The sequence below is a fragment of the Argopecten irradians genome, chromosome 5 (assembly GCF_041381155.1).
Source record: "Argopecten irradians isolate NY chromosome 5, Ai_NY, whole genome shotgun sequence".
NCBI lineage: Eukaryota > Metazoa > Mollusca > Bivalvia > Pectinida > Pectinidae > Argopecten > Argopecten irradians.
Genome location: NC_091138.1, coordinates 47,994,348 through 48,112,064, shown reverse-complemented (window position 1 = coordinate 48,112,064; position 117,717 = coordinate 47,994,348). Strand labels below are relative to the sequence as shown.

Here is a 117,717-nt window from a genome sequence, read left to right as displayed (position 1 = left end):
AGTATGGTATTGAAGTTAATACAAGTATTCGACAAAAACTTGTATCATCTTACTAAGGCCAAAAAATATGTCTGTTTAGGGTTACCCGACGGACCCTATTTTTTTCTACTTTTCTACGAGAAAAAAATAAATAAAAGTCGGGATATCGATCTCAGACTCCGGTTCCGGCCATTACTTTAAAGTGAAAGACACTAATAAAAAAAATCGCGACCAACTGACCATATTTTTTGTTGCCAATGTCACCCTAAACAGACATTTTTTGCCGAATAATATAATTGTGATAATGTTAAGTAAAATGGCTGCCCTTACCCATTTTGGTTGAAATAAAATTTATAGATATTCGGAGCTGTATTAATACCGTTGGGTGTTTAACTTTGTACAATGTCCTGTTGATAAAAAAGACATTTAAGGACAACCTCTCCATCACACCAATGTTGCTTGTGTGAGAAGCGTGTGTTTTGGGAGGCTGTGGTACGACAATGTAGTGACTCTTACTTGCCGAGGAAATTCTATTGTTATCCCACTGGAGTATGCTGCTAAAGAATCTAAATCTGGGATAGAAACTACCATTTTAAAGACTTTGGTGTGTCTCAATCAGGGGACAGAACCCAGAGATTATCTCACACTGGAGAACGGTCAACGTAAGGCCAATAATTAAAGAGTGTCAAGGAAGACGTTACTTGTAGGAAGAAAAAAGAGAAAAGGTAAGTCGACTTTCATGATAGTCTATATTGAACGCATGCATTCGATGACGACATTTGTTTTGGCGTAGCCTGGGTTTAAATAATGTGGATGCAAATCGTATTTCCCCGATGTGCATCAGGTACATTGAGGTACATGTACCTAGTCTCCCCAGCAAACAGTGACATATATATCCTCTCTCTAGCGATTACCAGATATTCTGGGAGCGAATTGACGTGCTGTTGTATTGAAAGTTTCATCTGTATAAAGCTCAATTATTGCAAGTGAGGAAAAAATCCATTTCTTGACAATTTCAATTTACACTCTAGATACTTGTACAATAGTTATCATACATTGGGCACATTTAGCAATATGTACAAACTCCATGATTTTCCCATGTTGCATTACCAAATGTTGTAAAACAGTTGCAATACATAGAGATGATTATTACATGTAGCTATTTCAATACAGTTTGACTGACACTAGGAGAATGTCATAAAAAATATCTTATACTATGCATCTTGACATATCTACAATGAAGTAAGAATGAATCCACCATTGGAGACATTGAGGTGATTTGCATACAAATTTTATCGGGTACATTAAATTTGTTCTTCACTACTGCCTTTGATTTAACAACTTATAACGAATGTGCGATTCATGTAAAATATGAGTTCTCTCAGTCTAGTTCTCATAGATTTTGTGTAAATGATGTGGATGCACGGGAGTCTAGGAGTCTATTACATTGTTCTAAAGAACACAAATCGGAAAAGCTCTTCAGAATTAAATGAAAATTGTGGAAACTGAAAATTCGAAGATTTACATCATATAAGTCAATTTTTACATCATTAGTAGTCTCAGACTCATGCTATTACGTCAACAAATGTTAGTTAAATATCTATTCGTTTTCATAATGAACTATGTTTAGGCGCAATCAGAACGAATGGCTAAATGCATATTCTAACAAAAGAAACATCTACATACTAATAGAATAAAGCATTTTTGTCACTCAATTACTGATTTGAAAATGCAATTTAAGTGAGAAGATGGTTTGAAGAATATGTACACAAATTTTCATGGCAACATATGGTGAATTGATTATTTTATAGCAAGTACACCACTTTCGGATGGAAATAAAACATTACTTGTCAGCTATTTTGAATGTTTCAAGTTACAATTTTTGAAATTGGATATGTTAAAGAACATTTTTCTATATGACAATTTGTGCGAATTATTTTTTATGGTTAGGTGAAAATTTGCCATACTGTATAAGATTTTTCAGATTGCCAACACTTAGGGAGCAGAGAGCATTGTTTTATATAAAATACAGCTACCAGCTGGTAAAACAACTATTTTTACTGCAGACTGATCATATATGCAATGATATCATATATATCATTTTCACACGAAAAGGATACTAATCTATTGAATATATCTTTTTATGTTTTGAGAGCCGCCGGTATTTATTTCAATAAGTTTAGGATTAATGGATGTACTGTTTGAAACTAGAGTATGATGTCTATCTATAAATCAGTAAACAAACAGTTCTTGTTGTTAAAAGCTCAAATACAGACAGCATATGTATTCTGCATTGTTTACTAATATATATGTTACTACTAAATATAATATATATCTTTGTAATTGTTTTAACTTTTCTAATAGCAGCAATGTAAATAAATATATACATGTAAGGACAAAACATTTTAATGTTCATTCTGAATAACAATCATGGTGATGATGATGATGATGATGATGATGATGATGATGATGATGATGATGATGATGATGATGATGATGATGATGATGGTGATGATGATATGATGATGATGATGAAAAAGGGATTTGAAGGATAAGATGTGCGAGGGTAACCAATAAAAAATATCATGTCTTTATATATTGAATTGCTGTTATTGGAAAAAATAAAACAATTGAAAAATAAACAAATTACTAAACAATGCAGGGTATAACTACACGACACATGTGAACATTTGATAAATAGCTTCAGGGAACAGTTACAGATAATTTTAATTTTGGAGACAATTGGAACGGTGATCCTATTGTATTTACATAGCGAATAACCAGTAATCCATTGTTTTGACGACATTTAAATTAGGTAAATATGGCTTTAAAATGATATTACATGTACATTTTAAAAAACCAAAATATCATTTATCTGAATATCAAAAAAGCATGTTTGTGGACCTAACAATTTGACATCCCGAATCATGTTACAGAAACATCAGTCAAATTATGGTGACGCTTTGTCAATTACTTCACACTTTTGAAAACCAAAAATGCTGCATAAAAAATTATCTGAATATTGAAAAGCATGTTTGTGCCCCATGATTCGACGACACATAAACATCAGTCAAATTATGTTGAATCTTTGTTAATTATTATACACTGTTGAAAACCAAAATATAATTATCTGAATACAAAAAGCATGTATATCTATGTGACCTAATAATTTGACGTCCCCAATCATGACACAGAAACGTCATTAAAACTGTATTGACGTTTTGTTTACTTTCTAAATCTATGTCTTCATTAATTTCTACAAGTAAAACGAAACACCTGGGCGTGCCCTCACGAGACCAATATTAAACGATAATGGATAGGACTGAACTACATTCAGTAGACCTTTAAAAAAACCTCCTTCAACGAAAATGTTCAGTCTGTACACGGACCTCAACGAGTCCAGTCCCAACATTGCTAATGGATGTGTATTGGATTTGAACATCGTTATTGAAGTTCGAACTCGAGATGCTATTGAATGCGTTATAATGGCCATGACTTCATAGTGAAACATTTCCTGTGGTTGTTTATTGAATCTGTCGTCCTAATAGTGTGTATCTACACTAAGGGATTTGATTTACAGACACGTGATAGTGCATGTGACAGTCTCCTCTGGTTTCGTCAGCAGGTAAATTTTCAACATCAAGGTGTGCTAATGTTGTACAATATTGTGCCAATATAAAAACTTAACTAATTCAAATATGATAAAATGTCCACAATATTTGTAAACTATGAACTGTAAACCAACCAATTTTCGAGGGCACTTAATTATAACTACGCGTTTTTACGCATAACGACTATTTTACGGGGCGACTTATTTTCGCGATCTGGACTCATACGTATAGGCTTGAAACACTTAAAGGGCATTAAGTGTTATTTGGTTCTACTTTGCCTGTCAGAACATTTTCGCAGTAATAAATTTTCGCGATGTTTTTTTCAGTCGTAAAATTCGCGAAATTTTATCGCGCGCGAAAAATAAGTTGGTTTAGAGTAAATATAATATTCATTAACACATTTTGATGTATAGATATTCATCACAAATGGGAAAAATGATGTTCTCTTGATTTCTAACAGGCTACTGACAAGTATATTGTAGGTCAAAATTCACATTCTACTGTGATGACCTGATTTCATCTTAGTACATATACTAACATATACCATACATATACTTCTATAATCTGGTTGACATGATTTGTTATTACATAGCTGTTTGTTTGCGATTGGGAAATACTTGTTTGCTATTGTGTCGTTGTCAACAAAGCATTTAAGTTAGAACATATTGAACCGTTTACCGTCAATATCCAGAGATCCCGCTTATATTTCATTTTGTCTGTGTCAGTGCAATTCCCCGTAATTAAAGGCACACTACCTTTCCAAAACGGCATTTAAATTTTTTTCTAATGGGAATGTAAAACGAAATAATTAAATGATTTTTCTAGAGTCGCAAAAGTTATTAACTCTCCGGTTATACCACACATATCATCACCTTTTGAACAATTTAATCAAAATAATTTAAATGTTAATTTTCATAACGCGGGTCGCCTTATAAAACTGTATTTCCCGCCTAATTACTGCGTGTTAGTCACTGCGTCAGAAGGCAAAACAGCGAAATTAATCTTCACTGTTATAGATCACGCAGGAAATCTAGTATTTGTGCTGTAACATCATCTCAGGCCAACGATGTCAGTTTTCTTATGACATCATTGTTTAAAAAACAAACTATTCATAAAAAGGTAGTGGGCCTTTAAAAATAACGTATTGATGTCTGCTTATATTCCAATGACATTCAGGGTTTTAGTGTTTTAGAATAATTGATATTTGTTTTTAAAATTATTTGATTCCGTCATTTACATTACCTAATGGTTGATGAGGTGCAATTCTTGGATGTTTTCATGATTCTGAGAGTAATAGGTTTAATAGATTCCATGTATTGAGTCAATATTTACATTTGACCGTTCGATTTTGTGTGTCTGTGAATACAGATTATTTATAAAACACTTGAACGTGAGACAGTTCTGTTCTGTACACAACTGCACTAAAGTAGGCCAATCTGTCTTAATTACTAAATTATATAAGATGTGACTATGTCCTGTACGCCTGCCACGGATTTCAATTAGAGTTTGGAGTAACATTTTTATCCTACCGAATATCTGAGATATTCTGGAAGTTTCTGTTAAAATTTCGTACAAATTCATAGATATATTTTTCATTAAGCGCATTTTAAAACACCACTTTTTGTTTGACAGATGACATTCAATATAGATGACGTTTAATATTACAAATTGAATGCAAGACAGAGCTTTGTTTTATATTGTAGTAGAAATAGAATTAGCGCGTTCAGATGCTTCAAGCAGTGATGGTTTTCAACGTATTTGCATTATATATACAATGTATTATTACATCAAAATATGTGTAAACATATTGAAATCATAATAACATACGAAAAAAAATTACCTTAATTTTGCCTGTCATTTAATTAAAACTTAGCTTGTTATTCAAGTTAAACACTAAAATTTTGTCAATAAAAGATGAAAAATTTCCATCGACATGTCTTTAAAGTTAATTGAAACTTCAATAGAAACACACCTGGTTTCGTTTTGAGATCGGTTTTGGAGATTATAAGATAATATTAAATCTTAATATTAAATGAGAATTCTTACTAAAAGGTTCCATATGATGAAAGGCACCTACAGGAGATGTGTTTATTTAACTTAAAGTTCAAGCAAAATATTTATTGAAAAAAATTCTCATTTGTGAATTAGTGAAATACTTTTGTTCAATCTAATTAAAATGCTGTTACAAACATAAACGAAAATTGAGCTTGCCATAATGAACCGTCTATATAGGTATACACGTACTTGCTTTGGTAATAGTTAACTGATTGTGTAATTCAACCATTTTCGTAACTTCATCCACGTGACCAAACTTTAACTATGACCAAATGAAATCAACGTTGTTATGATACTACAAAAATAACTCTCCATAACAGAGTTTTGTCACACATTTTGTGGTACAACAAGGATTTTAGAATTGCAATCAGACCAGAGATTTCTTGTGGTACTTGGTGGTCAGATAGACCATTGTAGGGACACAATATGGCTCCTTGAATGCTATTTAGGTGTCAATTAACAACCATTAAGCCCTAAATAAACAGCAATCATTTATGTTTATCTACACTTACGATGACGTCTCGGGTGGATTGGCTTTCTATACACGTAGTTGACAGTCGTCTCGGTACCACAACTTCCACACATTTATTGGCTTTATTGATTACATTATAGCTTATAAATATATTATAGTTTAAATTCTTGTCATTATCGCTGAAACGCTATATATCCTGTGTGTTGTTGATTCAAATGTTAAGACTTCCTTTCGAAGTCGTACTCTGTTGATTGCTATATATTAAAGTTTTATAGATTTTCTAAAGTTTAAATGTTAAGATACATCAAACTACGTGTTTTATTTAAGGATTTAGACCCTGTTTAAACTAGTAATGGTTTGTATGCCTATACATGTATATCGCTTTTTAGGTATACATGTACTTGAACAAAATTATTTATTAAGTTGATAAAAAGTGTGCATGCATCAGTTCTAACATTAGGTATTTCTGTTGAGTCGTAAATTGTTGTGTTGTTTGCAATTTTGGGAAAATACACAATAAATGTACATTTCAATATAGCAAGCCCACAGGGTTCGGTACACATTTAATTATGTGACCAAATAACCAACACTATCATGTTTACTAGTATCTATGGCATGTACAAGGAGCGCCTGTTTGACCGGATTCGACTTTACAAAGGTATACACATCGAGTCCTTGTTGAAACTGTTGTTGAAGTATTTTTTAATCACTAGATATGTTTTGTGTTCTTTCAACAAATTGATTCCTGCCCCTTTTGCTGATGACTGTTAATAAATGTGAAAAAAATAATGGATTAAAAGTATATCTATTTAAGACATTATTTCAGATATCGCTAATATAAAAGTGAAATAATTCATTCTTATTTCTTTATAAAGGTCACTATTGAAATTAAACGTGTCAAATATATCAGTCGGAATTGTTATGTAATTGGTAATGACATAGATTTGATAATGAGTGACACTTTTTTACAGTATGCTCAAAAAATGACGCCCACTGCATGTGTGCATTGCTTTGCTAAAGCATTTTATTATCCATTTGGTTTAAAGCTATATTCTTTTCATGAGCATCATCACCATCATCATAATAATCATCATCATCATTATCATCATCACATCATCATCACCATCATCATCATCATCATCATCATCATATCATCATCATCACATCATCATCATCATCATCATCATCATCATCATCATCTCATCATTATCATATCATCATCATCATCATCATATCATCATCATCATCATCATCATCCATCATCATCATCATCATCATCATATCATCATCATCATATCATCATCATCATCATCATATCATCATCATCATCATCATCATCATCATCATCATCTAAGATTTATCATCCAAACTTAATTGAAGCCATAAATCCATAAAATCATAATAACTATGTATGATGATGAGGATTATGAAAACGATATCTATGACATCTTCTACCTAAAATGAAGTGAATCATACTTGTGTAATTGTTGACACGCTAAATTTATCACCTGACAATGACACCAGAAGGATGTTGAACTGACTTGGACAAAAGGACGCTTATTCTGCCGCTGAACCTGGTCTTAATGCCCTTATGCAGTATCAGATGTCGCTGTTTAAATTGTCTTAAAAATATGTTTGCCTTCATTTAATTACTTTCGATTTAGTTTTTTCCATGTTCGAGTTACCAAGTCGGTATTCATTTAAATGATTACATTGCTCCGAGATATTGTCACGGTTCATAATACAATGAGAGTGATTAAATTATTTACAAATGATTAATATCTGTTCAAATACAACAAGTGATTTAATGAATTATTTTGTAAAGATTTTATTGTTTAAACAAAATGCTCGCATAAAATGTTATGAGTAGAGAGACGAGAGAGAGAGAGTAGGAGATTGTAGGACTCTAGGACGACTTAGATGTAGGCCTCTAGTACGAATTGATCTAGGACGAAGTACGAATTGTAGGACTCTGATGTAGGACTCTAGGACTAGGACGAATTGATGTAGGGCTCTAGGACGAATTGGTGTAGGCCTCTAGTACGAATTGATTGAAGGACTCTAGACGAATTAATGTAGGACTCTAGACGAATTGATGTAGGACTCTAGGAACGAATTTGGTGTAGGCCTAGTACAACTTACGAATTGATGTAGGCCTCAAGGCTCTAGGACGACTACATCAATGTAGGCCTCTAGTACGAAACTGATGTATCGTCGAATTCGTCCTCATATATGTAATTAGGAGGCCTCTAGGACGACGATTGATGTAGGGCATCTAGGAACGAATTGGTGTAGGCACTAGGACGAACAACTGATGTAGGGCCTCGAATCATGTAGACGATTGGTGTACCTCTTCATCAATTAGGCCTCTAGTATGTAAGGGCTCTCTAGGACGATTGGTGTAGGCCCTCTATAGTACGAAACTGAATGTAGGGCTCTAATAGGCCTCTCTAGTCATCACGGTATCATCATCTCATCATGATCTATAGTACGAATATGTAGGGGCTCTAGGAACCATGTAGGCCTCTATACGAATTGATCAAGATCATTGATGTAGGCCTCATAGTATCGATGAAGGACTCATCATTGTAGGCCTCTAGTACGAACATGTAGGGCTCTAGGACGAATTGGTCATCATCTATCATCATCATGGGCTCTAGACGAATCAGGCCTCTATCATCAATTGATGAAGGATCTCTAGACATTTGATGTAGGCCTCTAGTACAATCATGAAATACATCATTGATCATAACATCAACTTATGTAGGGCTCTAGGATCGAATTCATGTATCTAGTACGAATTGATGACCATCTAGGACGAATGATGTAGGCCTCTAGTACGAATTGGAAGGACTCTAGGACTTGATGTAGGATCACGAATGATGTAGGGCTCTAGGACGAATTGACATAGTTCTAGGAACTGATCTATACTAGTACGAAATTGATCAGGACTCTCAATTGATGTAGGCCTCTAGTACGAATCATGAAGGATCATTCATAGTACGAACTGATGTAGGGCTCTATCATTGGTCTAGACGAATTGATTAGGCCTCTAGTACATGATGAAGGACTCATCGAATTGATGTAGGCCATCGTCTATCATTGATGAAGACTCATAGGATTGGGGCTCTATCGAATTGATGTAGGCCTCTAGTACGAATTGATCATCGGACTCTAGGACGAATTCATGTCAGGCCTCTAAGTACGATTAGGACGAATTGATGTGTAGGGCTCTAGGACGAATTGATTAAGGCCTCTATACGAACTACTGTAGGACATAGGACGATGGTAGGCTCGTTGAGAAGGACTCGAATTGATTGACTCTAGGACAATGTGTAGGCCTGTAGTAAGGACGAATGTAGGACTCATCATCGATTGATGTAGGCCTCTAGTACAAACTGATGTAGGGACTCTAGGATTGTAGGCCTCTATACGAATTGATGTAGGGGCTCTAGGACGAATTGATGTATCAATTGAAGGACTCATCATCTATATCATCATCTCAGTCGAATTGATGTAGGCCTCTATACGAATTGATGTAGGGGCTCATAGGACATCGAATTGTAATGTGTATCCTCTAGTTACATGATGTAGGGCTCTAGGACGAATTGGTTAGTAACGAATCAGGGCTCTAGACGAATCCTCTAGATACTGATCACACGAATTGTCAGGCCATCAGTACGAAAATGTAGGGCCACGAATTGATTGATACGAATCATCAAGGATTCATAAATTGATGTAGGCCATCTAGTACAATTGATCAGGAATCTGATCGTTCATCAGGCCTCTATCGATGATCATCAATTGGTGTAGGCCTCTATCATCATCTAGGATTGTGTAGGCCTCTAGTACGAATTGATCTAGGACGATTGTAGGCCTCTAGTACGAATTGATCAATATCAATAGGACAATTTGTAGGCCATCGATATCGATGTAGGGCATCATGTGTAGGCCTCAGTACGAATTGATCATCTAGGACGAATTGATGTAGGCCTCTAGTACGATTGATGAAGGACTCTAACGAATTAAGTACATGTAGGGCTATAGGACGAATTGGTGTTATCTAGTAGAAAATTGGTGTAGGCCTCTAGTACGAATTGATGGGACTCTAGGACGAATTGATGTATCTAGTACGAATTGATGAAGGACTCTAGGACGAATTGATGTCTTAGTACTAATCATGTAGGGCAATTGAAATAGTATGTACGAATGATGAATCTAGGACGAATTGATGTAGGCCTCTAGTACGAATTGAAGGACTCTTAGGACGAAATTGATGTAGGCCTCTAGTACAATTGATGTAGGGACTCTAGGACGAATTGATGTAGGCCTCTAGTACGAACTGATTGTAGGGCTCTAGGACGAATCAATAGTACGAACTGATGTAGGGTCTCTAGGACGAATTGTAGGCCTCTAGTACGAATTGACAAATAGTACGAATTGATGATAGGTCCTCTAGGATTGATTAGAATCTAGTACGAAACTGATGTAGGACTCTAGGACGAATTGGTGTTCTAGTCGACTTTATGTAATTACTCTAGGACGAATTGATTAGGCCTCTAGTACGAATTGATGAAGGACATTTTGTAGGCCTTCCAGATGAATTGATGTAGGCAGTACGAACAATGTAGGGATCTCAGACGAATTGATTAGGCCTCTAGTACGAACTGATGTAGGGCACTAGATTATTTGGTGTAGCCCTCTAACGAATTGATGTAGGCCTCTATACAATTGATTGAAGGGACTCTAACGAATTGATGTAGGCCTCTAATGATTAGTCTAGGACGAATTGTTCCTAGTACGAATTCATGTAGTGGCTTAAATTGATGTAGGCTCTAGTACAATTGATGAAGGACTCTAACGAATTGATGTAGGCCTCTAGTACGAATTGATGAAGGACTCTAGGACGAATTGATGTAGGCCTCTAGTACACGATCTGTTGTAGGGCCTCTAGGAGAATTGGTTGTAGCCTATAGTACGAACTGTAGTAGGGCTAACTAGGACGAAATTGGTGTAGGACTCTAGTACGAATTGATGAAGGACTCTAGGCCACGAATTAATTGTAAGGCATCTAGTACGATATTGATGTACGGACTCTAGGGAGAATGGTGTAGGCCTCTAGTACGATGATGTAGGGCTCTTGGACGATTTTGGTGTAGGCCTCTAGTACGAATTGATGAAGACTCTTAGGACGGGAATTGATGTAGGCTTTCTAGTACGAATTGATGAAGGATCTAGGAACGAATTTGATGTGGACTCATAGTACGAACTGATGTAAGTAGTGCACTCTAGGACGAATTGATTGTAGGCCTATATTACACTCGGACATTGATGTTAGGGCCTTAGGACGGAATCTGGTTGTAGGCCTGTCTAGTACGAAATTGGATGATGGACCTTAGGACGATTACTTGAATGTAGGCCTCTAGTACGTGAATTGTTTGAAGGGTCTCTAGGACGAATTGATGTAGGCCTCTATCAGTACGAACGAAATTGATGTAGGGGCTCTAGGACGAATTGGGTGTAGGACCTCTAGTCACGAATTGATTGTTAGGGGCATTATGGAACGAATTGATTGTAATGTAGGCTCCTTAGTACGAACTTGGCATTGAAGGACTCTTAGGGACGATTGGTTAGTAGGCCTCTAGTAACGAACTGTGTAGGGGGCTCTATAGGACGAATTGGTTGTAGGCCTCTAGTTCGAACTGATGTAGGGCTCTAGGGGGACGGAATTGGTGTTGGCCTCTTAGTAACGTATGAAGTAGGGCTCTCTTTGGACGAATTGATGTCGGCCCTCTCAGTTCAGAATGTGATGAAGGAAATCTAGGAAGAATTTTAATGTAGGCCTCTAGTACGGAATTGTTGTAGGACTCCTAGGGACGAATTGGTGTAGGCTATTAGTTACGAATTGATGTTAGTGCGCTCTAGGACGAAATGATGTAGGCGTTAGTACGAATTGTTGAAGGACTATAGGACGATCGTGAAGGAGGCATTTTAGTACGGAATTGCTGAAGGACTCTAGGACGGAATTGATGTAGGGCCTCTTGTAACGAACTGTTGAAGGGACTATAGGACGATTTGGATCTGTAGTCTCTAGTACGGAAATTGATTGAAGGGACTCTAGGACTCGAATTGATGTTGGACTCATAGTACGAATGGATGTAAGGGAACTCTAGGACGAATTAATGTAGGGGCTCTAGTTACGAACTGCTGTAGGACTACGGCCCGAAAATATGGTGAAGGCCTCTAGTACGAAACTGAGATGTAGGGCTTAGGACTTCGGAATTGTGAAGGCCTCTTAGTTACGAATTGACTGAAGCGCATCTAGGTACGAATGACTGTAGCGCGCTCTAGCTACGAATTGAGGATAGGGACTTCTACGGGCGAACTGATGTAGGCCTCTAGTCCTGTAAACTGATGTAGGGCTCAAGCGAAGAATGAGCCTGTAGGGCATCTTAGTACGAAAAATGATGAAGGAATCTAGGACGAAATTGGTGTTAGGACTCTAAAGTACGATTGATGAAGGATCTAGGACGATTGATGTAGGCCTCTAGGACGAATTGGATGTAGCTCTAGTACAGATGTATGTAGGGCTTAGCGGACGAATTGGTTGTTGGCCTTCTAGTACGGAACTGATGTAGGGATCTAGGCGACATTTTGGTGTAGGCCTCTAGTACGATTTGGATGAAGTAGGTGCTCTAGGACGACTTGATGTAGCGCCTCTTGTACGAACTATGATAGAAGGGACACTTAGGACGAATTGATGTAGGCCTTTAGATAACAGAACTGATGTTGGGCTCTAGCGGGAATTGGTGTTGGCACTTCTAGTAACGTAACTGCATGTAGGGCTCTAGGACGAATTGTGTAGGCCCTCTCTAGTACGAATAGATTTGAAGGACTCTAAGGACGAATTGATGTACGGCCTCTAGTACGAATTGTTGACAGGAACTCTAGGACGAATTTGACTGTAGGCCCTCTAAGTACGAAAATGATGTAGGGCTCTAGGACGAATTGATGTAGGCCTATAGTACCGAACTGTTGTAGGGGACCTCTAGGACGAGTTGGTGTAGCTATAGTACGAATTGATGAGGGCTCCTAGGGACCGAATTAACGTGGCCCTCTAGTTACGATACTGATGTAGGGCTCTATAGGGAGAATTGGTGAAGCACTCTAGTTACGAAATTGATGTAGGAGACTCTGAGGACGACTTGGATGTAGGCCTCTAGTAACGAATTGTAAGGGACTCCTAGGATCGAATTGATGTCGGCCTCTTGTCACGAATCTGATCGAAGGACCTCTTGGGACGAATAGATGTTAGGGCATCTATGTACGAATTGATGAAGGGCTCTACGGACGGAATTGATGTTAGGCCTCTAGTACGAACTTGATGTACGGGCATCTAGATCGAATTGGTGTAGGCACTTAGTAACGAACTGAATGTAGGGCTCTAGGAAGAATTGATGTAGGCCTCTAGTACGATTTTGTTCGTAAGGACTCTAGGACGAATTGATGTAGGCATCTACGTACGCAACTGATGAAGGACTCTGAGGGAAAGATCTTGGTGTAGGGTCTTAGTACAGCTAAAATCGATGTAGGGACTTCTAGGGACGAATTGGTGATAGGCCTATATGTTCGAACTGATGATCGGATCTTAGGACGAAAAAATGTTAACTATTTGGCGGGGAATGTAGGACCTCTAGTAGACTGATGTATGGGCTTCTGACGTAGATGTAGGCCTCTAGTGAAGAACTGATTGTAGACTCCTAGGACGAATTAGGTGTAGGACCTCTACGTTCTGAATTGATGAAGGGACTTAGGACGATTTGTTGTAGGCCTTCTAGTACGAATTGAATTAGGGTACTCTAGGACGATTTGATGTAGGGCCTCTAGTACGAACTGATGTAGTGCTCTAGGAGAATTGGTGTAGGGCCTCTAGTACGAACTGGATGTAGGGCTCTCCTATGAATTGGTTGTATTGGAGTAGGCCTCTAGTACGTAATACTGGTGTAGGGGCTCTAGGACGAACTGATGTAGGGTTGGGACGAATTGCATGTCAGGCCTTTAGTACGAACTGATGAGGGACTCTAGGCGAGTAAGGAGATTGTAAGGTGTCTAGGACGCATTCTGTAGTACTCTAGTAACGTGATTGTGAGGGCCTCTAGGACGAATTGTTGTAGGCCTCTAGTACGATTTTGATGAAGGACTCTAGGGACGACATTGATGTAGGCCTCTTGGTACGAAATGATGCTAGGACTCTAGGTCGAGATTGTGTTAGGCCTCTTATTACGATACTGATGTAGGGCTTAGGATCGAATTGCGTGCTGGGCTCTAGTTACGAATTGCATGATGGGCCATTAGATACGCAACTGATGTAGGGACTTCGGAAGAATTGATGTAAGGACTCTAGGACGAATTGATGTAGGACCTAGAGGACGAATTAATGTAGGACTTCTAGTACGAATTGACTGTAGGACTCTTGGACGAATTGGTGAGTTAGGCTCTAGTACGAACTGATGTACGGGCATTAGGACGAAATTGGTTGTAGGCCTTTCTAGTACGAATTGATGAAAGGACTCTATGGTCGAATAGGATGATTGGCATCTAGTACGAATTGGATGTAGGGCTCTTGGACGATATTGGTGTAGGCCTCTCTAGTACGAACTGATGTAGGTGCTCTAGGACGAATTGGTGTAGGCCTATAGTAAGAAGTTTGCTGTATGGCACTCTAGGACGAATGGATGTAGGCATCTAGTACGAATTGATGAAGGGACTCTTAGGACGAAATTGATGTAGGCCTCTAGTACGAATTGATGAAGGGACTCTAGGACGACTTGATGTAGTGCCTCTTGTTACGAACTGAAGTAGGGATCTAGGGACGGAATTGTGTGTTAGGCCTCTAGTATAGAATTGATGAAGGAATCTAGGACGAAGTTAATGTAGGGCGTTGGGGGATGTTTGGTGGGTTTTTGGGTTTCTCATAGTTAGATTGATGTAGGCTCTAGGACTGCGAATTGATGTAGCTCTTCAGGTACGAACTGACTGTAGGGCTATATGACGGAAATGGTTTGTAGGTCCTCTAGTACGAACTGATGTACGGGCTCTAGGACGGAATTGATGTACGGCCTCTAGTACGGAATTGAGGACGGACTCTAGGGACGAATTGATGTAGGCCTCTAGTAACGAATTGATGAAGGACTCTAGGGACGAATTGATGTAGGCCTCTATACGAAACTGATGTAGGGCTCTAGGACGAAATTGATGTAGGCCTCTAGTACGGAATTGATGAAGGACCCTCTAGGACGATGTAAGGAGGATGTAGGGTCTAGGACGAATTGAGTTGTAGGCCTCTAGTACGAAACGATGTAGGGCTCTAGGACGAATTGATGTAGGCCTCTAGTACGAATTGATGAAGGACTCTAGGACGAGTAAGGAGACTTGTAGGGCTCTAGGACGAATTGATGTAGGACTCTAGTACGAATTGATTGAAAGGACTCTAGGACGAATTGATGTAGGCCTCTAGTACGAATTGATTGAAGGACTCTAGGGACGAATTGATGTAGGCCTTAGTACGAAACTGATGTGGGCTCTAGGACGTATTGTGTATGCTCTAGTACGAACTGGATGTAGGGCTCTCTAGGACGAATTGGTGTAGGACTCTAGTACGAATTGATGAAGGACTCTAGGACGAATTGATGTAGGACCCTCTAGCGAAGAATTGATGTAGGACTCTAGGGACGAATTGATGTAGGACTCTAGGGACGAAATTATGGTAGGCCTCTTGTACGAATTGAATGTAGGGCTATAGGGGGACGAATTAGTGTAGGCCTCTAGTACGAAATGATGTAGGGTAGGGGCTCTAGGACGAATTGGTGTAGGCCTCTAGTACGAATTGATGTAGGGCTCTAGGACGAATTGACGTCAGGCCTTAGTCTGAACTGATGTAGGGCTCTAGGACGAATTGAGATGTAGGCCTCTAGTTCGAATTGATGAAGGACTCTAGGACGAATTGGTGTAGGCCTCTAGTACGAAATTGATGAAGGACTTGATGTGTAGGCTCTAGATACGAATTGATGAAGGACTCTAGGACGAATTGATGTAGGCCTCTAGTACGAATTAGGACTGTAGGCCTCTAGTACGAATTGATGTAGGCTCTCGGAATTAGATGTAGGCCTCTAGTACGAATTGATGTAGGACTCTAGGACAGATTGATGTAGGCCTCTAGATGTAGGACTCTAGGACGAAATTGATGATGTAGGCCTCTAGTACGAATTGATGTAGGACTCTAGGACGAATTGATGTAGGCTCTAGTACGAACTGATGTAGGACTCTAGGACAAGTAAGGGGATGTAGGACTCTAGGACGAGTAAGGGGATGTAGGAATCTAGGACGACTTCGATGTAGATATCTAGGAAGCGTAGGGAGATGTAGACCACTAGGACGAAGCAGGAGATGTAGCCTTTAGGATAAGTTAGGACATAAAGGCTTCTAGGACGAGTAAGGCGATTTAGGCTTCTGGGATGAGGCAGAAGATATGTGCCTCTAGCACGAGGCCTTAGGAAATCGTGATTGGATGTGATGTAGCGCGTGGTCACGTAAGGACACCTGATGTTTGTCGTTCTATTGGCGCAGTTTACACTTGACAGAGACAAAGATATGTACAAAGCACATTGTCCCATCCCGTTATCGCAGATTCATCAAACAAATAATCATTCCAGTAAAAACGTGTTCTGTGATGAGTGGAGATTCAATACCGGCGACTGTGTCAGGTATCATTACCCAAGGGTTCACTACTCTGTTCTATCTGTAATTGACATTAATGGAATCAGATGGGAAACGGAATGTTTGTACAGGTTCCAAACATGATGATGAGCGAAAATTAATAACTTATAATAATTATTGGACACAAGGGATCCAACTACACTCGGACCACCAGGTATTTAATCAACTAAGAGAAGAATGAAAGAGATGTCCCGGAAGGTATCTACCATTTAGGCTATCATTAGCAGACACGACTGTCGTCAACCCGAGAGAAACATTATGACTGAGTTTAATAATTAAAATGTGTATTTGGAACTCTTTGAAGCTTCAGATTCCATCGGCAGATGTAATGTCACAATTTAAAGGTGTTCGAGAAGTATAAACCAGGTAGATCAAGGAAATCACAGGTGTGGAAATTGATATTCCGTGAAATTATTTGAGTTTAACTTACAGTGTAGGATGTATCAAAACAGTAGAAGAACTACACGACCGCCACAACAAGAGGTAAGATATAGCTTAGTTAGTGTAAGGTTATGGCAATTTAATCAGAGTAATTTAATGTCCAGTTATGGTCATTTTACCATTTGTAATTTCATCAACATCATCAATATCATCACCATCATTATCATCACCACTACCACCACCATCACTACCATCACCATCATCATCATCATCATTATCTTCATCATCATTATCTTCATCATCATCACCACTACCATCACCATCACTACCATCATCATCATCATCATCATCATCATCATCATCATCATCATCATAATCACTACCACCACCACCACCACCATCACCACCATCACCATCACCATTACCATCATCATCATCATCATCATCACCACTACCACCACCACCACCACCATCACCACCATCACCACCATTACCATCATCATCATCATCATCATCACCACTACCACCACCATCACTACCATCACTATCACCATCATCGTCATCATCACAACCATCACCTTACCACCACCACCACCTCATGCACATACATTAAATGTTAGTCTAATGCCTACATTCATTAATTTTATCACTTCGTTATTAAATCAATGAAATCAGCGTACACAATATAGCCTTAGGTTGAACCTTAAAGTGAATAGTCGGGCAAAGAAAACCAGTCTAAATGCGTTCATTGGCCTTCCAAAAGTTCTCACATATTAATACGACGGCCAAGTTCTGCTTACGTTTCCCAGTTCTGACCATAAAAGTAAAGGAAAGTTGAAAGCATTGAAAGCGAGGCTGCGTGTAAATGTAACCACGGACATAGTCAGCCGGGAGGACGTTTTAGGATTCCTATACTTTAAATTAATTTCTTCGTACGCAGACAGATTTTGGCGAGAGATTTTATTTTTCCATTTCATAGGAAATTATGCTGGATACATTCACACCATTTTTACCGACTTTAGCCATCCTTGCCCGACTGTTCACTTTAACGGCAGAATCATAATCATATACCAGAATGTGATATTTGGCGTACAAAACGACACTCTTTCATTGTCAGGCGTTATGCATTACTCATTGTCGGTAACCACACTTGTCATTCTTAGGCCTTTTATGATAGAGTCGAACTGACACTCTTCAAAAAGTGAATTAATGAATCTGGCTCGTACCATTTAAACCTATTGACCATCAATAAGTAATACTAAATAATAGAAACACCCCTGGTGTATTTTATTCTCCGTGGGATATTTGCTTGTGATTGTTTAGGAATTTTCAATAACTTCTTGTTGGTATATTTAACCAACACAAATCCAATATGTAACACTTAATCATATGTGTGAATGCTTTAAATGGTGATATGTGCACAGTCACTTATCAGAGCATTCACATGTATGTAGATATATTTGCTATTATCCGCCGTTCAATGTCTTTAAATAGTACATGTAATATTTGTTTGATTTCAACTTGTTTCATGAACCAAGTCAACAGTTAGGATTGCCATTGATGAGATTCAGATACTGGTTAAGTAAGTACAGTACCGGGAAAGAAATTTATATAAACTTCAAGGTTTGTTTTCCAATTTCCAAATAGTCTTTATTTTGTATTATACATATATCGATATATGTTTCAGCTAAATATAGTCTGTTTTAGCTTACTCTATCATTGATTATAGATATAAGTAATACAATATAAATAAGCTCTTGTCTGACTACTGTGTGAAATGGAACAAATTCATGTACCAAGATGAGTATCTCCAGTGATGACAGAACATAACTCTTTGTAATATCCCCACAAAATGATGTTTCCTTAGTATATCTTCTTTTAGTGTCCTTCCATCACTATTAGAAACAATAGCATATAACAAACGGTATCACATAATACATGGAATAGTCTCATTGTCAGAACGTAAGGCGCTAGGCAGAATTTTAGGAAATGACATTGGACTGAAATATTCCAGCGCGGGATTTCATCTTTTATTGTCATTCCGTCACCAATAGAAACAATCGTCCTGCACAAACGTTATCGGGTATCACGAGGTACGTAAATTAGTCCCATTGTCAGAACATCTTTGTTAGGTGCTAATCAGTATTTAAGAAAATGACATTTAACTAAAATATTACACAATAGTTATGATTGATTTTATCCACTTCTGTATCGGAAGTTTCCTAAAAAATATGGTATTTAATTGATTATGTTGGTTTTGTAATGTAAGAAGATGACAATTTCATCCATTACATTTTCAACAACGAAATCGCATTACGGAGTAATACAAACAGTTTATATTTCGTTCTTTGTGATTGACATTAGACATATTCAAAATTTTGTGATAGTAATTTAACAACCGCAAAATGCAATCTTTATTCTTCTTCTACCAATTGAATCAACATTCTCAATGGATTGAACGCGTTTGTCCCTGGGAGGTGACATCAATTAGGGGATGATTTAACCATTTTACGTGAAAGTCAATACGTTTATGGTAATTTGTAACGCTTAACACCCGTAAACATATGAATCTTATCAATATCATTATTTACTCATAGCATGTCTGTCAGAAAATGTCATTTATTAACATTCAATCTAAGAGAGATCCATCATGCAATCCTGTAGATACCTAGTTTTTTTATATCAACTCATGTTAATGATTCCAATGTTAACCGACTAATTACTCGCCAAGTTACTAGTAGTCAACACACATTCCCTTATGTTTGAAATAGTCTGTATACTTAGCTGAAAACACATGCAAAGTATATAACTTCAACTACCCATATTTGGTTTTTATTCGGTTTTATCAAAGAAGAGGCCACACAATTTAACTGTAGTTAAGATATAACAACTGGTGTAGACATGTTTTCGATATTTGATAATTGACAAAAAAATACTCTTCCGGTTAAGATTTTATAACTTAAAAGAGAGAAGAAAAAAGCTTGCGTAAACTTTTAAGTTATTTTCATAATGACAATACCTCAATCGAAAAAAAACCAGGTAATATAAAACCAAAATATAATGTTTAAACGTAATATCTTTGCAAAATATATTGTGATTAAATAATATTCGTAAACATAGTTGGACAATGAAAATGCCTATAAAGTGAAAGTCACTTTCCTGTCAGCAGAGGTAATGAAGGAATTTCCAATATCTCTTATACTAGTACGTGTTATATTTTGACTTTTTATGCTGTGGTATGATTCGTAGTCAAGTGGTAGTTGAAAGCATTAGGTTCATATAAGAAGGTGGTGCTGGCTAATGCCCCAATTTGGTTTCGAACTCGTGACCAAAAGATTGAGAGTTTGTGGTGATTTATCGGGAAATGTTAAGCATGCGGCCAACGCGGCCATGAAATATTTGAACAGCTTCGTAAACATTGAAATAATACTGCATTTAGCAAGGTGGTACCTCAAATCTTGTGGATATCTCGAATCATAAGCCAGTAAAATTTTCGAGATCAACAATGAAATATATTGTGGACATAAACATCCCAAACCTTGTACGAAATGCGATTATGAAGTTAGCATATCAATATGTCAATTACCACGCCTTAATAATGAAATTAAGATGTTTGATACTATTAGGCTTAGGGCTACATTCACACTTCATTGATTAGGGACGTCCAACACTATCGATCTGTGTTTTAAGGTAGAAATTAATTTTACACTTGGCTTCACTTATATACCGACATGGGTGGCCTGACACTGATTGGTTTATTTCCGAGATTCTTTGTTTTAAGATAAAGATTTTACGCTTCACTTCATACACCGATATGGCTGACCTGACATCGACAGGTTTATATCCGGAAAGATTCTATCACATTAATTTTTGCAGTTAACATTCTGAAATATTGATGCTTTTACTTTGATTCTGTTTAAAGTATTATTCTCTGTCGAATTATCAATATTCGATGTAAACATAGATATATGATAATCATTCAATCTTGTCTGTAACAAGCACTTTCATTGGTAAAAAACAATGTTATCAGCTCATAACGTAAAAAATGACATAGCAGTTTATAACGTCGCATTTGATTGGTTGATACGACAGCGTCTTATTGAAAAGAGTGGAACTACATGTACTAAAAAGAATAAATTACAAGAATTAACTTGAATACATTTTTATGTTCTTTTGGATGTAACATACAAATCTGAGTTTACTCTCATCATAATTGCTTCGCTTTTTGTTAAATTTATATATATAAAAAATAGATATATAAATTAATTCGAGTGAAATAAAGGTGAAATTCGAAATTGGTGATTTTAGAGCGATATTGAAACTTAGATACCTCGATTAGTGAACATTAAGACATATTTTCCGTCCTACGGAAACTGAAGTCCAAAGTTGCTGATGTCGATTTTAGAGGGATATTGAATCCTAGATAGTCGATACACCGATTAATGAACATTTGGAAAACAAAATCTGTTCTTGCCAGCTGTTATACACTACATGGGTAGTAAGTGTTAAAGGGTCTTATTAGACAGTTAATCGTGTATGCAAAACAAAACAAAATGAGCAAATTATTTACATGATTTATAAATGTATTTAAATTTTAAACATTTTCCTGATAGCAAAATTTTGAAAGTAAGATAAAAACTTAATTAATATGTACACAATCTTCACAATACACATATGAATCCAACATTTTCGTCACCATAATTTATCGAACTACATTATAGGGTTTCCGCAGTACTGGTCTTATATTATACTGTGTGGAGATTGAGGATTTCGTAGTGTCTCTCCATTTATAATATATTGAAGATCGTTTGCGAATATGACATTATATTAACTGACTGGCATGAACTGCAACCATACGTTTCAAGAGTACTGCCTCTAACTCACATGGCCAAATTTGTCGACCTGCCGTTTTCCTGGGGACTTCTCCGGGATCCCCTACTAGGCGGCCGGTTTTCCACAGCAGAAGTAATATCGTAAATAGATTATCACTGAAATAGCTGGACTATTATATTTAATCTATCTCTCTGCCCACAACGCTTATCTAGTAGGTCCTATATCTAGAACAAACCGAAATATCATTGTTTTATAAGAGGATTAAAAGTTAACCTTAAGGTGACTTCTTGATCAGGTTACACCAAATATGGCAATTTAAGTCGTATTCAGTCAACTATGACGGTCACGATTGTACATTGTATTGTCTACATTTGTCGAATTGTTTGCCAGCGTATTAAACAGAGACTAGACAGTATGCTATATTTTACATTAATAGACATATTAATGTAATGCTGTGTTGTTTTTGGGGACAAGCAATGATTGGAAAATCTTGATTTTTCAAAACCGTTGATGGACCGATGTCAGGTAAGGCTTTCAATCGTTAATTATAAATTGATAATGGAATTATGTCAACAAAGAGTCATACAGATGGAAAATGTCAAAGATTTTCACGCAATACGATACATGTCAAGCTACCAAATCAATGGTTTAGGCCGTCTTATTATGGAATCTGTTGTTCACTGAATTGGAGTTACATGATAAATAGCCATTAAGGCTAAGTCAATAAAAGTGATTAGATTCACCATTAGTATTTAAGAGTTTTTTTTTTTTTTTTTGCTTTTTGCATTTTTCATTTCCTAATGGGTACAAGTTGGGCATTAAATTAAAGCATCATACATTTGAACACATTTACAATATAGCTCACTGTGTCACTAATCAGAGGAATGAAACGAAGGGATTATGCAATCTTAATTTTCTGTCGTTTTTTTCTATCCAGCGGCCATGAGGTAAATAACGACATCTTATTATTAACGAAATTTATTTTATCAGTAGTTATTTATCTGTAATAAATAGGTCATTTTTGCCTTATATTTGCTTTTTCATAACGATGTCTCATGCATTAAAAATAAAACAAAACGAAGGAAATAATTAAGCTTATCTATGAAGGCATATAATAGCAACATCGTTATCATGAAATATGATATTTGGCCTTTGAACAGTGAAGTGTTTAGAAAATTATTAATTAATTATTATTTGATGACAATTTTAGGAGGTCAAAAGTAATAAGGTGTACAAGGTTTAAAATTCTGCAACAAACTAACATGAATTACTGATAAAACACTTTTAGGATTTAACATGTATGCCAAAATTGGCTATTTACATGGTACGTTGCTTAGAGGCCCATTACCATTACGAAATGAGTTTCAATTTTTCAAATGAAAAAAAATGAGATAATTTTGTAGTGTTACAAAAATTTGGCAGAACAGTAATACTACACTTATTATCTTCTGAACAATTTAATTTAAATAAATTATATGTTAATTTTCAAAGTGCAGGTCGTATTATGTTTCCGCCGTCGTCCCATTTACCGCACATTAGTTGACTTTCACTGCGCCTGACGGCAAAACAGCGAAATGAATATTCAATGTTCACATATATTACGCAGGAACTCTTGCATTTGTTTAGTGTCGTAACTACAATTCCTGAAAAATAGCGATTTCTTATCAAACAATATCATCACAAGAAAAGTTATTTAATAGATGTTAAATAACTTTTCTTGTGATGATATTGTTTGATAAGAAATCGCTATTTTTCAGGAATTGTAGTAAGGTCTTTACAGATTTTTTTCATTTCTTGTAAGTTCATTCAGTGCGGTGACTTGTGTAATTAATGCCAGTTGGGTAGCGAAAATCCCGTCGGTTTTTCCGTGCTATAGTTATTGTTATTTTTGATTCGCCAATATTGACAGGATAGGCGCTTACCTGTCCGTGATATTGATAAAAACTCATCAATGTCCATCAGGGAGTGGGATTGGGATTGATCTGTTAATTATGTTAATAGCATTGGTAATGTTGGCGGTATACCACAGAACGGAATAATTGATCTTTGTCATTAAATGTGGGTTTGTTGGGGTCAGTATATAGGACGGTTCTAATTGACCAATGATGAACAATATAATATTACAGCAATATCAAAGTATATAAAATATAAAAAACATGGTTGTAAGGTGTTAATTAAATGATTGTCAGGTAATCAAGACTATTACTGTGTGTCAGGAGAGGAGTGGTCATAAAACTTTCCATACAGTAATTGTAGGATCATTTTAGAATATCCAGGGGTTACAATCACTGACGTTATATCCACCCCTTGACCATTTCATAGTAAACTTGAAGACAACATAAGACACTGATCTTTTAATGTAGATCAAATGAATTGTATAACGGTACACTGTGGCTGACTGTATTGCTTTGAAGTTGTTCGTCACTCTCTCTGTAATCTTCAAATGAAGTCTCTGCAGGACTGTAATTGGTAAGTGTTTTCTCATTAGGTGTTTTAGTCTTACTATGAGTTAGTCCAGTGGTGGACATAACGTCAGTGGTAGAACCCCCTGGAGAATCGAAGTTGGTGAAGGATGGAACAGTCATTCAAGATTGATACTAGGGTCAACACCATTTTCAATCATAGCACAAAAGTTTCTTTTCGTGACTATATAGAAATAAATTGTATAAAAAATCCTTCTTGCAAAAAAATTTTTTTTTTAGAAAAAAAAACACCAATGTAATGTTGTAAGACTTAATGTATCAAAAATTTAAAATTATGATATTGAGATGTCTTGTCTTTAACAGGCTGGTAAAGGTAGACCTCGTCAAACCGAATCCTCTGGCTCCCTCACGAGCCTGGAGGAATCCATCATGACCAATTACAAACAGAATGACGACCCATCCCCTCAGATTGTCGTAGAGTCCGCAGAGGGGGACAAATATTCAATGCAACAAGAGGTTTTTACCGTGGAAGAAAACGAAACAGAAAAGAAGAAAGGCTTCAGTGCTTTGGTTCGAAAAGTTAAGAATGTCGAATCTCCTGGATTGCTCACAGTTCCAAAGGCTCAGCTGCCAACTGCTAAGAGATCTAAGAAGAACAATGGTAGAGGACTGGCTAGTCTTTTGTTCGGGATTAAGGATACCCCGAAAGTGCATTCTTTGATACCGGAGGATGAAGATGAGTTGGAGGACAAGAACATTCCCACATCATTCTCTTTCTGGCACGTAAGTAATGACTGATATATCCATCTTATTGAACCGACATCAGCAGATCGTTTTTGTTTGAGCTAAATGCACTTACTGCAAACCAATTTATTTACGAGCGCGATTAAATTGAGTGTATTTCGAAAATGATCAGAAACAACCGAAAATGCTTTTGGGAAATAAAAAAAATTATATAATGCGAAATTAAATCGCCATAAAACGATCGATAAATATGAAAATTAAGTCCCACGAAAAAAAGTTTGTTCACAGTATATACTTTTAGCCTTACATTTTCTAATTCCTTTTATACATTTCAGCTGTGGGCTCGCTCTATGAATTTAAATTAACAATTTATAGAAATAAACAAAAATATAATATACGCATTAACCGATACAAATACATATGGAGTTTTTTCGATGGTATTTAGAATTGACTAATTTCAGTGATAACCCGAAGATAGTGAAAATGAACCAACCGCGAAATTTAAGCGCGATACAGTAGTAATTATATCATATATATATCTACAAACACGCATAAAAAGAAGAAAAAAACAGCAAAATAAAAAAATAATAATAAAAAAACCTCCGCTAATGACAATCTACCCTTGATATCCTAGGCTGTGAGAGAGAACAATGGACGAGTTGTGACGGACCTCTTGACCACTAACCCTGACCTCGTCAACGAAGTGGACAATCTGGGCAACTCACCCCTACACCTGGCCGCCAAATATAACGCTGTGGCTGTAATGTCCGTTCTCATCCGACATAGTGCAGGTAAAACAATGTCTAAGGTCCTTCCTCGTCTTAAATGTCAACTTGAGATTTAAATTTCATATAATTGTATTGAACAAATGTCAGAGGGATTAGACAGCAGGCATTGCCTATATAAGTGTCCTGCCAACTTGAGATATATAAAAGGTCAAATATTTTGTCTGAAAATCAAATCTACAGCTTTATTTAAACGTTCTGTAGACTGAATTTCTTTTGGAATAATTATATATTTTAATTTTCTATACTTCTTATAACGTGGTAAATATTGTATTTGTATATCTGGGTCTAATTCAAGTAGATAAAACGTCAAAGAAGGCGAAAATAAATCATATCAAATATTTAAATATTTAAGTCCTAATATCCTTATTATTTTTTTTTCTAAAAAAACGTTTCTTATTATTGTTTTAAATGAATATTCATGAATTCCTTCACTCACACGAAGATTGCTCTTTGAAAAAAAATTGCTGCAATGTCAATGTTTACAAATGTGTTGTATATTTACTGAGTGAAGGTATCGGCACGCATGGCATTCATTTCTATGTAAATCTCGCCGCCGTGTCTAATGTTAAAAGCTCTTAAAACTTTGATGGATCTTAACTGTTACAGGATACGAGGATTAAATATGTGCACAACTTATTTCAATTAGTGACAGTCATGTCTATACATAACTATACATAACAGCAAATCTTAAAATATATTCAATGGCGTTATCAAAAATGATGTGTCAACTTTTTTTATGTTTGAATATTAAACTCCTCTTTTCTTCGGTTGTGTAAATCAAATATCCATATCGAATATTTGATTATCGCGATTTTATCAAAAGGCATGTAAAAATTATATAAAAATCATGTAAACATCATATAAAAATGATGTAAAAATCATGTACAAATCATGTAAAAATCATGTACAAATCATGAAGAATTCATCTGAGATTTGTTAAACTAAATTTTTCATAATCATCTTGTAATATCGGTGTTGTTGGTCTGTCTTTTACCAATACTTAATCGCTTACATTATGAACGTGTCATGTAAAGAAAAAACCTGAGTTTTCAAAGAAAATATATGGTATGAAACCCATATTTAGGTGAATAGTGCTTGAATGTCGGACAACCTAACTACTAGACTACTGTGTGTTGTAGTAAAGAAATTGTACATAAAATTATTACCAATATTTTGCCTACCCTCAGGTAAATGTGACCTTGTGGGATGTACTTGTTCGGTGTCTTAAGTAGTAATGCTTCAGTGAGATAGCACTATAAAAGGGCAAGAGTTCCACTATCACAAGGAGATAAAACTCTAACATACCACAGCCTTCCAAAACACACTATTACAAGGAGATAAAACTCTAACATACCACAGCCTCCCAAAACATACTATCACGAGGAGATATAACACGAATATACCACAGTCTCCCAAAGAACACTATCACGAGGAGATATAACACGAATATACCACAGTCTCCCAAAGAACACTATCACAAGGAGATATAACACGAATATACCACAGTCTCCCAAAGAACACTATCACGAGGAGATATAACACGAATATACCACAGTCTCCCAAAGAACACTATCACGAGGAGATATAACACGAATATACCACAGTCTCCCAAAGAACACTATCACGAGGAGATATAACACGAATATACCACAGTCTCCCAAAGAACACTATCACGAGGAGATATAACACGAATATACCACAGTCTCCCAAAGAACACTATCACGAGGAGATATAACACGAATATACCACAGTCTCCCAAAGAACACTATCACGAGGAGATATAACACGAATATACCACAGTCTCCCAAAGAACACTATCACAAGGAGATATAACACGAATATACCACAGTCTCCCAAAGAACACTATCACAAGGAGATATAACACGAATATACCACAGCCTCCCAAAGAACACTATCCCAAGGAGATATAACACGAATATACCACAGTCTCCCAAAGCACACTATTACAAGGAGAAATAACACGAATATACCGCAGCCTCCTAAAAACACTATCACAAGGAGACACAAAACTAACAAACTAACACAGCCTCCTAAAAACACTATCACAAGGAGACACAAAACTAACATACCGCAGCCTCCCAAAACACACTATCACAAGAAGACACAACATTAACATGCCACGTCCAACCAAAACACACTAGCACAAAGAGACATAACATGAATATAGCCTCCTTATCACCACAATACGCTCCACACATGAGAGGACGTCCATCAATTAATTGTCAATTAATTGTCAAGACCAATATTTTGTTTCCAGATATCAACAAGGAAGGGCCATACCGGTACCGTCCTTTACATACCGCAGCCAGGTGTAACAACTGCGAGGCAGCGCAGGTCCTACTACAGTCACGTGCCAGTCTGATGTGTCAAGACGCTAAGATGAAGACACCTCTTCACCTAGCGGCAAGACACGGTCACCTACAGATGGCTCGGGTAAGAATTGCAACCTTCATGTATATCGTCATAGCTAATCAAATTAATCCTACAAAGATGATACCATGATATCTAAAAGCAGGCCAAAGATTGGTCAGTTTTTCCCTTGAACTGCCTTCAGATTTATTTCCCCTGACCTGCCTTCAGATTTGCTATGATATAATCCATGAGTGGATATAATGACAATGATAGTAACCCCTGGAATACTGAGGGATGAAAATAGAAAGTACATTTTGTAACAATAATTTCGCTATTGGGGTATAGTGGACAAATGCCAAACAGTAACTGATGCTTTCTTAAAACGTTTGCATTTGGAATTGAACCTAACTTGTAAAATTAATGAATAGCAATTGACATATAAAGTAATGTGTAAAACAATATAGGTAATTCTTAATTGCGTCGTTCAACATTTTACACTGTAAAATTTGTTGTTTTTATTAACTACCAAAATAAAAAATTTACATCCAGGAAAATCCGCAAAAAATGTCGATTGGACTTCATTGTGTCTAATTTTGACATAAAAAGTCATTGATCGGAACAAATGCTTGATACCAGTATGATCGTTTGTTAACAGATGTTGCTAACGGCAGACGGGGCTCAAGTGGCGGTCAATGCAGTGGATGAGGATGAATTGACTCCTCTTTTTGATGCCGTGATGCATCGGCAGATCAAAATGGCCGTTCTTCTGGTGAGTATCCATAGATAACATAGCGAGACAATTGTGTCACGTCGTCAAACGACATACTCAATAAACTTTCATCACACAAATTCTCCTGATTTCACCAGTATGATATTTTTACATGTCTCACTTATGTGACCCAGAGTAATTTGTCCCAATGTTGCAAACTAAAACTTCTTATACTTAGTTTTATTTAAGGGAGAAACCTTATGACTCTACATGTTGTTCAGTCATTTGCCAGATACTTTTTCGAGATAAAATTTGGTGAAATTGAAATTGCAAAATTGGTTTTATTAAATATCATATGAAATGAACACCTGTTTACGATTCTCTATGCAAGCATACAAACAATAACGGCATTTCATCATAAACCGTAATCATAATTATTTCGTTTTAAACATTTTTATGTTTAACGGTAAAAATATTTTCCACGCCGTGAGTTTTTACGGTATGTTCCAATAACAACTGCACTGTCATCTATTTTGAGTACAGGTAGAAAGAGGAGCGAATATCTACGCTGAAGACATCAACGAAACACTTGTATATCATTTTGCTTCCGCTGAAGAACTCATTGAGTTATTAGAATTATTTTTGTCAACCGGTAAGAGGATTCATTCCACAGAGAAATTTGTATGGCATTACAAAAAGAGGAGAATTTACATAGATTTTTTTTCCAAGGATCATCTTTCAAATCTTAATTATAAACATGCACAGTCAGTTACTGGATTTTAAATTTTTGAAAATTGAAGTTGTTTTTCAGTTGATATCATAATAGTTTTTTTTTAAGGAAACAATGCAAACTTTTATGCAAAACTGCTTGAATTTGTATAGAACGTATTATGATATTAGTGATAAATGTGTTATGGTCAGTCATATTGTAATTTTACAGTATATAGTTCTTCTTTCGGTGTAAAATTCCGAGATGTACTTTTTGGAACATATTCGCAGAAGTTATTATCATCTTTGTAGCCTTTACAAGCGTCATTCCTACGCTTTTGATAAATGCAAGATATTCAACTTCGCGAAGTTTGATAAATTCGTGAATTAAGTGAATTAAAACCTACGAATATTACCAATTATATGATATTCCAAACATTCGCTACTTTATACAGGTGAGAATCTGTATGGGATGGCCGGAAAAGATAGACTTCTAACTCACAGAGACAATGAGGGCAATACCGCGCTTCATATGGCTATCCTCAACAACAAACTAAAGGTACAGATTGTAGCAGGTTTTAGTGATAAATAATGCTTCGCACTTAGGGAATTGTCCTTCAGAGCAGCGAACCAGTAAATCGGGGTTTGCGGGTTCGAGCCCGGATGGCGGCACACTACCCAAGCCCTGTTACAAGATTCCACATAATGGCGTTACATAGTGTTACTATCTACCAATTTGTGGTCGAATATAGAATTCTAGATTATTATTATACAAACACTTTATCAATTTAATGTGGGGGTTTTCTGAGTATTTCCGCATTATTAAGAATTTGATCTCTTTGTTATATCCATATCCGTTTTAAGTGGGTAATTACTTAAACATACAATTTGTTTCCATTATTTCGAATATGAAAACTTAATGATAACTGCATTTTGTGTTCTTTGAATAATAGTTATCGTTTTGAATCACAGGCGGCCGAGTATTTACTAAGGAAAGGGGCGAATGTAAACTTGAGAAACGTGAGTACATTGATTCACTTTGTGATTGACAGGATATAACATTAAATAATTAATGGTCTACATTGAGATAACAATCAATAATGATTCCCTTTGTTATAATAAAACCTTTATGATAATCATATCTTTGGACAAAAATAGCAATACAGCAACAATTAATCAACAACGCCTTTGTTTTAACTCGTTAGTGCTATTATTTTCGTATTGTTGGAAATTATTATTTAATGAAAAGTTTTTTTCCCATTAGCGAATTGAGGGTTAGGAACTAATGTAAAGTTATTTTGTTTATAATGTTACTACACTCACCTCCAACACCAGCATGAGGTAAGCTTGGGGCATGTCTTTTTATGTAACACTTATTGTGATGAAATTTACACCGTTATGTTTTGTATGTGTTTTTATGCTTCAGAGCTCAATGTACAATATTATAATTCTATATGCCTTCTGGGGGTTTTCCTTGCTTGTTGATTTTATTTGCTCTGGATATTATTCATACATTTTTTTTTTCATTTGTAGCCAGAAATATTAGTATGTCATTAATAGTGTGTTTAGAATGTGTATGCATCGGTAACATATATTTAAAGTAAACTAAATTGACAAACAATCGAATTGCTCAGATTTTATTGCTTTTGCTGTTTTTATTATCTATGATTCATGGCGAATGTAGAAGACACATACCCTTGCCGAACACTCGGCTTTCTGTCATCGTATTTTGTGATTGGAATATTTTGCCTTTTATTTACCATTCAGTTTATTTCTAGTGAATTTAATGCTATACTTAATATTTTACACATTGGCCGATTTATTTTATACCAAAACTGTTTCGTGTACAATTTAAAAAAAATTAAAACGCAAAAATAAGTTATAATTATTTATGCGAAAAATAAATTTTATAAACATTTTCAATAATGTAATAATCGATATATATGACATCTAATATGCAATACCTGAGAAATAAGCAATATGATTCGTAAATAAGTTAGGACTTTTAGTTGTTGTATGTCATCTCGTTTTTTCTTATTATGTTTTTATGTAGGGTTCCTACTCGGCCCCTTTACATATGGCGGCTGTGAACGGACACGTACCCATCACAGAGTTACTTTTGTCGCATGATGCTATCATAGAAAGGCGAGATAAAGAACATATGACGGCTATGCACAGGTGAGTATTGGCTACAGTAATTATTATCTTTAAAACTAGTTATAATCCATAACAAGTGACGTTAGTGTTGAAATGATGGACAAGACCTCAACATAGTGCAGATGATTGCAGATCTCGGGTTGACCAGCCAAAATAGTTCACTCTGTTGAGATATCAATGTCCATTTGACAGATCCATGTAAGATACTATTAATCATATACATGTTGTTAACTTAGATTAGCCGTTTGAAAATAGTTAATTATTAACACGTGAAAATTCAATTACTTATATACATGTCTTTGTATATCTAGTACACAAACACTTTAATTTACACACAACGCGCATTGTTCAATACACACGTAATTGGTTTGTAAGTATTTGATTTCAGTACTTTGAACCACATCAAACTTGAAATGTGACTTCTTTTTCCGAAAATAAGAAATATTATCTCCTTAAGATGAAATGCCATTTATAATAAATGCGAATTACGTTAATTCCTTTTGTTTTAACTTTAGTATACTATTTATTTTGTTGTTTAATATTGTTGTATTCTGTTTTTGGATACTGCAGAGTTACCCACTGTTGCCTTTAGGTATTGATTGTGACGTCATGGATTTGTGTGCGTAACGTCATACAACGTGAGTTTCGCTCACAAAATAATGACTTCACAATGTATGCCTAACCGCAAGGGAGGTAACTCTGCAATATGCGAAGACGGGATACTCAGTCATACTTTAAAAATACTCCCAAACATTAAAAATGAATTTGTTACAGAGCAGCGATGTACAACAGGTACCAGATCGTGGAACTGCTCATGAACAGGGTAAGACACAATCATAAAATAATGAACGTGTGTATTGATGGTACAAACGCTAGTTTTGTTCCACACAAGATCCAAGATCTGTAGCTGTAATGCCTGGGTGTAGTATATAGGAATTATGCTCGGACATGTATTCGTCATAATTATATCATGCGTGAATATATCAATGGAATGTTATCAAAATCGATAAAACATCATGATGAGTCTCTGAGTAAATTCTTACATGTATATAAGATTAGAGGAATTGTTTTACCAATTTTTAAAACTACGCCCCAGAAATATAGAAAAATATTAAGTATTCTTTTATTAATTATAATTTCAATCTTCAAGTCTTGTTTTAATCTGCACAAACAATGGAGATAATTAGGTTGACGAGACACATTGTTGAGGCGTTTGGTACTAAACATCCCCATTTTGTGAGATAGCGCGTAGTTCCCATAGTTCGCATTCTGGTTTGTGGCAATTGACTTTTCTACGTAAACTACGGCTTTGAAAACCCTGTGAATAGAATAAAACACTAATAATCTAATCTATCAAACAGTCACAGTTACTGAAAATTGAGGCCACAATCATGACAGCTGTCGGTTTCTCTGAGCAGGAAATCACTGTATTGCGTATCTAAAACGTAATCCATATGATGTGTTTACATTGAAGATAAGAGTAATTTTGAACACAGCATGCTATAAATACTCTTGAAAGCCGACATACAGAAAACGACAATATATTGGATATTGATGTCGGTACTTGATACTTCCCGCTGGACATCATTGTTTCACATGTTGCTATGGTGACTGACGAGAGACCTTTGCCTTGTGGAGACCTTGATAACCCATCTTATCATCAATAAATTAAACTCTTCTGTATTGGTTTCATGATACTGTATATCGTTTTAAATTCGCGGGTCAATATTTCGCGGTTTACCATAAAGAATATATTTGCGGAGTTTAAATTTTGTGGTTCATCCATTCCTAGAATTTTTTAAACAAGTATTTCACATGTGTGTAGAATTTTTTAAACAAGTATTTCACATGTGTGTAGAATTCGTGGATTTAAGTGAAAACGGGAATATAGCGAAAATAAATCACCTGCGATATTTACCCTCTATACAGTATCCCTTTTTCAGAAAAAAATGTGTACCTTGTACCATAAACTAATGTTTCCTAGCCTAGCCAATTTTAAACTTGTCGGGATTGACTGTCCAAATGAATGCAATTTTTTGTTTGGGGGAATGTTGATTTGTCATAGAAATGCGGTATGTACAATCAGCGTTTATACTCGATGCTTAGGGTGGGAATGTGAATGTTAAGAGCGAGGACCAGATGTCACCATTGATGATGGCATGCTGGAAAGGCCACGTACAAACTACAAACTTCTTGCTTAAACACGGTGCCAAGATAGATGATGTGGACCAGACCTGTAGAACAGCCCTACATATAGCAGTCCAGAATGGTCATCCGGAGGTCATCTCCCAACTACTAGAGGTCAGGATGTTTCCAACTCTGTTCTCTGAAAATAAGCGCAATATATAAACAATGACAAGTGGTACTCTTCTACATATGTACAAAAGGACCATAGGGCCTGTATCGTTACCTAGTTTTATTTTCTTAAGGATTTTTGAAATTTACGCACTTCAACAATTACATTGTTCCTCTTCTATAATATGAAAAAGAGGTACATAGGACCTATATCGCTCACCTGGTTTCATTTCAAAAAGGATTTTAAAATAAACCGTACTTCAACAATAACGTGTAATTCTCTTTTGAAAACCAAATCGTTTGCTTGAAATTTAGTTCAAATCGTTTGATATTTGGAGTTTTTGTTTTATAGAAATATACATATCCTTCGATAAAATAGATTCTGTTTAAGTTACAAGACCGAAAGGAATATGGTATCTTTCTTTTCAGCATCCGTTTGTAATAATAAATATAATATATAAAAAATAAATTGTCGATGTTAATAATTTCTCTTAACAGAATGGCTGCTCAAAGATTATGGAATGTTTGGATCAGACCGACCAAACAGCGCTTCACTATGCTGCAAAAAAGGGAGACATGCCGGTAAGTAAAGTAGTGAACGAAATGAGATTCTGTGCATACATAATAATTAGAAGCAACCGAAGTTTATATACAATGGTAGGGTATCTCATAATTTGGAAGTTTAAATGGATGGCAATATTATACAATAAAATGATATGGTTGTTTTGATAGATTCTCTGTGCACTTTTGAAGTACAAATGTAGAATGGATGCAAGAGACCAGGATGGGAAGACTCCGCTCCATATTGCTGCAGAGTAAGTTACCAATGTAATATAAGTACCATGTCCACCTCTCATTTGCATTTGAAACCAGGAAAAAGAACATTACAATAATTAATTATTCAATTATCCAGACTGGTCAATGTTTATGGATTAGATACATCACTGGAAAGGTCACCGATGGTAGCTTAAAAAATTAATAGTACACATTAAAATGGAATTGAATAATGTACCAAAATTTCATATTTATAAGCATCATAAATAACCATGGTAAATTCAACACTAAAATGCTCTCTTTTTGTTTTGTTTTGAATGTCAACCATGGTGCTGCAAATTACTAATTCTCCTATGAACTATTTCAGGTTCAGTAACTCTAAGGTCATTGATAAACTTGTACAAGCCAGCCAAGCGGAACTCAACGACACAGACAGTGATGGGAAGACCCCCATCATGGTGGCAGCGGAGACCGGGAATTACAACACAGCTCAGGCCCTCCTGTACCACGGAGCGGACTTAACTATGAAGTGAGTGTACTATGTAATCCTCTGTTCCTGTATAGCAGGACCCAAAAACTAGAAATTTAAAAACTTTAGCGGTTGAATGAATATTTCGCAATTTGGCTTGAAGTGTATATGCAATTTAGTCAATTTTTAATATTCGATGGATCAAAAGTATTTGGCGATAGCGGCGAAATCGCTAAAATATAAACTCCGCGAAAAGAACCCGTCTATACAGGATATGGACAAAGATTGAATGTATGATAACTTTGTCACGAATGAATCTTGATTAAATATGCATTTAAATAGATTGGTACTTAGCCAAATAATTAAATTGTCTGTTAGTTTTACATTAATTTCCTTCGAAGGTTATGTTGCTTTAACGAAAGTAAAATACTGATAATGCTGATACTGATGCAAATACATATTGTGTTTAAAATATATTAGGTCTGAAGTTGAATCAGGGTAAAATGTAGAGTTATTGCCCCTTACAGAGATGAAGAGTGCCGAACCGCTACAATGCTGGCTACTGCTGCTGGACACACAAAACTGGTTAAACTCCTTCTGGATAACTATGCAGAGATTAATATGAGTGACAAAGTCAAGGTAAATGGTGCAAAGGTCAAAGTAAACAAAGACACAAAAATGAATGAGACAAAAATAAAAAAAAAGTTGTAAGTTCATGGTGTTAGTTGTGCAAAAACAAAACTAAACAACAGCAAAGCAATCACGGCAAGATATATATATTTTTCATCAAGAAAAAACCTGCATGACAAAGGCATTTCGTATATTCATTTTATATAAATACGAAAGAATCAATACAGAACCGGACACAAAACTGAAATTAATGTACCCTTTGACAAGGATCATTGGTTGTACGTGCAAAGCAACACGATGTATTTCACCAGTCTATGATAAATAGGCTCAATATTAGTGTTCAGTAAAAAAATGAATTCTTTAAGAGCACTGGTCTTGTATTAAGTTGTGTAGTATCTATGAATGACGGTTGGGTGAGTTACACCAATAATACATGTATGTTTTGTTTTCTATTGATATGTATTGTTGAACTCTGAATTGATGGTGGCTAAAATAGGCTTTGCTGATGCCAAAAGCATGTGCCTTTTGCAAATAAATATGGTTGAGATTGAAATATTAGATGTGTGATGTTTGTTATAACAACAATATTCCAACAACTTTACCCCCACAGAATACACCTCTACACATAGCGGCCTACCACGGACATGCCGATACTACCAAGTTGTTGTTGTGCCGTAACGCCAAGGTGACGTGTCGAAACAGCTATGGAAAGACCCCACTTGATGCTGCAATAGAAAACAAATACACAGACGTCGTCATAGAGATGCTGAAACATTCCAGGTTAGGCCTAACGATATATGGTTTAGGGGTTAATATGTGAGATAAGATCGAGGAAAACATGATTGCCAAGGCCTTGTTTACATTTTGTAATTTGAAAAGTGCTGTTTTATCACTGTTTTATGATTTAATCCACATTAACCTAGATACATATTGTCATATTATTTACTCAGGCTACACTTTACCTTAAATTTTACCTTAGTTAGATTTTCAATCTTAAATTATATCAAAGATCAAATATAAAAGATAAAAACATTAAAGCTATCAATAGCAATGTTTGTTGTATAATCACAGTATTGTGATATAACTGTTTCTATCCTGGTAACAGTTGGAGGGAGTGTATGGAGATGAGAGACGAGGATGGTTTTTCTCCCATGAAGAGACTTATAGAGAAAGTGCCGGAAGCTGCCACGGTACTGTTATATATTATTTCGGCCACGTCCAATATAACATTTGTTGATTACCACCACCTCGGGTTAAATATTATGAACTAGAACCCATGAAATATTTGTTTTATTACATAATCACCAATTTTTTAGTTGAATATTTTTATAAAACGGATACGACAATCACTTAACAAAATCATCAGCACCGAGAAGCTTAGATTGACGTATTGCCCACGTACGTCACGTTGTAATTCCGGTTTGGATGTCTTATTGTCTTCTTTAACAATATTAGACCTGCATGCAGCCTTTTAATCTAATACATTCGCCGTGTCCGTCCTCTACTCGATAAACGTTTACATGGCGAGCCTGATTCGAGATCTATAAAGCTAGCGCGAAATTAAGCGTGAGCCTTTGTGACTTCATAATAACGTAACTCACTGTTACGCGCGATTCCTCGGAAGTTTTCTACAAAACTAAACAACAACAGCGAGGTGTTCCTAAAGCCGTGCAATATAACATCTCGAACCGTGCAATATAACGTTTCCGTTGAAGCGTGCAATATAACTAAGAACTGTGCAATATAACAAGATTTTATTAAACAGTCGGGATAATAGTTGAAAATATTGTATTTCCTCATATATAGATTGGTGTAAACAAATTATGTAATAAAATCTGATATACAAAATGTACTTGTGGTTTAAATAATAGATGCAGTAGAAAATCTTTTACTATTGAAGTTACATGTGCGGTTATTGTCATATCCTTGAATCAAGAAGTACCTTTCATATATTTTCATGATATTCACCACCAAAGGTTTCCACCGTTTTGCGAATTGCAGTACTTAAAACACATAAGATTTGATTTTACATGGATTTGTTTTATTCATATTTACGTCTAATGTGCAGTTAGATGAGTACATACACTCACATCATAAAACAAAGCTGTAGTCTACAATTTCACATTTTCAGAAGTGACTTCTGTTAATATATTTCCATCATAACATGCATCAAGCATAAAAAGTTCACATTGAAAAATGTGTGTAATTAATATTGATAAGGCATCACACATTTTTGTTGAGACCATTAATATTTTGAATATTATAGATTAACTTCCCTTTGGGTCACTTATGAGAAGTTATTCACTTATGTTTTCAATATATAAGTAAAGAAAACAATAAAATATCAAATTCCCTACCCGTTTTGGCACATATAGCTTTAATTGCATATTAAATCTGATCATAAATTAGTTAGGCATGAGACGTGGAATTAAGTTACCGCAAGAAGCCGTTGATGCACAGTGTATTGTACGGATGTCTTACAGTAATAAACAACCCTTTATACTGACCAGGTGGTGATGGACAATTGTTTAGCATACTCTGACCACAGGAAGGATGACCTACAATATACTGTAAGTATATAACGCCATTCTTTTATTCCGAACATATTTTATTCATTAATGTATCAATTTCATTTACATTTTTTTTAGGAGAGCTCTCATTCATCATTCGTTCTTACATTTGTTTTTATTTTTTCTCTATCATTCATTTGTGCTCGCGTACATTGCTTTATTGTCTCTTAACTGGATTCTAGAATACTTCGTCAACATGTAATTCGGGTATTTTCAAAATTATGTTTAAGGATCGATAAACAATTTCAATCAAATTTCAATTAATGAAGTCGGATGAACACAGTTCGAGTTAAAGATAGAGGTTCGACAATAGGATATACAATTATGTAATAATGTTGTTGTAATTTCATATCAGATGCCAGAAGAAGTAAGTAGAGAAATGCAGAAAGGGAAGTTTTAGACTGTTTTTGAGTTATCATTTGAGAAGCAGGCGACAAATTCTTTGCAAATAAGTTCATTTTTAAACACACAACCAATTAACATGGCAAGACCACTTTTTATGTGTACGAGTGCATATGCATGGTTCCGTTGGCAATATAGTTATAATGTAATAGTAATTTCAACCATATACCAAAGCAATTTTTATCCAATAGGTGAGCCATGATTTCAAGATCCTTGACCCTGGTCCCGACGATCGTTGCTGTAAACAGATTAGGTATTTTGCCGTCAATGTGAGTATATGAGTATTTTGAGTACTGTATATGATTTGTAATTTATCTAAGGAGAGATGTACTGCAAATGTAATAATTTCAGCGGTAGTTTATTTTAGCGCTTTTTGCGCTGTCGCTGTCTTTGTCATATACAGCACTGCATTTTGTAAAAAAGGTATTTCCGGCATTACACCACCGAATTTATTTAACTGCCTTCTTTAATCATAATTTACATTTTGTCGCATTTGCGCTAAATTTTGATTGCGCTAAAAGTTTGTACTTTTATAGTAAGCATGAAATATAATTGAATCTGGAAATCATTACAATCGATTACAATAATTCAAGACTCAATCATGTGTTTAATTTGCAGACAATGGTGGAGAAAAAGCGAGAGGAACTTCTTTGTCACCCTCTTGTACAAAGTCTTCTTCTCATGAAGTGGTGAGTGGTTCCTGATTTGACTGTTTCAATGTCTTTTGCATATATCAGGGCAGTAGTCATTTTACCAATGAATTTCTACGCATGGCAATACTGTTGGAATGATAATCTTATGTGGTATTGATCGCGGTGACCGAGTGGTTAAAATGTCCCGACATATCACCACAAGCCTTCCACCTCTGGGTTGCGAGTTTGAATCCCATGTGGAACAGTTGACAGGAACTGATCGCTGGTCTGTGATTTTTCTCCTAGTACTCCGGCTTTTGTTGTCCATCAGCAAACCTGGCACGTCCCTTTATGTCCCTGGCTGTTGATAGGACGTTAAACTAATACATCCAAGACCGTGTTATGCATTGATTATTTGCAGGAGGAACTTTGGCCGCATCCTCTTCTACCTAAACCTAGCCAGCTACCTAATCTATCTGGTCATCCTGCTTACCTATATGGGCCTGGTACCAAAAATTACGACCAATATAATGGACGATGTCCGGTCGTGTCCAGTGATAGTCAACGACACTACAGCGACGGACCCAGTGTTGTTAGCAAGTCTGAAGGCGGTAATAAAAATCTGCTTACTCACGATTATTCAAACTATTATCCTAGTCCATCCTCGATATTCCAGAGGTTACTATTACTGTCGTAATTAATCCACTTGACTGTCGCATATCAAAACTGAAGGTTCCGTCTACGACATTGGATGAAGAGATAATTTGGTCCTTTGATGTACATAAAAAGAAATGAATAACGGTACATTATGGTTGACTTTCTAGCTTTGAGGTTAACTCTCTGAAATCTTTTACTGACCTGTGATTGGTCAGTTTTTTTTTCTTATGAAATGCCTTCAGTTTTGCGTTAGTCCAGGGGTGAATTTAACGACAGCGAAAGTAACCCCTGGAGTATCGAAGATGAATTTTTATTAAAAGGCGCCATTTACCATTTGAAACTTTAAATTTATAGAATTCTTACATTTTGGATCGTCTGATTATAGTTCCTTTGTTCTTTTTCGTGAGTCTCGGCCAACATGTTACTTTTTCTAGCCATTTGTAAATCAGTTTTAATATTTGTTTACGTACATACAGTAGACATAGCGCAATAAAGTTTTTAGCACAAAATCATTTAGCGTAATTCGATAGTTGAATACTGGAATTACCTTTTTTTACAAAATTTAGCCGCCCTGTACTTGAATTAGCGCTTCAAAAATACTCAAATGAAATTACCGCTAAAATAAGTAGTTGACAGTATATAAATCGCAGAAATATGATTACAACGTATTATAATGTATTTGTTTCAGGAGGGCAGTTATTCCTACAAAACAGTGACTGAGCCTACGGCACTGGTGTTCAATAATATCCTCATTGGTATTGTTAGTTTGTACGAATTACGGGAAATCATTAGTATACTGGTGATGGTAAGTTATATTAATTCACTGTTTTTGTTGGGCCTAATTTTCGTGGATTATAAGATTTTATAACTTTGTTGGCACTTCGTGGAGAAGACCTTACACATTAGAAAAGAATATGCAGTCGACCTGTACTTTGTGATCACAATAAACGTACACGTGTATACATCAATAAAAAAGATCATTTTCGTGGGGACGTGAATTCATTGATTTTGGTCAAAAACGAAATGCACGAAAATTAGATCTCACAAAAATTAATGATTTCATTACACATACGTATTTATAGATAAACATACCAATTACAATGTACATAGTTCTTACTTTGAAAGGTCTTGGCCAAGTTGGTCAAAAGGTCAAATCACTTGAGTTAAGGAAAGTCTTACCGTTCGATAATAAAATCATCGAATTTCCGCCCTCGGGGAAAAAATTCATCGGGTTGGTCACAAAACCTCGGGGAAAATAGTTTTGACTGTTGACTGATAAGGCATGAAACAACTATGTACTATTGCCATTGCCACCACAGGGGACCAAACATGGGAACTTATCTAATGCTCAATAAATTTTACTAAAGAATAAACTTCATATAAATAATACAAGCTTTAGAAATTTTGGAACAAATGAAGTATAAGTTTTATATCCCTCAAACGGCCTGTTAAGATAGAGGAATTTCTCTGCCCGAATCGTTTTTAGGTTAGCTAAAACACTATCCTAATCTGTGAATACGCTATTTATTCAATTTTGCTAATGCCGAACGATTTTATTGGCTTAAAATTTAAGTTATCGTCCCACAATATAAAACATGATGTCGCCGGTTGTTACATCGCCTTTGATTGGTTGATACAATGGCATTTCGTTATAATTTAGAGTAGACTATGATATAAAATGTGTTATACATTTATTATGTATCGATCGATCTCCATTCTGCAAAATGTTAGTCATTGCAATTCAATATAATAAGCTATGAAAGAGATAATTTAATATACAATTTTGATTGACAGAGGCTGCACTACTTTAAGAATGTAAACAACTACTTGATAATCCTGATGTTGATATCCACCAATTTCTTCCTCACACCGAGCGGTTACCTCCCTTGTGAGACTGAATGGCGAGCGGGGTGGATAGCGGCGCTCTCATCGTGTATTCTGTTCATGCATAATCTCTCAGGGTAATTATTTAATATGTTGAGTTTTTGGAATGGAACTGAATGATGACTGTGATGAATAAAATAATCTGTAATGCATCGCGTCACCTACGTTTGCAATGCTTACAGCCCTTTTACGTTATGAACATGCTCATTTTTACAGTATTATATTTTATACATTGTTCGGATTATCGAAATGGCCCTTTACGATATATGCATGTTCATTTTTACAGTATATATTTTATACATTGTTCGGATTATCGAAATGACCCTTTTACGATATATGCATGTTCATTGTTACATTATTATATCTTAAACATTTTTTCGGATTATCGAAATGGCCCTTTAACGTTACATACATGTTCATTGTAACAGTATTACATTTTATACATTGTTCGGATTATCGAAATGGCCCTTTACGATTACATGTATACATGTTCATTGTTACAGTATTATATCTTAAAATTTTTTTTTTACGTTCGGATTATCGAAATGGCCCTTTACGATATACATGTATACATGTTCATTGTTACATTATTATATCTTAAAATTTTTTTTTCGGATTATCGAAATGGCCCTTTTACGTTATATACATGTTCCTTGTTATAGCATTACATTTTATTATCGGATTATCGAGTGTCGTGACAACTACGCTAATGCATTACGATCCTGTACATCATTATTAATTTGACGTTATTGGTGACCCTTTGCTTTTTCAGACTTGACTCCATAGGATTATATTTTGTGATGTTTTCTGAGGTTATACAGTCACTGATGAAGGTAATAACATTGATTTGAGGGTTCATATATGTGTACAAACCAAAAACAAAATCTTACTTTTCGTCAATATTTGTAAACATTATGTACGGTAGACTGTATAAGTGGAAATGTTAGTCTTTAGAATAGAACAGAATTGACGTAATGCTCATCACATGTGTGATATCTAGTACAATTGTCATTTCCAGAAACGAGTGAAGACGGAAATTCCAGAGAGGTGCTTTTAATATATTCCAACTCATAGTTGGAAGAGCTTCCAGAAGCAGATATATCTATAAATCGAGTGATTTGAAGTTATGTTCTAGAAGATAGAAAAGTGCAAATCAAGTTAGGCTAAAATTGACAGAGTGAAACTAATTAAGGGGAATAACTCATAACCTGTTATCCTGTTGCTAGGTAATGACAGTCCTGGTGTTATTTCTGATGTCCTTTGCCAGTGCCTTCGCAATCACCATGGCTCAAACGGTTAGTATATCTGTTTTTATAATGTATTCATTTGTAATTTGTACCTCAGATCTGTGGCATAGTGCTTTCAAAATTGAAACACTATATTCACCTCCTTTTCATGCAGCTTAGTATTAATTTTCTATATATTTCCGTAAATTTCTTGAAAATGAAAAAAGTACTGTACAAATCAAGACTCTTTTAACTTAAAATGTAGCTGATTGCATTTCAATCATTATCCCGCCTCAGACAAGAATCTTGTATTCCTATTGATTAAAGTGACGTCACGTGATATCCAAGATATAGTCGTATCAGGTTAGTAGAAATTGTATCAGGTTTGATCGTACTGTGTAACCAATAATATTCTGAAAGGGTTGGATTTCATTCTTTTTGATTTCGCATAATAGATGCCGTGATTAACATACGAAAACGTTCATGTATCAAGTAACATGATAAGCGATAATATATATTTGTTTTTCGGAATTTCGGAATAATTCTGAAATAACTATCAAAAATCAAATTAAACATTGATATCACATTTATTGTTATTTCAAGGCGGTATGAAAAACATTTGTTTGCAAATGTGGATTCTCACAGAAGTTTGAAAAGAAATTGTTTTCACAACCCGAAGGAGTTTAAAATGCTTATAATTAATCTTTAATGTACGATTCATTTTCTTTGAATGGATATTTTTTTTCAAATTAATACGCAACGTCAATGTTTCTATTGTGACGTCACGATAACGTTGGGTTTCTTTTTTCATAGCGGTAGGAAAACAAATCGACCAATCAGAAAGTCAGATTTAGCATAAAAACAAAGCTTTTTTAATCAAATAATGAGAGGAAAATCATAATAGTCTATGAAATAAAGAATCAAAATAAAATGGAAGCAATTTTCTCTTTTTATTGCACGTTCGTGTAATGATGTGGCAATGTATTTAATTTGGATACTGATTATGACGTTTACATGATAGCCTGGCCTCACACCGGACAGTTGGTACCCTATGACTGTCCTGTCCATGACTCTAGGAGAACTGAACTTCGTTAGTAACTACGCCAGTTCCCTTAACGAACCGTTCGTCGTGGACAACATGTTCCTAATGACCATGTTCATGGTAATAATGCCGATCGCCTTGATGAATCTGCTGGTAAGTCGAATTTCAGTCGATCGGAGTTACTTCCCTTGTTTATTTCTGTCATTATGATTGAGCGATAAATTACCAGAAGACGTAAGAAATACCCAACGGATTTGTGACTTAAAAATATATTTTATGTGATTGTTGTTTAAGGTGAGTTACTGATTTTTGTTCTGATTTTCTGATTTCAGGTTGGTATCGCTGTTGGCGATATCGATAAGATTCAGAAAGAGGCTTATTTAACACGTCTTTCACTACAAGTATGTACTAAATATATAACTAGTGACAATAAATTCTTTACACAAAGAAAAGCCTAACATTTTAAAGAGAATCATGATTATTACACTTTTTATTTTAGTAATATGTAATGTAATGTTCTATATATAATGAGATTGGACCTGTTATAAAAAATGACAGGTAATTACTGCTAGGCAATGCTTTGTCCCGGGTACTGCGGCTTTCCTCCACCAAAACTGGCACGTCCTTAAATGAGCCTGACTGCTAAAAGGACAACTTATAAATACAAAGCCAAAAAACGATTTCATAAAAAAGATGATTAGTATATTTTATGTGTCTTAATATACTTCGTCATAATATGAATTATATTTCTTTTTGTGTCTCCAATAAGCCTATAGTTGGACCTGACGTTCTGTCAGTAATACAAAATATGTCCTTTTGTTATTGATAGATCCAAATGCTGTGTTCGTATGAAGCCACCTTCCCAAGAATTGTCCAAAGAAAATTATACAAAAGAAGGTTTGAGCTGAAACCAAACCTGGAGAGCTTAACCTGTTTGAATCAGGTAAGAGTATAACTTTTAAGGCATAGCTTATGGTACAGTATGCTACATGAAAATAAAAAATACAGAAACCGAAGGCTTAGCGTATAATTCAATGATTTACCTAATTTTCGGTATATAGATAACTTAAAGATGCTCCACCACCGACAGAGTATAAATGATATTCATCATTTTACTTTATTCAATTTAGGATATAGTCCCACTGATTTTTTCGGGATGCAATTAATTATTTTTAACTTTATGTAAAATTAGGAGCTCAAACTTTTCAATGGTGGCAGTGGTGTAAAATAAGTAACTTTTGTATCTGAAGAAAAATACTAAATCTTCTGCTCCTGTTTTTGATAGTGAAAAAATACCATTTGTCAGCGGTGGAGCATCTTTAACACTTATGTCACAAATATATGTCATCGGGTTGCAGTTTGCAATATGACCAAATAGACCCCTCTTGAGCCCGCCCATAACGCTTTCGTTGGGTCAGCTCAAACATTTGTGCAATTTTGAATACCCATCATATAAGAATGTAACCAGCCGTATTTGGTTATATTCAAGAAATGGTTTATAAGAAGACATCAACTTTGTGAATAAATGACGGAAAGACGCCACGGAGACTTGCTGTACAATTTAGCTGATTGCCTGTGCTTCTACCCAAATAAGACTATTTTCTAGCTAATGACAGTCTGTCATTTAGTACAGATCCCCTTAACATTTAAGTCAATAAGTAAAGCGACGAAGTAAATATGAACTTAATGGAGTGCTGCGAAATGTTTAATAGCAATAATTGGACTGTTTCTATCTTTTCAGCTCAAGAAGAAACTTTTTAACGTAGAAAGCAATAAAAGCTATTTAGACGAGGACAACAGTGATCCCGTGTCAGAATCATTGAACCAACTCAAACACGACATGAGAAAACAGAAAGCAATGTAAGTATTACAGAAGTTCTCTCAGCAGACAAATATCATACATTTTATTTTAACCACAAACCTTCCCGCAATAGCATATATCTACTACCCCATTGCGACTTGGGGACTTCCATTTTATCTTTTTTCTTCTTTTTCCTTCCTAACTTTCTTTTCCTAATGTCTCCTTTGACACCGCCTCGCCTTTGAACTAGAGTTGAATGCTCACTCATGTGAGGAAGGATTTGGCCAGCAAAACGTGTAAGATTGTGGCCGTATTTCGAAAGTTTTCCTGCAGTTTTAAAATATTACAATGCAGCATATATGAAACCACAGAAATACACACATATATATATCACATTGTGGTAACATCTTATTCACCCATGAAGCACATTTGAACTATTCGGATTCAAAGGCTGGAGCAGTTCATTATAAGAAACAGGGGTGAATGAGTTCAGCTATGTAATAGTTATTTCTATTTTTCAGGCTATTAAATATGCAGGCAGCCCAGAAACAACAACAGGAGATGATGACACAGATTTGCAGACACCTTGATGTGAATGTATCACTGAGTCGTCTGTCTCCCGTCGATTCGGTCCGATCAGATATGCTCAGTAGAATGGACATCTAGTGAGGCATGCTGGGAAATGTTTCGCATGCTCATTAGGATGGATATCTTGTAAGGGATTCTGGGAAATGTTTGTTATGCTCAGTAGGATGGACATCTTGTGAGGCATGCTTGGAAATGTTACGTATGCTCAGTCGAATGGACATCTCACGAGGCATTTACGGAAGTCTTACGCATGTCCAGTATGAGAAATATCGCGTAAGAAGCCGTTCCATTTTTGGTACTAGCTTTATCCGTAGTCGAAGATAAATAGGATTTCACTTCTGAAACAAAGGTCGAAATAATAATCGTTTACGAGAAATATTGTAACATTTTTTCTAGTCAAGTTAAATGTTTCATAATATTTTGTAGTTCTACAAAATTCATGTAAAAGGTTGTGCATGATGAAATGAATCTCAGATAACCTCCAATTCATGGATGATATTTTAGTTCAACAGATAAAGTAAAAGAAATCTCATTAAGATTATACAAGCATACATGTACATTTACCTGATTTGTCCCCATGCGATATTAATGTATAGTCATATTGTGTCCTATCTCTCAGTTATGTGTGGATTAATTAGCTAATTCTGATATTCAATATTCTATTAAACCATGTAACAACTGAATGTTTCTTTTAATTTATTTTCATTATATCATCCAAAAGTTGTGCATTCTTTATTGAGAGATTCAACAAATTAACATAGCAAAACAACATGTATCCATTCTTTTTTTCAAAATGAAGAAAATCTATTGATTTTCAGAAAGTTTGTAAGTATATTAAAGGAATACCCAAACAACAATTAACAAAACATACTGTTTATTGATAACTATTTTGTGTACAAGACGACTCACTCTCAGATCACTACCATACAGGTTTTGGTCTCCTTTGTAATTGGTCCATACAAGTTGACGGCAAGGTGGGATATAGTTACAAATAACTTTATTATGTACATTTAAGCATTGAACGTCTTTCAGTTGGCATTCACAACCAATATGAACGCAAACTGGACAGAGGCAAATTCCATGAAGCGCGCTAGTGCTTCATGTTGAATTTGCATCTGTTCAGTGGGACTGCAGTGAAAATGTAAATATATATTGATGTTGTCAGTTGGTTTCATCCAGTGACTTAACTTGGATTTCATTTCTCTTGTTGGTATTTACCCATTTCTAGGTAGTAATATCACTATCACGCCTAAATGTTTTATTTCCCACTTCAATGTTATAAACAAATTCTATTACTGACTAAACAATAAGGCAGTTTACTGAATACTTTTTCCAGACAGTTAAATGTCTAATACATCTTTGAATTCTAGATTCTATGACATTAAGGGTCATCTTGTATAGTCAACTTTTAGCTCAGAATAACCAAATTTACACTTTTCCCCCTACTTTTACCATGAATACAAAACATACAAGGAGACTTAATTGCCTCGGGAAACACATTCAACCACGATGGATATGGAAAACAGGACCTGGGACTGTTTTATACGCGACAAGAGTCACTTGATAAAACAACTTCATATATTTACATCGGTACAGATCTGTGTCGAAAGAAGATTTCAGAAAAGATGTCGATGACATAACACTTTCAATGACGTCATGCCATCTTTTTTGTAATCTCGTATGTAAGACTTGCAATATCAATAACAAAAAAACACATTCATAACATGTTGATGCACAAATTGATACTAAACATCGTAAATAAATAGGGTTGATGCATTCATGGAATGACAATAATTTGTATATGTATAAAATGTACAAGTAAAGCTAACGAAATAAGATGCCATAGAATTGTCTGTTTGAAAATCCTTACAATTGGTATTTACGTTGAAGTTCAAGATTATTTTTTGGCAAGAGATAAGAAACAAAATTTTGTCAGGTTTAAAGAAAAGGGAGCTCTTTGTAAAAAACTAAATACGTTTTAATAGCTTCAATAATGTAAATAAAGACATTAAAAATGCTAATAAAATGCCATCCTAAGACGGGAAAACTGATTATGATAACATGTTTATATTTTCAAGTACTATTTATCTTCAATTTGAACCTATCTGATCTATTGTTAAGTATACGATCATTTTGAATTTTTTTCTTTCTGAAAATAGTATACTATACACTTTAAAGGTCCTCTAAACCCTAGCTTATACTGTTTGATATACACTAAAGAAAGAATCGAATACCCTGAAGCCAAATGATATGTGATGTTGTATCACTATGAAGATGCTCCACCACTGACAAATGACATTTTTTTCGCTAACTAAAACAGGAGCATTTTGTATTTTTCTACAGTTACAAAAGTTATTTAATTTACACCATTACCATTATTGAAAAGTTTGGGCTTCTAATTTTACTTCAAGACATTAATTTTAAAAATAATTAATTGCATCCCGAAAAAAAGCAGTGGCATTATGTCCTATATGGAATGAATTATTGATTGCGCATGCACCGAAAGCAAAATAAATTATTTCATATTATTTTATTGTGTTAATTAGAGATATTTATACACAATTAAAAAAATAATTATTGTTCAATTAATGAGTATCGTTTATGCTATATCGGTGGTGGAGCATCTTTAAATTAAGAGATGTGTTAGACCAAATGATAAAAATCTTCAGATATTTTTTCTCGATCATTTAAACCAACTTTTTAATAAATAAATTGAAATGCATGACCACATCAAGTAGAAACAATTTTACTTAGTTCAATGTGAAATCACAAGGGTAAAAGAGACAAATATACCCAAGACAAAATTGGAAATGAAGCGTCCGGAATCCCATGTAATTAATGGGTATAACACTGACATCCATACCTAAATGCGTGTCATACAACACTTACGTCTTAAATACTGAAAACCAGTCTTATATTTTAATATAACGTTTCATTGCTACTGAGAGTATCGCAGAAATTATTTTAAACGAGTTTGTGAATCTTCAGTTCACACGCCAGATTAATTTGGTGAAGATAATACCGATGGCAAAAGTGCGTGAAACAAATAACAATTTGTTTTTTATAGAAATACATAATAATGTAACTCTGCATAAATGACATCAATACCAACAGATACAATAATTTATGTTTGGTATATAGACAAATTCTTTGACGTAATATGAGATAAATGCATATAAATTGTTTACTAAGTACACAAAGATATATAATTAATATCACAACAACAACAAAAAGACATAAATGGCACGTTTAAATAGGTAGGAGATACAGGGAGATTATCACATTGCTTGTAGAGGATATCGACATTTAACGTACATTCCATAATATAACAGCTTCTCAATATAATATGACAACATCATCCTGTCACACCCCATATCATGATATTTTTACATTCCATATCATGATAGTTTCACACCCCATATCATGATACTTTTACATTCCATATCATGATAGTTTTACATTCCATATCATGATAGTTTTACATTCCATATCATGATAGTTTTACATTCCATATCATGATAGTTTTACATCCCATATCATGATAGTTTTACACCTATCATATCATGATAGTTTTACATTCCATATCATGACACTTTTACATTCCATATCATGATATTTTTACATCCCATATCATGATATTTTTACATTCCATATCATGATAGTTTTACACCTCATATCATGATAGTTTTACATTCCATATCATGTCATGATAGTTTTACACCTCATATCATGACACTTTTACAACCCATATCATGATATTTTAACACCTCATATCATGACATCTTTTCACTTTATATCATGGCAATGGGGTATACCTTAACAAAACAAAATATCATTACACTCCATGACTTCACAACTCTTTTACACAGGCTTTATCATGTCCTCATTTCATCGGAGAATTTATGAAGCTTATCTCGAAGATTTAAGTTTTACTCACCAGGGCTCGCAAAAATAAACAACTTTGGAGACCCATTACTCGTGATTTCGATGATTACACAATATCATGACACTTTAACATTCATATCATACTCATATATAAATACCCACAATCATTTGCATATTCACCACACATCCAACGTCTGCCACTACATACATAGTGATCCACACTTACTTAAAATGTATGTGTTTGCGTCATGACAATAATCAATAATGACAAGACAATTAAATGATCTCATTTTTTACATTTAAACTCTTAAATGTATATGAAATATTTGGTCTGATCTCATTTCACATTCAAACCTTAAAATGTGTAAGAAATATTTGGTCTGATCTCTTTTTTTAACATTCAAACTTTAAAATGTATGAAATATTTGGTCTGATCTCTTTTTTTAACATTCAAACTTTAAAATGTATGAAATATTTGGTCTGTTCTCTTTTTCACATTCAAACTTTAAAATGTATAAGAAATATTTGGTCTGAACCCCTTTTTTACATTCAAATCTTAAAATGTATTTGAAATATCTTGTCTGATCTCTTTTTCACATTCGAACTTTTAAATGTATATGGAATAATAAGTCTGATATTTTTTTTGCATTCAAACTTTTAAATATGTATGAAATATTAGGTCTGATTTCAAATGATATTATATCAAGCGTAAATATTTCCAAAAAATCCTTAACCATGTTTTCTATATATACCAATTAATACATATTAAAACCTAGTCATATAAGCATGAAATATAAATTCTGATACGAATACCAGTTATTCAAAACCAATTGGATTTCATATGAACAGAGCAAAATTTAGCACAACTTTAAAATTTCTTGATTAATTAAAACTTCGAGTTATATATTTGTATATATATATATAGTCCAGTTAAATTAGATTAAAATTGTTGACAAATAATATTCTTAAAAATGTGTGATGTTTCTTCTGTACTAAAAGCACATTAACTGATACATTTAGGGATTACCTCCCCTATATTCTGATAAGTTTCAATGCACACAATAAACAAGGAGCATTTCGGTTTAATAGATGAAAAAAACTTGCATTTGTAAAAATAATGGTGGGTTTAAAAGACATGCAATACTCTTCAAATTTTAAAATACATTTTTTGCACAGCTTTATTTTGCACATTCCTTATTTTCAATCTCGCAATATTCGCTCTCGCTTATTCTTCAGAATTAACGAACACGGACTTCAAAGCACACAAATCACAGACCTAGTATTCCTTAGATATGCGGAGAGAAGCTGGACCTAATCATGACATCAAAACACGGTCTAATGATCTAATAGAATTACATTATACATATATGTAGGGCGCACTACATAAAGTTTACATACTTCGATCACATACTTAGGATCTATCAGCGATTTTATGTTGATTCTGAAAATACATATTAAATTAATGTATTACTTTTACAATATTCCTTATAATAACATTTCTTTATATGTTACATAGTTATCTTCTCTTGGGGTATGTCCTGATTGTTATGCATGTGTGATAATTACGTAGTAATCACTAACAAATGACGTCACAATTAATACCTGATCAAGGAGGAGATAACGTTGTAATATACAAGTACAGGATATTACATAATCATGATCTATGAATGTTTCTAATGATTCTATTGATACATTTTGTAATTTCAGGATTTGATTAACATGATAGTCTCCCTAATTAATCGCCTACAAACGCCCAATGAAGTCACTGTCACACACGTGTACTAAAGCTGCCACTGAAGAGAGCCTAATGCTTGGTATGTTCTCTATGGAGCCTGGATTATAGTTGTCTTCCATTTGGTTTTCTGTTTGTTGATGATAAATATGGTAGCACCACATTGTATTCCAGGTTAATCAATATTTGTTGATATCTTAATATGTTTGAAACAAATTATTAATATCTTATGAGGTCATAAAGTCCAAATGACCTTTCACCATGATCAAATCCAAGCGGCCGTCATACATTACGCATTTATGTAGGCAATGTTTAAATGCACGACCATTGTCAACCTAATTTCATAGGAAATTTTGATTCAGGAACATAAATCTATGACGTTTTGCGGTCCAGTCCTGACCAGGTAAGGTCATTTTATTCCAAAGCTCGGACCACTCTAGACCAGTTCAGTCTAGTTCTGCCAAGCGCCAGTATGTACTGGTACGAAGCCAGTACCTAGATACTGTTTTTTTCAGATTAAGGTCATGCAGTGACCTTGACCTTTGCCCTATACAAAAACACCCTTCTTTTTCCCGATTGTGTCCTGTAGTGGTTCTATTTGCTCGTTACAAAGGGAACCGTTTTTTCTAGGGGATGAAGACATGCTGTCAGATTCCTGAGAAAATAAAAGTACGAAAATCTATTATCTATATGTCGTAATTTACTCAAATCTTTACTGCAAGGTTTTTGTTTTGGACAAATATTCACTAATTTATCAACCCACTTACATTATTACAGTAAAGTTGATATTCTTTCTTTTTATAAAATTTACATATTTCTAGTAATACATTGGAAGAGAAAAAATTCAATAAAATATACAATATAAAAATTACCTTGATATAAACTTGTAATTTATATCGAATGAAATAATTCAATGAATTAAATTTTCAAAAGGTAATCCAAATTACATTGTGATGATAATTAACTTTTTGATAAATTTTTAGGATTATTTTATTCATTTGTTATTGATGTCAGAAAGATGGGGTCACGAGGCTGACAGAAAATGACAAATGAATTCATCATGTGATTTCATAGCTTTCAAGTAGGCTCTTAAGCATGTCCTTAGATTAATGTGATTATAAGGTTAATTGCAACTTACTACAAATATACATTACAAAGGCTCTATTCTAAAAGGGAGACAAAATAAAATTCAATATTGCAATAAAACTGCAATTTTGGAATTACGGCTTTTTGTGGTTGTAAAGCAGAGGAGGGTAAGTAAATAATTAAACTAAAGGCAAAATGGTACAAACATTACCAACACCAAGCATGCAGGATAGACAAGAAACAAAGAACTTATAAACACGTGAGCACATGGGCCTAACTTCTAGGTGCGACTTATTTACCAGTGCGACTTATACGTGTACGAAAACTGAAAAAATCCCAAAACGGCCTTTGTGACTTATTATCACGAAAATGCGGTAATTTATCTTACATGTGATTTTATCATGAAATTAATTTCTATCCTATCACATTTTGCTAGATATGTCACTTTTAAAGAAATAATTTTCTTGCTAATTCCGACAGTCTATGATAAATGTCATCACATGACTAGTGGTCCACAGGACAATACAAATACAAGGGTCTATGAAAAAGAAGATCTTTCTGTTTTGTCTGTAACTTCATAAACCTAAAAGATATTGAGAATAATGATGTCATAATACTCGGTGTACAATTCATTCAGACTACAAGTATGTAAAAATAGCCACAAATTCTAACCAATAGAAATTTAGCTTTAATTTCAAAAATTGCTGCTAGTGAACTTTAGAATGTATATTATTACATATATTCATTTGAAGAACATGATGAAAGGGCTAATGCTAAACAAACAACGTGTTGCTACCTTTTTTATTTCTATATGTTTACCAGACTCTGAGAATCTAATGTTATTCAATATTACATATACTATACTTATATAAATTATTTATTATCTCTACCTCAGCCTTTAAGAATTTGAAACCAGTTTTAGTATTAGTGAGGGTAAGATACCTGTACATGTAACATCAATTAGAGAGTGTTGGACTAGCTTTAGGATAAGTGAACTTTAGTATAGCTTTAGGATTAGTGAGCTTTGCACTACCTCTACTTAGTAAGGTCTAGACTAGCTCTAAAGTTAGTGAGGTTGTGATAACCTCCAGTGTTAGTGAGCTTTAGACCAGCTCTAGTGATAGTGAGCTTGGATTGATAACCAGGTTAGCTTGGATAAGTGTTAGTGAGCTCCACTCCAAACTATATACACTACATTAGTGAACTTTAGATTAGTTCCAGCATTAGTGAACTTAGGACTAGTTACAGCAAATGTGAGCTTTGAACTATCTATAGCATATCTTAGTGAGGTCTAGACTAGCTCTGAAGTTAGTGAGGTTATGATAGCAATAGCGAGCTTGGATCAATACCCTGGTTAGTGAGCTCACACCAAAATATGTGAAAGGGACTGACCATTACAACCGGTCATAGGTCAGCTGGAGTTGTTTTCATTCACTATAGTTGTCAATGGAATAGCTTCTGCTGGTATGTGACTATGACGGGTTGGCCAGCCTTCGCCGCGTACCTGGGGAAAATACTAATAGTTTTGGACAGTACTGTAATAACTGTATGATGGATGTACATGTATATTTCCTTCTGATGGAAATGGTGTAAATATTTCTACAGCAATCACTTTATATCCTAGTTGTTTATTTCTCTTTGACTCATTCACCCCTTGAAATTTCACAATGGACTGGTCTAGTCTTCAATTTAGAACAGTCTATATGTGTCTTATATCTATATGTGTCTTCAGGGGGGAATGAGTTAAACAGTTAGAGAAGAACTTTTAACTATCAGTTTAACGGCCATGTCATTTTAGTTTTATTATTTCTTATCATAGAATGTTCTATACCTATGATATATCTATCTATTTTGTGACCAATTTCACAACATTAAAAACACAAAAAAGCATGCATATAACCAAAATAAACTCTTCATCAAAGGAAAACAAACATAAAAACAAACATAAAAATAAATCATAAAGATTATTAGATGTACATACTGCTCTTGGCCTTCTGTTCAAATTAGCTTGTCTAATACTCAAACAAAAGTCATGTGGAGTAAAGACAATTTTTGATATATTATGGTACACTTTTTCAGAATATTTTGTACATGAATTATCTAAAAGGAAATATTTCTAGACTGTAATAAGAAATGTTTTTGAGGAGCTGCAGTATTTGAACTGTTGGGATAAGTCTAGCCTACTTACCGATTGTGATCCATTGGAATTCATTGGTCCCTTCAGTTTTTCTCTGTCTTTGTCGTTTTCTGTTCTTTTCTTCTTTAAGTATCTGTTTACATGATAAGTAAAATGTTTTGTATTTAATCACTTAGAAACACAACCATGGTAAATGATAAGCTGTTTCTTCTGAACTCAATAAGTTAAGATCTAAGTGACTGAGTGGTTTAGGTGTCTGATATTTTATAGATTACCCTCATAAGAGGAGAGGAAAAATGCACAGCCAGGGTCACAGAGGAAAGTCAGAGTACCCGGAGAAAAAACACCGACCAGTAACTGGCAACAGCCCCACATGGAATTAGAACTTGCGACCCATAGGTGGAGGTGCTTATGTGGTGATATGTGTGGACATTTTAATTACTCGGCCACTGCAGCCTCATCCAGAACAGTTCCAATTCTACAGGAACATATAAGATTTATATCTGTAAAGTCATATCTAGTTAGTTGTTCCCATATCTTACCTTTTTCTCCATATCACTATGAGGATAATAATAGTTGCGAACAACACACCAGCTACGGTCAGAGCGGCTACTCCAGCTGTGGCGATGGATCGGTCTTTGCCTTCCTCTGAAACATTACAAGTATTTACATTAAGATTACAGTTCAAAACGTACATTTTTTGTTAAGTCTGTTGTTAAATACTGTAAAAATCCTTATTTTAGTGGAGTTAAATTTTAGCACAAATGCAAAAAATCTTTAATTATGATTTTTTTAGTGCGAATAAATATAAATTAACACCATTTAATGGTTCACTACCACTAGATATCCTTTTACAAAATTAGGTGTTTTACATGAATTCCAGCTTCAAAGATAGTGTAAAAACCGCTAAAATAAAAATACCACTAAAATAAGTACTTTTATAGTATATAGTGTGAATGTATTAAGAATCTTTTACCAATAGGAAAAAGTTCCAAAGTCTTGGTCTTCAGAAAGGGATCAAATGAGATAACTCATTCAGCGCTAAATAATGGACTGGTCTAGTCTTTGATTTAGAAGTGCCGAAATGGTTTTTTCAGGGGTGAATTAGTGATAATTTAAATAATGATGATATCAGCATATTTAGAAATGAATTAATATTTCTTCTTTATTTTTTATCTATGAATCCTGAACATTCCATTATGAAAATCCAGGGTTGAATGGGTTTAATCATTCAATTATCATGCAGGTTACCTTGACCACCAGGGTTGAAATCAAATAATTCACATCTTTTCCCAATATGTGTCGATGGACATCTACAAAAGAGAAATTTTTAAAATTACATTTAACTTGAGTTTTCTCCCTTTGCATGGAAATTTTTTCTTTTTTCATATATAGTCTTACTCTGTTTCAAAGAAAATCTGATATTACATTCCATTAGGGGTCATGATCTGCTGCTATGATCAAAAAAATTTATCCATGAAATATTGGGAAATGTATCACATATACATACCCTTATAGCCAGAAATTTTAAAATCACAGAATTTTTTTTTCTTTAATCAAAGTCATGTAAATTTTTATGCATGATTAATGGGTTAGTTTATCTAGAATATGGAATTTGACTTACTGGCAGTTAGTTTCTCTGTTTTGTTCGATGATCACCACGAAACATGTGCCTCCTTGAAGACATCCTTGTTGGATGACTTCGTCACTTGTACAGTTCTGTCGATGATGTTCTGTATCCTCAGGTGGGACTTCTGTCGTGACCACATCTATGACTTCCTCACCCTGGGGCTTTGTCACCGGAGTTCTGCCACACCCCTCTACAACAATCATGAGTTTGGTTTATCAAATAAACATCCTTTTAACAGTCAGGGTGGTTTAGGGACAGCCTTCTGTGGATATGGTGTTCCGGTATGTGGATGTCTATTTTTGGGAGGCTGCAGTATATTTGTGTTGTGCCTCCATGTAATAGTATAACTCTTGCCCTTTTTATAGTGCGGTCTATATGTCTCAAATTCAGGGGATGGGCTTGTGGAAAAGGCCCAGTCTTTCTATACAAAATTGCCTTCAAAGCAGTTTGGATATCTGTCTCTACAAACATTTGCCTTGTCATTCTTTTTAAAGAGTTAGGAGTTTTATCTCAAAAAATATTTGCTCTATTCATCAGAAGAAAAAAGAAGAGATTTATAACCACTGTGTCGTCAGAAACAATCTTCCTATATTCGTCAGTAACTTATAATTTTCTCAGTGAAAGCCAATATGGATCTTTACCACAAAACAAACAACCCTTCTAATAAAAATACACCAAAGCAAACCTTTCTAGATCACTATGTACAAGGTTAATAAGTATTCTTTTTTTTAATACTTGTAAATTAGATATCTTTGCCTGAATCTTTCCTCCTTTAGCATAGCTTATACATGAATACCTCTTTTCTACCTCACCCTTTTACATGAAAAGGTCAATCAATCTGACCTACCAATTAATCATTCATCAGCCGATACTTGTACTTTTTATTAGCCTCCCCACCCCTATGTATCTGTTCTGTGACCCCTAATACACTACAATGTGTAGTCATCTAGTTAGTGTCCATCACCGATTCATTTATTCCAGTGACAGGAAAAGGTCTTCTTGACCGGCGACCTATTGGTAGGACCACAATGGTCACTCAGTGAATCTGAGAGTGACCATTCTGAATTGATGGCCGGAAGAGATGGAATTGATATTGGTGTCCAGTTGACCATTGGAAACTGGACAATGAGTTAGGGTTATAGCATGATCAACTGTGGAGCTTGTGTGATCTAACAAAGCCATTTATGAACTCATTCACCCCTGAAGACATATTTAGACTCTTCTTAATCAAAGATTGGATAAGTCCATTATGAAACTTCAGGGGTGAATGAGTCAATCCCATCTAGGCTGTACGCAATGTCTATTTTACTAGTGATGTGAAGTGTTAAATGGATAGAGACATGAAAAGGGTTACATGTAACATGGAGACAAGGGAGCATGGAGGTGAATAAGTCATCAACAACTACACAGACACCCTTCACAATAGCAATTCAGCAAATAGAGGTCCAGACTGGCCACAAGACCAAGTTATTAATAAGATTTTCTCAGCAGAGTTCTAATACTAGATTATCTCCCCCTTGATTGAAACTCAAATCAGACAGAATGTTGTAGAGACAAAAATAATCAAGCCAAATTTTAGTGATGTTATTTATATTCTAGAGATTATGGTCAGTCAAAAAGAGGGCCTGAAAATAGCTTGGAGATACCAACATTGTCTATTAGGCTAATTTTATACTGTACAGTGAGAAAAAGCATGCATTCACAAACACAGCACCAAACACAACATCCAGAAACCTTAAAGTAAATAATGAATTTCAGGTATATTCAAATACGTTAAAGATTGCAGGTATAAATTACACTTTTCTTCAAAACAAAATTTCACACTCACTGTTGAATGAAAAAATATCCTAAAAATTGGTGCATTTAGTGGCATGTATTCAACTAGAATTCACATTGAATACTGTAAACTAAAGATTTAGCTTCAGGGGTGGTGATGAGTGTGTATACACTTGAGATATATTCATTCTGTTTAGATAATATTTGGCTTTTGGAGTCAAGAACATTTAAAGGCAGTAAACACTCAAGTGTAGGAAGTTTTAGAAAGTTTTCCCCTCGTATCAAAGCCCTAATGCCGATGTTTTGGTTTGTAATTACAGCTAGACAACAACTGCATGAGGAAGTCAATTAAAAACTTTAGGCTTAGTGTATTTTGTCCGGGTTTAAAGGTTCAATCATTAATTTAAGAGGAAAATCTTGCACTCAACACCAAATTAAAGTACAATGATATAAATAATGTCACTGCAAGAGCTTTGTCTGAACGGGAGACATAAGTAAAATATATTTATTTGACCAGCTTGCACAAAAAGGCAAAAAGAAACCATATTCAAGATGAAAATCACTTAATGCATGAGCTAAAATTACTTCAATGATGTAATTATAGATTTCAAAATCATATAGTGTTCATTGAGCAGAACTGGGTTTGGGTGACAAAGTAGTTTATAAAGATGTTACAACATGGTACCGCAAGCCTTCTACTTCTGGTTAATAACTATGAAACCTATTAGGGGCTGTAATGCCATGTATTGACAAAATTTAAAAGTTGGTGCTTTTTTCTCTACATACTCTGGATTTCCTCCAACATTTAGACCTGTCATGTCCTTAAATGACCCTGGTTGTTAATAAGATGTAAAACAAATCAACAAACTGAGGGTATCAAAATATTGTGTTATTTTAAGCACTTGTCATAGCTAATGTATACCTACTTCCTTTGCCGAGTACACAGTCCACCGATACACTAGTGGATGTACAATCCAGAACCAAGCCCGCTAACACAACAAACACCAGAATCACAATGTAATTGTACATCATCCACAATTTTGGTCAACAATTTGATATGGATTTGATTTAGATGATTTTTTCCCCAAAAAGGTCAGTTGGGAAATAATCTCCAAAAGTTTTCAATCACAATAAAAAAATTCAGCACAGTAGCTCACAGCAAATTCAGCACAGTTTTAGCAAATTCAGGACAGTAAGCACACACCAATTCAGCACAACTTCAGCAGGTCCAAATCTGACAATATTAGTTACCAGGTAATGATTGTCATCTGCAATTATCTCTCCTAATTGTCGTCAGGTATGCACTTTGATATAACTTAATAATTTTTCAGGTACTATGGCACATAATCATCGACACAGGTAAAAATTCACTCTTAAAAGTGATGAATGTCAAACCAGCTACCTGTGTTTATGTCTCATATATCACATCTAAGCTATAAATAGACCTATTAATTGACTTTAAAATTTGTCAAAAATGTGAAAAATTTTACGAGCTATTGAAATTTGGTAGCTTACGGCAAAAACTATATATCCTAATATATGTTAATCATGTACATCAACAATAAAGCGTACAGCTGAATAACTCGTTAACATCGTAGGCCGATCATGATACATATCCAATAAAGTCAATATAGAACATCCTGTACTATTAACGGGACTATCCTCAACTGTCGTGGGACGAAAATGACGTGGGACGATATTATCAATGTCTTAAGTGACGTATATACATATGACTTGTCCTGAATTCCAGCATCTGAGGAAGTCAATTGAAACTGTACAGGAGAAATTCTTAGTATCATGTGTTTAGTATATATTACAGAAGTACATAGCTCCCTATCAGTAGATAATACTTACAATGTAAGCTAATAGGTATCTGTTGTGTCATTTTGTTTGTCTCTGCTACTTATTTGTATACCTAACAATAAGCGATTTTACAAAGAAACTGTTGACTTAGCGACTCAAGACAGGAAGATGGGCCACAAGTATTTTCGGTATGCAGGATGTCGTTCACACAAACTTAAGACTACCATTGTTTTCCCTAATTAATGAGTATCTGTGAGATGTGAAAGTTGTCAAGTGTTTGTCCTTCTCCAAGGACAAGTCAACACAGACCTCTAACTGTTTACCTAGTTACATAAAACATACATGTATACTGGTGATGTTTTTCTACAGGGAATTCTGATGCGGTAACTTGCTGTTAAAGTGATGGAATATGAAGATTTACCCTTGACCCCTAAAAAATCATAATGAACTCTTCTAGCCTTAAAATTGGAAGACTTTAAATGTGTCTACAGGGGTCAATAGGTTAATGGGATTTTTTCCAAAACTGAGCAAAGCTAGGACATAGAAATCTGTTAAAGGGGTGAAATATAACTGTATAGTTGTTGAATTTCGCGGGTATACAATTTACTGTTTGGAACTTTTTGCAGGAGTTTATTTTCGCGAATCCCCTTTGTAGCGCTTGAAAGCATCATTCACACAACAGACTACAATATGTAAAACCACGGTTTTGATGAATTTCAATCACTGAATCTGCAAAATTTAGCGAACTTTTGAAACCCCCTTTGGTTGAAGGGGGTGGGGGGTTGTCTTCCAGTACGTTTCACAGATAATAAATACTGTAACTGGTTATATTTTCAATGAAGGATACAGCAGATCCAAAATGAACCAAAAATCTTTCATTATATAGAATCTCGATGCATAAGCTCAAATAAACAATGACGATAAGAATCTGTCAAGATAATCTCTATCAATAGCTGATTATTTTTGAGCAGTGATATTTTCGGAATTTCGTTTTGACACGGTCACAAAAATAAGATTAGTGTATTCTCTTGAAGCCAAATAGCAAAATCTGTTACATTTTTTTTTTTTTTTTTCAAATTTTAAGTAAAAATTCCAGATTGTTTGTACCATAGCTAACTAGACCTGTAGCTAAAGTGGTGTCTGTGTAGAGTGAATACTCCCCCTGCACAAATTTATTAATAACTCCTTTAATAAGGGACCTTGCAAATTTTATCAAAATCTGTCAAGTTACAGTTCGTAGGATAGGTTTGCTGGACAAAGTTGTGTCTACAGATAGACAGATGGATAGATGGACAACCCGATTCCCTCCCCACTAAACTTTCTTGCTGGGGTATAAAAAGTACAGCTATACCGTATGCAAGCAATTAGTTTATCAGTTTCATTCTAGTTCAGTTAAATATGCATTATCTCCCCCTAGTGTAAAGTTCATCTTTTATCAATTAAAAAGAAAACGGATATTTTTAATGCTTGTAATTAAAAAGTTTCAGGTTTTAGATATTTTAGATGTCCTTCACAGCGTGCAGAAGTGTAATTATCGTTTCTATCCCACTGTGTATCATTGTGTATTAAACAATGCCTAGTCACTCAGATGTGGTCTAATAAACATCGCATGTTCCATACCCATAATTTAATCATTACAGTTATCTCGCAATTATTATTGCATATGAAAGCATTATCGATAACAATTATTCCCAATAGAGCATGTGAACCGACCTTTTCAATTGTCGTTAACCTACCCAACTATCACGACAGGTCGCGGTTCCCGTGTGGGCACTTGAAAACAAAAATGTCCGACTCACCTGCGCGCTGTAGTAGAAGGGGAGACAGCAGCAGCAGTACCAGGCCAGAAGTCCTTAGCATTCTTCGTGCCTCGATCACTTTGATGACATCCAGTCAGGCTACCTGGGGTAGAAAAAAACCCATTCATTAATCATTGAACATCATTCTGTCTTACGCCCACAACTCCCATGATGCTTCGCTGCACCTCCCCGGTAACTAGTTATACTTATCGCACACGCGATATGTACAGGAAATTGCTTCAACGAAGCACATGTAGATTTAGAATCTTTAAAACCAATAATTGTCTGATGAGCGTATTGGATGCATGATCTAGGAAAGACCACTAACTAATTTAGAGAACGCATTTGTGGTTTATTTAATGTAGGACATTGGGAGGCACATTAAGAACTTAGATAATCATCGGTGGACACAATCATAATTTATACCCGGAACTATTCATACAGTTACCGGGGTATTAATTCAGCTACAGCCATTGTAAATTCACATTTAGTTTAAAATTATACAATAGTGTAAGCATTCAAGCAGAATACTGGTAATAAGTACTGGTCAATCAGGTCATGCTGGATGATGGAGTTCTAGGAAGTCATCAATAATGTCCATATTAACCTATGCTTCTCTTAATCAAATTGACAGTTTTGTATTCGGGGATCCCGTATGCATCCTCCCACCCTCCATCTTCAAGACTGTTCAGAAAAGGTGTGAAATAATATTAAATCCACATTCTCTGTCCATCACCTTTCTCTCTAACTTAATGATGCATCAGGGTGACCCTTGATGCATCTTGATCCCCAGATTATCTCCCCCTAGATTGACCCCTAGACCCAGTTGTTGATAAGACTTTCTCAGCAGACTTCTAATACTAGATTATCTCCCCCTAGACTGACCCCCAGACCCAGTTGTTGATAGGACTTTCTCAGCAGACTTCTAATACTAGGTTATCTCCCCCTAGACTAGCTCCTAGACCCAAGTTGTTGATAAGACTTTCTCAGCAGAGTTCCAATAAATTCTAGATTATCTCCCCCTAGACTGACCCCCAGACCCAGTTGTTGATAAGACTTTCTCAGCAGACTTCTAATACTAGATTATCTCCCCCTAGACTGACCCCCAGACCCAGTTGTTGATAGGACTTTCTCAGCAGACTTCTAATACTAGGTTATCTCCCCCTAGACTAGCTCCTAGACCCAAGTTGTTGATAAGACTTTCTCAGAAGATTTCCTCTCAGCTCCTAGACCCAAGTTGTTGATAAGACTTTCTCAGCAGAGTTCCATTAAATTCTAGATTATCTCCCCTAGACTGGCCCCCAGACCTAGTTGTTGATAAGACTTTCTCAGCAGAGTTTTATATAATACTAGATTATCTCCCCGTAGACTGGCCACCAGACCTAGTTGTTGATAAGACTTTCTCAGCAGAGTTTTATATAATACTAGATTATCTCCCCCCTAGTTTGAAGCTAGAATCAGATATAAAGGAAAGACAAAAATAATGAAGCCAATTATTAGTGAGTTTTTTTTTTATTTTCAAATTCTATATTAACTCATACATCCCTGTAATTATATAACGAACTGTTCCACCCATAGAATTAGAATAGTCCAAATATGTGTTTAGGGGTATTATGTACAGAACCTCATTGTCTCCTGCATGGTCTCTGGCAGGACAATTTTACATTTCATTGTCAGACTAACTTGACATGTAGTATTTACAGGCCAGTGTTAGACTAAAACAATTTTTTTTTATTTTGTTGAAAAGGTGAGTTTAAGGCCTGTATTTTGTGACTTTCCTATTTCAGCTTAATTATATAGCCTTTGTCTTGCTCTTATGCTAAGGGCATACTCATGTGACATTACCAGGACTAGCTAAAATAATGATAAAAAAAAACCAAGAACAGATCTAAATGAACATGCTATCTATAAAATCATACACCTTGATGACCCATTATGATTTCTTGAATATGTTTATATGGTCTTTCCAATACTAATTGATATGCTAAAAGTGCTTCAATGTAGAAGCTCTTATGACTAAAGGAAAAAACAAGAATTCATGGTAAATATTTTGAATTGTTTATAATGTCTGTATATTTTACAAAACAAAATTGCAATATTCTGGAATCGAGAAAAGATAAGATTTTTATAATGAGACAAATCCTTGCACTACATGATACCTGATATACCTGTGTAGGGATTCTATCAGTGATAGAATATACCTAAAAGATGATAGATCAAGCTAACATCATTTCAGCAGGAAGATTACTATTAAAGAGTTCTCAGTTCCATCACCACTGGAGATACTTTAAGTACAAACAAAAGTTATGAGGTATCATGTGGCACATGAGTTAGTCCATTTGTCAGACATCAATTTTCAGAGATTTTCTAGATATCAGAATACATAAAGCAGATGTAGCGGTAAGTATAATTTAATATCATGATATATTTTGGTTATGTCAATTCTCTTGTAAATCAAATGCTTCTGCCCAAGGGAGATAACCAATGCAGCTTTGAATTATGATATTTACAGACAACCATGGGGGCTAGTGATAAGGGAATGTTCTCTTTTGTTCAATTATGTAGCTTCACAGCATGGTGACAACGCTTGTAAGTCAATTTGTCTCTCAGAGCTGAAAGCATTCATAAAGATATGAGATATATCACTTGATGACATTGTTGAAAAATTGGTTACCGCTGAAGAAACCTGTCATCATCAATTAAATCATGGTGCAGAAAAAAACCCCACAGACCACAAACTCTGACCACAAAATCCACAAAATCCACACCACAAACCATGGCTGAGAGTTATATGTTAACAATTCACCCCTTGAGACACATTTTGATTCTTCCAGTTCAAAGATGGGAATAGTCCATTTTAGATTTTCAGGGATGAATGAGTTAATGATTACGGAATTCAGTTAGGTATCAGACTTTTTATTTGTCATGAAAGACAGACCTATAGCCAATAAACTAGTGATAGAACTTGACAAGCAGACATAATTATAGGTATTGTAAATCTGGTAGGCATTATATATATACTGTATTCCACCCTATAAGTGTCCCTCCCCTATATGAGGCCTCATTTCAATTATACCCAAGCATAAGACCAAAACTATCAAAATGCAATAGGTTTACAATAATTTCGTCTTACTAATCACTTTTTTCTTTTTTTTTTTTAATTTCTTTAAATGTCCTGGGTGCTTATTGGGTTGAGAATACTGAGTTACAAGAAATCAAACTGAGATTAAAAATATTTTTTATATTTTTATTACTCCTTTAAGTTTCAACATATATGAAGAGACAATCAGGGTTCTTTTGTTTACAGGCAAGACTGAAACATTGGTCAGTAAAATTCTCTCTGTTTGAAATTAGAAAATTATATATATATTAGCATTACAATCCGTCTCTATGTAATACAATAAAACTAACTGTCTAAACTGTCTGATGGAGGGACCTCAGGTTTCTCCTGGATTCAAATACAAGATTGTCTCCCCTGAAATTCATAATTTCACACAGGCAAAAATTCAAGAAGTCAAATTAGACTGGCAACAAGTATACAATATGAGATAACAAAGATATTGAAATTATTCATTAAATCCCATGAATTCTATAAGAATTTTATCATTCATTTTTTTGGTAAATAACTAAGGGGAGATAATTTAACTATTCTACTGATTATTAAACTGCATAAAATATTTAAGGGGAGTTAATTCAGCAAAGATTTTTTTCTGTGATGTGGTGGCTATAAGTCTACACAGTGAATAGTAAAAGTCCTATACTGCTATGATTTACAAGTTTTACTCTATGTGGAGGTCACGTAAATGACCCCCAAATGTCTATCTGAGGTATTTCTAGTCGACTATATCTAACTCTACAGTCAGTGTCTGTACAGCCACAGAGAGATAGAGGGGTCAGTTCTATCACCCTGTATCATCCCCCGAATGAAATATATATCTTCTGAGGAACACCAGCAGATCACACAGTATATCATTCATCTGTACTGGTGTATCTGCCAATGCTAGACTTAAGATATATAAGCCGGTGAAAGATTCAGCGAGACAAGCATGAGGTGATGGACCAACACCCTTGTGTAGCCCCCACAACACACGGACACCTGTCAGTAGTGTGAAATAATCATTCAGACCATTGTTGTCTATAGACTAGGCTATAAACTCCACATCTTCATCTATAATGTCAGAGTACATCATGCAAGCTCTACATCCATGGATAAATATTTAATTTTGTTGAAAGGTATAAATATACTTTAGGTACAATCGTGCTTCACTGAATTCACTATCACATGAACAGCTATCGTAATAAGTCATTCATTTCTATATAAACACACCCACACTCGAACCACACCTACAAACTACAGTCAAGGTTATTGTAAAATGAGGAAGAACAAGCCACTGTTTCATTTAACCTCAGTTGTTTTAAACTAACTCATTTTCGAGGCAACTAAATTAGGTATTTTCTTGTATAACACCCTTTTCACGATGATTCAATTTCACAGATAAAAGTCACATAGCTCTTACTTTACCTGTGCTATGAGCATTTTTGCTGGCGTTTGATTTTCTCAATTTATTATCAAAATACGCGAAATTTAATGGTTTACAACATCACATCATTTATAATGAAACCATCTTTCAACTTCTTCAACTTTGAGTCTATGTTACTGATTCAAGGGAAATAATTCACACCTTCTCTGCACTCTTAATATTCATGATTCAGGGGAGATAATTCACTTAGTGACACCCTCCCTGAACTCGAGCTCTGTACTGTCTTCATTAAGGTGAGAAAATTCATACCATTAGGGGAGATAATTTACACCATTAGGGGAGAGAATTCATACCTTTGTACTCTGTATACCCATGATTAAGGGGAGACAAGTCAAGACTTTTAAATAGATAATCCACGTGCTCTCTAAATGGAGTACATGATTGATATTACTGTAACTCATTCATCCCTGGAGACGCATATGAACACTTCTATTTCAAAGACTGGAGCAGTTCATGATGGATGTTCAGGGGTAAAATGCTTTAAAGGGACATAACTCATGTCTTGTCTGAATTAATATGTGTATATTACTGTATTGTTAAGGGACAATTATTCACTTCCTTTAATTTAATTTTTAAGCAAGTAATTAAGGTTTAAAAATCTTCTATAATAACCACTCTGTATACAAATAATATAAAACAAACCCTGAAGTAACAACCATTTTAGAGGAACATTAAATCATTTTAAATATTGATGCTTGTATCCAATGACTAAAAGCATTCATCCAAAAACCTTCAAAAAATATATGGGAATGTCCATAAACGTTAAATAATGTTAAATATAAATCTAAATCTCATATAGCATCGAGTTAAGGAAACAATTAACGCTTATCTGACTACAGTAAGTGATATTCATCATTAATGCTTTATTTTTTTTAGAGAAGTAGTGATTCCAATATCAAGTTGTTCCTTGTACCATATTGATCGAGAAACAATTAAGTCAGAGTTTTTAAACTGATTCAGCTATCAAGGTTGTTTTAATATGCACATATTTATATCCCTACTAACAGGGTGAGAATTACAATCTATCAATACTTCATACATATCAAGCTTCGCACTAATGCGAAAAAGAAAATAAACATTCATCAAGAATTTACAGAAGGCAAAACAATGCGTACAAATCGTAAGTGATTACATGCTACCAGAGATTGAGTATAACTGTAAAATGTGAGATGTAATTTGATTTGCGTTTTGAATTGACAGGTACAAAATTAAGTTTACCCACTCTGTAAAAGTAGCTCTAGCTGTATCCCCTCTGTCAAGTGAAACGCTCCACGCTAATTCACTCATGTAACTGAAGATTCTGACATAATGCTCTACAATCAATTTACAATCCATTTTCTGAGTTTTACTAATAAATCATGTGTTTTTGTCTTGTCTCTGTGAAACTCTCATTAGGCATATCCAGATTTGTATGTGCTAATTTCTTGAACTAATAAATACTTTTAATCTCATTCCTTTAATTAAAAAATCCTTGACATCCTGAAATACTGTTTCAATTAAAACTTGTGCAATATAATTACCATATTATTTATAATCAATGATAATCAACATGAGACATGTACAACGTAATCTTGGGTGAAGGTTATAATCGATAGTTACAAAATTATTTGACATGATGCAAATGTTTCATAATTTTCACATAGAAATAAAAATGTGGAGGTATCAAGGACAAATGATTGTCGTAGGCCAAGGGGTCAAGGTCATCATATGATAGTGTTATAGGGTCATCACAGGAGATTGACAGTTTTTACAAGATCTGGTTATTATAGGACAAGGGGTCAAGGTCATATGGTTACATCGTATAAAATTATGAGGAGTTCAAGGTCGAATGTTTTCACAGTGCAAGTGTTCAAGGTCATATGGTTATAATAATGATAATGATATAATGTAATATTGAAAATGGTGAATAACTCATGTTCAATATTGGTAGATATAAATGATGTAGGCTACTGTCATGTAAGTCTGGGATAGGGCAGGATTTAACACAGATCAAGGTCAAGGCCAAGGTTAAAAGGTCACTAGGTTATTATAAGTAATTATGGTCTATGGAAGGAGTGTAACAATGTCAAGGCGAGACTATTATTGTACAAGCTCTGGGTAAAAAGAGTTGAGAGGAGCTCTGTGGATATCAGAAGTTCTTATCTTGGAAGACACTCCAAAGTGGCAATATGTTCCTGGTAAAACAAAGTTCATTCATAAAAAAGAAAATGAGAAATTTGTCTACCAGATATGTAAGCATGTGCAGCAAAGTACCCATTCACAGTTAAATACCGGGAACAAGATATTACACAAGACGTTTTGTAATTGCTTTCAGCCTCAGGTGTAATTGCCCATAGGTTGGAAACAAATTCACTTTTACAATATACACAAAAAACCTCGAATAAATAGAAATAAAGTGTATACATACATAGATTACAGATAATGAAATTTCTTGTGAGAAAATGAATTAGGTGACACTTACCTAGAAAGTCTAAATATACACGGCCATATCATATACACAATAAGTCCATATTTATTTACCTGTTTTTTATGCAGGTATACATATCTCTCTTCTCTCAATGATGTGTGTTCGTTGTTATAATAAAACTTCCGAGTTTATCCTCTTACATCCCGAAACAATATTTCTCTAAACCTGTTCAGCAGTTAACCACACAGCTGTATTATAGTTACTACTATAATTATGTCGTGCTTCAGTGAGCAATGAACCAGCCAGCCCACGATCAGCTGATTAATTATTTACCTGTATCAGAGTAAACAAAAAACTACAATGGGTAAAATCCCTACACATGGTGTCCGCCGGCTGTGGGCTGTGTACTCTCCCGTTGTATGTGTAGAACTATATAACCATAGGTACAATGGTGAATGAGTCCGATACCAGATGTCGTGCACAAACATACGGTGAACCAGGATCTTTTAACAGTAGCAACATTATATGTACCTCAGTGTTATAACATTAAACTCTTGTCTTTGTTATCCGAATAACTTAACAAAATCCAGAAATTCTCTATAACCACTCAAAAATATCATTGTCTGTAAATTTAAGTTCATAGAAATAGCTTCCTAGTTTCTTATTCATATATTAATAACCTAATTATTATTGTAAAATAGTGAAACCTGCCTATAGTAACCAAAATTGTATAAAGTTCACCTGCTTAATAAGATCACACTTTGAGTACGCTGATGGCCATTTTCAAAGGGTCCTGAGGTTTGAACCTTAATCTGGCCAGGGCCATTTTCAGAGGGTCCCGAGGTTTGAACCCCAATCTGGCCATGGCCATTTTCAGAGGGTCCCGAGGTTTGAACCCCGATCTGGCCATCGCCATTTACAGAGAGTCCTGAGGTTTGAACTATTCTGGCCATGGCCATTTTCAGAGGGTTCCGAGGTTTGAATCTCGATCTGGCCATGGCCATTTTCAGAGAGTCCTGAGGTTTGAACTATTCTGGCCATGGCCATTTTCAGAGGGTCCCGGGGTTTGAACCCCGATCTGGCCATGGCCATTTTCAGAGGGTCCTGAGGTTTGAACCCCTATCTGGCCATGGCCATTTTCAGAGGGTCCTGAGGTTTGAACCCCAATCTGGCCATGGCCATTTTCAGAGGGTCCCGAGGTTTGAACCGATCTGGCCATGGCCATTTTCAGAGGCCGGTACCAAGGTTTGAACCCCGATCTGGCCATGGCCATTTTCAGAGGCCGGTCCCAAGGTTTGAACCCCGATCTGGCCATGGCCATTTTCAGAGGCCGGTACCAAGGTTTGAACCCCGATCTGACCATGGCCATTTTCAGAGGGTCTACAGGTTTGAACCCCGATCTGGCCATGGCCATTTTCAGAGGGTCCCGAGGTTTGAACCCCGATCTGGCCATGGCCATTTTAAGAGGCCGGTCCCAAGGTTTGAACCCAGATCTGGCCATGGCCATTTTCAGAGTCCGGTCCCAAGGTTTGAACCCCAATCTGGCTATGGCCATTTTCAGAGGCCGGTCCCAAGGTTTGAACCCCGATCTGGCCATGGCCATTTTCAGAGGGGTCCCAAGGTTTGAACCCCGATCTGGCCATGGCCATTTTAAGAGGCCGGTCCCAAGGTTTGAACCCAGATCTGGCCATGGCCATTTTCAGAGTCCGGTCCCAAGGTTTGAACCCCGATCTGGCTATGGCCATTTTCAGAGGCCGGTCCCAAGGTTTGAACCCTGATCTGGTCATGGCCATTTTCAGAGTCCGGTCCCAAGGTTTGAACCCCGATCTGGCCATGGCCATTTTCAGAGTCCGGTCCCAAGGTTTGAACCCCGATCTGGCCATGGCCATTTTCAGAGTGTGGTCCCAATGTTTGAACCCCGATCTGGCCATGGCCATTTTCAGAGGCCGGTCCCAAGGTTTTAACCCCGATCTGGCCATGGCCATTTTCAGAGTCCGGTCCCAAGGTTTGAACCCCGATCTGGCTATGGCCATTTTCAGAGGCCGGTCCCAAGGTTTGAACCCTGATCTGGTCATGGCCATTTTCAGAGGCCGGTCCCAAGGTTTGAACCCCGATCTGGCCATGGCCATTTTAAGAGGCCGGTCCCAAGGTTTGAACCCAGATCTGGCCATGTTTCAGAGTCTGGTCCCAAGGTTTGAACCCCGATCTGGCTATGGCCATTTTCAGAGGCCGGTCCCAAGGTTTGAACCCTGATCTGGTCATGGCCATTTTCAGAGTCCGGTCCCAAGGTTTGAACCCCGATCTGGCCATGGCCATTTTCAGAGTCCGGTCCCAAGGTTTGAACCCCGATCTGGCCATGGCCATTTTCAGAGTGTGGTCCCAATGTTTGAACCCCGATCTGGCCATGGCCATTTTCAGAGGCCGGTCCCAAGGTTTTAACCCCGATCTGGCCATGGCCATTTTCAGAGTCCGGTCCCAAGGTTTGAACCCCGATCTGGCTATGGCCATTTTCAGAGGCCGGTCCCAAGGTTTGAACCCTGATCTGGCCATGCACTATGTATACCTGGTACTCTAAAGGATCTTCTCAATAACTCACAACTTAGAGCTTTTAGTATTAGCGTATACAACCACTGTTTAATTATTTAGAAATTAAGTCATAATACAACCAAGAGACCACATTTTTCTGTCCAAGTTAGCCAACATAAGATCCAGTTGACATGAATCATCATATAAGACCACATAAACCGACACAAAGTGCTTTCTTCTACAAATATATGTCCTAAGTAAAGCTTTTTGGCAAAGCACATATATCATATCACAACTTTTCATATCACATGACTAAAAACCTAAAAACTTGGTCGGCCTAAATAACACACACATAAATTTTGAACCATTGTATGGTCACATAAAAGATACGGCATTTGAACTTGACCTAACTAGAAGTTAGAAAATGAGAAATGAACAGATTTCTTTTAGAATTATTGAATGACTGACAAAATATTAGGGGCAGTAATTCTTTTAAAAAATGTTTCATACTGAAAAACCTCACTTTGGATGCAACCATTTTTAATGCATACAATATTTTAAAACATTAATAATCATATATGTATTGTACACCCATCAAAATTTGGTACTGGACATATTCATAAGAAGAGATTTGCACAAAACAGCTGAATTCATTATTCTTTTTAAACATTATTATGGGACTTCTTTTATTTAGATCCATGTTTCGCGGTGGCTGAGTAATTTAGATGTCTCGACCTGGTACCATAAACACTCCACCTTTGGGTCGCAAGTTTGAATCCAATGCGGGGCACTTGCCAAGTACATTGTACTGATTGCTGGTTGGCAGTTTTTCTCATGGTACTCTGACTTTCCTCCACCAACAAACCTGGCTTGTCCTTAAATGACCCTGACTGTTAATAGGATGATAAACTAATCAAACCAAATTTAGAAGAATTGAACAGAACTTTTATAACTTGTCTTCAAAGTTAATCAGGATGACATGTCCCTGAAGAGGCTGGCTGGTGGACCAATCTATTTCTACACACAAAATTTCACAGAAACAAGATGTTTGTCAGGGGAGTCGTACAAATCCATCATGGCCGCCTCTGGGTGTTGTAACACCAATGTCGCACAGACAAGAACAAGATGAATGGAATCAGAGAAAATACCCAAGTTTACGAATGTTTCAAAGAATCAGGCAATGAAATAAAAGAAGACTTTCGCTTAGCATCATGTAATGCGATAAAGTCTGGATCTGTTGAATAAAATATCGAGATGACATAATCTCCTGCGGCCTTATTCCAGCCATTTTTCTAAGAAATTGGATTATGTTATTCCCTTATGACTCTCAGGCTTAAACAGATAAAAAAGCTTATGGCCTTATGAAGGTCAGTGTGAAGTTGTTAGAGTGTGTTAAACCAAGTCTCATCAGTCACAAGTATTGTGTCTCAAGTGAGCAGGTGACAATATTGGCTCAAGTGATGATCACCAGATTTCAACCTACCCGGTAAGTTAAAAAACAATGTCAAGAATTTCGCCAGTGACACTATCAAGCTAATTCAATTTCTCAGTGATTTCTGCTGTTCAAGCATTTTCTAGGTAACTGTTGCTTTAGTACGCTGTTCAAACTTTTTCTTTAAAGTAACCTTTGATTTAGTACTCTATTCAAGCCTTTTCTAGATAATCTTTGCTTTAGTACAGCTGTCCCAGCTTTTTCTAGGTAAGCCTTGCTTCACCTTCGACAGAGCATAAATGATATTCATCATTTGAACAATAATTGGTGTTTAATCGTGTATATATATATGTCTAATTAACACAAAAAATAATATAAAATAATTCATTTTGCCTTTGGTGCATGGGCAATGAGTACTCCATTTCATATAGGATATAGTGAGACAGAATTTTTTCAGAATGCAATTAATTATTTTTCATATTTTTAACTTGAAGTAAAATTAGAAGCTCAAACTTTTCAATGGTGGTAATGGTGTAAAGTAAGTAACTTTTGTAACTGAAGAAAAATACTAAATCGTCTGCTCCTGTTTTTGATAGTGAAAAACTACCATTTGTCAGCAGTGGAGCATCTTTAAGTACATCTGTGGAAAACCTATCTGTAGCACAATCAAAAGAAAAGTCTTCCATGAAAGGTGAGGGACATATGGCATCCCCTTGACATACCATATACTGAATGCTTAAAAAAGCCCTTTGGAACAGGACCAACTTGAACTTTTTAAATTCTAAACCGACTTATTTTCATGTGCAATTGATTTTTGCAGATTTCGCAGACAATGAAAAATTGCCAAAATTAATCTCCATGAAACTGCTTCAAATACAGCTAATGTAGAACTCCTGAAATTTAGATGACAAAACACAATCTAAGCGTCCTTAGGTATAACAACATGAAATTAAGTCGTCACATTCTCTTTGGCTTTTATTAGCTTTAAATTGGTTTCTGACAGTTAATAATGCAAAATATACACACCTGTATATTAATCAATTTGTTTAAAAGTGACATGGCAGGTAATACAGGTTATGCCAATATCTGTTTGATTACAATACACCAAAATGTTATGCTGATTCAGGGAATTTCCTACAGTGTTACTATGATGAGTTCAAGGATGTGTGTGAGGAATTAAATTCTCAACCATAATCAAATTATGTCATGTATCTGACATGTTTATTGTAACCATTTTTGCTTTGTGTTTTTTGTTTTGTATGTGAAAATTACTTAATTCAATTGTATATGTCAACATGACAAGTTTCTAGGTAACATATAATTGCTGTTGTCTTTGAAAATTTTCAACAAATATTAGCAGAAATGACAAATGATGATTTGTTGAGAGATTGCAGTTCGAAAACCCCTTTCTTCAATGCTTCATTATATGAATATTTTCACCAACAGTTCAATCCAGAACTGAAGCTCCTTGTCCTGATATCATATTGTAGGATTCATGAATGTTAATGAATTTTATGGAAATATTCATGAATTTCAAGGAAATTGAAGAATATTCATAAATGTTCATGAATTATTTATAAATACCTCTCATGGAAGCATATATCCCCTAAGAACCAAAGTTGTACATATGAATGCTGGGTGTTTATTTGGACAAATATGGTGGACTTACATCACATTATCATTATGCAGCCTCCTTTTCTGACAGCAGTTTAAACATATTGATTCTCTGATTCTATCACCTTTCTAAATCATTTCACGGTGAGCTAAACAAAGTCAACAAGCCAACAAAGGTCCAGACACGATATCCTTGTCACATGACCATTCCCAGAAGTCTCCTGAGCCACGCTAACCTGTCAGGTGACCAAATGATGTGTCAAGTGCTAAAACTCATTCACCCCTGAAATTTAATAATGGACTGGTCTAGTCTTTGATTTAGAAGAGTCTAAATGTATTTCAATGGGTGAATGAATGAAGGCTAAACAGACAATATTATTCATTGATAACTCATTCAGCACTTATATAGTAATTCTACCTGAATTTATCTAACTCTCCTGTTATTAATTATTTTTCTGTAGACGACAATTGAGTCTATTCTGTATCCCAGATAGCTGCTCTGACTAGTAGTGGTGACTTGGAAGTGATGAAATTAGACAGCAAATCTATCAACAACAGACTTTGATGTCCCAGACAATTGATTAGACAATGAATTCCAAATTTTGTTGCAAACAAACTATAAAAGGGGACAACAGCGGTCAAGGATAACCAAAACGTCCAATACATTTAGTCGTCTTTATTCCTGCTGACAGGTCAAAGAAAAGGTCACCAAAACCAGTTCACACAACCACCGAATCACTGAGCAACTTTAAATATGACCATAATAATCAAATTATTTTCAGTTTTTATTTTTCAATCTTAAAAAAAATGTAATTTATTCCTGTGAAAAAGTGTCTTATCTGAAGTTATATAATGTACAATTGGATACATTTGAATATATCAACTACACCATGAAGATTTTTCAATATATAGCAAGCATGTGACTATATCTGTCCAAGCAGACCTAAGCCATACATTTTGTGCCTAAAACTGTTCTGTGAATTCAGGTGAATGAAGGTAAAATACCCGAAACTGGGTTATAATAGCTGCTATGGGCACATTTGGCAGATCATCAGGATGTCTGCAGATCAAATATAGGTCAATTGGTACAGTTCAATAAAGGTGACAAAGTATACACTTGGGAAGACAATGAAGGAGCTTTGATGGCCGCTGTCTTCGCACCATCAAGTTCTGCAGCTCCTGAATAAATCCATGCGGTCCACTGTGTCACCAGATTTACAGTAAAGATCTACATTTAACTTTCACAATCAAAGAGCTTAAAATCCTATGTCTGTGGTGTTAAGTGTTCAACACAGACAAGTCTGCTCATCTGTATTAAGTTTTCTCTACTACACACGTCCTGAACCGCAGACTGCAAACGTAAGCATAAAACAAAAAAGCGATAAATTCATATCCTCAATGGATTCAATTCATTTCCAATGGAGCTGATGCTGACGTTGTTTTATTTTAAATACACTCTTGCCCGCTTTGACAATGTCCACATCAGACGATACATTTTAGCGAAGTTCAAAGTAAACATTTGCAGGCAAACTCCCACAAAATGTTGTATGGTATGTCGACATGCAATCCAATGCTTGATCATCAACGCCCATCCCCCTCTCCCCACCCCATAAAATCACATAGTTACAGTACCCAAAGATCCTTAGTGAATCCATTACATCTAAACACACAGATAATAATCTCGGAGGCTGACAATAACTGCCCCATCCCAATCCATACCGATAGAATTGCCATTACGAAGATAAGAGATCACAATGATGGACGTATTCTAAATGCCAAGGTACACCAGGAACATTGATCATTTGTGCTGTTGGCCACGGTAATTTTTTTAGAAAGTTATTAAAGCCTACATAATATTGTAATCACATTCTGTTTCAATCAGGGAAATGACACCCATGACAAATTCCTTGTGTAACTTTAACAGAACATATATGTTCAAATCAAATTACTAATGATCGAATGTTATAAGCGACCAGCTGCAGGTGGTTTAGCATTAGAGGGATATCAAAGACCAATACCAAGACCAAACGTCTTGTGCAACAATAACTCCAATTCTTCAAAGACACATAAAATATTCTTTTACAATATCCAAAATGTTGATATTGATGTAACATGAAAGGTCAAATCTTTTAAGATGAGCAATTTACCATTATTAGACCACCATATTTAGATGATAGGCTATTCAGTGAACATTCAAATTGCCTTTCGTCTGTTGTCCATCCCTATAAGACTCCATTGTTCGTTTCAGAATGTTCATAATTTATTCACTCATTTTTCCCCCCAGTTTTATGGCCCATTGCAAACTAAGATCTTTAGGGTCAAACTACAAGTCATGTATTAGATCACTCATAGAGGTGTTTATTCTCTCAGGTTCAAAAGCACGATCACTACATATATCTTTTTTAATACTCACAAAAAACTCTGCATCCATTCCCAACTAAAGACCTAAATTGATACTGTACATTTTAAATGAACTATATTTTTGGCCTACTTGGTGACTTTGTAGTGAGTGATTTAGTTATTTGACCTTGTGTTTTTATTCAAGAGCTACCTTTCTGTTACCAATCTATAACTTTTACAAGGTCACAAATATCTACATGTCTTTTGAAGTTTGCTACACTTGAAATATTCAAAACCATTCATTTCCATTTTATGAGACTAAATGTTCGCTTTCTCTAGACTAACAACTATATACCAAGATATTTATTGCATTTGTATACCATCAATATCAAAGACATATATACAAGGGTAAATTGAGTACAACTGTACTGGTCTTTTCCCTTGTCTTTACATGAAAATCTGAATGGGATGTGACGGGACGAGATGGGTCAAGACATATGATTCTGACAAAACAGAACATGACCAACATGCTAATTTTATTATTAATGCTAAATAGATCTTAACTCATTCATCCCTGAAGACACATTTAGACTCTTCTAAATCAAAGAATAGACAAGTCCATTATGAAATTTCAGGGATGAATGAGTTCTGGTTGATGGTGTATTTTTGTTTCACATCCTTTTAAAAAGGCTGAGTTTAGAACATGGCAGGTTTTGGAAGCCAGAGTATCCAGAGAACAACCCTCAGACCATCGCTTAATGATGACAACTGACCCATGAGTTAGGAACCATTAGAGATCCTCAAAGTTGTAGAATGTTTGGACATCTAAATAACCACTTATTGCCCCCTTTAACTCATACACCCCTGAAATTTCATAATGGACTGGTCTAAACTTTGATTTAGAACAATCTAAACGTATCTTCAGGTGTGAACGAGTTTGAGAAAAGGAAAAATACAGAGAAAGCTTAAAAACAAATTCTAATGTATAATTTTCAGTGTGAGATGAATGACATCAACAGTTATTAACTTAACTTTTCAATAGATATTTTCCTTGTTTCCTGAAATGACATAAAATGATGACAAATGTTACAATAATTGTTATTGATTGTCTGTTTTGTATTTGATGGAGAAAGACAGCAGCCTGAATAAATTAATCTTAACTGAACATGAACATGCAGGAATTTAATTCTTCTATAAAAACATTCCTTGAGGAGGTTACTGTAAATATATGCTGAAGACCAGCTTCTGTACCCAAAGATAAGCCAATTCCCTGCCCTATAAAGGTCATAACATCAACACATGATTGTCTTGCCAACATATGAAAGTTTTCTTATCAGCCACTGCAGCCCGGTATGTCTTTAAATGGCCTTTCTTGTTGGAGAAAAAAAGTATTTATCAACACTTCATTCGGAATTCGGCCTTTAAACTTCTAAGCAACTAAAGGAGATGGGGAGATAACCCCGGTTATAGTACATATTATAGACCACGCAAAATAAGTGGAACATTCTCAATGAGAATAATGATCATTTAACTTAAATAACAGTAACGGAAAATTGTCATTCACTGCAAATTTGAGAAAAGTAATCCAATTTGTAAAAGACACTTAAAAAAAGTCAGAATACATGGTTGTACTTACAATTGAGTTCATACAGGTGAAGGTTTTCATGAGTTTATTCCTTACAAGTATACGTTACACTAGATAAATTGGTTATTATTAAGGCTTAATTTCTTATTATGCAGTTATAACTTGTAGCGCCAGTCTAGGGTTCATTTAGGAACATACTATTTATGAGGTGAATGAAAACTGGAGTATCAAAAGAAAAACCTACAACCTACTGATGTTGTATTTACAATAGGTCATCAGGCGGGATAGCCCCCCACCCTCACCCCACCAACCCCAGCGAAATAAACCCCCATCCCCCCACCCCACCAACCCCAGCAGAAATAACCCCCATCCCCCCACCCCAACGAAATAACACCCCCCTTCCCCCTCCCACTGTGAATATTAACAGTAGTATAGTAACTGTGCATGTCCATGATGTGGGGTTCACAGCCGTAAACCAAGAGGTGAGCTTATGGTATTATGTCAGGACATCTTAATTAATCATTCAACCACAATCGCAATTGAAAGTAATCGTGTTTATTGAATGAGATGTTCTTGAACCTGTATCGATTGACAAATTTCTGTTCCCATAACGATACTTTTAGAGAACAGGTTGTCATTGCTGGTGAAGGGATTGAAAATCTGGAAATCCTGAGTTCACAGGGGAAAATCACTGACCTAAAAAAATACTCAATGCTTATTTTTGTACTACAGACTAAATCTTGCTATGCAGAGATGAATGGATATATATATACCTTTACAACTCATAGCATACACAGCACAAAATGCAAAGTCACATGCCGTACCTGGACAGTTTGATCGATAGCTGGCGGTCCTTCAATTCTACCAACTTAACACTATATGCCCCAAACAAACCAAACATTGTAATTAACAGTACCTATGTTGTAAACCAAAACGAAACTTACAAGTCATTCATGTGATTCAGTTTCTCTAAATCTTCTAACACATGAATCACACTTTTATGACTAAAATAGATTTAAAAACAAGATAAGTATTTGAGAAATTTGAGCCTTTTGATTTGTATGAAAGCAATAAACATTCCAGGTCACTATGTTTGTCAATGGCTGCATTGTTGTCATAAACAGTCAATCACACTACAAGTTTATTATATTGTTAACAGTAAGCGAGGGTTTTTTATGTAATTTAAAAAAAAAAAATTCTTTTTGGCTATTTTTTAATTTCATTTTTATCAATTTTCATAAATAATCAAAATATTCTTCTATTGTTTTAGGGCTAATAGCCCATAATCTACCTTCTCATTTGACTTAATTAATTAACTTGCCTGTGTTAATTAATTTATGCCCCTAATAAGCATACATGTGCCTTGAGCTAATCAAAATTTAACAAAAGGTCATCAAGAGACACGCATATCAAGTGAAATTAACGCATTCACCCCTAAATTTCATAATGGACTGATCTGGTTTTTTATTTAGAAGAGTCGAAGTGTGTCTTCAGGGGTGAATGAATTAATCAACATAACAATTATTTAACAGGAAAACTAAAAAAAAAGAATTGTTACCAGGTCATTAAAGAGGATATACAGGTTACACTCACAGATTTAAAATTTCCTAGGAATCTGATCTGACATTTACAGACCTCCAATACACATCACGTGAGTTGTGGTTAAGATGAAAGAATGAGTAGGTGTATACCTTCTGCTCAATGAGAACTAAATGTGCTGCGGTTACACCTGAATTATGTATAGTACTTCAGGTATTTCATTCACTTTTACACCTGGAGAAAATACGGCTAATCCCAGTAGACAACTTTTACCTGCGGCTACCTGTTGTTATTATTACAGGTACTGAGCTTATATACCTACCGTACTTTCAATAAAATACAATTAACACAGCAATCCGGGTTAGTATATATCCTTCATAGAAGAGAAACTTTTGCAATGACTATCAATTCAGGTATGTACAGAGAATTTGGACATTGTCCAAGAAATGAAAATATCAACAGAGCACAAAACAGCAATGAAACTGAACACACGCAGATTAAAGCAAGCCGAATATTATAGGGGTGGGGCGGAATGTAAGTTACCCACAGGGCAGGATATAGGGGTGGGGCGCAGCATCCCGGGGCTATTCCATGTACCATAGACCATCTTAGAGGTAATATAGGCAGTCCATTAGATAAATATCCCTTTTTAATTACCATTATAATCCACTCATTCTAAATGTGTTTCATATCAAATATGAATGCCATAGCAGGTGTTGATCTTAAATTGGCATCATAATTACAATCCCAGTGACCCTACATTATTTGGAGAGTTATTGAGGGTCTGAGGCTGAGTAAGTAATTACTTCATGTAAGGGGAAGCTCCAAACACCAACATTATTGCTCCAATAACAAAATAAAAGGGCGAGATCTTATTTTTTTCAGGGGATTAATTAGGCATCATGTATAAAAGTATGGGCATCAATCGCAGCTACTTCATATATCCTTTTTTCAAATTTTTCACTCTCAAAGACATTGACAAGACCATGTATGGGTATTTAGTTTGACACATTTCTGTAACAGGAGAGGAGACAATGTAGCAGCCAGATTGGGGCTCGAACCAGGACCTCAGAACACTAGCCGAATGCTCTACCACTGATTGAGCTACCTGGTCACCGGTGATTGGTCCAGTCCAATCCTGCCACATAAACTTAACAAATGTACATGACCCTGGTATATTCTGTATACATATATACAAAAGACTAAAGATGCTCCACCACCGACAGCATAAATGATATTCATCATTTGAACAATAATTGGTGTTTAATAGTGTATATATATGCCTAATTAACACAAAAAATAACAATAGTTTATTTCACCTTTGGTACATGCGCAATCATTACTTCATTCCATATATGATATAGTGCAAGGGAATTTTTTCGGGATGCAATTAATTATTTTTCATATTTTTAACTTGAAGTAAAATTAGAAGCTCAAACTTTTCAATGGTGGTAATGGTGTAAAGTAAGTAACTTTTGTAACTGAAGAAAAAAACTAAATTGTCTGCTTCTGTTTTTGATGGTGAAAAAATACCATTTGTCAGCGGTGGAGCATCTTTAATTAAGACCTCCAAATTCATATTCACCTAGACTTTAAGTCAGAGATCCAACATTATAATAGTGCACCCTCTGTAACACTCAAGGAACTCATTATAAGTTCTCCAAAACAGTAAAGGTACAATAGGCTTGTTCTAATCTTGTTCGCCTTTGATTCCCTATCTTTCCAATTGAGCTGCTTTAATCCTTAGGATCAATATCACGCCTGCTGATAACATCACTGACTTGTCCGATCAGCCTCTAGCTTACCAAGATCAGGTCCAATAATGTAGTTAGTAAGAGATGGACAAATATCCCAGAACTCCCCAGGGCAGGAAGTGAGAACTGTAAAATAATTATACTCCTGAACCAACACAGGAAGTCGGCTGTAAATATAGTTTTTTATTGACCATTGGTCATTCTGGTCAGATCACTCTGACCACTTTAACTTACCATTAGGCTACGAAGTAAAAGCAATATATGACCTTTGACCTCTCATCAATGGCCTATAGATTGGGTGTTCAGTGTAATTTCTCACCCTAATGTTAAAATGGCCTAACTGTTTCGTTAACCTTAACAAGTGTCTCCAGAAAGAGCTCATTGACAACAGGTAGAACAACATTCACTAATTTTTATTGTGATTGAATGACACTCGTCATTTAATTTGATTGAAAGTTGTCAGAAAAATCCACTAATACAAACTTTACATGTATATAGAAGTAATTGGCACAATTTTTTTTTTATGTCATGAATGAGGAGGAACAAATTAAGTGTTGCCATATTGTCTGCTGCCAGATCCTTCAACCCTGCAGCCACAATGTCTGTCATGCAGTCATGAAATTTAGACAAATGTTTGTTATCCAATAAAAATGAAGTAGGCCTAATGACAACCAATCATACTTAGGTCATGTTTGTTTGTCAAACACCTTGAGAGATTATAAGTCTTCGGATAAACATCAAACTGCAAAGAGATACAGTAGAAAGAAAAATGATATGTGTTATTATTAAACCATTTTATGTAAAAAATCAATCATTGGAAGTCCCAAGCTTAACAAAATCAGGTTTCCCCTAGAAAAACCATCAAACACCTTAAAACTGCTGCTACTGTAACCAAAATGTGGAATATATATTACAGGTAGAATGTCAAACATCATAAAACTGCTGCCAGTATGACCAAAATGTAGAAAAATATAGTGGTAGCAACCTTAACTTCTTCCCCACTGGCCAAGAGGTAGAACTGGCATGTAAACATATAAAAAATATACACCGTCTAACTGTAGAGTAGAACTGGCCGTAAACATAGTATCTATACACCACTGTGCTAACTGTAATTGAGAGGTAGAAGTGCTAACTGTAAGAGTAGATGGCCAGAATAGAAGGCTTTAAAATGGTAGAATGTCTGAGACACCTAAATCCATTGTGGTCCAGATGGACTGCCTGCTAGTGTAAGCCTTCAGTAACCTTCAATAAACCAATATGTAGCTATGAGAGACAGCAGCAAATGTTACAATCAGCATGGTACTCCAACTTTAGAGTTTTGTGACAGGGGAGTGTTGTTTTCTAAATCACATTAATTGAATTCTCGATCCATGACACACTAAATCATTGAAAATTTGTTCACATGTCGAACTATGGCCATTACAATGTATTGATTACACAATTGGTGTGATTGGTGCCCTGATAAAGTTTTACCGATATTTCTCCCACCATACATCATACCTAACACACGCTTCCTTCACAGCCGTTAAGTCTGGTAATAGATTTCCATATCATGATCTACAACCATAACTCAAACAGTAAAATCAATCACCCAATCTAGCAGAAAGTTCACACGGCCTGGCTAAAGCAAAATATTATACTCATAAAATTAATTCATATTCTTAAACTGTCTCAATGACCTTAGCAGTACTATAGTTGATTTGACGTTATTACAGTCCAACCTATCACTCATTAAATTCAATTTGTAGATTAAATTAATAACATGAATGATTGATTTTGTTTTATTTCTTTTGCAAGTCCTAATTAAACATCAAAGTCTCATTTAAGGAATGCCAGGATGAAAAAGTGGAGGAAGTTCCCAGAGCAAAACCACCAACCTATGGTCGGTACATACCTGGCAATTGCTCCATCATAGGGGTCAAAAGTCAAAACCAAGCTGTGTAGTCAGCAATAGCAAGTGTTTAATTGTTGAAACATCAATCTTAACCATGTCTTCGTACAGAAATGAATTTCATTTTATTTTTAAGTATTTCATTGGTATTATTGTACCAACCCAAATTTCACCTAACTCCCCAGTGGAGTTCTTGAATTCTTTGATATCTCTTAAGTTTTCTACAGTCCTGTCATTTGAGATTTTATTTACCTGAGCTAGAATGCCTTAGTGGTTAAAGTGTTCTAAAGCAAGATGAACATTTCAACAGGCATCCCCAATGCTCCAGGGGTTACTATCACTGAAATCATATAAACTGAAGGCAACTGGACACACAAGTAATGTGGTCCTTTGGTGTACATCAAAAGATTGTATAATGGTACACTGTGGTTGACTGTGTTGCTCTAAGTTGGGTATCACTCTCTCTGTAATCATCAAAGAAGGGTGGATATAACGTCAGTGATAGTTACCTATGGAAAATATAGTAATGGGAGCAACCTGGGTATTTAACAGTTTGACAGGGAGTGGATTTTCTCTCCAGGAACTCTGGCTTTCCTTGTCCACCACCACCAATACCAATACCATAGTTACAGGATGTGAAACCAAACCATTAACACAATCACCCCTGTAGACACATTTGAGCTCTCCTAAATCAAAGGATGGATCAGTTCATAATGAACTTTCAGGGGGTAAATTGGGGAAATAAAGGCTGACCGTGGCAGCAAACCATTAAATCAGGAAAATAAAAGCTTACATATTTACAAGTTTATATTCACTTCACGTCTATTGTTATCTATATCATTACATAAACATCTTTTTTCTAAATAGATATGAACATAAATATGCGATTAAAACTAGTGTCACAATTGTCTTGTAGAGAAGATAGATTATAGGGTGAGTAAGAGAGAATCGCCTAGGATAGAGTACATATCTCACAACCAATCTGATACTAATATGCTTATAAATAATTCATAAACATTTGTCTACAACGGATAACATTTCACATTGTCACCATCTTATTTCATTTGTATGATTTCTCCCCTGGGTGAGATATTTTTGAGGGCAATTTCAAGTGTATTATATATTAGTTTTTTATTATAACAGGAAGGAAACAATGAGAACATATTGAGGGAACAATATTACAGTAAAACCTGCCATAGTAACCACCTGCTTATTATGACCACTTTACCAGGTATGACTATAATTTCTACACAATTTATTCTCTGAATAAAGACCACCTGGCTATAAAGACCATTTTCCTTTCTCCATCAGATGGTCTGTGTAAACAGGTTTGACTGTGTAGTTAAAATAAACTGGATTCCAATGTATAGCTGAGAGTGTACTGTACTTTTACCAAGGTCAACATTTTTATACTTGTCTCCCAAAGATTGTCTCCTAAAGAGAAACGATAATAACAAAATTGTTTCATTTGATTACCAGGGGTATCTCTGCTAGAAAACAATTGGTGACTTCTACCGCTAGATTGGGATTACCTGAGAAACATGATTAAAAGTGGAGTATGGAGATGAATTGAAGAACACAGACTCTTTCAAGAATCTTATAACACAAAAATATGTTTTTGGATACTTAGGACCCCTCATCCCCCTCTTTTGAGTACCATATTCTCTGGACAATAAGTTGCACCTGAGTATAAGTCGCAAAAGCCTTTTTTTAACTGATACATAATTATTTATATTCAAATCAGTAGATATTATATCTTTTAATCGCTTTAACAGTAATTTTTTCGATGTATAACTTTACAAAACCGGCAAGTAAAACTTATGATTTTCACATGTGAATCACGACGTAATAATACAAAACATGGTCAGATTTTGGGTTTCATCCATGGATAAGTTGCACTGGTGTATAGATCGCGTTCCCGATTTTCAGGGAAAAAAGTCGTAACTTATACTCCGGAAAATATGTATAACAACCAAGTATAAAGTCATTTTATCAATCACAAATCACATTTTTTCAGAAACAAGACAGTTTCACCATGCATGTCTATCAATCACATGTTGTCAGAAGCCAAGCGTTTACCAATCACAATATCAGACTCTGGAGTGCCCTTCTGAATCAAAACATTAATATGGAAGAATCCCCATCAATCACCTTCTCTAACTTACAACTAGAACTTGTCTAGCTAATATCAGGGTTCTAACTGGTGCTGTCCTTCTGTACAAATCTGGATGTGTACAGTGACAGGGTTCGCCCCGTGGGAGTAATTGGCTTCACGAGACAAACAGTGTCCAAAACGGACTGATAGTCAATATTTGATGAGAAATATTGGTTTCCAATATACTTCTAAGTGTGATGAATAAATAACATGGAATCCTGGACCTGGACAATATCAAACATTTTCTCATGAACATTTATATTTCATATATATCAAAAGATAGCAGCATCTCTATATTTAGTCAGACAGATGATTACACATGTATAACGTAGCAATACGGAGACACAATTTACATTTCGTCGGCTCACATTTGTCAATATTTAATGCCAAATCAGCAAAATGTCAGCTTGTGTCCTGCAGGTCTCTAAGTTATTTCTCACATTTCTATTTCTTTACCTGCATGCCATGATCACAGAATTACTGATTGAATATGGGTTAGAGGTTTTATTAGCTTAATATCCTATTAACACCCAGGGTCATGTAAGGACGTGCAAGGTTTGTTGGTGGAGGAAAGCCGGAGTACCCAGAGAAAAACCACAGACCAGTGGTCAGCACCTGACAACTGCCCCACATAAGATTTGAACTTGCAACCCAGAGGTGGAGGGCTTGTGGTAATATGGACATCTCAACCACTGTGGCCCCTTTGCAATAGACAAAGGATGGTACAGAATATAAAATATTTAAAAGCTTTACAGAACACCCTTCATCTATTAAAGAAAATCTTGTAGGAAAGGTCAGTTGTAGGTCTGTAACCCTGCAGAAATATCCCATTGTTTGATTAATTCCAATTTTCATCAAAGAAGCATTCTTTTTGGTTATGCAGATGTGTGATACTACTCAGGTCGATTACGGAGAGTACACTTCCTGTAGATAGTTGATGCCGTGGGAGACTTCCTGTTGCGGAAGATAACATGTAATATCTTACTTAATACAGATAAAACATCCATGTCAGTACAGTCCTGCCATCGTTTACCCCTGAAAATACATAATGGACTGTTCCAACCATTGAATGGGAAGAGTTCAAATGTGTCCTTGAGGGGTGAATAAGTTGTATAAACAAACAATAACACAATTAGCTTTATCTGTGTTCTATTTCAGGACTTTTTTTTGAGACAGCCTTTAAAAACTCACATTTTCTTTAATATTATTCTTTATCATTAATGAATTACTTCAAGAAATATTTTAATACTATAGACTTTACATCAAATACTTTTTTAGAAATTTATAAAAAGCGAAAAGTGCTAAAATAAAGCCACCATTAAAATAAATAAAATCAATATGCCTTACAGTAATTAATAATCTTTGTTAGCTGCCAACATCTTATTCTAATGAATGTTTTTACTCATGGTACATAAGTAAATCTATATTTACAAATTTTGATTCAGATGTAAACAATTTGTTCCTTTCTGAGATCCTATTGAATGTTCTACTATTTATACATTAACACACCAGGATACATACACTGATAAGAAGATACATGTTTGGTGTAAAAATAATCTGTCTGAAGCTCTGGTCCATGTCATGGGTTAACTTATACACCCCCACAATATCACAATGAACTCTTCCAGCCAGAAGGTTTTAAATCTGTCCTTTTCCAGTCAGAAGAGTTTAAATCTATCTCCAGGGGTGAACTGGTTGTATGTGCTATCTGTTACAGTGGCTGGGGTAAGATAGATGCTACTCACCTTTTTGTCTTTTTGTCTGTTTACTGCCTACATAGCCCGCATCACTAAAACACAGTTTCCCAGTAGTCAACAATCACATCAATTTGTAATCTGTAAGAAACAGAAAAATATCAAAATTATTGTTCATAAAAAAGTGCCTACATTTAACATCAAGCAACCAATTGCAAGTGTGCTGGTCAAAGAGAAAACCACAAGTTCCCAGAGAAAAACCATATACCTATAGACCCACAATTTCTTGCAGCTCTCGTTAGTTAGGCTTGGGCTCTTTGGAGCAATGGTGGAGGATTACTTAGTAGTTGTAGAATGATTAAAACACCTGAACCACACAACAGCAAATAGCTGCATATAACCTTACTATTTGGACAAAATTTCAACTTAGCTGTAGAACATTTCTATATAATCTGGTTCAATTGCCGTACATCTATAATTAAAGTATGAAGGTATTATACTAATTGTAACCTTTGCACCTATTTAGAACACTTTTGAAAATCTCCAGAATTATTGGTCATACCACTAGGTGGACACATCATATGTACATGTCTATTTATAAGTTGTACATGTAGGCTTATAGAATGGCCGGTCAACAAGGTGTTAGTATATTTAAGGTTGTCGATAAAAATGTAAAGACTAATATACTGTTACTTCGCCATCTGTCACTAAACAGTAACACATGTCAATAAATCAATGGTAGACTTCTATATTTAGATAGCATGTCAATCTTGTATTTAGTTCATGCATAAAATTTCAAGATATTTTTATACATCAGAAACTACAAATGGTATTAAGGCTTACACTACATCTAAATATAGCACCTAAGAATGTCATCATTGTGTAAAAGTAGGCATTAGGATTACGTATTGGCTTGAAACTAAAATTAACACCTGAACATTTTAGCAATATGGATATATGGAAACCTTATCATGTATCTCCAGACAAAATGATCTAAACATAAATAAAGCAATTTTAGAGGCCAAGGACAGTTGATGCATTAACACTCCTGACAAGATAATGTACATCTATATATATATACACTATGTCAAGGTCATTTACACCCTGCCAAGGTCATTCACAATCATTTTCACCCTTGCAAGGTCACTGACAATCATGTTTACCCTGACAAGATAATTGGCAAGCCTTTCACCTGTTCAAGATCATCGCCAATCATTTACACCCTTCCAAGGTCATTGACAATCATTTACACCCTTCCAAGGTCATTGACAATCATTTACACCCTTCTAAGGTCATTGACAATCATTTACACCCTTCCAAGGTCATCGCCAATCATTTACACCCTTTCAAGGTCATTTACAATCATTTGAATCTTTTCAAGGTCATTAACAATAATTTACACCTTAGCTATCAAGGTCACTCTTAACCACATATGTCTTATGAAAAGTTTTGATTGTCTTGGTTCAGAGGGATGATCGTGGGGCTATAATACCATTATTTTGAGTCATGTTTTGATCAAACATAGCACAGTTACAATTCATGTTATGTGATACAACTACTGAAGCTACATACATTCAGAAGTTTCCAGTCATGAACAAGTTGTAATGTAAAACTGCAAATGACTAAATTTTTAAAGTACAGCAGGCTGACATATCTAGGCCTATATATATATACATGTATACCTACAGTACCTGTATATATATAGATACCCTACCTGTACATGTAGATAGCAGGTCAGTGACATCAGTCCATACCATCACAATTAGTTAAGTAATTGGCTGTACTGATGTATAAATGGCCTGTTGGTCAGACTGGCCACACAAGATAATGAGTACAACATGACCTAAACCTATACACAGTACTGTATGTCCTGGTGGTCAGTGTTTATAAAGCTGGCTATCTGGTTACATTAGCTAGCAGTCTTTCTAACAACATTAGCTGTATCAGATCTGGGCAACAATACAAGCTCAGCGGCCATAAACCAATTGATAACAAGATGGTAAAAGTTGAAAACATCTATCAGATCTATCAACACAACTAGTCTATTGTACAAAGTAGGAGATCCCCTATTGTCTTGGAATGTCACTATCATGATAATGCCCAGCCACCACAATTGAATCGCTGATATTAACAGTAGATTACAGGAGACAGACTTTGCTGGCAGTGTTTAAACACTCAAGATGAAACAATCAGATTGGGCAATGTAGAATTATATAATAAATTGATTTATTTGTCTTGTGTTTATTATAACAGATAATTTCTCAGACATATCATTAATACTGAATGTGGGAAACATGAGGTTTGCCGGGCTGCAGGTGAGAATTGAACTATCGAGACGGGATATAATCTCCAATGGTTATGTCTAAGCATTTTTAACAGTGACAAGCTTAAGAATAATTATGTTTTCTTTTTGAAACTTGGATCCATATATCGTTTTAAAGGTTAAGCTTAGGATCATTATCATAAAACTCACTTTGATTTATAATTCATTGGCTAATTGTCAGTCTTTAGATGCTAATTAACTTACTAATTGTTACCAATTTGATTATATCTATGAAGATGTTTAACATCATCTTTATACCTATAAACATGCTTAGCTCCAGAACTGTTGGAGAAATATGAACGAACTAAACATGAACAAGAGCATAACATGCATGGACACCTAAACAAGAATAACATAACATGAACACCAAGACATTGAACAATGTAACATGAACACCAAGACATTGAACAATGTAACATGAACAATGTAACATGAACAAACATAACATGAACATGAACAACATAACATGAACACATAACATGAACAATGTAACATGAACAACATAACATGAACAACAAACATGAACAATGTAACATGAACAACATAACATGAACAATGTAACATGAACAATGTAACATGAACAATGTAACATGAACAACATAACATGAAAAACATAACATGAACAACATAACATGAACAACATAACATGAACACCTAAAAATAAGAAAAAAACCATCTTTAATATATTGCCAATGCCTGGCATCTTTACCTCAAAGATTAGATGTAGTGGTTGAATGGGATGGGCACTTTTAGATTACAAACGCAGTCCACAGGTTTGTCATTTGTTTAGCAAACCTAAGGTTAGCCCATATACCATCCCACCTCATTGTATTAAGCTTCTGGGCCCAATTTATCAGAACAAGAAGTTAATTTTCCCCCATCTACCGTCAGAACGGCTCAGACCCATATTTAGCATTTCATCAACAACTAACTTTGTCAGACTAATCAGACAAAACGCCAAACGAGGAAAAAAATGAAGTCTCTGTTAGCCGTCTAACGAAGTCGTAACACTTAACCCAATGATGGTGCTGTCCCAGAAACTCGTTAATACAAAGACCAAATTTGCACCATCACCAGGCTCAGAACAGTTTTTATCTTACATTGTACACACACAGTGCTCATGATTGCATTCAGACTTTGGGTGTGCACTGGGTCCAGGTTTTTAATTCAACCAGTTCAATGAATCAATGCTAAGGAAATGAAAAGTTAAAAAACATAAATGTATTTTAAACTAGATTTCTTTCTTAATCTTCTGATATGTATCTGTGAAAGAAACATTTTATTCAATATGCAACTTAATTTTTGAGCATGAAGAAAGTAGAAGTTTTTTTTTACTGTGTCCCATTTATATTGGCTATAGTAACATAATGACACCATTATAAATTCCATCAGATCTTCATGGTTGTGTGTTCAATTACATTAATGTTGTTGAATAATAAAATGTTAAATCTGCAAAATTTTACATTTAGGATGAAAGCATACCTTGCAAAAGGAAAAGAGGAAAGAGACCAAAGCGAAAAACCAAGGGGGAAAAAAACAAAACAGAAGCAATACATTAAGTAAAAATCCACAGTACAAGCACTGAACTTTCCACAAGAACAAATATGAATGAAATCTCCATAAAGATCACTTACAGCCAAAGACAAAATATATTGTATCTTAATTTTTAGCCTTTCACGCAGGTCATACAGTTAACTTGACTCATTCACCCCTGATAACACATTTGAACTATTCTAATTCAAAAAACTGGAAGAGTTTATTATTAGTTTTCAGGGGTCAATGAGTTAGCAATTTGTGTGGTCTAATTACCCAGGTAAAATTGGCAGGTTTTACTGTATACATATAAAAAGACAAATTGATGCAAGACAGTAAACTATTATTTATCATAATGAAAATTTATGTAACTGGGTTAAATTTTGTTTATTCCTGGTAAAAACGCTTAACAAGTAGTAGATTATAAAATACACAGTATAGGGAAGGGTTATTTATAAAAGGATGAGACATGAAACTATTTCCCATTCCAAATATGATTTTAAATTTTCATCCAAAACTGCAAAATGAGACATTTGCTGATTGTAATAGAGGTCAGACTCGAACCCCAGTCTGACTGTGCATTTTACACATAAATACAGACATGATACAGTGTCTGACACATAATTGTTCCTTACTATGGGCTGCATATGCTAATGCAATACAATGGGTAATATTGACACTTGAACAGACGGACATTTATATTAATAGTCCAGTACTATTGTAGAAAGACTTAATTAATAATTAATTTAGATGAACGATCAATGAATTATCGAGTTAGGTTTGGATAACTCATCATTTATAGCCAGACTTACCTTACATAGAAATATAATAATCCAAAATCACATAGAACCTGTATTGTATTCACTTCACAGAAACAGTACAGCCGCAGAGTAGTTGACCAAAATTTATGTCCATGCAGAGCACAAAAATGTCTGCAGCATTGATATGTATATTGCCAAAACTAAATAAAATGTTCTATTTTTGGCAAGATATTTTGGGTATGTGGCATTTATAACAGCAGGTATGCCGATAGACTTGAAGGCAACTTTATCTCACGATCTACTTAAATGCCTGAGTGATCATTGCCAACATAAATGTTTAAAAGATTTACTTGTATAGGGTTGTGTAACAGACTTAAGCTTAGTAAGAATCACAGCACCTAGAGGCCAACGGAGGACACTATATAAGTACCTACAGATCTACCTGATAACAGTATATACAGTTTTACACCTGTTAACGACCTTCACATTCCAATACCTGGACATTTACGGTAATGCAAACACTATCTGAAGTATCTCAAAAACTCAATGGTTTTATTGTGAGGGAACTTTAAAAGTCTGTCCGTACAAATGACCAGTGGTATTCAATTCCTTAGACTGACCACTAACCGCAGGTAAACTCCCTCCCCGACAGGTAAATTACAGGTGAGTTGAACATAGATGACCTACTTTAGTAGACTTACCCACAATATAGTGTACGTCGTATGTAGTTCACTGGCCGAATTGTGTGAATTTCTCAAGATAATCCAAACTTTTTCACATGTGCATCCAGGTTTCACATATTTCATATTAATTTTTCAGTATAAAATCTTGACTGGTGGCCAAAATTGAAAGAAACGTCCTACAAACACAACACAACTAGGATATATCCCACCGGTGACACCTTAAAGGCACAGTATAAATCTTCTTGATTTCTGTCTAGAAGTCGTCTAAAACAATAAACGAGGACTTAAGCAGGTGACATACCACCCCCACACCATACCTGTATGGAATGTGAGGAATTTTGTAACACCAACATGAAGATAAAGCATGATCGGAAATGAATATATAATATGAATGATAGTGATCCGATGTGAAATATTACCTGTAAACACCCTAGCAGTCACAACTCTTACCTATCCCATATTCATATGTAAAGTTAAAAGTTACAGGTGTAAACAAACATCTTACCTGTCCACCGGGAAATTGTACTTCCAGTAATATATATGTATAGGCCCACAGAATTATAAACACTAACTATACAGAACACCTCAGAGCGGTGAGACAGCAGTACTAGGGAAGGTGGCAGGACCAGCCTATAGCTATTATACCTACAGCTGATCTGTGGCCAGGCATAACATACCAAAGGCCAAGATCAACTGGAGTTGTCTCCCTTGATGTACTACAGACCCCTATACTATAGATTTAGAGCTACCAAACGTTGTATAAATTATTTTCTTAATTAGCATATGTGCATACTTTATTAATTATATGTAACATAGTCATTTTAGGTATATGAAAATAAATCCAGCTGAAACATCACAACTTACTGGTTGACTTTTTGAAATATACCACACCCATATATATACATACTTGATAATTACTTCTAACATTAAGTTAAGTGTTTGGGATATCAGTTTATTTTTTAAGCATCAAGATGCCAATTAAAATTCCATATCAACACCTACACACATCAAGATTTAAAAAGTATATGTCATGTTCAGCTAGTTTTTTTTTAAATCATCAAATTTTGAAAGACTTTCAATCATATCATTATCTTTTTTTAAATTCATCACCATTACTCTAGAAAACATATATTTTTTCAGAATCCTTCCTCTAAGTGATAGCTTTTTGACAGTTACACAATTTTAAATCCCTCCATTTTATCACATCAAGGCTATGGAGGTATGCTACTTAATTACCGTATTCGAACCAATAAGCACCCAGGACAACTTAAAAGTGCAACTCAGGGGGCGCTTAATAAAAACAAATTTGGACTTGCCTTTCATGAAACTATTCTACAAAGTGAGCCATAAATCAATTTGCAAAAGAAATCTGTAAGTAAACCAACAAAGCTTTCACATTTGCAATCTGCATTTTATTCAAAGTAAGTGAAATTGAAGCCTTAAAAAAGGGTAGAAGCGCTTATAGGGATCGGGGCGCTTACTGGGTCGAATACGGTGTATGATCTCTCCTTCTGTAGCATGAACTAATGTTTAGAGAATTTTAATTAGTATTTTTAGTAGTTTACCAGTATCAAATAGTGTAGTAGTAAAATGAGGATTTCATTATGAGTTCAGGGGAGATAATCAAGTGCCATATTACTGAATACCTGAAAATATTAAAAACACTAATATTTCTGACACATCATTCATTAATTTCTAATCTTTACAGTAATTATCCTTCTAAACATTATTAAAAGATTTGTGAAATTGTATAAAAACTATAGAGGTGGAGGGTTAGTGGTAGAATGTTACATAACTTGGCCAACACAACCCAGAGGAGGAGGGTTAGTGGTAGAATGTTACATAACTTGGCCAACACAACCCAGAGGTGGAGGGTTAGTGGTAGAATGTTACATAACTTGGCCAACACAACCCAGAGGTGGAGGGTTAGTGGTAGAATGTTACATAACTTGGCCAACACAACCCAGAGGTGGAGGGTTAGTGGTAGAATGTTACATAACTTGGCCAACACAACCCAGAGGTGGAGGGTTAGTGGTAGAATGTTACATAACTTGGCCAACACAACCCAGAGGTGGAGGGTTAGTGGTAGAATGTTACATAACTTGGCCACCACAACCCAGAGGTGGAGGGTTAGTGGTAGAATGTTACATAACTTGGCCAACACAACCCAGAGGTGGAGGGTTAGTGGTAGAATGTTACATAACTTGGCCAACACAACCCAGAGGTGGAGGGTTAGTGGTAGAATGTTACATAACTTGGCCAACACAACCCAGAGGTGGAGGGTTAGTGGTAGAATGTTACATAACTTGGCCAACACAACCCAGAGGTGGAGGGTTAGTGGTAGAATGTTACATAACTTGGCCAACACAACCCAGAGGTGGAGGGTTAGTGGTAGAATGTTACATAACTTGGCCAACACAACCCAGAGGTGGAGGGTTAGTGGTAGAATGTTACATAACTTGGCCAACACAACCCAGAGGTGGAGGGTTAGTGGTAGAATGTTACATAACTTGGCCAACACAACCCAGAGGAGGAGGGTTAGTGGTAGAATGTTACATAACTTGGCCAACACAACCCAGAGGTGGAGGGTTAGTGGTAGAATGTTACATAACTTGGCCAACACAACCCAGAGGTGGAGGGTTAGTGGTAGAATGTTACATAACTTGGCCAACACAACCCAGAAGTGGAGGGTTAGTGGTAGACTGTTACATAACTTGGCCAACACAACCCAGAGGTGGAGGGTTAGTGGTAGAATGTTACATAACTTGGCCAACACAACCCAGAGGTGGAGGGTTAGTGGTAGAATGTTACATAACTTGGCCAACACAACCCAGAGGTGGAGGGTTAGTGGTAGAATGTTACATAACTTGGCCAACACAACCCAGAGGTGGAGGGTTAGTGGTAGAATGTTACATAACTTGGCCAACACAACCCAGAGGTGGAGGGTTAGTGGTAGAATGTTACATAACTTGGCCAACACAACCCAGAGGTGGAGGGTTAGTGGTAGAATGTTACATAACTTGGCCAACACAACCCAGAGGTGGAGGGTTAGTGGTAGAATGTTACATAACTTGGCCAACACAACCCAGAGGTGGAGGGTTAGTGGTAGAATGTTACATAACTTGGCCAACACAACCCAGAGGTGGAGGGTTAGTGGTAGAATGTTACATAACTTGGCCAACACAACCCAGAGGAGGAGGGTTAGTGGTAGAATGTTACATAACTTGGCCAACACAACCCAGAGGAGGAGGGTTAGTGGTAGAATGTTACATAACTTGGCCAACACAACCCAGAGGTGGAGGGTTAGTGGTAGAATGTTACATAACTTGGCCAACACAACCCAGAGGTGGAGGGTTAGTGGTAGAATGTTACATAACTTGGCCAACACAACCCAGAGGTGGAGGGTTAGTGGTAGAATGTTACATAACTTGGCCAACACAACCCAGAGGTGGAGGGTTAGTGGTAGAATGTTACATAACTTGGCCAACACAACCCAGAGGTGGAGGGTTAGTGGTAGACTGTTACATAACTTGGCCAACACAACCCAGAGGTGGAGGGTTAGTGGTAGAATGTTACATAACTTGGCCAACACAACCCAGAGGTGGAGGGTTAGTGGTAGAATGTTACATAACTTGGCCACACACAACCCAGAGTGGAGGGTTAGTGGTAGAATGTTACATAACTTGGCCAACACAACCCAGAGGTGGAGGGTTAGTGGTAGAATGTTACATAACTTGGCCACACAACCCAGAGGTGGAGGGTTAGTGGTAGAATGTTACATAACTTGGCCAACACAACCCAGAGTGGAGGGTTAGTGGTAGAATGTTACATAACTTGGCCAACACAACCCAGAGGTGGAGGGTTAGTGGTAGAATGTTACATAACTTGGCCAACACAACCCAGAGGAGGAGGGTTAGTGGTAGAATGTTACATAACTTGGCCAACACAACCCAGAGGTGGAGGGTTAGTGGTAGAATGTTAGGCCACACAACCCAGAGTGGAGGTTAGTGGTAGAATGTTACTACTTGGCCAACACAACCCAGAGGAGGAGGGTTAGTGGTAGAATGTTACATAACTTGGCCAACACAACCCAGAGGTGGAGGGTTAGTGGTAGACTGTTACATAACTTGGCCAACACAACCCAGAGGTGGAGGGTTAGTGGTAGAATGTTACATAACTTGGCCAACACAACCCAGAGGTGGAGGTTAGTGGTAGAATGTTACATAACTTGGCCACAAAACCAGAGGAGGTGTGCCAACAACCCAGAGGTGGAGGGTTGTAGATGTTAATTTACATAACTTGGCAAACACAACCCAGAGGTGGGTTAGGGTAGAATGTTAGTGGAGGGTTAGAGTAGAATGTTACATAACTTGGCCAACACAACAACCACAGAGTGAGGGTTAGTGGTAATGTTACATTACCAAACCAGATAGAATTAGTGGTAGAATGTTACATAACTTGGCCAACACAACCCAGAGGTGGAGGGTTAGTGGTAGAATGTTACATAACTTGGCCAACACAACCCAGAGGTGGAGGGTTAGTGGTAGAATGTTACATAACTTGGCCAACACAACCCAGAAGTGGAGGGTTAGTGGTAGAATGTTACATAACTTGGCCAACACAACCCAGAGGTGGAGGGTTAGTGGTAGAATGTTACATAACTTGGCCAACACAACCCAGAAGTGGAGGGTTAGTGGTAGAATGTTACATAACTTGGCCAACACAACCCAGAGGAGGAGGGTTAGTGGTAGAATGTTACATAACTTGGCCAACACAACCCAGAGGTGGAGGGTTAGTGGTAGAATGTTACATAACTTGGCCAACACAACCCAGAGGTGGAGGGTTAGTGGTAGAATGTTACATAACTTGGCCAACACAACCCAGAGGTGGAGGGTTAGTGGTAGAATGTTACATAACTTGGCCAACACAACCCAGAGGTGGAGGGTTAGTGGTAGAATGTTACATAACTTGGCCAACACAACCCAGAGGTGGAGGGTTAGTGGTAGAATGTTACATAACTTGGCCAACACAACCCAGAGGTGGAGGGTTAGTGGTAGAATGTTACATAACTTGGCCAACACAACCCAGAGGTGGAGGGTTAGTGGTAGAATGTTACATAACTTGGCCAACACAACCCAGAGGTGGAGGGTTAGTGGTAGAATGTTACATACTTGGCCAACACAACCAGAGTGGAGGGTTAGTGGTAGAATGTTACATAACTTGGCCAACACAACCCAGAGGAGGAGGGTTAGTGGTAGAATGTTACATACTTGGCCAACACAACCCAGAGGTGGAGGGTTAGTGGTAGAATGTTACATAACTTGGCCAACACAACCCAGGAGGTGGAGGGTTAGTGGTAGAATGTTACATAACTTGGCCAACACAACCCAGAGTGGAGGGTTAGTGGTAGAATGTTACATAACTTGGCCAACACAACCCAGAGGTGGAGGGTTAGTGGTAGAATAGATGTTACATAACTTGGCCAACACAACCCAGAGGTGGAGGGTTAGTGTAGAATGTTACATAACTTGGCCAACACAACCCAGAGGTGGAGGGTTAGTGGTAGAATGTTACATAACTTGGCCAACACAACCCAGAGGAGGAGGGTTAGTGGTAGAATGTTACATAACTTGGCCAACACAACCCAGATGGAGGGTTAGTGGTAGAATGTTACATAACTTGGCCAACACAACCCAGAGGTGGAGGGTTAGTGGTAGAATGTTACATACTGGCCAACACAACCCAGAGGTGGAGGGTTAGTGTAGAATGTTACATAACTTGGCCAACACAACCCAGAGGTGGAGGGTTAGTGGTAGAATGTTACATAACTTGGCCAACACAACCCAGAGGTGGAGGGTTAGTGGTAGAATGTTACATAACTTGGCCAACACAACCCAGAGGTGGAGGGTTAGTGGTAGAATGTTACATAACTTGGCCAACACAACCCAGAGGTGGAGGGTTATAGTGGTAGAATGTTACATAACTTGGCCAACACAACCCAGAGGTGGAGGGTTAGTGGTAGATGTTACATAACTTGGCCAACACAACCCAGAGGTGGAGGGTTAGTGGTAGAATGTTACATAACTTGGCCAACACAACCCAGAGGTGGAGGGTTAGTGGTAGAATGTTACATAACTTGGCCAACACAACCCAGAGGTGAGGGTTAGTGTAGATGTTACATAACTTGGCCAGACAACCCAGAGGGAGGGTTAGTGGTAGAATGTTACATAACTTGGCCAACACAACCCCAGAAGTGGAGGGTTAGTGTAGAATGTTACATAACTTGGCCAACACAACCCAGAGGTGGAGGGTTAGTGGTAGAATGTTACATAACTTGGCCAACACAACCCAGAGGTGGAGGGTTAGTGGTAGAATGTTACATAACTTGGCCAACACAACCCAGAGGTGGAGGGTTAGTGGTAGAATGTTACATAACTTGGCCAACACAACCCAGAGGTGGAGGGTTAGTGGTAGAATGTTACATAACTTGGCCAACACAACCCAGAGGTGGAGGGTTAGTGGTAGAATGTTACATAACTTGGCCAACACAACCCAGAGGTGGAGGGTTAGTGGTAGAATGTTACATAACTTGGCCAAGACAACCCAGAGGTGGAGGGTTAGTGGTAGACTGTTACATAACTTGGCAAACACAACCCAGAGGAGGGTTAGTGGTAGAATGTTGCATAGCTTGGCCACAAAGCAACCTCAGCCGAGATGTCCACGTCAAGGCTAATGGTAGAAAGTCAAATATTCGGTCACAGATGATGTTACTATAGGAGTACTTTTTAAGTAAGGTTAGAATTTATATTTCTGGAGACTTAAATAATAATAGTATACAACTAAAACATGCACCACAGACACCCACTATTAATCTATACAGTCTTCATGCTTCCAGAAACATACTGACAGGGACCATGTTAATCTCTGTCCCGTCCATCTAAAAGTCTGACAAGTGCTCATCGATTCTGAGTGTAATTTTCTGTTTGATGCTCCACGGATCGAAGCATTACATGGAAGCTATCCCAGACATGCCAAAACTATTCAGCAACATAACTATCAAAAGGCTCTTAACATTTGACAGAAAAAGTCTGCAGATTTCAACAGATATTTTTTTCAAGATGAAAAAGAGCTTTCAACAATGCCATATTTTAAGATTTTATTCTGATAATTGATTTTAACATTTGGTTCTTCATGCTGACACAAGTGTTTCATGGTTTTTATTTGAGATACGCCTGCACCAAAACCTCCATTTTATGTATAGTCTTTTTATGCACCATGTGACCTGGCTGGCTTCCTGTCAACTGTAGCGACGTCCCTAACCTTGGTCGTAACTAAGGAAATCACACCATGCACACCAAGGTAGTTTCCTCACTGTTTTCTTAAAAGCAATTGTAAGAGGTAATTGAGAACCTTAAAAACAAAACAAATCTGTATTTCGTCTTTGCCAGGAAAAAAATGATCTGGCCCTCACAATTATCTAGTTGAAAGAAGACAGGCTACATGAGAATCCAGCTGCTTTCATCCTTGATCATGTCACGGATCAATGTAAGTTATGTATTCAATATGAGTTTTTATGAAACAAGTCTATGAAGTTTTTATTTTTGTTAGCCTTGGTAAGCAAAAAGTAAGACTTTGAGACAAGTTTCATAAATTTCAAAAATATGAAAAGTCACACAAAGTCAAGATCTTTTCTATCTGTGCCCAGATAACTGTCAAATGTTTGAATACTTATTTAATTACTTAAATCTGTTATTTGAATTTTCCTGATTTGGTAATGTACGGTAAAGTAGAATTTTTTTTACGAAAACCAATTGATAAAAACTTCATAATTGAATCACAGTGACCTACTTTTGAAATGAAAATCACTACACCTCAATGTTGTATTTCAGCAGGCATGCACAAGTATGTTTCACTAAAGTAGTACTGCTGATTTAGAAAGCCTTCGGCAGTTCATTTTGTTCTTGTGAATGCCATTTCAAACTGAATATTTTTTTAATTTACACCGCTATAGTGTAGAACATAAATTTGTCACATGTTGTGTACTGTAATGTTATTGATTCAGGTAAACATTGGTCCCTTCTGAAATCAAACTGATATACTGGTACCAGTAAAGGACTGTACTATTTATATGGCTATGGCTGTATTGTATTATTGGTACTTCAAAATGGCTCTGACGCTTTTTTGTCTTTTGCAATTTTCCCCAAATCATTATCAATAGCTTAAAATGATGCACACTTAAAGTGGCATTATCAAATTCGATGAAATTGTTACATAAGAATGATGTAAAACCATTATATAGACCTAATCAGAGGGTTTGAAGTCTATAAAGTGGGGGAAACTGATCTCCCTGAACATAATCTAATGTTAGAATAAGAAGCCATTAAAACTGCTTCAGTGCTTTAAATGTCTCCTAATTTGAAATATATGTACAATCAACCTTCATACCAAACTCCACAAAGGTCGGAGACATCACTCTTGATATTCAGCATGTTATAAACTTATACAGATTATGCAACACATGCAAATAAATATCTTCTGGGATGTCACTGATTTAGCAATCAAAATGTCTGACATCGGGTCCATTCGGGTCATAGAAAACGAAGTTGTTTATAGATATAAGAATTCTGATAAGAAGAGGATGAATCCTTTTAAATCATACGCCAGAAAGAAGATCACCTGGGTGCGATGCGGGACTCCATGGTCATGAGACTCTGAAAATGAACGAAGTTCACAAGGGGAGGATTAATTGCAGAAATTGGAATATTTATGAGCTGAGCCTTGATGCTGTCCCGGAGAGAAAAATGTAGAAGAACAGGGAAAATACACAACTAGGAATCCAACCCAGGTCTCCGGTGTAAAAACCTATGGCTATACTGACTGAGCCAAAGAAGAAAACACTACATTATGTATGTACAAACCACTCCTTTTACAGACATACCTGTCATAGCACTAACGAAATGATAATCACCAACCATGGAAAAGGTCAAAGAAATAAATCAGGTAAGAAGCAATAGTAGCAACAGAAACTAACAAAAAGTCGGAAGTAAACAAAAACTGTAACCTTAAACTACACATCACAGTAATAAAAGGGAAACATATGAAGACATCAAAATCAATGGCCAAAAAGAAAGGGCCAAAAAAGGCACACAAAAAAGCTTAAATTAGCAAAACATTTGAGCCAGATTTTTCCTCATTTACCCCTGAAATTTCATAATGGACTGGTCTAGTCTTTGATTTAGAAAAGTGTAAATGAGCCTTCAGGGGGTGGATAGTTGCTAGAGATGTAAAATAGAAACAAACAATTATACAAGTTATACAAATTGATCAAAATGATTCCAAGTGATACTTACCAAGACTTTGAGAAGTAAACAAAATCCGTGGAATTACAAGCAGGACAGATAGTTCTGTATAATGTACCATTGATAGATCAGCACCAAATCACTGATTTTAACTCATTCCAACTCTGTATATAATTCAAGATGATTCACTCCTTAACGTTTAGGCATATCTAACCATTTTTTTCCCTGCTGGGACAAAATTTCCGTGGGTAAATTACTGTCAAGAGTTACGAGACTCCACAGCATTCACCGGCAGCTTGTATAAGTTTACATAGCACACATTATTCTATCACTTTATATAGATGATTCAAAATTGTGGGCAGCGTTCATTTTCCCCAGCATAGAATAAATGACCATCTCCCGGGATTCTCCCATAGGATTTAAGTTGTACATTACTTTTACAGGAAAGTCACAAATTAAATCTATATGCTATAGGAATCTATTGAAGTGAAGGTGCTAAGAGGAAATCGAAGGTCTGACAGTGCTGAGAGCAGGAACACTACAATGTTGTCTCACATAGTCACGGCATATATTCATTAGGTATGTGTCCATTGGGGGTACAGTATTACATATCCCAGTGGGGAAAGGATGGGGCAGTAAGGTTTCAAGGCCAGCAATTGTCTCAGGTGGAAAGTGGGGGCTGGGGCGTAGTGGGTCCTGTGTCCTATCCTTGATACGAGCATTAAAATCTCATACAAGGGAATGGGGGTCCAAAGACACCATATAGCAGTGAAGGAAGAGCGTGAAGCAACATGATTCGAAGGAAGAGCGTGGGACTGTTAGGGTTGGTCATACACACTTAGGCCTAGCCTTGATAGTATGTTAACTCAATCACCCTTAAAGATACATTTAGACTCTTCTAAAACAAAGACTAGACCAGTCCATCGTGAGATTTTAGGGGTGGTAGAGACTTTAGTCCAGACATTAACCTTGAAGTCAGTGATTGTAACAGTTAGGGAAGGTCATACCCAATTTACTTCAGCCTTGATACAAGGAAGACTCTAGATAGACTGGCCTCTAGAATATCAAAAACATATCTATTTGGCTTCATATTGATCGTATCTAAGACATGTCTGATTCTCAAACTAGGGGGAGATTATAAGACTCTTTCATATGTGGATATGAAGGATAGGGATATTCTACCCGAGGGTCACAAAATGTAGTAAAACCCGAGGCTTGCCGAGGTTTTTGCAACATTTTGTGATCCCGAGGGTAGAATATCCCTATCCTACATATCCACGTATGGAAGAGTATTTTTCTCTCATACTTCCTCATTAATTGCCGTTTTACTACAAGGACTTTCCGCCATTTTGAAATGAATTCGAAAAAAAAAATCTGAATGCAAATAATTTCTCCCAACATGATAATTGTGTAATATTTTCAATGCAAATTCTATTGATTGTATCTTTTAAAGTAAATACTGCATAGTTTCTGAAAAAAGTGTTAAAATTGTACCAAGGAAATAGATATTTTGTGGATGCTGTAACTTCATGAGGCTTTATTGCATGGGTAGCCATGCAATACCGCCTCTGAGGCGGCATGAGTATATTGCCCTAGACCAGCCATTATTAAATATATGGGTATGAGAGAAAATCTAATATTATAATTATGCTGAGAAAATCTTATCAATATGTTTAATTAGGGCCTGGTAGCCAGTCTAAGGCAACCTGTAAGGGGATGATTGGTAGCTGGAAACAAACTACTATAAGGATGGTCAGAAATCAGTAGTCTACTAGAGTATCATAATTCACAGTCATGCCACGGTGAACAATATTTGTAACCAATAATTCATTGTTAACTCTTCTGATTCTATACAATCAATTTTATTTACATTATTGATTAATCAGTTTAACAATAAATGCAAGAACAGATATTAGTTTTAGCATTTTTCATTATTTTACTTCTGATACTGTCATTGCAATATCCTATTGACTACAAAATATAAATCTTTCCAGTTGATTCTCTGCATCAAGAAAGTTCTTGAGGTATTTGAGAGCCTTAAAAACAGACAAAGGAAACTGTGACCTTGACCTTATAATTTTTTCAGTAACACCTTAAATGGCCTTGTTTGATAGGAAACATTAATGCTATACCATACAGATAACACTTTCCAAGTTCTATAACCTTTGGGGGTCACAGTGGCTGAGTGGAAAAGCTGTTACCACAAGCCCTTCACCTCTGCGTCGTGAGTTTAAATGCCCTGTGTGGTAATTGCCAGGTACTAACTGTTGGTTGGTAGTTCTTTTCCTGACACTCTGACTTCCTCCAGCATCTAAACAAAGCACACCCTAAAATGACCCTAGCTATTAATAGGACATTAAATTAAACAAAATCCATAACCTTTGCTATTTAGAAATTGTTATGAGTTAGGATCAAAGCTTAATTTCTTTTTCAAGCACGAGTTCTCAGACTTTGTCCAGTCATCAGAGCTATGGATCATTCAAAACAACAGAGCATGCTTTAAGACCATTATTTTCAATATCGCTTCCAAATATGCAGTTTGAATTACCATGATTGGTGTCTGTATAATGCAATACAGGTTTGTTTACCACACAGTCCAAGACATGTCCTCCCATCTATCCTGTACAATATAGCTATCGGGTTTTTTTTTTTTGCTGCTGTGAAGAATATATTAGACATAAAACATGAATGAAATGCCTGTGATTCATCCTTCTTCTCCGGAGTATCATCCTCAGTGATCTGGTTATGACCCAAAAAACCTAACCACAAACACATATCGCTGGTCCCAAACGTGTTAATTCATACGGTGGTTTTTTAATAGGATTTTATGAATGGAAGGTTACCCAATACTCCATCAATGATTGTAAATTAGTCATGTTGCTCATCTTCAGAGCGCTGTATTTACACACTGCCCTTCCTTAATCGTCCCAGTCACAGCAACGTATTCATACACATTGTGTTACATAATAGAAACATTTAGAGAAGTCGTTACATCATAAAAGCCACATCAAAACTAATATCAGAGACAGATCATGAACTTATAATGATAGAAATCTCCTAGGAATTGTCTTTGGTATATACATCATTGCATGTAGTTTTGTACATAACATGTTAATGCATTTGTTTAATAGAAAAACACAATGATGCACAATAATTAAAATTGTAAGATGGCATAGCTTACATCAAATGTCAATGTTTAATCTAAAATTGAAACGTTCAAACCTTTATCTCGACAATATTGACATCATTGATAGAGGTCCACATGTTCAAACTTTAAAGGTCTTGATAACAATGGAATTTCAAGGTCACAAAGCCTTATCTGAAAAAATAATTTCTGACCTTTGAAAGGTTCTAGCCTTGGTCTGAAGAAAATAAGTGCACTTTGAATGCGTCAAATTTTGGTCAAGACAACATTGGTGAAACTTCAAAGGTTCAAACCTTGGTCAAGACAACATTGGTGAAACTTTAAAAGTTCAAACCTTGGAAAAGACAGAATAAGTGAAATTCAAAAGTTCAAACCTTGGTCGAACAGCATTGTTGAAACTTCAAAGATTCAAACCTTGGTCAAGAACAGCATTGGTGAAACTTCAAAGGTTCAAACCTTGGTCTGAACAACATTGGTGAACTTTAAAGGTTCAAACCTTGGTCGACAATTGGTGAATAAAGTTAAACCTTGGTCTGAACAACATTGGTGAAATTAAATTCAAACTTGGTTCTGAACAACATTGGTGAAACTTCAAAGGTTCAAACCTTGGTCAAGACAACATTGGTGAAACTTCAAAGGTTCAAACCTTGGTCAAGACAACATTGGTGAAACTTCAAAGGTTCAAACCTTGGTCAAGACAACATTGGTGAAACTTGAAAAGTTCAAACCTTGGTTTGAACAACATTGGTGAAACTTCAAAGGTTCAAACCTTGGTCAAGATACCATTGCTGAAACTTTAAAAGCTTCACATCTTGGTCAAGACAACATTGGTGAAACTTCAAAGGTTCAAACCTTGGTCAAGATACCATTGCTGAAACTTTAAAAGCTTCACATCTTGGTCAAGACAACATTGGTGAAACTTCAAAGGTTCAAACCTTGGTCAATATAACATTTGTGAAACTTCAAAGGTTCAAACCTTGGTCTGAACAACATTGGTTAAACTTTAAAGGTTCAAAGCTTGATCAAGACAACATTGGTGAATTTTCGAAAGTTCAAACCTTTGTCTGAACAACATTGGTTAAATTCAAAAGTTCAAGCCTTGGTCAAGACAACATTGGTGAAATTTTAGATGTTTTAATCTTGGTCAAGATAACATTGGTGAAACTTCAAAGGTTCAAACCTTGGTCTGAACAACATTGGTGAAACTTTAAAGATTCCAACCTTAGTCAAGACAGTATTGTTGAACCTTCAAAAGTTCAAACCCTGGTCTGGACTTTAAATGGTTTAAACTTGAGTCAGAACAACATTTGTGAGTTTTAAAGGTTCAAACCTAGGTCAAGAGAATATTGGTGAAAATTCAAAGGTTGAAAAACAAACCTTGGTCTTGACAACATTGATGTACATGTAGCTTGAATTTAAGCACTCCATTTTAAACCAATGTTGCACAACTACCATAGGTTATGATGTTCAATTTCAAAAAAAAAACTTTTTAGAAAATGTATAGAACAGATTGTGCATTAAAAAGCCTATGACCTTTGATTCCAGGAGAATTGTTATTACATGTAGACTTGACACCAAACATTACAGCCTAGGCTAGCAAGGCCACTTTATGGCCCAACACATATAAATACTGATCAGACATGCCTTGAGATGCTTCAGTGACATTTCACAGTTTGGGGCTAATTTTCCCCTGTAGAAATCTTACAGAACAGCTAACTCCTAACATGATTGTGAAAGTGCTCACACTAGAGGCCTAGACCTGCATGATTCTAACAGAACATCATTTTCTAAATTTAATTAAAGTCTTATCTATTCCAACTTAGCCAGACCTACATGTTGGGAAGTTATTTTAAAACAGGGTAAAAAGTCCTCTAAACTCGTATTTCTTGTGTAAGATGCGTAATCGCTGTCAATAGCGGTTATAGAAACGTTAATGAATTACCTGCATTATATGGTTATATCACCAAACTTTGAGCGGCTTGGTAAAGTCGCTCTAACAGCACTTCGACACCCTTATATACACGAAACATAACCAAACCCTTATACAGTGTATAAATCATGTGACATAAATTGCAGTATTTGAAGAGGTTACTCAAAGTACTATTTCTACAGGGGCGTATGAAGCGGGGGGGCAGGGGGGGAGGCAACTGCCCCCCCGTTCCCCAGGACCGGGGTGCAAACATGTCTTTTTGCCCCCCCATTTTCGCCGACTGAAATTTTCTAAAAATGCTTATTTGAAAGAAAAAAGGGTCCTCCGGCACATTTTTCGTACTTCATTCTAGAAAATTTTCCACTGCGCGGCGCATTTCCTAAAACGTTCAAGCACATAATGTCAAACCTTAAATAGTAAAAATTCAATACACACAAACTAGACTAAAAATGTCCATCAAGGGATTCTATGTACTATTTAAAAAAAATGTCTCTTAAAAGATCAATTTGTTTATGTCTTAGCGAGACAATTAATTCTTTTTTTTTATGTTACACAACAATGTGCAGATGGTGTGAAGCCGGTATATTCAGATCGAGTAGGGTTGCATAATGTTATGACGGCACAATTATCATTTCTAAATGCAGGTAGCTTTAAATCGAAAAATTACCATGTTAAGAACACTTTAAAATCATTAAACTTTATCGTAAAACTCATCTCAGCCATTCTAAATCGTAATTTTTTTCCCGGGGGAGACCCCCGGACCCCCCTAACACCAAATTCTCGCGCCTTTGGGCGTTCGCAAATTCATCAAATAACTCATCTAAGCCATTCTAAATCGTAATTTTTTCCCGGGGGAGACCCCCGGACCCCCCAAACACCAAAATCTCACGCCTTCGACGCTCACACGCTACTTTGGCCAATTTGCGTATTCGTTAATTTCCTTTTACCGACCCCACTGTCTATAAATGTGTACAAGGATTAAATTTAGTGATATATGAAAAATGTACATTAAGCATGTATTATATGGTTGGGAGTTGAATTAATCTCCTCCTGTAGGTTTACAAAATATTGAGGACCTTTGCCCCCCCATGACGTTTCATCTTCCTACGCCACTGTTCTATATTGGAAATATCATATCCCAGGTTAATCACCAAGATCACTTCTACTATGGAAAGTATAAGTAGATGAAACAGAAGCAGAAAATTGAACTTGCAGGAGTTGGAATATTACATTCCTACACAATGTACTCAGTGCTCTTTTTAAGTTGAAACTTTCACAATAGAACTGTTGATTCTGTGATCAATACTCTATGACTTAGTATAGGTAATTCAATATTGTAACTTTTTTATCATAAGTTTGTCAAAAGTGGCATTAATGTCATTTTACTGTTTAACTACTAACTTGTAAGATACATATATTCAGTAAATGGGATTTAATAAGTAAATGTTATGTTTCCAGGTAAATTATGCAATTGAGAAATATGGGTGTGTGATTCCCCCTTTTTTCACAGGTACAGTGATACCAACTACCCATCTCAAGGCCAGCTAGTCATACCTTAACATTAGTTAAAACTCAGCCTACTTAATAAACCCAATGACACTCCAAACTAAATTTGATCTAATAAGGTCATTTAGAAGGCGTGTTTTTTACCAGATTAAATAACATTTTCTATACAATCTATATGTATTCCCTCAAAGGAACCACATTTTCTGTGACAAAACTACACCAATTTCTATTTATCTAATAACGCTCCCGACCAAATTTGATCAAATCTTTTTATCCACACAGAAGAAAATTGCGCTGTAGAGATTTCCTCTATTTCCGTTGTTCCGTTATACTCCTCAGCCCCCAGGCTTTAAGGTTATCCTTGGGACCAAGTGGGTTGATAATAATTTAATGTAAACACCATACTCTACCCAATAAGCACCCAGGATGGTTAAAAAACTGAAACATAAAGGGGCACCTGTAGGATATTTGGGCTAATATTTTACAAATTTATTGCAGTATAAGCCATTAATTAATTTACAAAAGAAATCAAATAGAGAAATCCTTACTGTTTTCTGATTTTCTGTATTCAATTCAAGGTAAGCAAAATTGAGGCCTTAAATGGGTGCTTACATTAGGAGGGGGTGCTTATTGAGTCAAACACAGTACATGCATTGATTCTAAAGCGATCTCACAGCCACCAACCATTGACTGATCTACTGTTGTTATCAAAAGAAGAAGGATTTTTTTTCTCTCTTCCTTCTCCTTCTTTCTCTCCTCCTTTGAAGCATTTGATACACATTGGGAAACTACAAAGTCAACATCGCAGCAAAATACTTCAAGTATCAAAATCCACACCATGTATGTTTCAAAATCAATCCCTGATGGTGGTACAGCCAACCTGCCAATAACAACCACCTCTGTATAAAGACCACCTGCTTAATAAGGCCACTTCTTTAAGATCCAAAATTGCCATTCATAACATAATTTGTCCTGTGTATCATAAAGACCACTTTTTCCTTTAAAATGGTTATATGGTGTCCAATATTCAACCTAATGTCTATCGCCTTGGCTGCATTGTCAAACATCACATTATTGAACCCTCACTATAATTGCAATGTTCTTCACAAAAATAGACCTCAAATTGCATGTATAATCTCATATTATGGAGCGAAATGCTATTGTGAAATTCTTGATGCATGTTTAGACCTGACTAATGAGGAACTCCCCTAGGAGTCTATTCAATAAACAAAAGAACACTGCAGGATATTAAATATCTAAACCTTGACTTGTAAGGTTCTGTGCATGCCAATCTGTATTCCTGACACCCGCAATGTATCGATATGCTAAAACTTAACGGGTTAGATGAGTTATTGGAGCAGCGAAGCCTCTTCGTACCATTTCAATATTTATCTTGCCGACAGAAACAGTGACTCCAGACGTGTCTGAGAATCAAGGTTGTCAGCATGCGATTGTAAAAAAAATGGTACGTTTTGTAGATAGATATCTTCATCTCAAAAACATCAAATGAACTATTAACCATCACAAACAAAAAGTTCAATTACAGTCACAATGAAAAATAAATGGTGATTTGTAAATGAAATATGACATTGAGATGTTGTAGTAAATTACTGAATATAAAAATTCTATAAAGTTAAATCACTAAATAAAAGATTAAATTCAGTTAAACATGAAATACAAAATATATTCTAGATAGTTGATGATTATGTATCTTTGAAACGAGTTAGACCCTGTGTCACTGTACTTATGATGATTCCCACATAAAGAAAGAACCAATAGTGTACAATCATTCATGCTTCTGCTTCAAAAAACAGATATTATATTAGAAAGCCTTTTTCTATATTCCTAGTTTGATCCTCTGGTATCAACTCATTTACCCCTGAAGACACAATTAGACTCTTCTAAATAAAAGACTTGACTAGTCCATTAAGACATTTCGGGGGTGAATGCCATTATTCTACATGGGTTTGTCAGGCAGATAGAGATTCTCTACTAAAAATTGAAGATTTCAACTTATCAGCAAAAAGCTCGCCGAGTGCTTACCTGTCAGCATTTTTAGCAAGAGAAGCTTTAGGTCATTTGAATGACAAATATAAGAAGTCAGATGACAAAACATCTTCTTTAAACATTGTTCAAGATCAGGATACGACCAGCTTGAAGCTGCATCACCAGACTAAATTTGATGAGACAGTAGTTTAATATCGGGGAAATCCATCCCAGCTCCCTGATAACTCAGATTACAGTTTTGTAATGTAACACTATTAATTATGTAATGCAGGACAGCAAATTATTGACCTATTTTTAGAATTTTACATAAATGATTAATTATTTGTTTAGCGTAAGATTTCCAATAAAAACCTACGGAATGACATCTGTCAGGCTCAAAGAGCAAACCTGGTCCTGAAAATAGTACTCTAAACTAGATATTACAACATCTAGTAACCTAAATACTATCTCGCTTTTTTTTTATCTCATAAGCTGCTTATTTACGCTTTGTGAGCTAGCCAATAAATCAATAGCAAACACAATCGTTTGGCTAAGTGATAAAATACTACAGTGTTTACTCGACCAAAACAAACTGAGTATGAGTAGGGATCAATCTGTCACGTTCGTGGTATCGTTGTGCCCATCTCATCCGGACTGTCGCTGATGATAGCGATACGGTTCTAAACCGATCAATAGTTGAGAAATTGACAATGCCTCGATTGATAACAGTTGTGACCACCTCGGTATGATAATTGTTTAATGATGAGTTCTAGACGAGTTGTTTTATAAAAAAAAAGTAGGTCCTCGGCCACATATAATCCTCTTATTTCGTCTCCATGGAGTCGGAACTCTCTTGGGCCATAGTAAAAAATATATAGTTTACAAATGTATTCTATCTCGGGTGTAATACAAGGATTCCTCCTGAATATTTATCAGTTTAGGGTATCATTTTCACAGCAACATCTGTATACACATGGAAAAATGTTTTTTGGCAAATGAAATATTTATTATAAACAATTCATATATATCAATAAATTTGCTCTAGCATTGAGCTGCATTTCTGTTGAGGTATTTTTATGATCACATCCAATGTTCACAAAGAGCATACAAATTTATCATATAGTTGTGCATCATTCTTTTGTACTTGACAATTTTTGTGTTTCACAATACAATTGAATGTTCATTTTTTATTCATTCTTGCATCACACATTTTTAATTCTCCTGAGCCACAGCTGTTTTCCATATAAATTACTCATACATGAAATATTAATTGTTTTTAGATTGCTATGAAACGTGAACACAAAAGATGTATACTTGATTAAAGATGCATATATATTAAAGTTTATTTTTGAAAATATTCACTATTGGACATCAAATTGCTGCGTTTATTAAAATTCACGTTTCACCTTATTCATTCAAGGTTAGTCATTTTGTGTATTCTGTATGTAATTATCACCTTTGTTAACGATTAAAAACATATTTTTATTTTGGTATAGTGAAGTAAATCTGGAACTGCAGGAGAAAAACCATCAACCTAATATAGATAAGTGACTGTGGCCCCAAGAGGGAAGGCTATTGGTAAGGACACCACCTTTATCCCACAAGAAGTGGTCACCAGGAGGTGAAGGGCTAGAGCTAAAATGTCAGCCAACAAGACCCAGGGATGAAGGGCTAATGGTAGAATGTCAGTCACGGTGACCCTGAGGTGAGGGCTAGTGGTAGAATGTCAGTCACTGTGACCCTGAGGTGGAGGGATGATAGTAGAAAGTCAGCCACCAAGACCCAGAGATGGAGGACTAGTGGTAGAATGTCAGCCACCAAGAGCCAGAGATGGAGGGAAAGTGGTAGAATGTCAGTCAACTGTGACCCTGAGGTGGAGGGCTAGTGGTAAATGTCAGTCACTCTCACCTAAATGAAAGGACTGTGCCCAGATGAAGGCCCCTGAGTGGAGGACTAGTGGTAGAATGTCAGCCACAGACCCGAGTGGAGGGCTATGGTAGAATGTCAGTCACTGTGACCCTGATGTGGAGGGATGATGTAGAATGTCAGTTCAGCTGTGACCCTGAGAGCGATGAGGGCTAGTGGTAGAATGTCAGTCACATGACCCGAGGTGGAGGCTAGTGGTAAAATGTCAGCAGTGGAGAATGTCGTCAACGTGACCCTGGTAAGGCTAGTGGAAAATATCAGTCACTGTGACCAAGGTGAGGGCTAGTGGTAGAATGTCAGTCACTGTGACCCTGAGGTGGAGGGCTAGTGGTAGAATGTCAGTCACACTGACCCTGAGGTGAGGGCTAGTGGTAGAATGTCAGTCACTGTGACCCTGAGGTGAGGGCTAGTGGTAGAATGTCAGTCACTGTGACCCTGAGGGGGGGGGAGGAGGACTAGTGGTAGAATGTCAGTCACTGTGACCCTGAGGTGGAGGACTAGTGGTAAAATGTCAGTCACTGTGACCCTGAATGTGAGGGCTAGTGGTAGAATGTCAGTCACTGTGACCCTGAGGTGAGGGCTAGTGGTAGAATGTCAGTCACTGTGACCCTGAGGTGAGGGCTAGTGGTAGAATGTCAGTCACTGTGACCCTGAGGTGAGGGCTAGTGGTAGAATGTCAGTCACTGTGACCCTGAGGTGGAGGGCTAGTGGTAGAATGTCAGTCACTGTGACCCTGAGGTGGAGGACTAGTGGTAGAATGTCAGTCACTGTGACCCTGAGGTGGAGGCTAGTGGTAGAATGTCAGTCACTGTGACCCTGAGGTGAGGGCTAGTGGTAGAATGTCAGTCACTGTGACCCTGAGGTGAGGGCTAGTGGTAGAATGTCAGTCCACGACCCGAGGGAGGGAAAGTGGTAGAATGTCGTACTGTGATCCTGAGGTGAGGGCTAGTGGTAGAATGTCAGTCACTGTGACCCTGAGGTGGAGGGCTAGTGGTAGAATGTCAGTCACTGTGACCCTGAGGTGGAGGGCTTAGTGGTAGAATGTCAGTCACTGTGACCCTGAGGTGGAGGGCTAGTGGTAGAATGTCAGTCACTGTGACCCAGAGGTGGAGGGACTAGTGGTAGAATGTCAGTCAGTCACTGTGACCATGAGATGGAGGGCTAGTGGTAGAATGTCAGTCACTGTGACCCAGAGGTGGAGGGCTCGTGGTAGAATGTCAGTCACTGTGACCCTGAGGTGGAGGGCTAGTGGTAGAATGTCAGTCACTGTGACCCTGAGGTGGAGGGCTAGTGGTAGAAAGTCAGTCACTGTGACCCTGAGGTGGAGGGCTAATGGTAGAATATCAGTCACTGTGACCCTGAAGTAGAGGGCTAGTGGTAGAATGTCTGCCAATGTGACCCTGAGGTGGAGGTCTAGTGGTAGAATGTCAGTCATGTGACGCTGATGTCGAGGGCTAGTGGTATTATGTCAGACAAAAGGCAATTAGAAGAGGTCACTGAGACAAAAACTTGATTTTAATGATTGCACTGTTATAATGGTCAAAACTCCATAAACCAATTGAAAATTCATGGAAGGGGAATAACAACTCTATTTTATTTTTGGTACAATGGTACAATCAAAGTTCAAAGGTTGGCATGGCCTGACCCAACATTCTGTGTTATATAATTATCTCCCTTGTCTTGAGTCTCCTAAGAATTAGTTACTTATATTCTAGGGACTGATGACCAGTATTATATATATAATGTAGGACCTCAATATTAAGTTTAGTCTTAATTTTAATAAATCAATTTCTAAAACCAAAGGGAAAAAAAGAAGTTAAAAACTTTATCTACTCTTTACCAATAAAAGGATGGCTAGCTGTCAGTCAAACTGCACATGACTTGTAAATATGCTATGCATTGATGGTTGCTCCCAAATTGAATAGGAACATGTGCGTTTGTGAGCATGAGGCGTGGCCATATGACACCTGGCCATCAGTCAATTTAACTCATCCACCCCTGAAAATTGATATTGAACTATTCCACAATCTTTGAATTGGAAGAGTCCAAATGTGTCATCAGGGGTGAATAGGTTCACTTGACATCAAATTGTCTGTTACATCAGTATGTGTGATAGAGTACTGCTGCACTAGGACTGCGAGTTTATACTACTATACACTAATTTACTTACAGCTACTTTCCCTTAGTATATGTTTTATTGCCAACAGCAGTTATTTTATATCATAATACATGAAGAATATACTCTCCCATTAGACTTAAGAACTAAAAATGATCAAATTTGTGTTTTAAATGAAATTCAAACCAGCTGTAAAGGTTTTGATGAGCAAGCAACACCTGTGTTGGACAAGACGCGTTAGAATTTACCCACATTTGATCTGTTTAGTTCCGTCTGAAGCTTGTACATACTCCTACTAATCCAATTGGTCAGGTGTAGACTTAGTGACTAACGTCCATGAATCACCATAGCAACTGTTTGGAACTTTGACCAAACAGATACTGGTGTATGACAAACACATCACACATCAACAAGTAGATTTAATTATCATCTGTAGAAAAAAATCTTTTTAAAAGATGCGTAACGTTTCAAGATTTTTGGGGTTTTTTTTTTGCAATAGTTGCTGAAGTGCTGAGTACAGAGTGCATGTCACCCATCCAAGAGATCAAGGCAGCACTCAACATTGCTTCACTAAAATAAATAATAACTGAAACTCATCCACACAGCCGCAACAAGTAGCCCAGAGGGCCTGTATCGCTCACCTGGTATGTTTAACTAAGCAGTGTAAGAGTTTATTTCTTCATGTTTTTTAAAGAATTACCTAATTTCTGACAGGCCTTGATCCTATGAGCCCAGGGCCAAATTTTATGCAAACTCTGTTCACCTTCCCTCAAGGATGTTTCTGGCCAAATTTGGTTACAATCCATTTAGAACTCTATGACTAGTAGCAATTTTAAGGATATCCATCTATTTCCCCTGTTTGACTTGCCCCTTCTGCCCCCAGGAGGTCAGAACCAAATTTGTACAAAATCTGTTCCCCTTCCTCTAAAGATGTTTCTGGCCAAAGTTGGTTACAATCTATGCAGAAATTTAATGACAAGTAGCGATTTAGAGAGGATAGTAACAGACGGACCCTGTCCAGAATGACAACAGATGCTAGTATAAAAAAAAAAAAAAAAAAAAATTCATATCAGATCACATTTGATTTGATCATGAGTGTAATACATTGAGTTCAAGTATCTTCCATACAAAGGGGGGATATGACTTTAGAAATGTGAACTTCCAATAATAATTACCAAAAAAAGCCACTAAAAGTTAGATAGTTTATAAAAAATTGATCATTATTTATAAGAACTTAATGAACAACATGCTTTAGATATCTGAAAATTAAAGCTGTCAAAATTAATAAAACAATCAATGGGTTAGCAGTAAACATTCTGAGGACTGAGATTTACCCAACTCCATCATCCCTAAAATACCAAAATGGACTATTCCAGTCTTTGAACTAGAAGAATCTAAATGTGTCATCAAGCTAGGGTAAATGGGTTGTTAAAGTATATCATACATAAACATGTATGGTCAAACCTGTCCATAAAGACCAAACAAGGGACAAAGAAATGTTTCTTTATAGCCAAGTGGCCTGTATACAAGTCAAATTGTGTAGAAATGTTTCTTGGGGCTACAAAAATTTGTGTAGGTAACATATTTGCATACTCAAGTTATGGAAATGTCATTACTGAAATGAAAAACACCATTTGGGACCATGAGATAGCGGTCTTATTAAACAGGTTGTCTGTATACAGAGTTGATGTCTAAGACAGGCTGGACTGTAAATGATTTGTCGAGGGTTTTTTTTACTGTTGAGATGCTGTTGAGATTCTCAACCATATAATCAGTTCCCATAATAATTCTTTTCAGTACTAATTTATATTTAACGAAGAACAATACATGAAATTTTTTATGACATTTTAACTTAAGCATGACTATCACCATACATTAATTACAAACGTACCTAATTATATTTCATGGAAACCATTTGTTTGTATATTGTATTGATCCAAACGTTCTTGTAACTACTGCAGTTGAATCCACATTTGGCATAATGTGCTCCGACATTGAATGTGTAGGCGTACGAGTGCAAATGGACATATCAGGGCTAAACATCAACTGATGATTGGACAATTTGATACTAAATACAATAGAAAACAAATATACAGACTCCCTCTATTATTCAAACGAAAGCATGACTTGTAGTTTGGTCCTAAATTACCTTAGTTGTCTAAAACTCAAACAAACAAATCATTTCAAATCATTTTCAGATCCAA

General features: G+C 36.1%; 2 protein-coding genes across 16 annotated transcripts; one reads left to right on the top strand and one right to left on the bottom strand.

Moving 5' to 3' along the window:
* The first annotated feature begins 3,369 nt into the window (after positions 1-3,369).
* On the top strand, positions 3,370-47,662 carry LOC138324086 (transient receptor potential cation channel subfamily A member 1-like). Of its 4 annotated transcripts, none has more exons than XM_069269132.1 (30): positions 3,370-3,604; positions 24,894-25,313; positions 25,909-26,065; positions 28,341-28,516; positions 29,091-29,204; positions 29,688-29,796; positions 30,308-30,411; positions 30,825-30,872; positions 31,906-32,030; positions 32,784-32,832; positions 34,116-34,310; positions 34,803-34,886; positions 35,037-35,119; positions 35,446-35,607; positions 36,075-36,186; positions 36,788-36,957; positions 37,283-37,367; positions 38,688-38,747; positions 39,341-39,418; positions 39,768-39,838; positions 40,203-40,392; positions 41,127-41,243; positions 42,233-42,399; positions 43,095-43,155; positions 43,549-43,617; positions 44,570-44,743; positions 44,923-44,991; positions 45,420-45,533; positions 46,332-46,450; positions 46,913-47,662. In XM_069269132.1, the coding sequence occupies exons 1-30, from the start codon at positions 3,455-3,457 to the stop codon at positions 47,055-47,057; spliced, it is 3,777 nt and encodes a 1,258-aa protein (XP_069125233.1). In that variant the 5' UTR covers positions 3,370-3,454; the 3' UTR covers positions 47,058-47,662. The 4 variants fall into 4 exon arrangements, with proteins under 4 accessions (XP_069125233.1, XP_069125234.1, XP_069125236.1 ...); XM_069269133.1 differs by lacking the exon at positions 3,370-3,604 and adding an exon at positions 16,556-17,376; XM_069269135.1 differs by lacking the exon at positions 3,370-3,604 and adding an exon at positions 18,794-18,856.
* Positions 47,663-47,836: 174 nt separating this feature from the next.
* On the bottom strand, positions 47,837-94,273 carry LOC138324087 (uncharacterized). Of its 12 annotated transcripts, none has more exons than XM_069269140.1 (8): positions 94,111-94,273; positions 88,357-88,446; positions 62,828-62,930; positions 57,444-57,639; positions 57,071-57,132; positions 56,362-56,467; positions 55,871-55,952; positions 47,837-53,251 (listed from the first exon to the last, which is right to left on the bottom strand). In XM_069269140.1, exons 3-8 carry the CDS (start codon positions 62,886-62,888, stop codon positions 53,144-53,146), a joined length of 615 nt encoding a protein of 204 aa, XP_069125241.1. In that variant the 5' UTR covers positions 62,889-62,930; positions 88,357-88,446; positions 94,111-94,273; the 3' UTR covers positions 47,837-53,143. The 12 variants fall into 12 exon arrangements, with proteins under 12 accessions (XP_069125241.1, XP_069125244.1, XP_069125242.1 ...); XM_069269143.1 differs by lacking the exon at positions 94,111-94,273 and adding an exon at positions 94,025-94,049; XM_069269141.1 differs by lacking the exon at positions 94,111-94,273 and adding an exon at positions 93,624-93,994.
* Between the last annotated feature and the right edge of the window lie 23,444 nt (positions 94,274-117,717).

Coding starts and splice junctions, on each gene's coding strand:
- LOC138324086 (XM_069269132.1), top strand. CDS start 3,455: ATGCGTTATAATGGCCATGACTTCATAGTGAAACATTTCCTGTGGTTG. Junction 29,797..30,307: donor AGAATTATTTTTGTCAACCG/GTAAGAGGATTC, acceptor TACTTTATACAG/GTGAGAATCTGTATGGGATG. Junction 41,244..42,232: donor TCATTAGTATACTGGTGATG/GTAAGTTATATT, acceptor TTTGATTGACAG/AGGCTGCACTACTTTAAGAA.
- LOC138324087 (XM_069269136.1), bottom strand. CDS start 60,257: ATGATGTACAATTACATTGTGATTCTGGTGTTTGTTGTGTTAGCGGGC. Junction 56,468..57,070: donor TTTCAACCCTGGTGGTCAAG/GTAACCTGCATG, acceptor GTAATGTTTCAG/AGGAAGGCAAAGACCGATCC. Junction 55,953..56,361: donor ATAGTGATATGGAGAAAAAG/GTAAGATATGGG, acceptor TCATGTAAACAG/ATACTTAAAGAAGAAAAGAA.